This window comes from Bubalus bubalis, chromosome 5 (genome assembly GCF_019923935.1).
Source record: "Bubalus bubalis isolate 160015118507 breed Murrah chromosome 5, NDDB_SH_1, whole genome shotgun sequence".
In the NCBI taxonomy this organism is placed as follows: Eukaryota; Metazoa; Chordata; class Mammalia; order Artiodactyla; family Bovidae; genus Bubalus; species Bubalus bubalis.
In genome coordinates this window covers 37,035,225-37,178,013 of record NC_059161.1, presented here as the reverse complement: position 1 = coordinate 37,178,013, position 142,789 = coordinate 37,035,225, and the positions used below count along the sequence as shown (strand labels likewise).

Sequence of the window (142,789 nt, the reverse complement as noted above, 5' to 3'; positions counted from 1 at the left end):
TTGTGTCCGACTCTGTGCAACCCCATGGACTGACGCCCACCAGGCTCCTCTGTCCGTGGGATTTTTCAGGCAAGAATACTGGAGTGGGTTGCCATGCCCTCTTCCAAGGGATCTTCCCGACCCAGGGATAGAATGCAGGTCTCCTTTGTCTCCTGCATTGGAAGCCAATTCTTTACCGGCTGAGCCACCAGGGAAACTGTCTGAAGGAAGAGCATTCCCAGCAGAGGGAACAGTCAGCAGAAGCAACAGCGTGCTGGAAGACCAGGAAGGAGGCCAGGGAGGGTGGAGGTGGGGTGGATGTGAACAGCAAAGCGGGGAGATCTGGGAGGGGCAGCAAGGGATTTGGGCTTTGGCTGAAAGAGTGATGAGAAGCAGAGGGAGGGCTCTAAGCTGGGCTGGGAGGAGTGGGCTGTGATTTACATGTTTAAAAGTCTACAATATGTGCTTATACACTTTCTTGGTCTGCCAGCTCTTAAGTTGTAGAAACTTTAACCCCCAAGAAGCAATAAGCACACACCCAGCACCCAGATCTGGGTCTCTAGTCCCACAGTCCTTGATAAAAGGAACCAAGGCTCTTTGGAGAAATGGCTGGTTCTTTGATGGGGGCAGGAAATAGACAAGATGAGCCTGGAGGGTCTTACAGTGCTGGAAAGAAAAGAACACCACAAAACAACAAAACAAAACACCACACCAACTGAACAGGTTTCCAGTGGCCAACAAGGGGACAGTCTGAGGAACCAAATAAAGTAATATTGGATTAGAGCCAGAGGTACAAAATCTTACCCAACTTTTCCTCTACAGACATATTATTGAATGTTAATAATCAGCCATGAGACCCTAGCCCTCAAGAAACTCTCCTGCAGAGCTACAATCATTTGCCTGGAGGGTTGCCACCTTAAAAGTTTAATTCATATCTTCCATGCTACTGATATAGTTGTAAACTTCTAAGAAACAAATGAATACATCTACAAAAATAAATCTGGGAAGAGAAATTAGAAAATTAAATTCAAAACTAATCACAACAAGCAGGAAAGATAGAGAATTTAATTTTTTTGAGAATTTAAAGTTTTTGAAGGCAGAAATCTTTTTTTAAAAAATTTTGTTTGTTTTGCTACACCGGGTCTTAGTTGTGGTATCTGGGATCTAGTTCCCTGACCAGGAATCCAACCCAGGCCCCCTGCATTGGGAGCATGGAGAATTAGCCCCTGGGCCACCAGGGAAGTCCCCAGAGATAATTTTCATTCATCTTTACTATCATAAGAGTTGTCATTATATTTAACTTAATAAATTATTTTTAAGTGAATGACCAAAAAAAACAAACCAAAAACACCCAAGGTATAAAATAAATATCTGTGAGTCCAGACTGATATAAATAAATGATTGAATAAATTAATAAACAAGGGCGACTAGACCAGTCTACACAAATGAGATAATTTAGGAAGAAACTTCATCAGTCCTCATAGAGCTTATGTCATCACCCCTTCGGTGTAGGCTTGTTGGCTTCTTCCAAAGAGGACACAGTGGAAGGGTGATAAAGAGGGACTTCCCGGTGGACACACCTGGCAGCCCCCACCTCGGCCGGGTGACCAAGGTCCCCATCGTCAGTGGTCAGTATGTTGACAGCAGGCACCCTTGGTGTGATATGGTGAGAATGACACTTTGTTCTGTGGTCTTCCTACGAAGAGCTGATAAATACCAGTCTAGTCATGAAGGAAACACACATGCACAGAAAAAAAAAACCAACCATGCAAACCCCAATGAGGAAACAGTCTAAAGAGTACCTGGCCGGTCCTCTTCAAAACCACCATGATTATCCAAGACAGAAAATCGGGGAAACTGTCCCAGCCAAGAGCAGCCTAAGGTGACCTGACAACGAATCGTCATGTGATGTTCTGGATGGGATCTTGGAAGAGAAAAAGGACGTTAGGTAAAAACTAAGGTAGTCTGGATGAAGTATGAACTTTAGTTAATAATTATGTACTTGTGACAAATATACTGTAGTAATGTAGGATGTTGAAAGTTGGACCACAAAGGAGGCTGAGTGCTGAAGAATTAATGCTTTTGTACTGTGATATTGGAGAAGACCCCTGGACTGCAAGGAGATCAAACCAGTCCATCCTAAAGGAAATCAGTCCTGAGTATTGGAAGAACTGATGTTGATGCTGAAGTTCCAGTACTTTGGCCAGATTAAAAAGCTTGACTCAATGGGACAGACTCTGATGATTGAAAAGACTGAGGACAGGAGGAGAAGGGGACAGCAGAGGATGAGATGGTTGGATGGCATCACCAACTCAATGGTCATGAGTTTGAACAAACTCCAGGAGATGGCGAAGGACAGGGAAGCCTGGTGTGCTGCAGTCCATGGGGGTCACAAAGAGTCAGACACAACTTAGCAGCTGAACAACAACAACAGTGTAAGATGTTAGCAACAGAGATACCAGTATGGGGTGTATGAGAATGCCATATACTATCTTTGCAACTTCTCTGTAAATCTGACACTATTCTAAAATTAAGATTTTATTTAAAGAAAAAATATTAGAATGATGTTGGGGGGATGTGGAGAAGGGCCAATCTGAATCCCTTGAGACTATGAAGGATGTGAAACCAGGGGCATTGTGTTAAAAGCTTGGCATTCAGGGGCTTCCCTTGTTGTCCAGTGGTTAAGACTCCACACTTCCAATGCAGGAGGTACAAGTTCAAACCTAGCTGGGAAACTAAGATCCCACATGCTGTGAGGCACAGCAAAAAAAAAAAAAAAAAAAAAACCAACAACAACTTGGAACACAGTGGTTTGGGAGGTGAGGCAGAGACACAGAAAGAGAGGGGTCAAAGTGCAGAAAGTTCAAAGGCAAGGCTTTTATTCTCTGGCCCTGGAGATCTGCTGGGGTTGAGAGGACATATATATTTGAACCTTCTCTTCTGGGAAGCCTGAGATCCAGTCCTGCTCCCACATCTTCCAGTCTGTCCCTTCGTCTGTAAAATGATAATAAAAAGCTGTGAGGCCAACTTCAGAGAGCTTGTGAGACTAAAAAGACAGGCTTCAGTGAAAATGGCCTGGAGCTAGTCAACACTTTGCAAATACAGTGCAGAAGACGTAGTGCTAAATGGAGCTGATGGTTGTTTCCCACCCATAACCCAGCACACACCTCACCCCTGCTCTAAAAGCACCTGTCTACCTAGAAAAGGCCCCTCTAGATAGCTGCTGCTGCCACTGCTGCTAAGTCACTTCAGTCGTGTCTGACTCTGTGCAACCCCATAGATGGCAGCCCACCAGGCTCCCCCATCCCTGGGATTCTCCAGGCAAGAATACTGGAGTGGGTTGCCATTTCCTTCTCCAATGCAGGAAAGTGAAAAGTGAAAGTGAATTCGCTCAGTCGTGTCCGACTCTTAGCGACCCCATGGACTGCAGCCTACCAGGCTCCTCTGTCCATGGGGTTTTCCAGGCAAGAGTACTGGAGTGGGGTGCCATTGCCTTCTCTGCTCTAGATACCTAGCTATCTTTAAAAGTGCCCATTCTGAGGAGCACCCTCATGTGAAACCTTTACAACCTCAATGAGAAGGCATACCGCTGGTTACTCTCCCTGCCACAGACAGAAAAAGTATCAGCAAGAGAAAGACAGGGACTTCTCCGTGACCCAGTGGCTAAGACTCTGAGCTCCCAATGCTGGGGGTCTGGGTTCAATCCCTGGTCAGGAGCTAAGTGTTCACATGCCCCAACTAAAGATCCTGAGTGCTGCAACTAAGACTCAGTGCAGCCCAATAAATAAATAATGTTTTTAAAGAGAGAAAGACAGAGGAAAATTCAAGACAGATTAATAGGAGGACTCAGAGACAGGAATGAGAGAGGGGCATGTGAAGACAGAGGCAGAGACTGAAAGAATGTGGCCACCAGCCAAGGACCTCCTGCAGCTACTAGGTGCTGAAGAGGCCAGGCAGGACTCTCCCCTAGAGGCTATGGAGGGGGAAGCCCTGCTGACACCTTAATTTTGAAATTCTGGCCCCCTGAACTGTGAGAAAATAGATTTCTGTTGCTTTAAGTCACACGGCATGTGGCAATTTGCTACAGTAGCCACAGGAAACTGATTTACACATATTCCTTCTTTGGAATATTATGCAACCAGTAAAGTGATAATTACAAGATGTGGCCTTATGGTGAGGTCTGTTGTTGTTCAGTTGCTAAGTTGTGTCTGACTCTTTGCGACCCCATGGGCTGCAGCACGCCAGGCTTCCCTGTCCTTCATTGTCTCCTGGAGTTTGCTCAAACTCATGTCCACTGAGTCCGTGATGCCATCCAATCATCTCATCCCAGGTGAGGGTCTGGGTTACAGAAACATGAAAAAAGGCAGGAATGTTGTTGAGCAGTCAGCCTGCACCCTTTTTGTGCATTATCCTGTCTTAACCTTTAGTAACCATGTGTATGGGGTGTTTTTATTCCCCATTTTATGAAGGAAGAAACTGAGGCAGTGCCTTGGGTAACTGGCCAAGGTCACCCAGTTGGCAGGTGAGGGTTAGCAGACCCCATGTGCCTAGATCAATAGCTTCACCAATAGATGGCAGCCTCCTTGTCACCTGACTCTGAGTCAGGTGACAAGGAGGGTGAGGGGTCTATTGGACAAGCTGCAGCAGTAAGTTGGCCCATGAACCAAAAATGGGAGGAAGAAGATGTCACCTTGCATCATGGAGGGTCTTCCCCTAGCCAGAACTGTCCAGAGGGAGGCATGGTCCAACCACAGAATGGAATAGCATGCAGCCATTGAAAATAGTGATTGTGAAGACCTGTAGCATCACAGGAAGTGATCCCGTCATCAAGAGACAAGGGCTCCATGCAGAATTGCCTCTGTGCTGGGTATCACTACATAAGCGCCCTACACACACGTGTGTAGTAGGAGGTGGCTTAGGACAGTGAAAGCTGTGTGGGAGGAAGGTGACAGATGTTTTTCTTTCCATTTCATTTTCTAGTCACACTTTGCCAAATGTGTAATAAAAATGCAAAAAATGTAAAACTTTATTTCCACTCCCCAAGTTAGAGCCAATCTCTCTAACCCCTCTTTACATCAATACATTACACAAGCCATCTTTCCATCCTGCCTGGGCTCCGGTCATAGTGTACTGCAGTCAAGTGTCAAGTATCAAGTGTCTTGGTCAAGATGGTCAAGCATCTGCAAATCAAGAACCGGGTGACCCTGTACAGGGATGAGAAGCCAGGAGAAGGACTCCTTTGGGAATGCAGGTGGCATCCGGGAGGTCTGTCAGTGGATAGCAGGTCCTCAGCCAGTGGGAATTCCAAACGAGCAAGGCATCAGTCGGTGAGAGCACAGCGCTCTTGCAGGGGGCGGGGGCGGGGCGGGTACTGTGTTCAACTCCTTTCTCTAGACACACTGCCCCCCGTGCATGCCTGTGGCTACACTGCCGTCTCGGTCAGATGCGCTTGTCTTTGAGCCCGCCTGAGTTGATGGGGCCAAGAGTGGTCACCTGGTGCCACGTTTGCCAAGCAGTGATCTCGATGGGAATATGGAGTTAGAACCAGGGGAATAATGTTTCTTCAGGTCCCGGGAGCTTGGGTGCTGTGACATGTAAGCTGGGGAGCTGTAGGACCTCTTGTGCCCATCAAAAAGACTAAAGGGACTTCCCCAGAGGTCCAGTGGTCAAGACTCCACCTTCCAATGCAGGGTACCTGAGTTCGATCCCTGTTTGGGGATCTAAGATTCCACATGCTGCAGGGCAACTAAGCCTGAGCACTGCTCAACTACTGAGCCCACATGCCACAACTAGAGAGAAGCCCTGATGGCACAATCTGACACAGCCAAAAGAAAATAAATATATTTTTAAAAGACTCCAGACTTCTAATGCAGGGGACTCGAGTTCAATCCCTGGTTGGGGAACTAAGATCCCATGTGCTAGGCAGCACGGCCAGAAAAAAAGTGTGTTAAAAAAAAAAAAAAAAAAGACTAAAGAAATCAGAGAGGCTGCTGAGCAAGAGAGATTGAGAGACGACCCCTAAAGCAGGTGCATGGAGAGGAAGTGAGGATCACAAACGAGAGTGAAGATTTGGGCAACTTTTCAGCTCTCATCTTTTTGAGGTCCCGATGCGTCCTTGCCCTTGGGTTCTTCTGAAAACCCCCTACATCCTTAAGCCTGCCTTTCACATGCTGCTTAAAATCTGGACCCACTTCCCAGAGTTGATGTGATAAATGACCGCAATCTGGATGGTTCAAAACAACAGAAATTTGTTCCTTCACAGTTCTGGAGGCTAGAAGTTTGAAACTGAGGTGTTGGCAGGGTGGGTTCCCTCCAGAAGTTCTGAGAGGGAATCTCCTCCATGCCTCTCTCTTATGTTTATCAACCAAATCTCTGCCTGTCTCCAAAGGGCATTCTCCCTGTGCCTCTGTCCCTTTGTCTGAATTTCCCTCTTCTTATAAAGACACCCTCATCCAGCACAACCTCGTCTTGACTCATTAGATCTGCAAAAACTTATTTCCAGTTGAGGTCATATTTCGAGGTTTCAGTGGGCATGAATTTTGGAAGGCCAATAGTTCACCTAGTACAAACTCTCTTGAGTTGGGTTCTGTTATTTGAAACAATCAAACATTAATAAATCCCAGTTAAAACAGACATTTGTATCAGAAGGAGGGTGTTGAAAGAAACAACTTTTCAAAGAAACTAGGTATCTCTTTCAAAAATGTTACAGAAGAATAGTTGATTTATACTGTGGTGTTAATTTCTTCTGTACAGCAAGGTAACTCAGTTGTATATATACATTCTTTTTCATATTCTTCTCCATTATGGTTTGTCACAGGATATTAAATATTAAAACTATATGACTTGAAGCAGAATGAAGGGCAGTGAGGAATCCCTGTCCTGGGAGAGGACACCAGCAGGTCTTGCTATGTGGTAATAGATCAGTTCAATTATTTTCAATGGTCTCATGAGGCCCAGAACTTGTGCTCATCAAGGCTGAAACTTTAGGAAACTTGGTAGCAAAATGTCCAGGCTATCAGTCTGTCTGTTACATCTAGCTATCTTTAGAAGGTGCTACAAGGTGAGTTCAGTTCTGTTCCATTCTTCTAAAGATCATGAAAAAAGTGGGACAAATATTGAGCTCCGTTAAGGGAGATTCCTTTTTCCCTATAGCGGGTGACTATCCAGGGTCCGCTATGCCCATGCTATGAGCTGCAGCCTCGATGTCCGCCTCACCTGTTTCGAACACGCATGTTGGCACGCATGCATGTTAACAGAAGAAGAACAGAGAGTCTGCAAGCTCAGCAGTTGGAATGGGGATAACTGGGAAAGGCCTAGGAGTGAACAGTCCTCAATGTCTGGTCCCTCTGAAGCCTCCCATTGCCAAGTGACCTGAGGGCAGGAATGGGTAACATTCCAAGAATATTTATTTATTTTTTAAAATTTTATTTATTTATTTATTTTTGGCTGTGCTGTGTCTTCATTGCTGCTCAGGCTTTTCTCTAGTTGCAGCGAGTGAGAGCTGCTCTCCAGCTGTGGTGCGAAGGCCTCTCATTGCGGTGGCTTCTCTTGTTGTGGAGCACAGGCTCTAGGCGCTCGGGCTTCAGTAGTTGTGACACGTGAGCTCAGTAGCTGTGGTGCAGAGGCTTAGTTGCTCTGCGGCATGTGGGATCTTCCCGTATCAGGGCTTGAAACTCTGTCTCCTGCGTTGGCAGGTGGATTCTTTATCACTGAGCCCCCAGGGAAGTTGGCAAGAATATTTAGAGAAAGAAATCTTCCTTCCATCCTAAGTCAGATGATGATTCCCCTTCTCATCTTTAGGTTGAAAGAAGAAACTTGCCACCATGCTTGCTGCTAAGAAACCCCAGCCCTGGGGCATGGTCTAGCCTAAGGCCGAGTATTGAGCTGGACAGGAGGATTTCATGGAATTGGATGTTGGTAGATGACATGACCCACAATAAAATTGACAGGCCACCAACTCAGATTTCATGAGGGTTGACACTCCAGGAAACCCTGAAGCCTGGAAGTTGGGGCTTGTGATGTCTTAAACTCTGGGCAATTCCTAGGCTCAAGTACTGGTACCAACAAGAAGCCGCCTGATGGGGCAGCTGGATCCTTTTCTAATTTTATTTTCTACTTCTTCTTCTTTTTTTTTTTTTCTGTGCAGCATGCAGGATCTTAGTTCCCCGACCAGGGATTGAACCCATGCCCCCTGCAGTGGAAGCACAGATCTTAACCACTGAACCACTGGAATGTCCATGCATCCCCTCCTAGAAAGAGCCTTCTCTGGTGGTCCAGTGGTTAAGACTCTGTGCTTCCAATGCCAGAGTTGAGGGTTCAATTCCTGGTCAGGGAACTAAGATTCCACATGCTGCATTGTGTGGCAAAAATGAAAAAAAGAAAGAAAGAAAACAAAAAGTCTTCCCAAGAACCTCACAAGGTCAGGACTGAAAAACTCTAGACAAGGGATCTCCTCCCAGTGGACAGAACCTGGGGCAGCCACCTTTGCCAACAGGGGGGCCAAGGAAGTTACCCAGCCAAGCAAACCCCACATGATAGCTTGTTCCTAAAACTTCATTCACTCTGCTCATCTAGAAGGCTGTTTTGTGTGCTCTGTATGGTGCTGCCTTTTTTTGATCTGTAGATCAAGTACAGTTGTTGTTCAGTAACCAAGTCATGTCCGACTCTTTGTGACCCCATGAACTGCAGCACGCCAGGCCTCTCTGAGCCTCGCCATCTCCCAGAGTTTGCCCAAGTTCATGTCCACTGAATCAGTGATGCCATCCAACCATCTTGTCCTCTGTTGCCCTCTTCTCCTTCTGCCTTCAGTCTTTCCCAGCATCAGGATCTTTTCCAATGAGTCAGCTGTTTGCATCAGGTGGCCAAAGTGCTGGAGCTTCAGCATCAGTCCTACCAATGAATATTCAGGGTTCATTTCCTTTAGAATGGACTGATTTTATCTTCTTGCTGTCCAAGGGACTCTCAAGAGTCTTCTCCAGCACCACAATTTGAAAGTACCAGTTCTTCGGCGATCAGCCTTCTTTAGATCAAATACGGTAGGGTAGGTTAAATTGATCATTTATTGGGGCTGGTGCACTGGGATGACCCAAAGGGACGGTATGGGGAGGGAGGTGGGAGGGGAGTTCAGGATTAGGAACACGTGTACACCCGTGGCGGATTCATGTTGATGTATGGCAAAACCAATACAATATTGTAAAGTAGTTAGCCTCTAATTAAAATACATAAATTTAAATTAAAAAAATAATAATAAATTGATCAGTCTATCGATTGAGGGGGATCCTGAGGAGCCACCATAGAGGAGATTCAACAGAAATAGAGGGGGTGGGGGACTTCCCTGGTGGTCCAGGAGTTAAGACTCTGTGCTTCCAGTGCAGGGGACATGGGTTCGATCCCTGGTGGGGAAACTAAGAGTCCACATGCTGTATGGCTCAGCCAAAAGATTAAAGAGAAAGTAAGAAGAAAACAGAGGGGGTGGGCATCAGCTAGGGATGAAGCCTAGGGCACAGTGGTTTGAAAGATTTGGGTTGCTTCACAAGGGGTGAGGCATCTGTGGTTAAGATTGCGGTGTCAGGTTAAGCAAGTGTAACTGGAACGGAGATGCCTTGGGAAAGTCACCGGAGAACAGCAAAGGGTGTAGGGGCAGGGCAGGACAGACAGTCCATCTGTTCCCCTTTTCTGGTCACCCTCTTTCATGTGGTCATGGGGACAGGCAACTTGGCACAGGAGCCTGACCACTAGCCATAGTCCTCTGGGTTAGAGGACTGATTCAAAAGTGAATAGTCAACTCCTTTCTGGGAAGATGGGCTTGGGACCTGGAAACAGTTCTATCTGGGGCAAGGGATCCAGGACCCCACATTGGGAACCAGCAGGACCTCTGTCCTTTCTCTCTCTTGCCCGCAGGCCCCTGACCATTCTCCTGGGTAAAGCCTGATTTGTCCAGCTGTGATTGTGTCATTTGTTAATCTGATTCATTCAGTGCTGCAGGTGGGTCAGTGGGGACCAGCCAACAGTGCCGCGAGAGTGTCCAGGGGTGTCTGGTTCTGGGACCTCAAAGCTGGGCTGTGTCTCTGGGTTCCATGTGTACACACTATACCCTTGCCACGGAGTCCTCATTCTTCCTTCAGCTAACAGGGCTGATTTCTGATTCTCGGAAACATTTGTGTGGTGGGAAAGTGACCTATACTGGGTATCAGGTGAGGCTGAGGTTCAAGAACAAGATTGTTGTTCAGTTGCTGAGTCATGTCTGACTCTTTGTGACGCCATGGACTGCAGCACACCGGGCATCCCTGTCTTTCACTATCTCCCGGGATTTACTCAGATTCATATTCATTGAGTCAGTGATGCTATCTAACCATCACATCCTCTGCTGCCCTCTTCTCCTTTTGCCTTCAATCAAGAGCAAGGAAGTCATCAGATAATCAAAGGAGTCAACCCAGCTGACCCCCAGGGCCGTCCTCCACGTGGCACCCTGAACTGTGACTTGAAGCTCCAGGATACCCCGGGCTTGCTCTCTGACTCTGGGCCTTTGCTCATGCTTTTCCTTCTGCCTGGAGTGCCCTTCCCCACTCCTCTTTCTGTCCCTCCCCACCACTTTATTTGCTTGACTACTCAGCACAGGTGTTACCTGGCTGGCTCCCTCACTCAGAGGGAACCCCCAGTCTATTCCAGGCTATGCCATTCCAACTGCAGACTTGGGTGACCGCCTGCATACTCAGCTGCTCCCTGGGAGCAGGGACTTTGTATCGATGTGGCCTGACTCCCTGGCTGCGATCTCCATGTCAAGCACCCAGAGTGTAACAAGTGAGTCTGTAGAAATGCTGAATGAATGAATGACGCAGTCATGGCTGGACAAGTCAGGCTTTGCCCAGGAAAATGGTCAGGGGCCTGCGGGCAAGGGAGAACAAGGACAGAGATCCTCCTGGTCTCCGCCAGTGTGGAAACAGCCCTTTCATTTCTTCCCAGCAGGGTCGTCAAATCCAGCGACACTGAAACCTGATGCTCAGAGAGCATCAGGGAGGCAGGGAGGCTGGGCCACCTTTCGGAGCGGCCCCTCCGCCCCTCATATCAGCAGAGGTGTGGCTGCAGTCTGGGTCAGTCCATCCCTCAGGCCTGCCCCAAGCATAGGAACGCTGCTTCCTGATTGAGTGAGAACATATTACCCCCTCTTCCTTTTATCAGGCAGCCTCCTAGCCTCCCCCTCAACCAGCCTCCCAGCCCCTAGCATGGTAGTTTACTCTGAGTGGGAGCCCACGGAGCCCAGAGCTCGCAGCTGGGAGGCAGGGCTCACTGCACACAGCACACTCCTCTTTCCTGCTTCCCCAGTTCGCCTTCCCAGCAGGCCTCCGCCTTCACCCACCACCCCCCAGCACGGCCTGATGAAAGAGCAATGGTGCAAAATTCGTTGGGGAGAAAAACAGGAAGTGGAGCCGGAGAGCTCGGCTGCAGAAGCTTTACCCCAGCGGAGACTGTGGCAGCCCCCTGCCACCCGCGGCCTTACAGGAAAATGGTGAGGGGCAGCCCCAGCCCAAGCGTTGGCGGAGGTGGGGTTGAGGAGAGAATCTGGTAAGGATCCTTTGTCCGTGAGGGGCTTCATTCCTAGGTCAAACATCACACCTGCATCCTGCATTTCACATCTTTTCTCACCTACTCAGGACAACTCCTCAACGTTGGTACCTTTACCCCATCTTACAGATGAGGAAATAAACCCAGAGAGGTTAAGTGACTTGGCTGAGGCCACACAGCCTTTCCCACGGCTGGGTCATGGCTCCTTGATTCTTTCTCAGGCTTTGATTTCTATTTGTGGTGTGTTTTTGTTCTGGGCCTGTGAGCGCTCAGTGGGTGAGGGGAGGGTGTGTGTGTGGTGGGGGAGGGCTGTTTCTGGCTCCTGCATCTGAGCACATCTGAGCTGGTGGGAAGACAGGGAGCAGGGCCAACAGCTGAGGGCCTGGTTCCTGGAATGTGTGAGATGGAAGGAGCAGAAGAGCAGAGGCGAGCCCCGGACGGGGTGTGTGGGGGGAAGGCACTGGAATAACGGCCTCGGAGTGAGGCTCCCCAAATACTAAATCAGGTGTTTACGACCTCAGCTGGCCGACTGTCCAAAAGACTCAGAACTCCAGCTGAGTTCAGAAGCCCCTTTCCCTCCCAGGCCTGGAACTCGGGGAGCCCCAATTCTCTCTATTTGTGTCCATGTCTGAGAAGCAACATCCGAATGGGGCCCAGGGGAAAGAAGCAGGACTTGAGGTGGCCTGAGTGCAGCAAGGTGATGGCGGGGGGAGGTTTACCCCACAAAGGCCGCTCTCCACCCAAGCCCAAGCTCTCACTTGGACCCCAGCTCTCCCCGACCCGGGGATCATGAAGCCTGCCTCACACTGTCTGCCCCATCCCGGGACAGACCCTGGACCGCAACCTGGGGCTTCTGGGGACCTCCCCAAGGAGTTCCCACCCCAAGCCTCTCCCTGCCCAGGTCTGCCCCCAGATCTTGACCCAAGGGCTTCAGCCCCACTTGCCACACGCACCTGCTTTCTGGTCACCCCCTCTACCTCCAGCTGTCAGTGGGCACCCTTCTCCCCAACATTCCACAGAGCTGTCCCGCCCCTGTGCAAGGTGCTGCTGCCCTGCGGTCCCCGGAGGTGGAACCTGCGGTGTCGTGCTGTGGCCTTTGTGTGCCGCCGCTGCCACCGGGCGACCTCCCGGAGATAGGGCGCCCTTCCCAGAAACGTCTGGGCTGCGAGACCACAGGGCCCAGTGCTCTCCCCGTGGGCTGCAGGCGAGAGGGGCTCCAGCCTCAGCGTCAAGGCGTCCCTCCTCTCGCTGACCCCCGCGGGTAGCAGCATCCCCCACGTCTTTCCTCTGTGCAGGAGCCCGGGTCTCTGGTCCCCAGCCCCTCCCGTCTAAGAGGGCGCTGTGAAGACCTGCTGGTACAAGAAAATGCTTAGAACAACGCCGGCCCTTAGGGAGAGCTCAAAAGACGTGTATTACCATCTCCTTTAATCGTCACAACAATCCCCTAAGTGAGCATTATGCTCCTATTTAACAAGTGAGAAAACCGAGGCAGAGAGAAGGGCAGCACGAAGGGGCAGATGAGGGATTTGAACCTAGGTCTCTTGGAAGCTGTGCTCTCAGACCGTGCGGAGGGCTTGCCCACCTCCCCGAGTTTAGGGCCAGACTTGGGTGTACACACATGCACTCACAAACACACACCAGCACACACACACACACACACACACACCCCAGCTTTGGATGCACATACATTGCACACACATACACACACAGCAGCACACACTGTACACACACTGCATACACACCAGCACACACTGCACACACACACACACAAGCTTTGGATGTACACACATTGCACACGCACGCACGCACACACCTAGTGCCTCTTCCACCCCCGCAGAAGGGCTCGATGGGATGCGAGGCTGCACCTCTACAAAGCAGTTGAAGTGGAGCCGGGGACGGAGCCTTCCGGCCTCTGGGCCTCCTTCTCCCACGCGGCCTCTCGTTTGAACTCCAGGAGATCACGGGCGCCACCTGGTGGTAATATGAGGTAAAGGCACCGCTGTCCCAGCCGTGCTCCACTGCGCTCACCGCACTCCCTGCGGGCCCGGAGGAAGTCAGCCAAGCCGGTGGATTCCAGGACTTGGCATTCACTCTCCTTTCTGCCTAGCTCCCTCCAGGAATGGGGAAATGAGCAACCCTTGTGTTGCTGTGTTTGGGTTACTGGTGGTTTGGGGTAGATATTGTGTCGAGAAGCTTATTTTGCTGAAAATACTTTGTATATTGCAACAAACTTCCTGTTTGTATGCAGGTGACAGGTTATTCCAGAGGTGCTTTTTCTGTTTAGCTTGGCGCTGGCAGCTCAGCTCTTCCCTCCTCCCAGCACCTTCTCCCTGAAGCTCAGCTCCTGGGCCTGGGGGTGCCGGCTGCACCTTGTTCCTGGACTTTGCTCCCAGGCTCCTTCCTGGCTGGGTCCCCAGCAGCCTGGTGGCCTCTCCACTTGGGCCTGTGGCAGTCCCCTCCAAGGAATCTGCCCCCAACCCGACTTCCCACCAACCTGCCCTCATCCTGCATTTCCTTTCTGCTTCAGTGAAAGTTGCCCCCTCTCCCCCCACCCCCAGAGGCCTAAGCCAAAACCTGCCTCACTGTCTACTTCTCTTTCTTTTGTGCCTCATTCAGGTGTCACCAAACCTCACCATCCATGTGACCGTCGAGGGATGGGGGCTACAGGTTTCACTCATTCATTAACACACGTTGTCAAATGCCACCAAACATGGCCCGGAGAACGCAGGGTAGCCTATGTCCCTGACCTTGAGGACTTCCTAAAGTCGGGGGGGGGGTGGTTTGGAGGGGATGGGAGGCAGACGATACAGGAAAAAGCAAGAAGCAACAGGCACATTCATAATACGTCACAGGCAGTGTGCGCTGTGCAGAAGAAAGCAGGCAGGGGCTGCCATCGCCAGACCCCCCAGGTGCCCTCCTCACCCCGCTTGGTCTCCACACCCCACATCAGGAGGCTGCTGCCCTCTCCCCACAAGCTGCCTTCCTCACTGTCCGGGCTACTGGCCCCATGCAAGGGCCCGCCCCCTCTCCCCTTGCCTCACCCTCAGGCTCTGATACCCGCCACCAGGCCACCCTCCTGTGTGGATCCCTCCTCACCCAGCTGGGACTCCAACATCCACACCTGGCCACCCAGGGCAGCTGCTGTGTGGCCTGTCTCCCCTCTCCTGGTGCCTTTTGGACAGAACTCATAAAGAAGGAAAGGAAGGAATGGAAGGGGAGGAGGGAGAGAAAGCCGCCTCTCAACCTGATATTTTGAAAAATTTCAAACTCTCCCCAAACCTGAAAGAGTAGTACAGTGAGTGCCATACGCCCTAAAGACACCTAAGATGGGAAGAAAAACAGCCTGGAGGGAAGCAGGTGGAGGGAACGGTCCAGAAGGAAGGAAGACAGTAATGAAGCAGGAGTGAGAGGGCCCAGGCTGGATGGGAGCATGGACAGTCCCTGGTGACAGGCAGGCGGGAAGAAGACAGGGCACAGCTGTCCATAGACTGGCAGAGAGGTTGTGGGAATATAGGGACTTCTGGGGTTTTTTTTCCTGTTAATTAGGAAGCAAGCTCATCAGCTGAGAGAGAGGAGAGGGGAAAAGGTGCTGAGAATGGAGGCGAGAAGAGAGGGTGTGAAAGTCCGTCTGGGATGCTGTGAAGAGGAGCTCTGGGAGAGGTGTGGCTGTGTGTTCTCCAGATGCTATGGGCTTTGGTCCGAGTGAATCTGCTCATCTGTCTTCCCTCCCCAGCCCCTGCCCGGCCTTGCTCCCTGCCTCACCGTAGACTTCCCCAGCTCTAGGGTTGGGGAGGGGAGGAGAGTGAAGCTCCTGGCTCCCCCTGGCCCGGGTCTCTCTGCTGAAGTTGGTTTGAGCCGGTTTCTCTCACTGTATCTCCTTGAACACTTTACTCGAAACTTCTAACTTCAGTTTCTCTCCTCTTATCCATCTGCCCTCCTGTCCCAGCCAGATCCTATTTCCAGAAGAGTTCGTTGCTCTATAGCCATTAGCTAGGTAAAGACAAAGTTCTGGAAAGTTCCAAGGTCCTTAGTGGGAGTGATCACAACCAGTACTTACCAAGCATCAGGCATTGTTGTAAGCAATCTTCACCCAGTTAACTTACCCAGGTCTCACAGTGGTCCTCCACTCAGCCTCTACTATGATTTCCATAGCACCCAGGAAAAGTGGGGGAGCTGGGGTGGGGGCTGAGCTGGAATTCATGCCCCTGGGGCCTGACTTGGTCCAGAAGCTGCCAGGTCCCGTGCAGCTGGACGGTACAGGAGGGTCTGGTACAGGGTTCTGGTGGGATTGGTGTGTTGTTGTTGTTGTTCATTCGCTCAGTCGTGTCTGACTCTGCGACCCCACGGACTGCAGCACACCGGGCTTCTCTGTCCTTCACCATATCCTGGAGTTTGCTCAAACTCATGTCCATCGGGTCAATGATGCCATCCAACCATCTCATCCTCTGTTGCCCCCTCCTCCTCTTGCCTCAATCTTTCCCAGCATCAAGGTCTTTCCCAGTGAGTTGGCCCTTTGCATCAGGTGTGAAAGTATTGGAGAATTGGTATATAACAAGCAAAGGGGAGTTAAAATTTTACAGATGAAGATTTCCCTGGTGGTCTTGTGATTAAGAATTTACCTTCCAATTAAGGGGACGTGGGTTTGATCCCCGGTGGGGAACTAAGATCCCACAAGCTGTGGGGCAAGTAAGCTTGCTTGTGGCAACAAAGATCCAGCACAGCCAAAAAAAGAAAAAGAATTTCCAGATGGCTTTTCAAGCAGGTTATTAAACTGAGCAACAGGACTCTTTGATCACATGGCTCAGACACCCAGAAACTGGGCATGTGGTGGAAAGAGACAGGAGGACCATGGCTCAGGGCCTCTTAAGGGAGGTCCAGGGTGAGTTGTCACGTACGAACGTGAGAGTTGGACCATAAAGAAGGCTGAGCGTCAAAGAATTGATGCTTTCGAACTGTGGTGCTTAAGAAGACTCTTGAGAGTACCTCCTAAAGGAAAGTCCATCCTAAATGGACCTAAATCAACCCTGAATACTCAATAGAAAGACTGATGCTGAAGCTGAAGCTCCAATACTTTGGCCACTTGATGTGAAGAGCTGACTCATTGGAAAAGACCCTGATGCTGGGAAAGATTAAAGACAGAAGGAGAAGAGGGCGACAGAGGCTGAGATGGTTGGATGGCATCACTGACTCAAGGGACATGAACTTGGAAAACTCTGGGAGATGGTGAGGGACAGGTAGGCTGGGCGTGCTGCAGCCCATGGGTTGCAAAGTGTCTGACACAACTTGGCAACTGAACAGCAACAACAGGTGGGTTGTAGTAGGTGATGCTGGTGCTGCTTTGCCTTCCCACAAGGGGCCCCCTTCCCAACCTTCCAGGGACCCCTTGTTAACAGTCAAAAGGTCCCCAGGTCCTGAGACCCAGGAAGCAAGGGGCAGGGGAACAACCCACATCAGAGGGGGGTGTTAGGTCTTTCCTGCCAAGTTTGACGTGATCCTTCCTCCCTGTGCAAATTCCCTTCTCTGAACTCAGAATCCCCAAAACCCAAAGGGATTCTGGCCTCAGGACTAGCAGCTGCTTCCCATCCCCTTCTTCTCCCCACCTTCTCCTGAGGTCACTGGGGCAGGAACATTTTAAAATGTGTGGGAGATATGTTCTGAGCATTGCTCACATAGAACTCATTCTAACTCATCTTCCATCCAGGGAGCCCAGCTCTGCTCACTTTAATGAAGCTTGATTCTCAACAGCAGGGGGTTGCTTAGAACAACTTATGGTACCAAAGATGAAAAAATGCGCCATCATCAGGATCGTGTAGAAGAATATTTAATGAAAAGGGAAAATGCTCAAAAGATGAGACATTTTTTAAAAAAGCTGCCTTAAAGAAACAAAACCAGTGTGCCCCAACATCATCCCAATTTTGCTAAACAAATATGCACATTTCACTCATTTATTCCTTCAACTGACATCTATCAAAAGAAGAGCCTCCTGAGAGTCAAGCCTCCCCCTGCAGGCAGCGGGGTAGGAGCGGGTGAGGGATGGCTGTGAGGAAGCCCACCTGCTCCAGCCTCTCAGGTAAGCCACAGGCAGTCTAGGCCATCCAAGGAAAGTGCCAGGGGCCATGGGAAGCCTTGGAGTCTTCCTGGAGGAAGCGGCACTGGAAGGAAAAGTTACAGGAGTAAGCTACTTGGGCAAAGAGTGAGGGAGACCCAGAGACTGTGGACACCTCACCAGTTTGGGTACTGGCCAGATAAAGCCCAGGCAATGCTCAGGCTGAACTGGAGGAGGGGTGGGGGGGCTCCTGACCAAGGCAGATGGGGCCCTGTGAGCCACCAGAACAGGAGCCGCCCAAGAGTCTGGGTTCGTCCATCTCCCGTCCTTCACACACAGTCTTACAGAGGAAATAAAAATGGGTGGGAAAAATGGGGGTGGTCAGGGAAGGTGCCTCTGAGGAGATGAGATCTAAGCAGAGACCCTTGGGAAGAGTGTGGAGAGGGTCATCCAGGCAGGAAGTGTCACATGTCTGCGGGTGCCAAGGCTTGGAAGTTGGAGGGGCCTGAGATATTCCAGGAGCTGCAGAAAGATCACTGCATTGGAGGAGGATGCTCCGCCATGTGCAGGGATCCTGGAGGGCGTTTGCGGGGTTTGTGTGGTGTCTTAGACCATAGAGAATCTGCCAGCAATGCTGGAGACCTGGGTTTGATCCCTGGGTAGGGAAGATCCCCTGGAGAAGGGAAAGGCTATCCACTCCTGTATTCTTGCCTGGAGGATGCCATGGACAGAGGAGCCTGGCACGCTGCAATCTGTGGAGTCACAAAGAGTCAGACACGACTGAATGGCTAACACTTTCACGTTTGTCTGTATAAACAATCCTGAAGAATGCAGAATCAGAGTGGCATCACTGTCTGTGCAGCCCAATCTCATGTGATTCCCCGAAGTAATGCTCTGCTGGCCAGTGGGAGGCACCCCAGGCTCCCTCCAGGGCTGGCTGCATAGGTGTCAGGACCTGAACTTCTCAAAGCATCTGGGTGGTTAAGTGCCCCAGCTAAAAGACAATTCTAGTCTCTGTTGTCCCAGGCATCGAGGAAGATGCTCTTTGAGGAAGGTGATCCAAAGTGTGGGGGACCCTGAGGTGTGGGGCCTGCAGTTCCTGTACTGTCTTGTCTGGGTCTAAGGGTGGAACCGGGTTGGAGGGTGGGTGGTGAGCCAGGGAGCCAGGGATGAGGGATGGAGGGGAAGGCAGGGTTGAAGGGGAGAGGCCCCCAGGGACTTGACTGGATGCTCAGAACCCAGGGAAGCCAGCACTAAGTGTTGGCAGCACTGGTCTCCTTTGGGTCCCAGGCATTGGGAAGCCATGAACAAGCCCCCCGCCTCCCAGAGCCAGAGGCAAGCCCCTAGTTGCACAGGCAGGACCAGTGAAGGCAACGAAACTCTGCCTCTAGATTGCTGGGATCCCCAGTACAGCTGTGACCAGCTTGAGGCATGTGGGGTTTTCTCAGTGCAGGACGGGAGCGGGGAGCCCCTCCCCACCTCTTCCCTCCATGTACTCCTGGAATTAGATGAGCTGGTCTCTCCCCAAACCTCTCCCTGGTGTGGGCTCTGCTTAAGACAGAGGGCCCAGGTGCCCTCTCTGCAGCCTGGCCTTCCAGTGCGCTCAGCACCCAATTAACAGGTGAGCGAATGTGACCACCATGACCGAGCAACTGCTCTTCCCTCCCGCCCTAGGCTCTTCACAAGCCTGGTAAAATGCCATGATGTGGCATCAACGCCCACAGTTTAGGAGACCCAGAGACCTTGTGCATGTTGCCCAAGCCCACCCTGATGATGAGGGGCAGAAAGGAGATTTAAGTCCAAGTTTATCTGGCGACACCAAGTAGCAACATCCTCGTGGGTCAGTCCCATGGACCAAGCACTGACTGGTGTCATACTGACTGCAAGGCAGCTAACCCTCACTACGGCTCTGGGAGGATCCAGATCCACCGTATCGCAGCCACAGGGACATCCAGAGAGTCCCTCATTGTGAAACTCATGAGTCATTCTGCAGCAAAATGTATGGCTTGCATGCAAAGCGTGAGGAGGCAGGGAGTGGGTGGATAATTGAGATTGTAGCCTTACAATCTCAGTGGTCAGAAATTTAGCCAAGTGAGTTTGTGCTAAATTCAAACACATTCTGTTTGCAGAGCTTTGGGGGCTTAGGGATTGACAATAATGGATTGTGAGTCTCGATTGCTCCCATTTTATAGATTACAAAACCGAGGCACAGAAAGGATCCAACTTTACCTGGGAATTGGTTGAGTTTGGGATTTACATACTTTTTTGTTTGATTTTTTTGGCCATGTTGCATGTCCTGCAGGATCTTAATTCCCTGACCAGGGATTGAACCTGGGCCCTGGCAGTGAAAGCACCAAGTCCTAACCACTGGACTGCCCTAGAATTCCTTGAGTTGAGATTTAAATCAGGCCATGTTGTCAGCTTCTGTGCTCCCCTGCCTGCTGTATCCCCAGCCCAGTAACTATGTAACAAGCACCTTTATACTACAGACTCAGTCTTACACCAGCCCCAAGAGATAGAAAACAAGCCCCTAGATTTTTTCCAGGAGGAAACTGAGTCTCAGGAGAGTAATTTACTGAAGATGAGCAAGCCAGTAACTGACTGGTAGAGGCAGAGTTTCACCTGGTTCTGCCCGCTCCAAGCCCACGTTCTTTCCACTGGACGGCTAGATTGTGTCCTGAGTATACACGCAGAAGTTACAAAAGCGTAAATGCTTGTAAATACATACAGTGTACAGAAGGATACAAGAAATCCTGGTGTTTTCACGCCCTCCAGTCCTATTCCGCAGAGGTTATCAGGGCTGACAGTCGGATATGAGTTCCTTCCTGGCAGGAGGGACTACATAATCACAGGGCCCAGTGCAAAAAAAAATATGGGGCCCTTTGTTCAAAAAAGATGAAGAATTTCAAGATGATGATAGTAAACCAAGTGGATCACAGAGCCTTTCTGGATGGGAGGGCGGTCTGTGCTACCGTCTGGTTCTCACACCCATGAACCCAGCTCTGCTCGCTGACCAGGGATCGAACCCAGGCCCCCTTGCATCGGGAGGGCGGAGTCTTAGCCACTGGACCACCAGGGAAGTCCCCTCTCTCTCCTCTTAAAAGGATCCCAGTCCTGTTGAGCTCAGGACTCCACTTTTATGACCTCATTTAATCTTTTTTTTTTAAGTTTTAATTTATTAGTTTTAACTGGAGGCTAATCACTTTACAATATTGTAGTGGGTTTTGCCATACATTGACATGAATCAGTCACGGGTGTACATGTGTCCCCCCATCCTGAACCCCCCTCCACCTCCCTCCCCATCCCATCCCTCTGGGTTGTCCTAGCGCACCAGCTTTGAGTGCACTGATTCATGCATCGAACTTGGACTGGTGATCTATTTCACATATGGTAATGTACACGTTTCAATGCTGTTCTTTCAAATCGTCCCACCCTTGCCTTTTCCCACAGAGTCCAAAAGTCTGTTCTTTACTTCTGTGTCTCTTTTGCTGTCTTGCATATAGAGTCGTCGTTACCATCCTTTAAATTCCATATATGTATTTATTAATATATAGTATGGGTGTTTTTCTTTCTGACTTACTTCACTCTGAATAATAGGCTCCAGTTTCATCCACCTCATTAAAACTGACTCAAAAGCATTCTTTTTTTATAGCTGAGTAATATTCTATTGTGTACATGTACCACAAATCTCTTATCCATCTGTCTGCTGATGGATACCTAGGTTGCTTCCATGTCCTATCTATTGTAAACAGTGCTGCAGTGAACATTGGGGTACAAGAATCTCTTTCAATTCTGGTTTCCTTGGTGTGTATGCCCAGCAGTGGGATTGCTGTGTTGTATGGCAGTTCTATTCCCAGTTTTTTAAGGAATCTCCATACTGTCCTCCATAGTGGCTGTACTAGTTTGCATTCCCACCAACAGTATAAGAGGGTTCTCCACATCCTCTCCAGCATTTATTGCTTGTAGACTTTTTGAAGGCTGCCATTCTGACTGCCGTGAGATGGTACCTCATTGTGGTTTTGGTTTGTATTTCTCTGATAATGAGTGATGTTGAGCATCTTTTCATGTGTCTGTTAGCCATCTGTATGTCTTCTTAGGAGAAATGTCTGTTTAGTTCTTTGGCAATTTTTTGATGGATGACCTCATTTAATCGTAATGACCTTAAAGAGTCTGTTTCCAAATACAGTCACGTTGAGGGTTAGAGCTCAACGTATGAATTTTAGGGGAGCGCAGTTCAGTCTGTAACATCACCCAGACAGGAAGGCACACGAATCCTCAGTGTACAGCTTGATGAGTTTTCACAAGCCATACCAGCTGCATCCAGCTCAGGAAAGAGAACATGATAAGTGCCTAGAACACCACCTCTCCAGGTTCCCTTCTAGGCACTTTCCATCCCCCCAGAGACTAACTGATACAAATCAGACTTGGCTGTGCTCACCCGACAATGCACAGGAAGCCAATCTGCCTACAGTGGGCTGTGGTGAAGGAAAGGACAGTCTTCAGTGCAGGTGCCCAATGTGGAGCCAAGCACGGAGAATGCGCAGCTTGTGCTCAGAAGACCTGAACTCCCCAGTGGCTTTCGGGGAAGGTGTTTGTGTTTTTTTTTTAATATTTATTTATTTATTTGGCTGCATCGAGTCTTAGCTGCAGCACACAGGATCTTTGTTTCGGCACACGGACTCCCTAGTTGTGGTTCCTGGGCTCCAGAATGCAAGGGCTCAGTAGTTTGTGGCGTGTGGGCTTAGTTGCTTTGCAGCATGTGGGGTCCTCAGTCCCTGACCAGGGATTGAACCTGTGTCCCCCACATTGCACGGTGGATTCTTAACCACTGGATCACCAGGGAAGCCCCTGGGGAAGAATTTTTAAAGGCAAGGTAAGGGAGAAGGTCTCAGGGTGCCTGATCAGCTTGTAGACAGTCTTCTGATTGGTTGGGAGGTGAGGCAACTGGGTGGTATTTCAGGAGTCAGCATCATCAAGCTTCTGGCTCCAACTGGTCTGGGGTCTAGGTACTGGTGGTCAGCAAGCAGTTAACTTCTTCCACCTGGTGGGGGTTTTAGCATCTGCAAAACAGCTCAAAGATATGGCTCAGTATATTATCTACAGTCCTTGAGGAGGAACTAAAGGTCCTTGATTTGTTTTCTGGCTAAACTATTAGTATTTTGTCTTGCTTGACTGTTTTCCTTTGTTTCTGCATTTTCTCACTTCTCTGATTATATTCGCTCTTTGAAACTCAGAGAAGACCTAAGAGGTTAAAACTTTGGTACACCTGGAGAAGGCAATGGCAACCCACTCCAGTACTCTTGCCTGGAGAATCCCATGGATGGAGGAGCCTGGGCTACAGTCTCAAAGACTCAGACATGACTGAGGGACTTCACTTTCCCTTTCACTTTCCTTTCTCTGTAAGTACAGGGAACTACACTCAGTGCTCTGTGGTGACCTGAATGGGAAGGAAATCCAAAAAAGAGGGGATATATATATATATCAGATCAGATCAGATCTGATTCAGCAACTACACTCCAATAAAAATTAAAAAAACAAACAAACAAACAAAACTTTGGTACAAATAAGAGGTGGGAGGGGTACACTGGAATCTGTTCCCAGGAAGGCCCCATGGGGTCCTTCTTGAATTTACGACCACTATTGTGATTCTAACCTTATAGATTATTGTCTGATTTTAAACTTTTGTTTTAGCAAATGTATTTATTTTTAATTATTATTAAAAAAAACCTTTTTTTGTGGCTGTGGTGGGTCTTTGTTGCTGCATGTGGGCTTTATTTAGTTGCAGTAGCAGGGGCTACCCTCCTGTTGTGGGCTGCGGGCTTCTCACTGCAGTGGCTTCTCCTGTTGCGGTGGTTTCTCCTGCCGCAGAGCACAGGTTCTAGGAGCGAGGGCTTCGGTAGTTGTGGTTCTCGGGCTCTAAAGCTCAGGTTCAGTAGTCGTGGCGCACAGGCTTGGTTGCTCGGAGGTCCATGGGGTCTTCCCGGATCAGGGTCAAACCTGTGTCCCCTGAATTTTAAGGAGGACTCTTAACCACTGGACCGCCAGGGAAGCTCTGTTTTAAATTATTTTTTAATGTTTCTTTTTATTTATTCAATGTTTTGGACGCTCCTTCCAGCATGTGGGATCTTAGTTTCCTGGACTAGTGACTGAACCCGAGCCCCCTGCATTGGCAAGGTGGAGTCTTAACCATGGGACTATCAGAGGAGTCCCTGATTTTGAAATTTTTATATATTTATGTGTTCAGTTATGTGTTCAATGCTGTGTTATGAGTTCATACATTTAAAAAAAAATCATTTATTTAGTTAGTTTTTGGTCATGCTGGGTCTTTGTTGCTGTGTGGGCTTTTTGCTGTTGTGGTGAGCAGGGGCTTCTCATTGTGGGGGCTTCTTCTGTTGTGGAGCACAGGCTCTAAAGCGCAGGAGCTTCAGTGGTCACAGTTCCTGGGCTCTAGAGCACAGGCTCCGGAGAAGGCAATGGCACCCCACTCTAGTACTCTTGCCTGGAAAATCCCATGGATGGAGGAGCCTGGTAGGCTGCAGTCCATGGGGTCGCTAAGAGTCGGACACGACTGAGCAACTTCACTTTCACTTTTCACTTTCATGCACTGGAGAAGGAAATGGCAACCCACTCCAGTGTTCTTGCCTGGAGAATCCCAGGGACGGGGGAGCCTGGTGGGCTGCTGTCTATGGGGTCGCACAGAGTCAGACACGACTGAAGCGACTTAGCAGCAGCAGCAGCAGCAGCAGAGCACAGGCTCAATAGTCGTGGCACAGGGTTTTGTTGCTCTGAGGTTTGTGGGATCTTCCAGGATCAGGGATTGAACCCATGTCTCCTGCATGGGCAGGTGGACTCTTTACCACTGAGGCACCAGGGAAGCCCATGAGTTCATCCATTTTGTTGCACATAGAAAAAATCTGCTCAATTCATCGCTGAGTCAATGTCTACATGTGTAAAAGTCCATCTTTACTGTAATTTTTTACCTATTCCATTGTAGATGGACATTTAATTCGTTTCCTGTTTTGGGTCCTGCAGCAACTGCAGAGAGCAAACAGGGACTGCGAAATGAAGGTCAGTCTCTGAGAATCTAACAGGTGAAGGAATCGGATTTTTTTAAAGAATATTAATTTCTTTGGCTGCACTGGGTCTTAGTTGCGGCACGTGGGATCTTTCGTTGGCAGCACACAGACTCTCCAGTTTCAGCATTCAGGCTTACTTGCTCCGCAGTGTGTCAGGTCTTAGTTCCTCGACTAGGGATGGAACCCAAGTCCCCTGCGCTGCAAGGCAGATTCTCAACCACTGGGCCAAAAAGTGCTTTCGTTTGATCTCTTGTGTTTATCTGCATCCATATTTTCTCCCTTCCCCAGCTCATTTAGCTCATCAGGATCTCTGAGGGTGGGAAAGTTCCCCATGCTTCCTGGATGGCTCAGTGGTAAAGAATCTGCCTGCCAATGCAGGAGATGCGGGTTTGATCCCTGGGTTGGGAAGATCCCCTGGAGGAGGAAATGGCAACCTACTCCAGTATTCTTGTCTGGGAAATCTCATGGACAGAGGAGCCTGGTGGGCTACAGTCCATGGGGTCTCAAAAGAGTTGGACATGACTTAGTGACTAAATAATAATAGGTGATTCCAGAATCCTGCCAAGGCTGAGAATCAGTGATTCAGGCTTGGAATTTTAGAGCTGTGTGTTAGTGAGGCAGGGAGTTCCAGCTGGGCAGTGGGCGTTTCTTGGGTAATCTTGGTGGGCCCTGGATCAGGAAGTGGGTTCTAAATGCCAGCCTCGGATCAGAAGGAAGATTGGAGGTGGTGGGGAGCAGGTGCTGCCTCCTGGAAACACCCTCAGGGTCCCTTCATCTGGCAAGACTGTGAGCACTGTTTCTGGAGCTTGTTAGAAATGCAGATACCTGGGTTCTTCCTCAGATCGAAGGTTCAGACTTTTAAGGAGTCCTGTGCACACAAAAGTTTGAAAACCACTGATTTTAAAAGTCGGCAAGTTCAGGATCTGGAATCCAGAGCATGCATGAGATTCCTGCTGATGTTGCACATCATCATGGGGAGAGGCAGTGCCTCAGTTTTCTCATCTGTAAAATGTGTCCCGTGGTCTCTCCTGTTGTTTCCAAACAAGAGGTTCTGGTCCAGTTTGAACTAAGTCTGAGTTAGTTGCAAGTTGAAAGCGTTTAAGTTGTCATCATGTACAATGTTAATACCTTTAAAAAGACACTACAAAAAATTTAGCTGGTGTGTTTCTTTATGGTTTATTTCTTTAATTAATGTATCGATTGGGTTTTTTTTTTTATCGATTGGTTTTTGGGTGGGCTTCTCATTGTGATGGCTTCTCTTGTTGCTGAGCACAGGCTCTAGGCTCACAGACTTCAGTAATTGCAGCATTCGGGCTCAGGAATTGTGGTGCTTGGGCTTAGTTGCTTCGGCGTGTGGAATTTTCCCATACCAGGGACTGAGCTCATGTCACCTGCATTGGCAGGCGGACTTTTATCCACAAGCCACCAGGGAAGTCCCTGATGTGTTTCTAATAATGAGTTAGGGATCAAGTAGAAGATTAGGGATATTTATTAGGAGGAAAATGCGTAAGAAAAATAAGTAAAGCAACCGTTCTATTAAGCAGTGTTATTGTAATGATCAAGGATCCCCCAAGTTCTAGAAATAATTTTTTTTAATAAACATTTTACTTTGAAACAATTTTAGATTTACAGAAAAGAAGGCACAGAGAATTCCTGTTTACCCTATATCTAGCGTCCACTATTGCTAGCATCTGGTACAATCTTCACAATGAATAAACTGATATTACTACTAGAAAAAACTCTCTATATTTTCTTTTTAAATAGATTAATATTTTGGAAATCCATAGCAATTCCATGTGTTCTAGTGATTTTGTGGGGGAAATATACAAGGTCAACAAAATGTGTTGAGAAGCAACTTCAGGCTGGCTACTGCTTGCTCAGCACGGAAGCAGAAAAAGAGACCTGCTGATGTGGCCTCTTCCTATACTGCTTGGCTGTGCCAGGGGTCACTTGGGGCCATTTAAACCAGCCCTTCTATAAAGTCATCAGCTAATGCAGTTGGTAATTTGGCAGATTGGAGTGAAGGGGCCAAATAAAAATGAAATATTGAACCCAACTCTCCTGCCCACTTTGCTATTTTTAAGGTCAAACTAGAGATCCATGTTCCTTGGGCTCCACTGCAGTGAATTTGGGAGCTGCAAGTTCATGATAAGCTGTTGATGTCTCTGCAAACAGAAAATAAAATCTCCAGACACAATCCCAGCTCAGCAAACCTCTCAGCAGCTGCAGGCAGGCCTCAAGGTCATAAAAGGCCCTAACCGGTGATGGATGGCTGCCTGGGACTAGATCTAGTCATCAAGTCAACCCCAGAAAATCACGAGCTTTCCCTTAACCCCCTATTTCTTCTAGCATCATGTCTAAGCAAGTTGAAAGGAGGCAATCACACATCCCCTGGTGGCATCTGGCAATTCTCAGGGAATGTTCTGGCAACTTGGTGGGCAAGCGAGGGCTATGCCATGTGGATTTATGCTGGCACGTGTGATTTAGATGGGTGAACTTGGAAAGGTCCACTGGTATTAGAATGGAAGAGCTCAAGATGCTTAAAGAAATTCTTTCTACAGAGGCACCGAGCGGCTCCAGCAGCGTACCTGACGCACAGGCTGCCTGACTCTGGCTTAGGTGCCGAAAGCCGTCAGGAAGCCCCTACGTACGTATTATGGATTGCCACATTCGATTCAAGCTTGTTGCTGTTGCTGTTCAGTCACTAAGTTCTGTCCAACTCTTTGCGACCCGATAGACTGCAGCAAGCCGGGCCTCCCTGTCCCTCACTGTCTCCAGGAGTTTGCCCAAGTTCATGTCCATTGAGTTGGTAATGTTATTCAAAGCTGTGTAGCAAATAATTCAGTTAAGTCAAGGAAAAGACAAAATACAGAAATGCTGTTATGCTCATAAATTTTGGGCTCAGATCCTACTTGGTTCTCCAAAAATTCAACAATTTTTATTTTTTATAATTTTATTTACTTATTGATTTTTGGCTGTGTTGGGTCTTTGTTGCTGCGTCAGCTTCTTTTCCCCCTCTAGTTGCAAAGAGCAGGAGGCTATTCTGTAGTTGAGGCGCGAGGGCTTTTCATGATGGTGGCTTCTCTTGTTGCAGAGCACAGTCTAGGGAGCCAGGGCTTCAGTAGTTGTGGCTCATGGGCTAAACTGCCCCTTGGCATGTGGAGTCTTCACCGACCGTGAGGTCGAACCCATGTCTGCTGCTTAGGCAGGCAGATTCTTAACCACTGGACCATCAGGGAAGTCCCGATAAGTCACCTTTTAAAAATGCTCGTTTGCTCCTGTCCCTCCCTTGCTTGCGCTCGACATTGGCTTTCCCTTTGCTCTTAGGATGAAGTCTAAAATTCCTAATGTGCCCTTTGTGGGTGACAAATGACATCCTTTGTGGGTGGCTTCTGCTCTCCTGGGCTCAGCTGGAGCTACTCATACCCTCCATCCCAGGGTTTTTGTCACAGTAAGTTTCCAATTCCTTACGCCACCCTGGGGCCTTTGCATAAGCACTTACTCCTACTTACAGTGACCTGTCTCATCTTGCCTTCAAGTTTCATCTCCAACCTCGAGACTATGACCCATGACTTCGAAGCCCTGAAGGTGTGTCATTGTGTACTCACTGGGTGCTTATCTAAGCCCGCCCTCCTGCTCTACGTAGCCCCCAGGGAGCAGGGATACCTCTGTTCTGCCCAACATTGTAACCCCAGTGCCTGGCACAGCCTGGCGCACTCTAGGGACACCACAATGCTTATTGTGAAAATCTAGTTATGGATGAAGACGCACAGGAATCCTGTTTCTCTCCCCTCCTTCACCATGATCTAGCCCACTTGCTGTCACCTGTCAGATGCTTTGGGGGCTGAGAGCAGCTTCCCCCACTTTTACCCTCTGTAACAAAATGCCCTCGGAGCTGCTACCACAAAAAGCAATTTTGCAGGACTTCTCTGGTGGTCCAGTGGTTAAGAATCCGACTGCCAATGCAGGGGACATGGGTTCGATCCCTGGTACAGGAAGATTCCCCATGGCTCCAGGCAACTAAGCCCTCAAGCCCCAGCTACTGAACCTGCACTCTAAAGCCCATGTTCTGCAAGAGAAACCACCATAATGAGAAGCCCCCACATTGAAACTAGAGAATAGCCCCTGCTCACAGCAACGAAGACCCAGTGCAGCCCCCTCCCCCGCCAAAAAAAAAGCATTTTGCAGTAGTGGAGCCACTCCAGACCCCCCAAACATTCTCTAACGGGGGGGCTTCTGCCTCTGATTGCCCCTCAGGGGGGACAGGAGGTCCAAGGTCCTTCCACTTACGTTGCATGGAGTGCTCCAAGTGTCACACAGCTAGTAGGCAAGGTGGCTGGTATGCTGTCGGTGATTTTTCTTTCTAATCAGCACATCTTTTTTCTGACATACAACCTCACGTGCAGCCCAGGCTATGAAAACTGAGCTTCTCTGCTGGACTTGGTGCTGAGCACCTGCTCACCTCCTTCCCCCCACCCCCCACCCCCAAGTCCCTCCCTGGGGGCTGAATTGGGGCGGGGACCATCTCTTTACCAACATGACCAGGGAACTTGGATCCTCTGACCGTCTTTCTATCCCACCACATAAGTTGTCTGGGAACCAGGTGCAGGTATCCAAAGCTAAAGTCGGATCAAGAATTTTTGAAGGGAAAAAAGCTCCCAAGACATAAAACCAAACCCTAGATCACCTTCTTTTCCTTTCTAGAATGCAACCAGGCAATGCATATAAAATGCTTTGGGTTCCTGATAAACCTGTGATAGAACAAAACCCCCAAAACCTATCCTAAGAACAGTCTTTAGGTACAGAAGATGCAGGTTTCCACAAGATGCTTAGCCTTGTCCCGATGATAAAAAGCAGGAATCTAGATGCTTGGCCGTAAGGGAAGATCAGATTGCCTGCTTGTGCTCTCCGGGAAGGCACGCTGTAAGAGGGATGAGCAAGCACACTTGATACGGAATAGGCCGGTAACAGTTTAAAGTGAGAAGCAAAGTGGCAGAATGCGGCGGGCAGAGAGATGCCATTTTCATAAAAGAAAATATGAAGATACGTATGTAGGAAAAAAAAAAGAGTAGACACCAATATTTTAATTGTGAGATTATGGGTCATTTTCTTTTTTGCTCACTTGTATTTGTAGATTTTCTACAATAAACTTATTTCCCTTTCATAAGGAGACAACAGAAGATGACATTAGTGAGGGGATAACAGACACATCTACATCCCTTTCAGAAACCAGGGGGGCGTCTCCCCCCAGCCCTCTCAGCTGGGTCTCCTTGTCCCAGAGCAGGGCTTGGTGGGAGCTCTGAGCAGGGGGCCGAGTGTGACTTCTGAGGGAGCCTTGGGTTCTTCCTGGGCATGCACTCTCAGGTTCCCTGGAGGAGAGGGCTGCTAAGAACTGGGCCCTTTGGCCTCCTGAGGTCACAGCCTCAGAGGACATCACAAGACCTCTGAAATCAGTGAACTCAGATGTGTTTGTGGCTCCATCTTCAGGGCTTCCCAGATGGCGCTAGTGGTAAAGAACCCTCCTGCCAATGCAGGAGATCCCGTGGAGGAAGGCATGGCAAACCACTGCAGTATTCTTGCCTGGAGAAGCCTATGGACAGGGAGCCTGGAGGGTTAGTCCTTCGGGTTGCAGTCAGGCACACTGAAGTGGCGTTGCACACAGGCACACACACTTGGGGCGGCTTGGCCCTGCTTCCACCACACACGGTCGGCTGTGATCCATGCGTGGTCAGAGTGAGCAGCTCGGGCCCGTCCCTTCCCATCTGTCCTCAGGGCCGGTCAGACAGCCTGCCCTGCCATCCTCAGGGAGACAAGGACCCACCGACCACACTCCCTACAGGTGCTGGGCCTGGATGAGTCCTTTGCCATAGTGTGGTGCTTCAGTCATCTCCAGATCAGCCCTGGATGGTGGGCCTGCTTCAGAGTCAAATTGAAGCCCACAGAAATGCAGACTCTGGTCACTGGGCAGCCTGGGCTCGGAACCTGTGCTGGGACACTCAGGAGGCCAGCCCCTGGGGTTCCCACCCAGGCTCCCAGCTCACTGGGGCATCTCCCAGTGCTACGTCAGGGCCCACTGGGGCCGGCGTGTGGGCTGGGGGTCCACCAGTGCACCTGGGGAGGCTGCTGCCAAGTCCACTTGCTGGGAGGATGGCTGGGCCATTCCAAGTGGGCTCGGAAAACAAGGTCTGTCACATGGATAATCCAGGGCCAGGTCAGGGGCCGCTAGCTGGGAAAGGCGAAGAGCCGGCTGAACCCCTGCTCTCGCTGCTTACCCAGGGCCTCCTATCTCTGCTCCAGTTCACCCTCCCGCCCAGGCCCATCCAGGTAGCTGATAGTTGTTCAGTTGCTCAGTCATGTCTGACTCTTTGTGACCCTATGGACTGCAGCACGTCACACTTCCCTGTCCTTTACCATCTCTCAGTTTGCTCAAACTCATGTCCATTATCGATGATCCCATCCAGCCATCTCATCCTATCTACCCCTTTTCCTCCCCCAGACATCTGCCCTCAATCTTTCCCAGCATCAGGGTCTTTTCTAGAGTCAGCTCTTAGCATCAGATTGCCAAACAATTGAAGCTTCAGCTTCAGTCCTTCCAATAAATGTTCAGGGTTGATTTCCTTTAGGATTGACTGGTTTGATCTTCTTGCAGTCCAAGGGACTCTCAAAGAGTCTTCTCTTTCCAACCACAGTTCAAAAGCATCAATTGTTTGGTGCTCAGCCTTCTTAATAGTCCAATTCTCACATCCATACATGACTATTGGAAAGACCATAGCTTTGACTAGATGGACCTTTGTCAGCAAGGTATGTCTCTGCTGATGTCCTGTTCAAATCCATCAGGTCTTCTGGGAACACAGCCATTGGTACCCACCACTCAACACCAGGAGCTCTGGGCCACTCACCCTGGGCTCTGTATAGAGTGAATATGCCTCCACCCACCCTCCCCCAACACATACACACAACCCTGTCTGGCGCCTGAGCAAAGCAAATGAAGACAAGACAGACTGAGGTGTAGTTCAAAGGTTGGTATCTTTTTTGGTTTCCTTTTCTGCTTTTGTAAAGAAAAATAAGGTTGTGTTTTTATTTGAAAGAAAACATAAGTCAGCCCCCTCCTGGCCCAGCCTCCCCCTTGCCCCTGGGGGCGCTGGGACCACAGGCCCTGGACAGGAGGGGCCTGGCTGGCCAGGGTGAAAGAAGAGGGCTGGGCACTCAGTTGGAGCTTCCTCAGAGCCAAAGAAGAAGGGCATTCGGGAATGGAGTTTGGCTTGGTTAGGCAAAAAGTAAAATTAAAAAACTCGACACACATGCCCACTGTACAGATGGGGGCCAAGAGGCATCACCTCCGAGTTGGAACCATCTCTGGCAGTTGGAGTCAGGGACCTAACATGGCCCCTGGCCCCCCAATTCCCCGTGTTCCGGGGTGGGGGGCAGGGCAGGAAACAGTAGCTCTCAGGAGTGGGGGAAGTCAGAGCAATCCTTCCCCACATGGTAAAAAAAAAAAATACTAAAAAAGCACCCGAAGCTTAAAAAAACTAAACCTCCCTGGCAGGGAGAATTGGGGGCATCCTGCTTAGGAGCGGAACGCCTGACCTGGCAAAAATGTGTAGAAAAATAAAATTAAACTTTATCCCTGAATGACAGAGTGAAGACCCTTCCCCTGCTCTCACAACCCTCCCCCTAAGGAGACTCAGAGTTCACAGAGTGGCACAAACGTGCAGACACACGTAGGAGTGTGCACGCACGCACGCCGCCCCACACCTGCATCCAGAGCTGGGGGCAGCGGCGTGGGGATGCCGACTCCCGCAGTCTTCTCATTCCTCACGGCACAGTGAGGGTCCCTGTGCCTGACTTTCGAGGGCAGGATGGGACTCCAACCGAAGGTCGGGGGGCTGTGTGGGGCACAAACCTGCAGTATCAGTTGGAAGGGCAGTGGCAGGACTGAGGGGTTCGGGGTAGGAAGCAGGCCAGCCACGGTGGCCTGGAGACAGAGGTCACACTGAGCCCACTGTGGCCGCAGGACGCCCAGAGGAGCCGAGTTCACGGTAGGATGGGGGCAGGGGTCCAGGGTCCTCAGAGACCTGCGGGCAGAGGGGCCCAGCAAAGCCCCTGAGGGCAGTGCATGAGGGAGGGGCCTAGAGACGGGGTGGCCCTGGGTAGTGTTCTCAGGGTGGCCGGGCTGCTGCGTGGGAAGGTCACCAGAGGTAATAAAATGGGGGCACAGCAGGGAGAAGGGAGCTTGCGGGGGTGCTTACACTAGTCCCGCTGGGCCCCAGAGACCCAGGAACTCTGAGGAGCCTGGGCAGGAAACTCACTGCCCACCTGGGAGAGCCAGAGGGCAGGCCCAGCCCACAGCATGGCGCAGGACATAGGCAGATGCCGCCGGTCCTCATGGGGGTGTCCACGGGGGCTTTACCTTCCACTTGACCGGGTCAAGGAGTACAGTACAAAGAGGTGATCACAGCCTGGGGATGCGGGGTCGGGGGGCAGCCCAGCTCCTGCTCCCCTCACAGTAGTAGTGGCATTCCTGCCAGGCAGGGCTGGACGGTAGGGAGGGGACCCCAGAGTCACGCAGCCCCTCCAGGATCTCCGGCTTGGGGATCAGAGTGTCAGCACCAAACGCACAACTGATACCAGCCTAGGAGGAGTGCGCCCCCGAGACCACGCCCAGCCCTGGAGTCTGTCAGGTGGGGAGAAGGCGGTGGGGAACAGGGCTCCCTCCGGAGGCAAGGTCAAGGGCCCTGGAGAAGAGGCGGAGGCGGCGGGCCCTCTGGAGGGCCAAGGCCGGCAGTGGTGGCAGCGGCATGCACCTGGGCGCACCCTCCGAGGTTCTCCGGGTGCCAGGAGGCTGCGGACCACGGGTCAGCGCAGGCTCTGGTACAGGTAGGCCGAGGTGAAGAGGGCATTGGCGGTCAAGCTCACGGCCAGGAGGCCCCGGATCACGGAGGGGCCAAAACGACCTTCCAAGAGAAAAACCGAGACCAGTGAGCTGAGCGCTGCGGCGTTGAGGCCCCGCCCCCTAGAAGCCTTCCTATCTGAAAAGACCCCAGGAACCTGCTGTCAGAATTCTAAGTCTTCACTCTTTTTTTTTTTTTTTTTGCACCCTGCAGCTTATGGGATCTTCCCTGACCAGGAACCTGGCCCTTGGTAGTGAGAGCGCAGAGTCCTAACCACTGGACTTCTGGGGAATTCCCAAGTCCTGACTCCTTGAAGGTACCTCCCTTCCTGACTCTGCACCAGGCAGGTACCTGGCTAGGGCAGTAACACCTGTACCTTGCCATGGGGACACCAGCTTTACAGTCAGGACAGGAGGAGGCCCCTGCCCAGGCCTCAAGGTAATAAGCTGCTGACTGGGCCCCCCACCCTAAGTTGATGCTGCTGGGTCATGTTCCAGATCTGGGGGCGGCCCCCATTTCCGGTCAGCCCAAAATGATTGTTTCAGGAAAATCCTTGCTCAATACACACGGTTTCCACATGCCCCAGGGAAGTGTCAGGACCTGACCACTGGGCTTTACCCAGAACCCCAATTCAGTCTCACAGCCCACCCCCAGCTCACAAGCTGAGAAGCCTGGATTTGAACCCAGGCAAACTGCTGCCCAGCACGGCCTGCAGCCTCTGCACTGGCCGCCAGCGTGCCCAGGCCCACACCCCCCTGGGGAAGTTTATGGAATGGTGACAGTGTTCTGTACCCGCTGTCCTCCTGAGCAGCGCAGGCCACACGTATGGTGCCTTGGGACACCTATGTGGCTGGTACAGCTAGGCAGCCAGATTCTTATTCTGATTACACCATAACTGTTAGACTTAAGCAGTCACCTGAGGCCAGAGGCTCCTGGGACAGTGCAGGCGCAGACCCTCGTAACCTGGCCGTGGGATGCTGTCTGCTGAGCCTCAGGGGGCCCAGCAGGTGCGGGGGCATCAAACCACCCTCTGCCACCCGAGGGCCCTTGAGGGGCTGTTCTCTGACAGACAGGAGGGGACAGTGGCTGCAGACCCACGGCCCTGCCCTCTTCCCGCACATTCCACAGGGCGCAGACCTCGCCAGCTGGTGGGCTCCTCGGCGCACCCTCGGGTGGTAGTGTCCACCACACAGGAGGACTGGGATGAGTCGTCCTCTTTCTTGATGGAGCGGCTGCTGCAGCTGCTGCCCCCTTCTGGCACTGACTTCGTGTCTGCAGGGAGAAGGGGCGTTTCAGTGGGAGCTGGGGGAGCACCCCCAGGGACAGATGTGGGCAGCTCCTCCTCCAATCCCAGGATGGTCCATGAATGCGGCCGCTGGCCATCCAGCCTTGCTGGTCCCAACTCGCTTGGCCTGCCCTGGACAGTGGGTGGCCAGTTCCTCACTCAGGTCCTGTCTGCGTAGCTGCTGGGAAGGGAGGCAGCTTTGGGTCAGGAGCTGCAAACTGAAACGCCACTAGGTGTGGAAGACGATGCCACAAGCAGGGCTGCGGAGGGGCAGAGGCTGAGGCGAGGGACCTCAGCCTGCCCTTCTACCTGTCCAGCCCGGTATGGCCAGATCTTCTGATATCATGAGAGATACAGGAAATCCACAGGTTCGTGGGAAACATCTAGATGTTAAATGTTGAGGCCTAAGTTAAAACGTTCTAGAACGCTTTGTAGAAAAACAGCATTTGAACAAAATAAAAAACATCTGCAGCCCGATGCACAGAACAGAGGATCCTCCAAGTCAATTGCAAAAGAAGGAAATAAAAGCAGCCAACTAGGGGCAAGGTCCTGAAGGGTTCAAGGTCACCAGAAGCCAGGCTGGAGGGTGCCTGGACTTGGGAGAGCGGCCACAGTCAGGTAAGAGCCAGGACAGGCCCCGAGCGACCTCTTGATGGTGTCCCCACCACTGCACACTGACTGGAGGCCTCCCATGGCCCGCAGGGCTCTCCCACCTCCAGGGCGAGGTCAGAGGGCCGTACCCGCCGTGTGCTTTGTGTCCCATGCTGGCTGCTTCTGTGGGGCCGGGGGCGACTCGACAGTGTAGAGGCTGCCGTTGTGGGGCGAGTGTTCGTCAGAGCTGCTGGGGGTGTGTGGGGCGTCCCCAGGGGGCGACGGGAACAGCAGCAGCTTCTGCCCCTTCAGGTTGAGCCGGGCCGGGCTGATGAGGGGCCGGCGGTGGCGCAGGGAGCCGGCGCTGGAGGCCACCGAGCCGGCCACGGAGGGCGCTGGGGAGGGGACCGGGGAGGAGGGGCAGCTGCCCGACAGCAGAGAGAAGTAATCTGGAGGTGGGAGGAAGGCAGAGACGACAACATTGTGAGTGCTCGCTCTGCTTACAGGAGTGCCTATTCTGATTTGTTGCTTTCTCATCTACCGACCGAGGGAGAAAGGCCAAGGCTGGGCCTAGACTGCTGGGCACAGGGGCCCCTGCTGGGAACTGTGGGAGGAGGCACCTGGGGAGGGGAAGAGGATCGCGGAGCCTCAGCGATGCCCCCTCTGCCCCTCTCCAATATCTGTCCAAAGTCTCTGCTACCTCCCTCAGCTGAGAACAAGGCATGGGGAGAAAGAAACCCTGGAGACCCGGGCTCAGCTAACCTGGGCCCTGCTCATTTCCAAGAGCTACCTCCACGTGTCACCGCTGTAAGGACGACGGCACCGCAGCTAGTCCTAGAAACTCTGGTGCCCATTTCACAGAAGAGAAAAACGAGGCACGGGGTGTCAGGCACTCGCCCAGGGCTGCACGGCTGGGAGGCTGGGGGCTGGGATTTGAACAGAATCCCCTCCAAGGGCCTGTCTGCCGTCCCACCCTGCACACACGCTCTGGAAACCCCAGCTCACACGCTGCCTGCCTGAGCCAGCTTCCCATCACTCCCCTTGGCGCTCGGTCCTTCTTACCTGAAACTGAGACCTCCCCGGGTCGGGACACCTGAGATGGAGGGCGGCTCCCGCTGAACAGGTACCCTGAGTCTGGAGACAGGAAGGCAACACAGGTCCCTGGGGAGATGGCCCGTCTCCAACCCCTCCCCGAGGCATGGCTGCTCTGCGTCACCCCACATCCTGTGTCCTCAAGGGCAGGTCCCCGCTTCACAAATAAGGAAACTGGAACCCATGCAGGCCACACGGGAGGCCAGGTCTGGCGCCTGCCCTGTGCCCTTCTTTTCTCCAGCCACCTTGAGTCCCGCCTCCTCTGCTAACCTGTCGGTGGGTGCAGGGGAGGGGCCTTCCCACCCAGCGTGAGCTGCAGGGAGCCGGGGTGAGGCCTGCAGCAAGAGCTGCAGAGGCAGGTAGAGCTGGGCAAGACGGATCCTGGACCGCCAGGGCCGCCTGACACCTGAGCCAAGGGCTGGCCCAGTGATGGCGACTGGGTCCCAGCCCTCACACGTCATTCTGAGACCAACCTGTGTCCCATAGCACCACCCTGGGCCCTTGGGGCAGGCGGCCTCCTGAGCCCTCACCTCAGGCCTCCCAGGGCAGCAAGGAGACTGCCTGTGGACACAGCAAGCAGGGGCCAGACCCGTGCCGTCCGCCACAGGCTCCAGAGCTTGGGTCCCTGCCCCGACCCTGGAGGCTCTGCAGAGAACACCGTTCTGCGGATGGGCCCAGCTGCTGGGTCCCCAGGTTCCCAAGTCCAGGGCCTTCCTGTCCACTCCGCTCCCCTCTGTCCCAGCTCCCGGGGCTGTTCACAGAGGGCCCCCAGGGCCCCATCCATCAGCCCCAGGTCTGAGCAGGGCCTGAGCTGTGACTCACCTGCTTAGGGGTCTCTGCTGAATAACCATTACCAGACGAGGCCCTTCTCCCAGCAATATGGCTCACGTCAGGTGACATGGAAATGCCTGGAGTCCAGATCTCGGTACTACTCAGGGCTCAGTCTGACCCCCGTCAATCCCACCCTGCAGGCCTCAAGCACTACCCACCGCTCGGCTCACGGTGTGTCCAGCGAGCTGTCCCTCCTGCAGTGTGACCCACCCGCTACCTAGGAGGCCGCTGGACTGCACACAGGGCGAGAAGACGCCTGAGCTCAACCCCAGGTCTTGGCGGCCACAGCTGCTGGGCAAGTTATGGGGAGAACGGGCCCAGGGGATGTCGGGCTGGGCAGGGGGAGCCTCAGCACAGGGGAACTGCTGAGGGGTTTCAGAGAGATAGTACATGTCAGAAAGCCCAGCTTAACCAAGATGCTGCCCACATTCTTGGAGGCCAGATCCTGCTGCACCGCCCTGCCCCCCCAGGCCATCCCCCAGAGGATAAAGCAAACCCTGTGGACACCAGGCAGCCTCCCCAAGTGAGGAGGGTCATTGAAGAAGACCCGGCAGGGCCCCTGGAAAGATCCTGCTGGGGAAGGGGAGGGATGAGACAAAGCTTCCTGTGGTGGGGACCAGATGCTGGGCCCACCAGGGCTCCATGAACACGACAGGCTTGAACCAAATCCCTGGGCCCTGGACCACAGAGGCTGGGGGCAAATTTTCCAGCCCCCAGGGTCTCAGGGGCTTCCCAGGTGGCTCAGTGGTAAAGAATTTGCCTGAAAATTGCAGGAGATGCAGGAGACCCTGGGTTCTATTCCTGGATGGGGAAGATCCCGGGGAGGAGGAAGTGGCAACCCAGTCCAGTATTCCTGTCTGAAAAATTCCATGGACAGAGGAATCTGGCAGGTTACAGTCTACGGGGTCACAAAAGAGTCAGACATGACAGAGCACACGATCCACAGGGTCACAGAGCAGCAGGGATAAAACCAGTGAGAACCGTGACGCGCACGCGCATTAAGCCATCGCCGGGCTTAGCCCTCACACAGGGCGGGCTCCACGACTGGCCTCATTTGTTTTTTGTGGGAAACCGAGGCTCAGAATGGTTAAGCCCCTCGGCTCAGGCAGTTACTGAGTAGACACACCAGGGTTTGAACCCAGTTCCGCCAACTCCACAGCAGGACCCCCACCCCCACCTGAAGCTCAGCTAGGTGCCTCGAGCCCCGCACTGCCCGCCGATGCCTTTTAGTGCCACTTACCTGCTCGTGTCAGAGAGGGGATGGTTCCCAGCGAGAGGGCCCGGCTGAGGCGGCCAGGCAGCGAGGAGGGCGAGGCCCGGCGGGGGGACCGGAACAGCTGGTGGTTGGCGATCGGCAGGAAGCCGGGCGGGGTGGGGACGAACAAAGATGGCGAGGGGCCCGTGATGCTCAGGCTCGGGCAGGGGACGGCCAGGCTGGGGCTGGTGGGGAAGAGGCCGACGGAGTCTCCTGGGAAGCACCTATGAGAGAGTCCGGGGGGGCATGGGAGAGAGGAGCAGGTCAGCCCCGGGGGCCTCTGTAGCAGGGCCTCCACCTCGGTGGGCCCCCTCCCCTCCCCCACGGTGCAAGGTGGGGCCCGAGTTGGGGTCCCAGAGGAGGCGTGTGTTAGTTGCAGCAGAAAAGCGGTCCAACCACATTCACGCCATTAGGAGCAGGTGGCTGGGAGGTGCTGGCGTGACCCACCCCTCCCTGCATGCCCCCTCGATCCCCTTCAGCCTCACAGCAAACTAGGTCTACTACGAGTCTCGGTATTAAAGTGACACTGTCGCCCTCGCCAACCTCACGCCAACCCTTCACCTCGAAGCAGAAACGCCCAGTCCTGCACCGGGCGCTCAACTGGGCCACTTCCTGCTTGGTGCCCAGAGCCTCCTCTCAGTGGCCGAGCTCGGGGAGCCCCTGCTCCCCTGGGCCTGACCCCGGGAGTCCCATCGCTGCTGCTTTCTAGTCTCAGACACCGGACACTCCGCTAAAGCCCCTGGCAGAGCAGAGGGGGAGGCAGCCAGGCTTGGGGATCTCCAGGAAGAGGCTCTGGCAGGACGCCAGCCAGACTCCAACTTAGAAAGAGCTGTGAGCGATCGCGAGGCTGTCCGCAGACGGAAGGTGACAGTGTCTCTTTAACTTGAGCGCGGTACAGATCACACCACAGGACCCAGTGGCCCCAAGCCAGAATGTCAACCATGCTTCTGATTAAGGCAACTGATTACAGAGGGGGAGGGGGCAGAGGCAGTTAATAAGGGATTAGTCTGCCGTCTGGACCGAGCTGCAGAGGTCCAGCCTTACCTCAGTCCCAGGGCACAACTGAGCCCAAGGACAATGTGCCGACGGACGGGCAGGTTGGCTCAGGCCCTGCAGCAGAGCTGGGGGCTGGCTAAGGCGCCCACCCCAGCTGCATACCTGGGGTACCGCTGGCCAAGCTTCAGTCTACTGATCTCCCTGGTTTTCACCCCTTCCCCTCATTTTAAGTAACTTCTAAGAGGGTGGGTCAGCTGATGCCCGCCTGGAGAATCACGTGACCTTTTTATTGCCTTTCTAAGTGCCAGGAGGCCACCTGGACTTCGGAACCAAAGGCGGGCCCAGTGTTTGGGGGACATGGGGAAATCAAGGTGTGGAAACTATCAAGCAAATCTATAGACGACTCTGGGCACCTGGCTGGCTGGCCCCAGGCTAGACGTGCCTACATTCCACCCAAGGACCCGTTCTGCCTAGGGTGACCCCTACCTCCTTTCCCCCAAAATGCCTGGGGAAGGTTCTGACTCTAACACACAAGACACAGGTTGGTGCTGTCATTTTAGAACTGTGATGCCATGCAGCAGGACAGCGATGACCTCGGGGAGTGGTCGGAGGTCGGGGGGGGATGCTCGGCACCGAGGGGCAGTGTGGGTGCGCTGGGACCCTTGGCTAACTTGCTCCAGTCACACAAAGCCCCGTTCCCTGCACCTACCCCAGGACCCCTGGTTGTTGTGTGCAGCAGCAGCCTGAGGGCAGGGTGTGTGGGCCACAGTGGGGAGTGGAGGCGGGTGGGGGAGAGACGACGACACACACACACACACACACACATGCACACATACACGCCTGAGCCTTTCCAGGGGGCGGCAGCATGTCTGCCTGCCCTGGGCTTCCTGTGCTACCCCACTGGGCAGCCCATGGGCTGGGCCAGGCCAGGCGCTGGCCGAAGTACACCCCAAGTAATTGGCAAGCTAAAGCCCAGTTGGGCCATGGGTCTTAGAGGTGGCCGGCTGGGTCTGACCAGCTCCTCCCTTGCAGGTCCTGCTAACACCTGGGGCTGCCCACCTGGTACAGGTGCTCTCCCAGTCTCTGATGCGAGTGGACAAGGTGGCACTGGGGGGTTGGGGGGGGAAACGGTTCTTCAGTCTGACCCTCTTGTTGGGACACGTGGTGGCATCACTCAACTAGCAGATCGTGTGAAATGTCAGGCATGAGCCTTTGTCCTGGCTCCACAGAAGACAGACCCTGGGAGCCTCTGTCAAAGGAGCCCCACCTCCACCAGGCTCCCGGGCCTGGCACACAGACCGACGCTTCCTCTTAACAACCCCCACCCCCCACCCCAGAGACCACCTGTGCCCTCAAACTATATCTCAGAGAGGCATCCGGCCCTGGAACCCAAGCCTGTGTGCCCGCCGTGATGGAGGGGCTCTGGGGAAGGGGCGGGCCGCTGGCTGCACTGCACGCCGTCTGACACTGAGGGGGGCCTCTTGTTCTCCAACCCCATCCTGGCCCAGGCCGGGAGTGGGAGGAGAGAGAGGACGACATTTAAGGAGCAGCTTAGGGAGACAAGGAAATAAACGCGCCACCCAAGGACGGTGGGCCCTGAGCTGCTCGGGGCCCGTGGCGCCAGCTCCCAAACTTGACTCTGGCGGGCGCTCCCATCCCTCGAAGCCCCCGCCCCTGGCAAAGAAGCCTCTGAAGGAACGAGAAAGAAAAAACAGAAAAGACGTGGTGCCTGACGCCCCCCGGTCAGAGCAGGGCCCCGGAGGCATTTATTGAAAATACAGCATCAAACACACTACATCTAAGGCCGGGAGTTGTGGTTACAGCAATTACAGGGTCACTAGACAGTCATCCACGTCTACACAACAGAAAGGACGGGACACTGGGCGACGGTCGCAGGCAGAGGAACAGCAGCCTCTCCCAGGGGCTCCGGGCAAGCATTATGGGGGAGCCTACTTGGCCTGGGGTTGGGGGAGAAGACGGTCCCACGCCCCCATCCCCCACTCTGGAGGGTCTGGTGGTGGTCCCCAGTGGAGAGGAGAAGAGGCCAACATACTCCCAGGGAATAAGCCATGGTCCCAGTGGTGCCCGCACTTCCTCAGCTGTCGCCAGTAATGTCAGAAGGTGCTGAAATATGCTCCACGTAATGGAATTTGAAGGGACAGATGCGTGGTTTAAAAAATCACACAAACTCTAAAAATGCCAGGAAGCCTTCCTTCGATGAGGTCCATCTCGCGACACGAGGGTGTCTTTCCGTCCCCGCCCGCTAGAGGGCAGGAGAGATGTCTGCTCAGCAGGCTCCTGGCCAGCGTGAGAGCTGGTTACGGTTATTATAAATAATTTAACTTAAATACACGCGTACACACAGATGTCCTGCTTCTACTCAATGCCAAGAAAAGCGGTAATTAGCACCATGCTGCCAGTTTCCTTGAGAACAGGGGATTCCAGAGACCAGGGGACACACAGCCAATAGACACCAGTCCCCGCGGGGCTCCCGCCGCCCTTCTCCGGGAGGCTGGCTCACAGAGGCAAGGGACAGGCCGGCCACCCCACTCTTCCACCTTGTCAGTGCTCTTCCACCTCACCCTCCACCCAGAGCAAGCTGGGCCCAGCTCCTGACTCACCCAGCTCTCTGCCCATGTATCGCGACGCAGCGCCACCCAATACACAGGTGGGGGGGTGGGCTGGCTTCTCAGGACCCCGAGAACAGAAGGATGGTGGGGGTCGGGCCTGAGCTGGGCACTCTTCACTCACCCCGTAGGCTCAGTCAGGTGACAGCCCTGAGTGTCACCCTCACACATGTGACTGGCTCGTGCAGGTCCCCAGGTGCATACCTGGAGCGGGTTCGTGCTCACTGCAATGACTAGGACACGAGGCCCTGCAGGGGTGTGCAGCCTTGCTCTACCCCCTGCCACAGTCCTGGGAGGCAGCCCCCAGGCTGAGAACAGCCTCCAGAGCATGTCCACTCCTACGCCAGCACCTCAGGGCCCTGGAGGGTTCCAGCTCTCACTGTACAGATGGCGCACAGGAGGGGGTGGCGGGGCCTGGCCCAGGGAGAGTGAGGCCGAGGCCCTGTGGACGCTGCAGCTGCCCCACGGGAAGGCGGAAAGCAGGAGCCTCCCCAAGGAGCTCCAGAGGCCAGAAGGAAAGTGGTGATAAGCCAAAGGGGGACAAGGGACAAGGACCTGGTGTCATGGGCCTGCGTGTCCCTTGAGCCCCTTACTCAGTGCTAACTTCGGGCTGCTGCTGCTAAGTCACTTGAGTCATGTCCAACTCTGTGCGACCCCATAGACAGCAGCCCACCAGGCTTCCCCGTCCCTGGGATTCTCCAGGCAAGAACACTGGAGTGGGTTGCCATTTCCTTCTCCAATGCGTGAAAGTGAAAAGTGAAAGTGAAGTCGCTCAGTCGTGTCTGACTCTGTGCAACCCCGTGGACTGCCACCTATCAGGCTCCTCTGTCCATGGGATTTTCCAGGCAAGAGTACTGGAGTGGGGGTGCCATTGCCTTCTCCGAACTTCGGGCAGTTGGAACTTTTTCTGGGCCTAATAATGGAGGTGGGGTTTATGGGATGAAACTGGGGACATCCTGGCATGGAGGGAAAGGGGCAGGGCCCCGTTACCTGCCAATCAGAGTCACCTTGGCCTGGGAAGCCTGAACCCCAGCCCTGCAGGGAGCGAGTGGAGGGTTGGGCTGTAAGGGTTGGGGTCCTGCCTTTTCAGGGCAGAGCCAGGGGCTTCCCAGGAGAGTGGGCAGAGTGTGTGTGCCCCAGTTACGCTGTCTGGCTCACAGCGGTGCCCAAAAGATAGGGAAGTAAAGAGCATGTAGACCCCTCCCCCCACCCTCCTGGGCGATCTCCCACCACAGGCTGGCTGTTAGGGGAAACCTGCTGATCACAGGAGAAGCATGATTCTCTACCCTCCACCTCCACATGGGCCTCGCCCCACAAACTCATGGTCAAGGCCAGTCTGGGTCTAAGAACTGCATTCTCCATCCCTGGGGAAGGAGGCTGAGGGATAACGGGCTCTCAGAGCAGGGAACCCTGGGGTTAGCCCTGCCTCCTCATGGTTTCATGAGCTCCTCGGGGGCTGACTGACAGCAGGTAGGACCAAAAGGACAGACCAGAGAAACGAGAGTGGGACAAGGTAGGGGGCTCTGCTTGGCCCTGACTCAGCAGCACCTGCCCACACCCAGCAGCCCGAGTGGTCAGGCCACACGGCGAGGGCCCAGCCTGCAGCCACCGTCGCCAGCCCATGTTGGGGGCTCAGTGACGGGGCAAGGTGAGAGAAGAAGCAGAAAACAGGCCCATACCCCTCTTCCGATGGTGTCAGTGCCAGGAAAGGGGCCACGGCCAGTGTGGGGGTGCCTGAGCTGCCAGTGGAAGCCACGGAGCAGAGGCAGGCAGTATGGGTGCTGCCCTGTTCCGGTCTCAGAGCAGTGGTGGTGGGGTCTTTGGCCAGAAAGGTGGCGGCAGTGGTGACCAGCTAGAAAGCACTTGGGGGTGCTGGGTGGAGGGTGGCTTGGTGGAGCCAGAAAGGAATGGGGGGGCCTGACTCCTAGGGGAGGTGGAGGGGCTGGGCCAGGACCCTCACCTGGGGGGTGGGGGCGGGAGTGAGGCAGGTAAGAAAGAAGCAAGACAGAGGTGCCCTGTCCGGGCTGCGGGCAAAGCCCGGGGCCTGTTGGTCCGTCTGTCCTCCCCCCGCAGTCACTGCTGCTTCTCTGACCTTCGGGGCCGGAACCTCCGTGGGCCCGTCGCCTTCCTCGTGGCCACGGCTGCCGTGAAGCCCACCAGGCAGCACAGGGACGTGGTGCTGAACTTGAGCGTGTCCAGCCAGCTGGGTGAGGCGGCCTGCAGGTACTGCTCAGCCAGGTGCAGCCCCAGCAGCAGGGCCCATAGGCTGGTGGAGAAGGCGTCGATCCTCCGGAGCCTGTGGGGAAGAGTGGGAGTGAGGGCCCAGAGAGGTGGGTGAGGCCCCTCCAGGCCCCCTACCTCCTGCCTCCTCCATTCACCCTGGCCCTGCTCAGAGGAGACCATCGAGGGCCCGAGCAGAGCACGGGGCTCTCAATGCCACTTCCAACACTTCCTCACCCCATGGCTCTGAGTCAGTGTTTCTGAGCCTCAGTGTCCTACTCTGTACAACGGGGCAAGGAAACCTCCCTCAGAGCTGCGGTGAGAGGAAGGGGACGCCGTTCGGTACAGGGTCTGCATCTGCACAGGCAAGCACTACACCCGTGAGCTAGGTCACCACTGCCCGACTGCGGTGAGGAGCCTGGGGTGGGGAGAGGACGCAGTGTGGCCCCAGGGCCCCTGCCTCCGCTGAGCTGCCTCCCACTGCGTCCCTGCCCCGCACGCACCTGATGCGGCCGGCCAGCAGCATGGCCAGCAGGCAGGTGAGCAGGCCCAGCGCCACGACGCCCATCTGGTGGCTCTGCCCGAAGGCCCAGGCCTCGCGCAGCTTCTCGGCCGCATGCTCGGGCAGCAGGCCCAGCAGCTGCCGCCAGCCCTCAGCCCCGGTGGCTGTTCCGTTGTCTGGTGGGGCCGAGCCATTGCTACCAGGTGGCAGGGTCGGGGGCAGCGGGGCTCCCGGGGCAAAGGGGTTGCTGGTGCCGTAAAGCGCTGTGGTCAGCAGGAAGGCACAGGCCAGGAAGGCGAGGGCCCGGAGCACGATGACCTGCGCTGGGGCCTTCACCGCAGACGCGCAGAAGCTCTGAGGGAGGGAGAGGCAGGTCAGTGACAGGGCCACAGCCACCGACAGCCCCCCGGGTGCCCACTCTGTGCATGGGGGTCTGGCCAGGGGCCCCCAGCACTCACAGAAGAACCACCAGCTCCCGGTGATCAGAGGTGCCCTAAATTCTCACGCACTCTTGGCTTCGTTTCTGGTGCACCCCTGGTGTCTCATTCCTGGGCCTTCACCCCACTGTGAGCTACTGTGGGCGGGGGGGCTGTGCTGCCACATTCTCTACAGTGATCCTCTGATCTGATGGCGACCTTTTTTCCAAACACATTTTCCAATCATTTTCAAGTTATCGTAAGAAACTCCTACTGTGCGGTTTTAACTAGAATTTTAATGAACGTACACACAACTCTGGTCAACGTTAGAAAGTACCGGTTACTAACTTTGTTAACTTAGGCCCATAGCTGTCCCTCTGAAACTATCACAATGTTGTTAATTGGCCATGCTCCAACACAAAATACAAAGTTAAAAAGAAAGAAAAAACAATAAGTTGTTCAGTCTGAAAGACAGTGGAGCGGGGGAAAGCAAGGGTCAGCACAGCTCTCTGTGCAAACAGGCATGCGGGCCAGTGGTCAGGGGCCTGGCTGCAGACTGGAAATCTCACACCAGCTGGTTGGCCAGACGGCCACCACCAGCTAGGTACCTCTGGGGACCCAGGGCGGGGGGAGAATTTCTTTGGGGAGGATGGTTTTTACTTCTAAATCCACCTGCTCCTATATCACATTTTTCTATGGCAGGACACTCCAGCATCTGAGCACAGTGACAAAAATTAACAATGGTTTTAGCCAGCTGGTCCAAGGTTCAAACCCTGGGGACGCCGCACACTAGGCCCTCTCACAGAGACTCAACCTTCCTGCCTGGTTTCCAGGGTACCTCGGAGAGCACCCACTACAAAGGTGCTGCAGGAATCCCCAGAGGTGCTGGGAGGTGCCCAGGCTCTGGAGGGCAGCCCAGAAACCCTGGCCATGCACACGAAGTTCTCCTTGGGACCCCCTCCCCCACCCCTGCTCCACTCTGGCTTGGGGCACAGGTTGGGAGGCGGCCCCACAGGAAGGTGGCTGCCCCAGAGGAAGGGCCTGGCTCTGAAGAGCTGCCCCCGGTCACCGGCCCGCCCTCTGGGAAGGGGTCTCCTGCACAGACTTGGGGGCTGGGATGCCCCTCGCACCTGTGTGTGGGTCTGGTCGGCCTCCCGGCGCTTGAACTGGTGGCTGAGCAGCAGGGCGCGGAGCTGGCGGTTCTGGTGCTTGATGTAGTGCTCCACGGCCGCCTGGCACGGCCGGCACAGCTTATACATCTGCTCCAGGTGGTGCCGGTACACCTCGATCTCCTCGTCGTACCTGCCCTGCGGAGGGGGCACAGGCTCAGGGTCCCAGGGGTGACCATGTGCAAGTCATTCCTGTTCTGTACCTGCTTCCTCGGGGGCTCGACAGGACCAATGGCCTAGGAAGAGGGGCCACCCACAGCCCTGGACACAGCAGGGCCCCCAGGGGACGTTCCAGCTAGTTCTGTGGCTGCCAAGGACACACCTCGAGGCCAGAGCCTGGCATGTGGCCCTTGCTCAGGCCCTGCTCCAGGACTCCGGACGCCACCTGGGCTTGAACAGATGGGCCACCTGGAGGTAGACCTGCCTCCTCACTGAAGCCAGCGGTCCAGGAAACACGAGAAAGCCCCTGGCCAGGTCAGGGCCTCGGCAGGAACTGAAGGGCCTCTGCACTTCAGGAACAGCCCAGGCAACGTGAGGCCCACCCTTCCTTCCCCAGGAGATGCAGCACATGCTTCCCTGTTTGCAGGGGAGCCAGACATTTCAGTCTGCAGGGGCAGGAGGGTCCTGGCTTGTCTCTTGCTAGGAGTGAAGGTGCCAGAAACCTACCCTGACTGCCCGTCACACGTGCCTGCCCTCCTCTTGGCAGCCTTCCCAGCTCTCTCCACCCAGCCCCAGCTCACCTCTATTTTCCTCCCTCCCCACCTCCCTCCCAGACTGGGCCTTGGGGAAAGTCAGGGTCTCTGAGCTTCAGCAAGCATTGTCTCTTGAGGTCACGGAACCCCCGACTGGGCGAGGAGAGATGGGCTAGATGACAAGGCTTCTGGCCTCCACGTGGACCCAGGAGGCAAAGGGCTGACATCCAGCCTCTGGGCAGCACCCACCTCCCCTCGCCCTCCACGAGCCAGGAGCCTCGCCCACTCCAGAGCCAACTGCCCGCCAGGTGGTGGGCTAGACGGACTCAGAGGGACACGGACAGGATGGACCCAACAGGGCCCCAAGCTGGAGCCCAAGGACCCTGCCTCCACTCGCCCAGGGACAAATCCCTCTGGACTGGCAGGTGCTCCCAGGCTTGGGGCCCCCACAGCAGTGACCACGAGACAGAAGTGTGAGAAGCGCGTGGCTGAGATCACACATCCGGAATGCAGGCCAGCACGGGGTTCTGGGTGAGGAGGGGGCGCCCCTCAGCGGCTCTACTGCCTCCAGCATCCCCAGCCCCCCCACTCACCTCGTCACGTGGTGAGAAGGCGGCCAGCTGCTTGACCTTGGCGGTCTGGTGGTGGCTGCACCTCCGGCACAGCAGCACCTGGCTGCTCACCCACTGCAGGGGCTGGGCGGGGGCGCGGGGCCCGGGTGAGCCGCTCACCACGTGGTTCAGGTGCTCCAGGTACTGTGCGGGGATCGGCTTGTTGTAGTCGCCATTCTGAGGGAGGAGGACCTGAGTCAGGGGGAGGCCTCCCCACAGGCAGGAGCCTCCTGACCCCGCTCAGGCCGGGCGCCGGACAGAGGTCCCACATGCAGATACTTCCCCAAGGTGGATCGCTAACACTCCCTCTCTTTACATGCAACACGGAAGCTGTTCTTCCCAAGGAACTTCACAGGGAACCCCAACTCAGGCGAGATGCAGAGTCTGAAAAGACCTGGGTCTGAACATAAACCCGCCCATGTCACTGCCATGACTGCCCATGTCACCCTGGCTCCCTGAGCCTGTGCGCTGGTCCTCAGAGGCGGCCCTGGATGGTGGCCGGGGTGGGCGGGGGCGTACCTCCTGGAAGCCGTTGTACTGCTCGCAGTGGGGGCAGTCCCAGCAGTTGCGGTTCCCGTAGGGCACCACCGTGTCCTGGTTGCAGAACCAACAGTTAACGACGGTGTGTGTTGGCTTCATCCTGCGGACGAGGACAGAGTGGAGTCTGCGGGAGGATGAGAGACCAGGGAGGGTGGGCGGCAAGCAGGGCGGGGGACTCCATGAACCCGTCCACAGGACCTGGGCTTATCCTCAGCCAACCAGGCCAAGCCTCCTTGACCCTGGGGTCAGCTGGAGACGCACTAGGAACCCGGGGCCAGCCAGGCTACGGGCTGACAGGGACTTGGCTCCAGGACCTCCCTTCCTCCCTTCCTGCAAGGCCCACAGACCTGGGCCCATTCCCAGGCTGAGGAAACGGTGCTCCCTGGGGAATTTCCAGATGGAAGGGGCCTCGGTGCTCACAGAAGCCCCAGGAGAGTCAGGGCCAAGGAGATCAAGGGTGGGGACTGAAGACAGCTGCTCAGCCCGGGGCCAGCCCTCCCTGGCTTGGGGACAGGACAGGCTGGCCACAGTGGCCCTCGCCAGCCACACGCGTGGTGACAGGTGGGTGTGCAGGATAATCCCGGCCCAGACACTGAGGGATCTGTGCTCGAGTCCCCTCCATCCATCTCCCTGGCTGTTCGGCGGGTGTGTGTCAGGGGGTGTGGGAGGTAAGGACATGGCAACTGCCAGGCAAACCCCTCCAGTCCCAGAAATCCATGATAACAGGTGGCAGCTCAAGCCTGGGGTCCTGGCCTTGCCACTCCTGTCTCCCTGCTTGCCCCTAGAGTCCACATCCAGCTGTGGGGTTGCCGTCTGGGCCTCTGCTGGGATGGGCAGTCATATCACACGTGGACACCCCTGTTGTCCAGAGGATGGCACAGCCCCAAGCTTCTGGGAGCCAGAGTCCCAGCTCTGCCAATCCCTCCTCTCTCAGCCTTGGCATTTGCGTGTTATCAGGGCCCAAAGACACAAAACATGTAAAGGTGCTTTGTAACACAGGGTGCTGACTCTGGGGTTGTCCGGGGGCCTGGCCCCCTGGAAAGAGAACTCCTGCTTCTGACACTGAGCTGCCTCCTGGCCTTGCCTGTCCATGGACCATGGGCAGATCACAAGAGTTCTCCAAGCCTCAGTCTTATTACCTATCATCTGTGGACAAGACAAGTGTGGGAAGTGCTTCCAGAACCTGGCTGACTGCCCAATAAACAGCAGTTTACATGGGGATGGCAGGGGAGGAGAGAAGCAAGCCCAGAGGACATGGAACCAGACCCTGCAGGGAAGGGTCCCAGGGTCCAAAGCGGGCACCCTGGCTTGCCCCAGCATCATCGAGCTGGAGGGCAAGGCTCAGAAACAGCAGTGCTGGGCAGCCTGGCCCCGTGGTCATGGTGTGGCCTTCAGGGAAAATCATTTTATCTGGCTGATGCGGATAGCAACCATCCCTGCTCCGAAAAGGGTGCTGAGGGATCAAGTGAGAGAACTGAGGAAGCGCTGGGCTGGGCAGGTGGTCAGCGGAGGCATTCTGACAGCCTCACTGGCCTTCAGGCCAAGAGCAGTGGAAGGAGGCGCCTAGTGGTGTGGGAACCCTCTCTGCCGAGAAGCCGCACTTGGGCAATTAAGCACTTGGCTTTCTCTCTGTTAATCTGTAACCGCTTTACAGGCTTCTCTGTAATAGTGCACGAGGGCAGGCGTGTCCACAGGGGCGGTGAGGCAGGCCCAAACACCTCTCCCCTGCTCCCCTGGGTCCTGCTGGCCTCACGATGGGCCCCTTTGCCCCTCCACCCCAGATGCCCACCATACCACACCTGCCACTGGAGAGAAGCCAGCAGAAGGGCTGGCAGCCCATGAGTAAAGACAAACAGGAAGTGAATAAAGATGTCCAGTGGTGGGCACCCGTGGTGGGCGATCAGGAACTGAGGCTTGGGCTTCGGGGGCCAGGCACAAAGCCCCTCCCACCCAGGAAGTCATTGTTTTCACCCTCAATCACCAGCTTCGTTGGTGGGGAAGTGAGCCCGGACTGGAAAGGGGTGGCCGGGAGGGGAGGGGGGATTAGGCCTGGGCCAGCCCAGGTGGCGCTAGTGGTAAAGAACCTGCCAGCCAACGCAGGAGACGTCAGAGACGGGTTCCATCCCTGGGTCGGACGAGGGACCTGGGGTGGGGCATGATAACCACTCCAGTATTCTTGCCTGGAGAATCCCATGGACAGAGGAGCCTGGTGGGCCACAGTCCCTAGAGTCACAAAGAGTCAGACATGACTGAAGCGACTTAGCACGCACATGCTGAGCCAACAGCTCTGGCTTGGTAATCCCTGCCCAGGGTTGCGGGGGTGAGGGTCTTCTCTCACAGACAGAGCAGCTGCCCGCCACCCCGACCAGATGGGTTCCACCTGGTAGGGTGTCATCCCCCACAGCTCCTCTGGGAGCACGCTAAGGCCTGTGAGCAGCAGACGGACCAGCGATGCCAGGTGTGGATGTCAGTTCTCCAAGGATCAGCGATGCTCCCGCCTGCCCAGAGCTTCACATGCCAGACAGGTGGGCGCATGTGACTCATACTCGCGGGCTGCACTTGATGGCTGACCTTGCAGCTCATAGTCTCCACAGTGGCTAGGCGGCCCTGGCCTGTGGCACTGCACCCGCCTCTACCGGGCCTGACGTGGGAGCCAGCTCAGCCCCGTCCTGCTCCTGCTCAGGCTAACGCCCCCACCCTGTGCCCCTCCTAACCCCTTGACCTACTTCTCTCCCGCGCCAACTACCTCTGTTCCCAGCGAAGCTCTGGTCAAACCCCTTGTGGTAGACAAGATCAGAGGGGCCAAGAGAGAGTGACCCCGTGACACAGGCAGGAGAGACTTAGATGGGTCGAGGCCAGGCCACGTCCAGTAGAAGACCAGGCTCCAGAGGATGGGCGGTTGGCTTGGAGGCTCTGGAAGGTAATTACCCAGCCCCTGCTGCCTGCGTGCTGAGCTCCTGGGCTCTGCTTGGGTCAGGGGAGGCCTGAGACAGCCAAGGGCAGGATGGGCCCCACGGGAGGAACCAGGGGGCAGCTGTGTGTTCTGGAACCATCCCTCCACAGCCCCAAACACACAACGGGAAAAAGATGAACACAGGCCCTAATGATGGTATTGCCTTGTGAGCCCCAAACGTGCATGCTTAGTCATAGCAAAGCTCGTGCCCTGACATCCTGCCACATCCTAAGAGGTCAGGTGGGGGCAGGGGGGCAGTTCCAGCCCACCACTCTGAGGGCTGCAGCTCCATGCCCCTTGGTCCTGGCCCCTGCCGGGGGTGGGCATCAGCTGTGAGCCCAGCGCAATGTGACACAGAGGAGACACTGTGTGGGCTCAGTCCCTCTTAAGGGTTGGGGGCGGGGGTAGCAGCGCTCAGAGTCTGGGGGAGGCCGATGTGTCAAGCAGTCTCCACCACACCAGGCTCTGCGAAGTCCCCCAAGGGGGACCAGGCACAAAGCCTGTGACCTGTGTGCTGGTCCAGCAGGTCTGGATGATGGTCTCTGACAGTCAGGCTGGTTTCCTCAGGGCTCGAGAGGTCAGCCTCCCAGGTGAGGGGTCCCTGAGGGACCCCAAGCACTGCCTTGCTTGCTACTCTGTGCCCTGAGTATTATGCAATCCACCTGCGAGAATCCAAGGGGCTCCTGCAGAGCAGAGGCACCAGCACCAACAGGCCTCCGGGCCGCCCACTCCAGCCTCTAGGCAAAGCACACTTCGGTCCACAGCGGTCCAGCCAACATCAGACAGAAGGCCCGGGTCTGCTCTCGGTGGATGGCCCTGGCTCCTCAGCATGGCCCGGCTGGAGAGGCACAGGCTAGGCTAGAAAGGAGGCAGAGATGCACGAGGCTCCCCACTCCTGACCCGGACGCAAGGACAGAACGACGACTGCACAGGGCAGCTGCGACAGATGCCACAGCAGAGAGCCAACGGGCAGAGCGTCAGCCGTCACCCTCAAGGACAGGCCTGCCGGCCAGCAGGGCCAATGGGCAGATGGCCTTCAAACGGCTGGGACTGCCAGGCAAGGGGGTGGGGACCACCCAGTGTGTGTGCAGGGAGCCAGACTGCATGGCTGCAGGACAGCGTGGTGAGAGGTGTGCAGGAGTGTGGCCGAGGCTCCACTCCTTTACCCAGGAGGCTGCGCCCTCTCGTCTCCAAACACCAGACAGTGGACAATCCAATAACCACGTCTGGGGGCTCCAGCAGCCATGAGCAGGCTGTGCTGGCAGAAGATGAACACGATGCCCAGCAGCAGTCTGGGGGTGAGAGTCTGGGTGAAGTGGGCACAGAAGCCACTGAGACTGCCTGGGTCCAGGGCGAGCAAGCCCGGCGAAGTATAATCTGGGCTTCCACCTGGCCTCCTGGGTGCAGAGCGGCAGCCAAGGTGCTCAGTGAGGACCCAGGGCACGAGGCTTGGTTAGGAGCTGAAGGGTCGTGGTGTTGCTGGGCAGGAAGCCCGATCTCCTCGGCCTCTGTTTTCTCATTTGCTGAATGGGGCCACCAGCAGCACGCACTGCCCCCCAGGTCACAGGCAGTCCAGGCAAGAGGACTCCATGGGCAGGAAGCCAGGCTGGCCCTGCCCGAGGCTCTGGGGACCACAACACTTCAGAAAAGCAGGCTCCTGCCCCTGCTCCATGGCCAGTCCTCCGTCCCTGTCCCTCTCTGCTGAGCCTGCAAACACCCACCCGGCCAAGTCCATTTCCAAAAACAACTCTCCTCACATGCCCTCTCTAGGGTCATTTAAAACCCACACTATGGCCAAAGCCGTTCCTCACTGTCACCGATCTCCTCCAGGAGGGAGAAGGGCTCAGTCTGGGGGCTGGTCTTGCTTCTGAATCATGACAGTGGCCAATTTATGACCCCAGATAAAAGCCAGCACTCAAGGAGCATCTCAGAACCTCCCGGGAAAGGGCTGTCCTCTCGGCCGATGGGTACCAGGGCCACATCACGACTCAGGTGTGTCAGTGGTACCCTCGTGGCTCCCCTCAGAAAGCTCGCAGGACACTGCACGCAGGTCTCAGGCTCTTGCCTCCAGGAAAGGGAAGGCTGTGGCGGGCAGCCCAGGAGGGCAGACAGGCTCCCCCCGACCCCCACCCCCGGGAACAGCTGCAGCACAAGAGAGAGGCACAGTGGGCACATCCAGCTCAAATCCAGCCACACAATATGGGTGGGGGCCACAAAGCCTGGTGGCAGTGCCTGGCCCAGGCTGTGATTTCTGGGCTGACACTCTTCATTGCATTTCCTGGGAGGCAAACCGGGCTCTGGACACACCTCTGCCGTCAACATTGCTCTGGGAATCTGAGCAAGTGGTGGGCACCTCTGCACCTCAGTACCTTTGTGTATAAAATGACTGATGTGAACCAGCTGATCCTGTGAGCCCCTCCAGTTTCCAAAAACTGGGCAAAAGCCTGGAGGTGTTGAATTGTGGGCTGTCAAGGGTCCCGTGGGGCCACCCCCTCCGCAGCCTGCCATTCTGGCTCATCCTGCAGACACAGCTGATGTCCCTCCCACCCCTTCTTCCCCCGGGAAGACTGTGACTCAGTCGCTCTCACGTCTTTTCCCCTTGGGTAAGAAGCGGTACACAGTGGTGGCTAAGGAAGAACAGACAAGCCCTCCAGGTTCAAGTCCCAGCTCCCCCGCCTGCTGTTGACTGGCTGTGGGCAAGTTCCTTTGCTTCTCCCACCTAAGAGCTGAGCTTCCAACATCTGCTGCTGAAGCTACAAACCCACCCACCCAGAATGTTCTCCAGAATGTTCTCACAACCCCACCTTTTTTCCTGTTCCCTGCAAAGGTGGATCAAGTGGGGAGACAGTGGAGATGCCCCTGAGGTCCTCCTGAAATAAGAGGGCCAGTAAGCTTTTATCCCTGACCACGGAAGCCCATGATAGGCCAGCTCTGCATAGGGGTCAGCAAGGTCTGTGAACCTGGGCCAGGGCAGGGGGCCGCCACTGAACCCACCCAGCAGAAGCCCAGCGCAGTATTTAAACACCCCTAAAGTATGTCATGTCAGGCTTTCCTGCTCTTGGAGGCTGCAGAGTCCAGAGGTTAGGGACGCAGGCTCCACGGTCGGGATGCTTCAGTTCACATCCTGACTCGTCTAATTGATAACAATTTTTGCAGCTCTTTTGTCCCTCCGCTTCTCTAGACAGAGCACGGCTGTGACTGAAATGGGCTTATGTGAGATTACAACAACGCCCGAGGCAGCTTGGGCCGCCTCAGGAACCGCCGGCCAGTACTCAACCTACCGCAACGTGCTCCTGAGGACCAGGGATCAGGGCTCCGGGCGGAAGAGAGCGCGGCTCGACACCCGCTCGTCTCTCCCGCAGGGTTTGGGGGCCCTGCAGATCCTGCGGCTTGGTCTGCACGGGTCTCCGCGGGGGAGGAAGTTCGTACCCCCCACGCGCCCCACATTCCTGGGCTCCCCCAACCCGCTCCGCCGCTTTCCGACAGAGGAGCCCCAGCCCGGTTTTCTTTCCGGGGGCGGGGCGTGCACGACGGGTCTCGACGCTGGGGCTCGCGGGCCGGGCCCCACCGCCACGCCGCGGCCTCGAGGCTGACGGACAAGAAGGCGCCGGGCGGCCCGGGAGCCGGTGCGGGTCGGGGCGGCCGCGGGCGGAGGGCGGGGGCGCGATACTCGCCGGCTGCGTGGGCCGCGCGCACTCACCTCCGCGCGATCCGGTAGAGCAGCACGCCGGCGGCGGCGCACGCTGTAACCCCCAGGCCGCCGGCCAGGCCGGCCGTGGGGCAGCGGGCCAGCAGCGCGCTCACTCCCTCCATGGTTCCCGGTGCGAGCGGTGGGCGGTGGCAGGCGGCGGCGGCAGCAGGGCCGAGGGCCGCGGGTAGGACTCGGAGCGGCGGCGCGCGCCTCCTCGCGCCGTGACCTTCGTCGCTTTGTAGCCGGCGCGGGCCCGCCTCCTGACTCGGCGCGCTCCCGCCGCGCAGCCAATCGGAGCGCGGGGCGAGCCTGGTGGGCGGGGCGCCGGCGGAAGTCGCGGTGTTGGCCCGAGCGCGCCCTCCCGTGGCCGGAGGTGGGAGGTGACGCGGAGCCCTGCTCAGCCGTCTTCTGCTCCCGCCTCTCTCTCTGGCGCCTTCCGCAAAAGTCCGCCAACTTCAGCATCTCAAGCTAGTGTCTTTCCCCTGCTTGTCCTGTTTTCCCAATGCCTCGCCAAACCCGGCCCGTACGCGCGATGCTGTTTTGCGGCAACTTGGAACTTCTTAAGCTTCTTCCACTGAAGCCACTCCAATAGTCAAAAAATTAGTTTGTAGAAACATGACCTCCGCTCCTGAGGGTAATTGGATCATGGGACAGCCAATGCTTCGGAAAGTAATTCAACTATTAGAATGTCAGAGCTATAGGTATTGTCTTAGAGGGATGAAACACTTTAAAAAAAAACCAACATGCACATTAACTTTAATATATGTTTGAATAAACTATCATGTGTTGTTCAGCTACTCAGTCATGTCCTACTCTGCGACCCCGTGGACTGCAGCATACCAGGCGTCCCTGTCCATCACCATCTCCTGGAGTTTGCTCAAAATCATGTCCATCGAGTTGGTGATGCCATCCAATCATCTTATCCTGTCGTCCCCTTCTTCTGCCTTCAATCTTTCCCAGCATCAGGGTCTTTTCAAATGAATCAGTTCTTTGCATCAGGTGGCCAAAGTATTGGAGCTTCAGCTTCAGCATAAGTCCTTCCAATGAATATTCAGGACTGATTTCCTTTAGGATGGACTGGTTGGATCTCCTTGCAGTCCAAGGGACTCTCAAGAGTCTTCACCAACACCACAGTTCAAAAGCATCAGTTCCTCAGCACTCACCCTTCTTGATGGCCCAACCCTCACATCCATACCTGACTACTGTAGCTTTGACTACATAGACCTTTGTTGGCAAAGTAACGTCTCTGCTTTTTAACATGCTGTCTGGGTTTGTCATAGCTTTTCTTCCAAGGAGCAAATGTCTTTTAATTTCATGGCTATAGTCTCCATCTGCAGTGATTTTGGAGCCCAAGAAAATTAAGTCTCTCATGGTTTCCATTCTTTCCCCATGTATTTGCCATGAAGTGATGTCATGATCTTAGTTGTTTGAATGTTTTGTGTTTTAAGCCAGCTTTTCCCCTCTCCTCTTTCGCCTTCATCAAGAGGTTCTTTAGTTCCTCTTCCCTTTCTGCCATAAGGGTGGTGTCATCTGCGTATCTGAGATTATTGATATTTCTCCCGGCAATCTTGATTCCAACTTGTGCTTCATCCTGACCAGCATTTCGCATGAAGTGCTCTGTATATAGGTTAAATAAGCAGGGTGACAGTGTACAGCCTATACATACTCCTTTCCCAATTTGGAACCAGGCCATTGCTGCATGTCTGGTTCTATGTTTATAGAAACAGATGATTGTTAATACTGAACAGCAGTTGCCTGGGCAGGCGTGGTAAAGAAGATTTACTTCATGCAAGTGTTTTAGTATTGGTTTGCGCTAAATTACTTCTATAACTAAAAAAAAAAAGGAATATTTGTATTTAATTATGCAATATCTCAGTGTTGCCACAATTATTTATGTTTTGAGGTTAACATTAGAGTCCTTACTGTCCTGGACCGTACTGGGTGATTTGGCAGCAGTTACCTTTGACTCCTGTTGCTGGTCAATCTGTCCCACATCCTGGATCTGAGCCTTCACCAGGAAATGCAAAGAGGCAGGGCAGTGATGAGTCTGGTGGATGCTCCACTGCCTTGGAAGTCTTTCCCACATTTTTGCTTTCATCATAAATGAATATCAGTGAAACTTCCCTTCAAAATGTGAGATGCTGCATTTAAGCACCATTCTCTTTCCAAGGAAGACTGCTGGCATGACATTCCCCTCAAAGGGCTCTGTGATGTATGTGGACAGAAAATGCACCCCATTGTTCTGCACTGGGCATGCCTAGTACAAGCTCATCTTGAACATCATAATCTTTAAGCGAATGGAATAGAACAGGCTCTGCAGCCCCTTCCACCTGACATGCATCTACTCAACAAGCAGCACAAACCATGAGTGGTCAGTTTACGACTTACCTCGGCAAGTGAGGCAAGCCTCAGTGCCTCTCACATCTGTAAAATGTCCACGAAACTACATGCCTCACAAGGTTGTTAAATGAGAAATTAAGTAGCACCTCACATACTGCTTGGCACAAAAACAGGTAAACGATGGGTAAGCCACAGGACTACTGAAAAATGGTGAAATCTCCATGATTAAGCTTATGGAAAAGCAATCAATCATGGGATTTCTCCATTAGCAGCTCAGTGATATTTCCCACTTTAAAATCCAATAACCCTTTTACAGAGAAAGCATTGCTTTTTTCCTGCTTGTTCTCTCCCTGCTTGTACTCCTGGTACTCAACATTTCATTTCAGTGCCCTGGTGCAGAAACAAGCAGAGAACTAAAGGATGTCAGCTCAACATCAAATTTACCACTTCAAGAATGTATAAGAATTACCTCCAAAAATTCTCATACCCACCTAGTGGATATTAAGCAACCTAACTTTTTTCTAAAAAACAATTAATTTGGCTGTGCTAGCTATGTTGCTGCATGGGCTTTGATTGTGGTGAGTGGGTGGTGCTCTCTGGTTGAGGTGTTCGGGCTTCCCTTGCTGCAGAACACGGGCTCCAGAGCACAGGCTCAGTAGGTGTGGCACCTGGCTCAGTTGCCCTAAGGCATGTGGAATCCTCCTGGATTAGGGATGAAATCCATATCTCCTGCATTGGCAGGTGGATTCTTAACCACTGGACCACCAGGGAACCACCAGGGTTTCATTCAAGCTGCTTCGGTCATGTCCAAATCTTCTGCAACCCTGCGGACTGTAGCCTGCCAGGCGCCTCTGTCTGAGGGATTCTCCAGGCAAGAATATTGGAGTGGGCTGCCATTTCCTCCTCCAGGGGGGTCTTCCCGACCCAGGGATTGAACCTGCGTCTCCTGCATTGCAGGTGGATTCTTTACTGCTGAACCACCAGGGAAGCCCCCTCAGATTTTCCTATGAATATTAAAATAGGAAGATGTTGCTCAGTTAAAATGAGCTTGTAGAATAGAAATCTCTTTGCTGTCAAGCACTATAGAGCTTGACTAAAGTCATTTATTTTGATTTCCATTTAGTGTTGACAGTTGGAGCAAATTATACCAGAGGGCTCAGAAGCACCAACCAACCTCCTTTATGACCAAAAGTGAACAAAAGTTAACTATATTTCAATTTGAAAATCTCCTCCTCTCATCCCTACCAGAACATCTGCCACTGAAACTGAAGCTACAAGGTATCCATGATTAGAATCAATTATCTTTCTAAACATTCAGGTTGAAAAAGAACCTTAATGTATAATACATACAGACTGCAGTGAAAGGGCTAAGGGGAAGACTGTACACGGATCTTACCTGCCTTCTATCTTACTATCTTTTTGTTGTTTATTAAAGTTCCTTTATAAATGGGGGTGGTTTAAAACTCTGGTAATTTCTCATTTCCAGGCCTTTTAACCTTGTACTAGGTGTATTTCAGCAATTACCAGTGCCTCCTACCAGGATAAAAGGGGGCTCTCTCGGAGGAGCAGGCAGTCGATCCTGCATCCTGCCCTTCTTCTCCAGTGGTGGAGCCCCCACAACAGGGCTGAAGACCCCAGAGGGCAGGTCTGCTGCTCGTTAGCCACGTTCCACACTCGGGAGCCAACTCGGGAGGCGCCTAAGGCTCTCAGAAGGTACCTGGGCTTGACTAGGCTGAACCTGGGGAAACACACCCAGGGACAAGGAAGTTGGTAAACTGTTCTTTAAAACTCTTGCCTTTGGCACTTCCCTGGTGGTCCACTGGTTAAGACTCCGAGCTTCCAATGCAAGGGGAATGGGTTTGTTCTCTGGTCAGGGAACTAAGATCCCACATGTGCGGTGTGGCCAAAATAATATAAACTCTTGCCTTTGGTTCAAACTGGGGATAGAGGATAACTTCTGGGAAAGGTTTGTGTACGCTCAGTTGCGTCTGACTCTATGTGACCGTATGGACTGAAGCCCTCCGTGCTCCTCTGTCCATGGGATTCTCCCAGTCAAGAATACAGGAGTAGGTTGCCATTTCCTCCTCCAGGGGATCTTCCCGACACAGGGATCAGACCTGAGTCTCCTGTGTCTCCTGCACTGGCAGGTGGATTCTTTACCACTAAGCTACCTGGGAAAAGGTTTATAGTTTAAAATATCTAGTGTCAGGAAGTTGTATTTATTTTTTTTTAACTTGGCAGCTAGAGAGCTCAGATGATCTAGAAATGAAGAAAGGAGACCAGCTGGGAGATCTGTCCTGGTCTGCCCGGTGCCACCAAGCTGTGACACCTCTTATCTTTCCATCAGAGCAGGATCTAACATATTAGAAAACAACTGTACTTTTAGTTTTTCTCTGTGTTTCTAAGCTAATGCTTAACTGAAGTCGTTAGCTACAGTTTACCATAAGGTGGACATAAAAGAGGACACAAACCAAATTTATACTTAAATTAAATACCATGATTTAATTTACTGGCTGCTTAATCCTGTATTCTCTTAAGTTAAAAAAACAAACACACACAAACACCAAGCAAAAGTAGTTATAATTAACTGTTAACGTTAATGAATTTAAACCTTCCAGAAAGCATGAATCCAAAAGGAAATGTCCAACAGGTGATGCGAGCCAGATATTCTATGGCTTTCCTGTTTCGGTCTCAAACATTCTACATGTCAATGGAAAAAAAAAATTCTCTAGGGTTTCTCAGTTTTATTCTTCTAGAGCACAGTTTTCTGGCCTGTTACTGAGCATGGTCTTCTAACAGGTACACAATTAACTCGTAGGTAGACAACACAATGGCAGTGTTTGGTATCTGCCGGATGAGCTGGGCAAAGAGTCCTCTATAAAAGGCCAGGTAGCCTTCTTCCCGGAAGACCAGCCGAGCAGTCTGGACGAAGGACTTGTACTTGCTGCCCTCCTCCCGGAGCCGCGTCCTGATGACTTCTGCAGGAAGAGACATGCATTTCAGGCTACGGGCGAACTGAACTTCCAAAGGGTGCACGGAGAGACGGCAAAGCACCCAGCTTTACACACGTTAATGTGCAACGGTGGCTCTTTGCCATCTCAGCTCTGTTTAGATGGGGCAGCCACACAGACCATGAGGAGTTTTTTTCAGAACATTTTCTAACTCTAGGAATTGGTCAATTGTCCCAAGACTTACGTATACTTCTAAGGGTTAAGAGTGCCAAATGACTTCTAAAGGATTAGAAAAATAAAAGTTTCATTTGAATGAGACAATTTTAAGACAGTTTATCGTTTTCTGCTCTTAAGTAAATGCTGTCACTTCCCCGGAGGCCTAATTTATATTAAGTATAGTGAGTGGTATCTCCAACAAGGCTTTCTTCCTATGTACTCCCCAACTTTCTCCTCCTACTAGGATCCTTCTCCACTTCATCCAGCTTAAAAAACCACCTCCTCCTTTCTCAGAGTCTTGCCCACCTGGCCCGGCCTCACCCTGGCCCCTGCAGCAAGACACCTGGCACTGCCCATCAAGAGGACTTCAGGGCATGTGACGTGGGGAGTGGCAGACCCCCTCCCCAAGAGCCCGTGGGGCTGCTCGGTGCCCCAGCACATGACGGGGCCTCAATGGCCTGTTGCAAGTTGGCCGTGTGCAATGCCACAGCTGACCGTGCAGCAGGCGTTGGAAAACAAAACCTGTTTTTCATGGCACAATAAACTGAGCTGTTTTTTTAAAAAAAGTAGTTCAGTAGAACATGAGGTCTATTATGAATTCCTTACAAAATAAACTTGTAGCTTTCCTCAGCATTCCATTCAAGGTGGAAGCTGAGAGAATTTTTTTTTTTTTTTAAAAAAAAGCTTGGCTCCCATATCATTTTTTTTTGACGAATTTTAAATAAAATCCAGATTTTTTTTGTTTCTTTGAAAACATCAGATGTTCCACAGTACAGGGCTCACATTCTGCCGAGTGTTGGCCACAATCAGGTGGAGCCAAGGAAAGCAGAGCTCCCACCGCCCGCATGACCTGCCCGCACGAGCTGAAGCCGGCTGTGCTGGGACTCAGCTACCTTGCATCACCCACAGGTACCTGCATCTCCATTTGAACCCCAGAGGCCTGGAAGTACTGACACACACCAGTGGCCACTATACCGCGCCGGAAGGCCAGGCAGGACCTACCGTGGGGGTAAGCGACACAGGAGGCGCATCCCTTAGAAAGAGCAGCAGCTGCCATAAGTCCAAAAAAATTTGTGGAATTTTTCTCAGTCCCATTTGTAGAAGAGGCTAACGGAGCTTCTTTCAGATACTTCTTTAAGCTTTCATAAATAGCAAAACAGATGATGGTTTCCGAAATCCCAGCATACGAGGCAGTTAATCCCCTGTAGAAGCCGCGGATGCCTTCCGTCTGGTAAACATAGCGGGCACACTGGAGCGTGTTCATCTGCTTGGAGCCTCGCACTCTGCACAAAGGAGACCAATGGCAGGCCGTTACGCCACACGCTGAGGAGCCTGCCTGCTGCCCCCAAGTCACAAGGATGATAAAGAGAAAGTACACGAGGAGGCGCCATAGTCCTCCTTGGTCTGGGGTTGGCTGAGTCCTGTCCACTGTGAGGCCAGGCCCATCAGCTACGTGGGGCCACAGGCCCACAGGATGGCACGCGCATCTGTCCCAACTCGCAGACAAGTGCTCAGAGTCTTCGATCTACCTTTGGGAAGAGCTAGATGGAAGGTGTTCACCAAAGAGGAAAATATGACTGTAATAGAATCAAAACCATCCATGTGTCTACACATGCGGATGGATGGTACACAGACTAGACTGAAAGAGTCATGAAGGCAGTAAGACATGGGGAAGTGCTTAAAGTGGAGAGCAAGACGAAATTCCATGTAAAGTACAATTATAATACAAATACGCTTTAAGGAAACACTGAAGGAAAATCCGCCAAGAATCTCACAGGGTGGTAAGTTTAAGTGCTCTTTGTTACCACTGTAGTCTCCAAATGCTGTTATTTTGACTCTATTCTTTCTTTTTTTGGTTCTTATCTGGCTGCGCCGGGTCTTAGTTGCGGCATGCAGGATCTTTAGTTGCGGCATGCGGGATCTCAGTTCTGGACCACAGATTGAAACCAGACCCCCTGCATCAGGATCTTGGAGTCTTAGCCGATGGACCACCAGGGAAGTCCCTCCATTATTCCCACATTTGTAAACTTATAAACACGGAAGAAACTATACAATAATTAAAAGGCCTTCAGCTTGGATGCTCCTGCCCCACGACAGGAAGTTTTCATAAACTGCCTGGATACACACAGAATCCCAGGACTGGATAGCGTTCACGCTGGGCGCAGGTCGGAGGCCCTCCTGTAGGGGAGCAGATCAGTGCACTGGGTCCCCCCACTCCCGCCCCCTACCTGGAATGACCTTTGTAATGCAAACGCAAGCACCCACTCCCCTGTTTACCATCCTCTCACACGGGGTCTCTCAGTCTTGGCACTACTGGGATTTCTGGGGCTGGACAGTTCTCTGCTGGGGGTGGTCATATGTGTTGTAGAGTATCTAGCAGTCTCCCTGGTCTCTATCCACTAGATACCACCTAAGCTATGAGAAACAAATATCCATACGCTGCCAAACATCCCCTGGGGACAGGGCCCTGGAATCCCTGCTCTAATAGCTCTACACTGCCTCCAAATACAGCTGAGTCCAAGCTCCCGTTCCTCCCCAGGGCTTTCAAGGGTGCGGCTTCTTCAGCCTTATCTCCCTGTACCTCTCTCCTTCCCCAGCACATTCACATGCACGACACACCCCTACTTTCTGCTGCTCAGAATGAACAAAGCTTCCCTGTCTCCAAATTTGCTGCACACCCGAGTCTCTGCCTGCGGTACCTTCACTGCCAGTGCCCACTGGGCTTCTGGACACAGGGAGACATCCCTGTCACAAGAGCCCCTCCCTGGCTGCCTCCCTGCACGTCCCATGCAGACTGCATCAGGGACTCCCTCCCACCCGCCCAGGGTCCTGGAGCACTGCTGGCCCCTTCTCCCACCAACCTATAATTCTCTTTATTTTCTGTGAAGCTGTGAGCTTTGGGAAGGCAGGGCTTGTGTCTTATTCTCTGCTGTTTCTGCTGCCACTGGTGCACAGGAAAACATGCAATAAATCCTGGTTGTTGAGGGCTCTGTCAATACAGCCCACCAAACATAGCTTTAAAATGTCCTGAGCACAGGTCATTACCAGGCAGACTTTAACAAATGCACATAAAGAAGGCTCTCAGCTGACCGATGCATTTATCCTCTGCTAAACAGAAGTGATGTGAGGACATTGTGTGCACGCTTGGAAGTAACTGCCCAGACGCTCTAGGAGAGGACTGGTCAGGAGGTCGTAGGACAAGAGCTTCTTGAGAGTTCTATTCCTAGTGAGGAAGGCAGATTCAAGGAGACCGAAGCAAGAGACCAAGTGACATTTTTTGAAAACTGCCAAGGACCTTGAAGGTTAAGCTGAGGAGTTAGAATTTGACCCTGACAGTAACTGACATTCATTGAAGGCTTCTGAGCAAGATATCTCTTCTAAATGATTAGACCTGGTACATTTTAGAAGGTTCCTTCAGGTAGAACGGACAGGGAATGTCAAAGACCCACTTCGGAGGCTACCCGGGTCATTCGAGAGAAAAATAAGCAAAGGCAGAGCCCACCCCCATTTCTAGGTGGAGCTCTTGCTTGCTCTCTCCCCTCCTTTCTCTATAGGTAGCTGAAGGTTAGACTGGACTAGCTGGAAGTTTCCAGCGCCCCACACACATTTCTAGGCAACCTAGTAACAAAAGGGTACTTAGAATCCTATCAGAAAACACTGTTTATCATCATCATCACTGACTTGAAATTACAGTAGTTACTGGGATGCTCCTTGATCTTGTTATTTAATATACTAAAGAAGTATATTAATATATTGTAACTTTTAAAAACACTGATAATTGTATTTCAATAATTGGTTTTCATTGCTTTTAAAATGTCATTCTAGGGCTTTCCTGGTGGTACAGGACTTAAGAATTTGCCTGCCAATGCAGCGGACATGGGTTCCATCCCTGGTCCACGAAGAGTCCACGTGCAACTAAGGGGCAACTCAGCCTTCGAGCCACAACTATTGAGTCTGTGTGCCTAGAGCCCGTGCTCCGCAACAAGAGGAGCCACTGTAATGAGAAGTCCAAGCACCCCCGCTCACTGCAACTAGAGAAAGCCCACTTGCAGCAATGAAGACCCAGTGCAAAAAAGAGAGAGAAAAAAATCATTCTAAAAAGTGCCTGTAGGCTTCACTAGAGACTGCCAAAGGAACCCAGAGCATAAGAGATGTTAAGAATCCCTGGCTACAGTTTTGGGGGAGAAATCCAGGATATTTGAGGGCCTTGGGAGACTAAAATGCCCCTTCTGAGGCTTTGGGCGCTGCTCTTCTGGCACCTTCCCACAAGAAAGGCCATTTAGAGCACAGTTCACAGCACTCCACCTGGGGGCGGGGTCTCCAGGAGCAGAGACCCAGGACTACCCCGGGGATCAGAGGCCACACCTGAGCGAACTCCTGATATCCCCTTGTGTGTTATTTCTGCTGGCCTCTGTCTCCCCGCTGAGGCTTGGCAGTATAAACCTCAACACAAGAGAAGTTTCTACATATGCTTATATGCAGATAAAACATAGATGGGGATGGTTAAGGATGCTATAGGTCTCACTCTACAACTGGAACTGGCGGAAGAAAAAAAACCCCTGAGAATTCAAGTCTTACATTAAAGAAGGAACAAGTAAAAACTTACTTCCGTTCTAGCTGCATCCGGGTTTTAACCATCCATATAGGGTTCATTAAGGAATTCGTGACAAAAGCTGGAAGAAAAAAAAACAAAACAAAAACAAATAGAAAATGTTATCACCGAACAGATCCAATGCTTATTAAAGCCATGTCTTCCATATGGTAAACATTGAAATCAGGCTTTCAAGGCTTAATAATAAAAATGGTAAGAAGCAGTTCCATTTCCACACAACAGATGGAAAATATAGTCCCCTAAAATGCAACATCTATTGGTAATGCTGAACTAAAGTAAATCTCAATTTTCTAGAGCCCTGTCCATGGACACAGGAGCCTGCAGAGTCGAAAGGGTCACAAAGAGGAGGGCACAACTGAGCAACTGAGGACGACTACTAGTCCTTCCAGACTCTAGCTGGTGCTGTTGGTATTCCTGTTAATGTGATTCCTATGGTGGTAAATATGAAACTATTCTGAAACTCAATTGAAAGCATCAGGTCCAGAAATAATTTGTTTTAAAGAAATTATGATCTAATCCAAAAGAATACCTTATATTTAACTTAAAATAGAAGAAACTAAATCTCCATTTACCCGAATCCAAACTTAGACATTTTGATATCTGACTGATCATTTTAGGAAATCGACATTTTAAGACTGGTCTGCCATAGGAACCATCTTTAAGTCTTCTCCATCTTAATGTTGTTAATCACTCTGCTGCTGCTGCTGCTGCTAAGTCGTGTCCGACTCTTTGCGACCCCATGGACTGCAGCCTATCAGGCTCCTCTGCCCATGGGATTTTCCAGGCAAGCGTACTGGAGTGGGTTCCCATTGCCTTCTCCATCAACCAAAAAAGCAGCAGTATCGTGTATCACTGACCTGACACACAGCAAGTCCTCTGGAATATGTCATCCCTTCCACAGTCTAAACATCTAGATTGGTATGGTAGCATGACCCTAGACATGCTTCAGTTGTGTCCGACTCTTTTCGACCCTGTGGACCCTGCCAGGCTCCTCTGTCCACGGGATTCTCCAGGCAAGGATACTGGAGTGGGTTGCCATGCCCTTCTCCAGGCGATCTTCCCAACCCAGAAATCAGACCTGCATCTCTTACATCTACCTGTACTGGCAAGCAGGTTCTTAACCACTAGTGCCATGTGGGAAGACCACGCAGATAGTCCGTAGATCAACAGGACCTACTGTATAGCATGGGAAACAATACTCTATCTTGTAATAGACTGTAAGACACTGAATCACTCTGCTGTATACCTGAAACTAAAACAGCTTTGTAAATCAACTACACTTGCATTACAAAAAAAGAAAAAGAATGCTACCAGGAAGGAGGGGAAAAACCAATTACAGCAACATTAGCTCCTTGAAACAGCAAATTGAAGATTATTTAAAAAACAAAATTTCCCTTCAGGTCCATTTTATTTACCAAGGGTTTCTCTAAGTTAATTTGTCAAAAGTTGCAAAACCGGTGCCCAGCTTTTAGTTTACGGCTAACTCACTATTGGCTGAGGCAGTGAGGCCCCACATTCCATCCCTCTGACCTCCCTGCCAGCTCCATATCCTGTAAACACCTTTCTTGTGAAGCATCTTTGCTAATGTCATTTTCCATTTGGGATCCAAAAATTATCTGTAACTATTCAGATGAATTCTTAGTACCTTTATTTGGAGGAACAGGAAGAAAATGGATACATACAATTTAGAGGTCAGCAGAGGGTGGAAATTTTTCATAAAATGTCAATTTAATTCTCTAAAATACCTTTCTATTTAAACAGACATAAAATTTATATTGAAAATGGCATGGCCTTCTCGCAGCAATCTACAACTGACATATTTCTGCCAAGTATTTCCTGGGAGAAAAATCCTGTTGTGAATTTTCTATGGTAGGTGGAATGATTCCCTCAAAAAAGAACAGAAACGACATCTCATCTATCACCAACCCTGCTAAACAAACCCCACTACAAGGCCCGAGCCCTCATCCAGAATCCAGCTGCTAAGGACAACTGTACACAGGGTATGCTAGACACCTGGGAAGTCACAGAAAAGCAGCTCAAAGTTTAGAAAAAAATGTGATAGAAAGACATGAAAACACATTAACATTCCTTTAAAAGATACATCACACTAAGCACCAGCACGCATGAGCACGTCAGTCTTAACATGTCAATCTTAAGGGAGAATAAATGGAAGCAAGTTACAAGCTGTTCTCATATACTCAGATTTTATCAATTCTAACAAAGTTTCAGAAAAATGAGTTCAGGTGCAAAAGAAGCAGAGAGCTAATTTTTAACTCCTGGAAAGAGGCTTTCTGGCACAACGCATGCTTTGGGGAGCTGAGACATTCATGAGCACTCACTGGCCTAACACACCTGCAGAACCAGCTGAGAAAACGTGCACGATGTTGCTGTTTGGCACGAAGACGCCATTGAACTGCTCTTTGGCTTTGGAGTAGCAAGCGAAGTACACAGCCCTGTCAGAGCAAAGAGAGAACGGTCAGGACATCTTGGGACACTGGCTCCATGCAACCTCTGACAAACTCAGGAATATGCGGAAGAGGTTAATAGGTAATCGCAAGCTTAACCTCATCTGGGCTCAAACCAAAACCTGCTGCAGCCGCCTTGGGGAAGCTCCTGCTTGTCCCTTCAGAAAGTAGTCTGTGATGATGGAAGTGTCCTAAATAACTGAGGAAGACAAGGTTTTGATAGTATACATATGAAGTCCATTTACATTCTTCATTCTGGATAAATGCCAATCCTTTTAAGCACCAACATATATTGTAACTGTTAAAATTTATAATACATTTCCAATGTATATCACATGTGTCCTGCCTTATACCATAATGAGTGTGTCACATGTAATTTGAACCTTTTTCCTGATGACTCGGGACCACATAGGGACATGTAGGCTGGCACACGTTTCCATAAAGGGCTCCCTCCACTGATGCACTCCCTGCCCCAGAACGGGACCACTGGAAGGGTGGGACTCCCTCCCACCCCACCCCGGCTCTCCAGTCTCCTCTGCCTGTCTGCTTTCCCCTCATCTGTCTCCTCCCAGATCGGGGCTGAGGAGCAGAGGCTGCTTGTGGTTTTCCCTGCTCTTCACCAGCAATGCCAGGGAAAATGGCATTCTTTTTTTCCAGCTGGCCAATGGATCAATTACAGAATGTATTTTTCAACCTAGGATGCTGACTACTTATCATGATTGTGTTATAAAATTGTCTTTTGTTTTTTTTTTCCCTAGGTCCCAACTGTTCTAAATGGGTGTGGTGGCCAAGACTCTGTATCAGACTGAAGGGCATTACCAAGTTAAGCACTGTCCCCAAGTAGAATGACTCCAAGTTCTTCATCAATTACATATATGCAGCATGTCTGTGTACTCTTAATAATTCGTGCCCCATATAATCTCACAGGCTAGTACTTGCTGTATTTTCAATAGATCACACACACACAAGCTACGGAATTCTAAAGGAACAAAAGGGTTTAATAAGAATCTGCATATTTATAATATCCTCAGGAGATCTGTGTATAAACTGGAGCACTGACCCGTAAGAATTCAAGAAGCTTTTAGTCTTCACTTCATATAAAATGACATTCTCATTTTTGTTGTAAAGATCTATTGTATATGTCGATTCATGTAAGTGTCCTAGCAGTCACACCCAACTCCCCTTTCCAGAAGGCAATTTCTAGAAGCAGTTTCTTACCTGCTTTTCAGAGATACACTGTCCCCACCCCTCCACACACAGAAACATTCATTCCCTTTCATGTCCACACGTGTGTATCCTCTGCATCAGTCCTGCCCAACAGAACTTCCTGCGGAGCTGGAAATGCTCTACACCTATGGTCCCGCAGGCAGGAGCCACTAGCCACATGTGAACATTAAGTACCTGAAATGTGGCTGGTGAGACCAAGGAACTGAATTTTTAATTTTAATTAATTCAAGTAGCCCCATGTGACCAGTGGCTATTGTATTGGGACAGTGCAGCTCGATGTATTCAAATAAGCTTTAAAGAGAATTAAACCTTGCAACAAAAATGGGGATTTTTAAAAATACATTAAGTAAAACTTAGAAGCCTTTAAAATTCCTTCAGATGAGTGCTTCCAGATGCAAATTCTGATGTGGGTCTGAGATCCTGTCATTTAAATCAGCTCTTTGGTGACGCCACTGCTGCTGACCACACACCACACTTAGGAGGAGCAAACAGAGAAAGTTCTAGGTGATGGGAGCAGAATAATTTTCAACTTAAGAGTACAACAACCAAGAGCCTCTTTCTAACACATACACATTGAAAGACATACCAACAGTTAACACTATTTCTATACATCAGATGCATTTAGGATTCTCACACAGAAAAAGAAACTAGTCATCTAGCAGTACTGCCCCTCTGGTTAAGAAAGGACTTTGTGTATTACATACTGTATGTTGTGGGCTAGCTGAAAGGTTCATTGCTTACCTTGATGGTGCCACTCCAACCAAATTTGGACCCAAGCCTCTAAAAAGTGACCTTGGTCCCTCCTTCTCCAAGATTGACCTGAATAATAAGAAAAAATATATCTTTAAAATCCTTAGGCAAGGACTATGCAAAATGATAAGGGGTCAATCTTCACATTAGCTCCTTGAATAAAGAACAGAATGTTTACAAACCCCCTGAGGTCTTATCTGATTATATTACAATACAGAATCAAAAGACTGAAGAATACTGCCTTCATTACTACAGTGGAAAAACATGCTTCAAAAGCTCTCTTGTCCACACAGGGGTAATGTTCAAGGTTTGCACAACATATGGGCATTCTTGCAAGGCAAAAAGAGCACTTGACAGGTATCACAGAACCTTTTCCTTACTAGCTGCTATCAAGTCCAAGCCTTGTAAGTGACCCCAAGGTGCACTCTTGTCTGCAAGGCCCAGACTAACGCTCTGGTCATGCTGAGGGTCACATGAGGGTCACTAACTCTGTTCACCACACTAGACACCTCACTACAAGTACAATGCACATTTCTTTCTTCATGGCATCTGGGGAAGGTCAAAGCAGTGTGTTTCAAATGAAACCTGGTCACACAATGGAATAGCATTTGGTAATAAAAAGAAGACTCCTTGGACAGCAAAGAGATGAAATCAGTCAATCCTAAAGGAAATCAACCTTGACTATTCACTGGAAGGACTGATGCTGAAGCTCCAATACTCTGGCCACCTGATATGAAGAGCTGACTTGTTGGAAAAGACTCTGATGCTGGGAAAGGTTGAGGGTAGGAGGAGAAGGGGTTGACAGAGGATGAGATGGTTGTGGCATCATCGACTCAATGGACATGAGTTTGAGTAAACTCTGGGAGATAGTGAAGGGCAGGGAAGCCTGGCATGCTGCAGTCCGTGGGGTTGCAAAGAGTTGGAAACGACTGATCGACTGAACAACAGCAACAATAAAAAGGAAGTACTGATGACTCACACAAGGATGAGCTTCAAAATACATTAGGTTAAGTAAAAGCAGACACAAAAGGCCAGATGTTGTATGATTTCATTTAGATGAAATAATCAGGAGATAAACCTATAGATAGAATAGTGGTTGGTTGTCTAGGGCTGTGGGTCTGGGGATGGGGAGTGACTGCAAACAGTGAGGGGATTCTTGTAGTGGGAAGGAAAACGTTCTAAAATCAAACTGTTTTCAAGGTTGCACAAAACTCTGTGAACATATTAAAACAGGTGAACTGTACGTATTTAGTGGGCAATCATATGGTACGTGAATTACATCTTTTTTTTTTGTATAATAAGGTTTTATTAAAGTATAAAGGAGATAGAGAAAGCTTCTGACATAGACATGAGAAGGGGACAGAAAGAATACCTGCCTGCCAGTCTTTAGCTGGATGTTATGTAGTTACTAAGTAAAAAGTAAAAGTAAAAAGTTGCTCAGTCGTGTCCGACTCTTTGCAACCCCGTGGACTATAGCCTACCAGGCTCCTCCGTCCATGGGATTCTCCAGGCAAGGATACTGGAGTGGGTTGCCATTTCCTTCTCCCGTGAATTACATCTTAAGTGCATTTTGAAAAATTTTTTAATTGAATTTATTTTTTTATTTGGCCACACCATTTGGCATGTGGGATCCTAGTTACTGATCAGGGATCAAACTGGTGCCTGCTGCAGTGGAAACACTGGACTGCCAGGGAAGTGCTCTGAATTACATCTTACTAAAGCAGTTAAACCAAGAAACTCAGAGACTCACTGAAGAAGTTCTAAAAGATAAAAGAAATATTGGCAGTAACAGTTTTCATGTTTTTGCTCTTGTGCTAAATCGATCACTTTACAAAAGATGAATGATATAACTGGAATACAGACTGCAGATTAGTTATATCAATATTAAATTTCCTAAATTTGAAAACCATACATTTTCAGATGGTTCAGGAAAAAAAAAGTATGTATATAGAGCAAAAACAAATAAACAAATGTGGCAAAATGTCAAACACAAGAGCCCTGGGTAGAGTATAAGCAAGGTGTGTGCCCTGTTCCTGTCACTTTTAAGTTGGAAATAATTTCACAATAAAAAACTTAAAAATGAAAAAGCTATAGGTAATAGGTTATAAAAATACTGAACTCATCCTAACACTCTAAAGGAACTACATGTTTCACTGCATTTTCACACTGGCCAGAACCAAGGCACTTGGTCCTTAACAGAATTTGGTGTTTTCAACCTTAAATTCTTTACTGTTAACTCTTTCTCCAAACAGGATTTAGCTTAAAAAAAAAAAAAACAAACACGCTCTCTGGAAAAAAAACTTCTCTCAAATAACCACATCTTGAAGTGACCTACATCTCATAGTATAGTATGTGAAAGCTTTCAAATGGTCAATACATTTAGAATTTCTTCAAGTTTAGGCTCTGTCTGTGGTCCCCACGACTGTTCACTGTACCGCCAGCCCTAGGAGTCACTTAAACACAATTAAGGGCGTCTCTGGCTCCAGGAAGCTGGGAGCCACGCATCTATAATGCAGTGGGGAACTGGTGTCCTCAAGTGACTCAGGCCTTTTAAGAGCTGCAAAAAGGCTGTCTCCATAGTGACGCACATTAACAGTAGCCAAAAAGTCAAATCTGTTACATAATTCAAACTTCCAACCTATCTGGATGTTTACAAAACTTTTCTGGAACAATCAAGTGCCTACTATAAATGGTACTCCTCAGCTTCAAAATAAAGCGTGTTTAGGGCCCAGACTAAGTTTCCCACAGTCCTATAAGCTTTCATTTAGCAAAGAAATGCAGAAGGAAACTCGGGTCTTGTCTGGAGTGTTTGTTCTCTTCCTTCTTTTAGATCAGACTATGCATACCACAGATCAAGCTTCAAGACAAAGTTCTGAGCTAAAGCCATCAGCTTTTAAAAGAAAAACTACCTCACTAACATATTACTTTTCACATTAAAAAGGTACTTGAAAAAACAAAGTACCTGAAATAGTTTAAAGAACAAGAGTTTTGATTGGAAAAAATTTTTTTTAAAAGATTATGTCCTAACACTTTTTAAGGCAGATACTTGAATAAATGGATTATGACCCTTTGGCAAATTTAACAGAGAGAGCCTAATTGTGTTAACATCTTGTCTTCAAATAACTATATTCAAAATATAAAGGTAATCAGTGCTCCAATGGAGAATACCTTTTCTCTAATAGATTAACCTGAGACATAAGCAAACACTGATTTGTATTTTGAAAAATAAAATTCCTGTAAACAAATTCTGTTTTCTGTTAAGTCTTTAAATGTAGCACTTCCTGGAACAGTAAGACTAAACATAAACAGCTTAGTTTTAAATGAATAACCATCTGACTATAGGCCAGGCTCCTCTGTCCATGGAATTCTTCAGCAAAGAATACTGGAGTGGGTTGCCATTCCCTTCTCCAGGGGATCTTCCCAACCCAGGGATCGAACCTGGGTCTTCTACCCTGAGGCGGATTCTTCACTGTCTGGGCCACCAGGAAAACCACCTGATAAACCCAATGGCTTCTAATTGTGAGCAGATGACCTTGGTGGGCTTTGTGGCAGAGAAAAGGCTTGGATCCCTGCTCTCAGTTCACCACTTCCTAGAAAAAGAGCCTGCTCAGTAGCCCCTCACCACTGCTCTAGCCTAGGGGTGATTAGTGGAGGAATCAGAAAGAGCACAGTCCAGTAATCCAGGCGGGTGAGGAGGGTGGGGGCGGGCGGCAAAAAGCAGTCGTCTTCTGTTCAACTATCCTAGAAGACAGTGCTGCTTACACTGGTGCACCATCTGATGTAAGTACTGCGTAACATTCTGCTTTCAGAACTTGGTGACAAGAAGCAACATACATGTACCCCGAGGAGCACATGTGCTTTCTCCAGATGAGAGTTATGCAGGGTGACAGCCCGCCTTTTGCCTTCATTACCAGGAAACTCAGCTATAAATCTTATGTTTAAAAAGCACAGGAAGCAGGTATTATGACAGCAGCTAATATTGGTTATTTGCACGGCAGGGGGAGGAGCGGGTGTCACGCTCTTCATAGTCAACATCCTACTGATGCGTCACGTTCTCTCTGTCCTGCATTCTTGCCGTGTGGCAGGCGGCATTCTCAGAGACTGGGGATACCTCAGTCATCAGAACAAATCGAAGCCCCTACCTCTGGGGAACTTAGGTTTGCAGGGGGCCCCTGCAGGGAGAGAAAATAAACAATATAAATCAGTACATTATAGTGCGCGATGGACAGAGGTAAATGCTGTGGATTAGAAATAGAGCAGGATGGAGAGAATGTGAAGGAAGGGCCTGGTTTTCAATAGCATGGTCACTGCAAGGCCTTCCTGCAAAGGGGACAGCTGAAAGGCAGCCATGCAGATAATGTCCAGCAGAGAGGCCCTGCTGTGGAATGTTCCAACGTTCTGGTTTTTTAAAGGGCCAGAAAGGAGGCCAGTATAGCCAAAACGGTTCAGGAGGGAAAAATTCAAGGGGGCAAAGTCAAGGAGGTAATGGGAGGGGTCCAGGAGGCCCCATGGGCAGCCTCAGCTTTTACTTGGAGCGAGGGCAAAAGGATCTCCTCTGCTTTGCTGAGAACAGCCTGGGGATGGAGCAGGGTACTAGGTCTTCCGCCAGGCCAGTTAGGAAGGTGGCTGTCTTGCATGCGGTGTGGGCGCTGTTCGTGTGTTTTAAAAGACGGAGAGGTTGGTTTTTTTTTTGGTTTACATTTTAGTAGAAGATGTGTCCTAACACACTTGAACTAGAGAAACATTCCCATTTACCTTAGGGGCTTGGCCCCAGTGACACCCTGGACTTCCGGGTAAGAGGTCCCTATTTACAGTAAATAAATAAATCTACTAGTCATGCGAGATTGGCAAGTATGTAAGAGGAAGTTCACGTTGGATGTTAGCAAAGCTGGCAAATTACCTCTGTTTCACTATGTCCAAAGCCCTTCAAGTTCCTCAGAAGCGAGGCGTCACTGGAGACACTGCCAGTGACTACATTTACTAAAGGCGAACGGGGACGGGTGTCTTCAGAGCTGGTCTCTCTCCTTACCGACAGCAAAGCACGCCTCCCATCTCAGTGCCCCGCCTTTCCTGGCTTGCCCCTGACCTTCTGCATTTTGTGTCTCCACAATCCTTCTCAGCATTCAATTAAAAAAAAAAAGATTTGCCTCGAGTCTTGGCTATCAGCGACCTCTTTCTCTAGTTGGGACCTTGCCCTCAGCAGCTGGTGCTGCTGCCCAGTTTGGCCCGAGCTTGGATGTACCCTAGTATGTGTGTTTGGTGTGGGTGCCTGAATTACCCAGAAGTCGGCTTTACAAATAAAACATACCTAAAAATAAATTAAGCACTTTCAAATCCATTCTACCTTATCTAAACTGTGACTGAACTCTGCCCCAAATTCAAAGTGTTGTCGTTATGAAGACAGAGCATCTCCATTTTGTTGCATCTTTTTCTAATGCTTTCCCACTAAACATCCACACTGGTACACGGCTGTGTCTCTCTTGAACCCACGCTCTCCCAAAGGTCAGCTTTAGAGCTCTGAGTAACACGTGGAGTCAAAGTCAGTCATCATTTTAAAGTTCTCTTTTAAAAGCACAGGGTCCCCGAGCTAAAATGCAGACATTGCCAAGTGCTCTTCTGAATTTCTGATTTTGCCTTAAGCATAGAGACTGATAAGCCAAATTCAACTTAAGAATATTTGGTGACTTGGTAAGCAAATGAAATATTTTAATACAGTAAAACCAGATAAACTAGGTGGGTAGGCTAGGTATAAAACAAAAATTGTAAAGACCAGCTTACTAAACATATATTGTAGTTTTTCTATAAATGTAAAATTATTTTCAAATAAAAAGTAAAAAATTACAACATTTTGTTTCCATATTACTTCCTCTTAAAATATTCACAATACTTCTCTTGTGCAATTTTAAAATTCATTCTACAAACCTCAGAGCTTCTCGCTAGCACTCAAAAGACTTGGGGCAAGAGCAACACTCTGATGTAACAATTTAAACATGGATTGTTTTGAGTTTGCTTTGTTAGGTTTACTTTAACTGTCCCTGGATGGTGATCACATGCATGCCGGAAACCCTGAGGCCAAGAGAGCAAAGTCAGAGTTAAAGATACTGGTATAGATACCTAGTTCTTAAATTTGGTCACAGCCTCTACAAACAGAGCATCCCATCCGAGGGGCTGGATAAACATTCTGCATTGACAGTGTGTGTGTGGGTGCGCGGGTGGCATGAGGCCAGAACCAGGACTGAACTTACTTCAGAACCTGTAAGAGTCCAGGCGTCACTGACGTTTGTCTCACCACCCCAGCTCCGCTGATGGTCCCCAGATGAACCTGAGGATAATAGACTGTCCGAAGAGCTAATCTTGAAGACTGCAACCTTGTCTTAATGACTTCTAGTGGACAAGTGAAAATAGCACCAACTGTGCCCCCACACCTGTAAGAAAGGAAATCACAACAGGATCAGAAAAGCTATACTGAGCTGTGCATACACGAAATGGGAAATGGAATTTTTCTCTATTAAAAAAAGAAAAAAAAGGTACCTATGTTCATTTCATAATTGAATACCAACAGGGTGGGACAAATGGAGAGAGCAGCATGGAAACATTAATACACTAACATATGTAAAACAGATAGCCAGTTGGAATTTGCTCTATGACTCAGGGAACGCAAACCAGGGCTCTGTGACAACCAAGAGGGGTGGGATGGAAGGGCTTAAAAGGGAGGAGACATATGTATACGTATGGCTGATTCATGTTGATGTATGGCAGAAACCAACACAATACAGTAATTATCCTTCAATTAAAAATAAATAAAGAAAAAAAATTGGTTGAAATCCCAGCAGCTAAAAAGATAACCACTGCTAACATGTTAGTACCCCCTTCAGGGCTTTTCATTACTGGCTTTTTAACCTCACATCCTTTTCTTCTTATCTAGATATTATGGATGTCTTTCCATGTCAGTATATATACACCCACATCACCATCATTTGCAATGGTTGCATCCTGTTCCTATCTATCAATGTATAATATTTTAACCTACTTCCTACCATTAGACGTTCATGTCATTTCCAATTTCACTCTCATGCTGCAATGAATATTCTAGAAAAAGTATCTTTTCACGGTGAAATAAAAATTATTCAGGTAATGCTACTATTTTGAAAATCGGTGTTTACTACAAGTCAGATTAATTTGGACTCCACTGAAAATCAAACTAAAGCTTACCTTTTAATAATGAAGTCTGTGTGTTTCACTCAGAACTAATCAATTCATCCTCCAGAATTTCATTAGATACACTGGCTCTGTGGGTCAGAGTTCCCTTAATGATCCTTCACAATTGGTTCATATAAAAATATTACCTGAACTTAAAATTTAAATATTTTCACCTATTTATCCTAATATACAGTATGTCAAGGCTATGTATTGTCACCCTGCTTATTTAACCCATATGCAAAGTACATCATGTGAAATGCCAGGCTGGGTGAATCACAAGTTGGAATCAAGATTGTTGAGAGAAATATCAACAACCTCAGATATGCATATGATACCACTCTAATGGCAGAAAGTGAAAAGGAACTAAAGAGCCTCTTGATGAAAGTGAAAAAGGAGAGTGAAAAAGCTGGCTTAAAACTCAACATTCAGAAAACTAAAATCATGGCATCCGGTCCCATCACTTCATGGCAAATAGAAGGGGGCAAAGTGGAAACAGTGGCAGACTTTATTTTCTTGGGCTCCAAAATCACTGCAGGGTGACTGCAGCCATGAAATTAAAAGATGCTTGCTCCTTGGAAGAGAGCTATGATGAACCTAGACAGCGTATTAAAAAGCAGAGACCTTACTTTACCAACAAAGGTCCATCTAGTCAAAGCTATGGTTTTTCCAGTTGTCATGTGTGGATGTGAGGGTTGGACCATAAAGAAGGCTGAGAGCAGAAGAATTGATGCTTTTGAACTGTGGTGTTGGAGAAGACTCTTGAGAGTCCCTTGAATAGCAAGGAGATCCAACTAGTCAACCCTAAAGGAAATCAACCCTAAATAGTCACTGGAAGGACTGATGCTGAAGCTCCAATACTTTGGCCACCTGATGTGAAGAGCTGACTCACTGGAAAAGACCCTGATGCTGGGAAAGACTGAGGGCAGGAGGAGCAGGGGGTGACAGAGGATGAGATGGTTGGATGGCATCACTGACTCCATGGACATGAGTTTCAGCAAACTCCGGGAGACACTGAAGGGCAAGGAGGCCTGGTGTGCTGTAGTCCATGGAGTCACAAAGAGTCAGACACGACTTAGCAACTGAACAGCAATCATGAAATAGCTATTTCTGTCTTTTCTTAAACAATAATATCCATGAAACTGCATGTCTGGTGGGCTGGTTCTAGATAACAACGTTCCAGTACCACCTGAAGCCACTCCTAGACCACCAGTCACAAAGGTTCTTCTCTCTGGAGAAGATCAGAACACTGATGATCAGAACCTGCATCATATTCATCTTTGTATCCCTGGTATTAAGATTCACAGGTTCACAAACAATATGTGTTCATCAGAAGAGAAATTACTAAACTGCCCTATAAGGGAGCTAAATGTTTGAAAATAGCACTTACTGTCTACCTTCTAACACAGGCCGGAAGGCAGGAGCTGTGTACTGTATGTTCTTGTACTTGGTTAGAGCACGGTACTGGCCAAACAGGCGGTTCAATAAAAATGAAACAGGAGGGAGGAGGGTTCAGGATGGGGAACACATGTATACCTATGGCGGATTCATTTTGATATTTGGCAAAACTAATGCAATTTGTAAAGTTTAAAAATAAAATAAAATTTAAAACAGAAAAAAAAAATAATAAAAATGAAACAGCAGAGGCATCTATGATTGGGAAAAGCAACAAGAAAGAGGAGGGACAGGCCTTGGCAAACACAGAATCTGAAAGTGAGCTTCCTGACTCAATGCAGGTGTTAAAAATCTGGAAGCGAACCCAGCCCCTCAGCCCCCAGGACAGGCCCTGAGGTTAGGGGTGAAGTCAAGTTCCCAGGCAGCATTTTAAAACCAGGAGCCTATAGTTACATATAGCAAGTAAAATCCTGATAACTAAGAGCTAGACAGATGCTATCTACTTAAAGTGCACTGCTGCCACTGATGAATGATTGTTTTATGACAAGAATTCAACCCTCCAACAATCCTAGTAAGGTAGGATTGTTTAGCTTCAATTTACCACAAAGAGCCTGAATGTCAGAAAAAAGAGAATGACATATAGACTAGGGAAGAAGGGAGGAGAGGAAAATAGCCATTTGGAACTATGTAGGTAAACCTGCCTTGAAATCACGATGGTAAGAATACCCTAAACTGAGCTTTCACTGCCAAGTGGCTGGATTCAATCCCTGGTTGGGGAACTAAGATCTCACAAACTGTGGCAAAAAAAAAAAAAAAACCAAATAAAACAAACAACACAGCTGTCTCTTTACCCAATGTTTGCTGAACTGTGGCCAAAGCCCATTGAACACAAAGCAACCTAGAGGATATCTCAACCAGAACAGGAAGGGAGGATGGCAGGAAGGACTTGACCTGTGGGTGGGACAACTATCATGTAAGCTCCCGATTTTGCAGGGTGGTATCATCCTGACCTCACAGGGAACCTGGGTCTCAATGAGGTTTATATACTTTCTCAAAGCCACAAGTGCCTAAGTGTCTCAACTGAAAGCCAAATCCAGACCCTTTGTCTGCAGAGCCTTACTTCCCTCTATACTAAGGTATCCCCTCTGGGAGTATTACAGAAGGACAGGTATTTATATATTGTTTGTTAAGCTAGTTCATGCTATTTGCAATTCACAGTTAAGATGGAAAATTGTCAATTAAGACAACTAGGACTTGTAACTTTAATGTGTCTTTCAGTATGAAGAAAAAATCCTGAGCCCAATTGAATGCAGGTTGATATAACGTGCTCCGAGCACAAAAATGTATCTAAAGAAAATGGGATATAATAGCGTTTTCAAAAGGGAAAAAAAAAAAAAACAAAAAACCCTTCCAAACCTGTATCGATTCACATAAAATAAATTGCTCAATCTATTACAATAAAAACTAGGTGATGATTCCATGTCGCTGAAAAAAAAAAAAAAAACAACCCCAGAGCTTGCGGTAAATTCTTGCATCAGAAAGTCAACAAGTTCCAATAAGACACTGTCAACCACCTTTGCCTTGTCCCCAGGTCAGCCGTGCCTCTTGCCTCGGCCAAATGTCATCTACACGGATGCCACTGGTCAGAGGACGGCCGCAGAAGTGCTAAGCAAACACCCGCTGACAGCAAGCTGGTCACCTCCTGGGCGGGGGTAGCAGGCCACACTCGCTCCACAGCCACCGTTCTGTATGTTACACACCCATGTGCCCAGGGCAGAGGGCCGGGTGGTGAAAAGACCCCGGCCTCCTCCAGGGGCAAACTGAGGGTCTCCACGTGCCTTTTCTACAAGAGGGGTGATACCGCCCACCCCACGCCATCCCAGGAAACACACACAGCGCGGGAAAGCACTGCACTCTGTAAGGTGAGTGCGGCACGAAGCAGCTGCTCAGGAGCTAAGGCCCTTCTCATCCACCAGGAAAAACACTTAAATGAAAAATACCCAAAGGATATTTAATTAGTCTAACATTACACTAAATTGTCCAAAAGAAGATTCTTCCCGAAATTTAAGACATTCCAGAGCAGAATTTTAAAAACTAATCTGGGACTTCCCTGGTGGTCCAGTGGTTAAGAATCTGCCTTGCAGTACAGGGGACATGGTCAGGGAACTAAGATCCCCACGTGCCTCAGGGCAACTAGAAACTCGAGTTCTGCAACTATTGCATGCCGCAGGTTCAACTGCTTTTTCTTTCTTTATGAACCAAACACACAGGACATTCATCAGTCTGAGGAGACAACAGACAAAAAGACTGACTTCTCTGAGATTGGCTTTCCAAATTCTCTAAAGATATTTAACGAGGTTGGGTCCAAAGCACTTAGGAGTACAACAAATTATATTCTTTGTAGAAAAAAAGGCCCTGTCAATTCTTCAATGCAAAGACCTTCCAAGTTAGCCCAGCTCCTCACCATGGTCAATTACCCAGGACGAAGCCCCATCGACAGCGACTCTGCTGAAGGCATTAATATTAACCAAGCTTTTCAGGAATCTCCAGTCAGAAAGGGTGGAGACATCAGCTCCGTCTGCCAGTCCTCCCCAACCCTTGCCAGTACTTCTTTTCAGCTGTTCTCCACCGAATTCCGCCTCTCCTGTCCTTTCAGTTTTTCAAATTTAGTCCCCTAGAACTTCAATCTCAAATCTGATTCACAACTTGCCCCTGCCACTACCAGCTAGACTGAGGGGACTTGGTCTGCTCTTTCACCTTTTCCCCATTCCCATCCTTTTAGGGCTCTCTGGGCACAGGTCTAGGTCTAGCTGTGGGTCCCCTGGCTATGTGTTATGTATACCGGTGGCCTCATCAAATGTCATGAGTCAGTGTAAATGGTGTGCAGGCCTCCTTGGGCGCTGCTTAATTCCACCAAGAGCCTCATCACTGAGAACCCGGGTGTTCAGACCACCAGCAGTCCACCCCCCCACGCTCCTTTTGGCCTGAGAAACTTGCTGGCAGCACTTGGTGTCTTTCCTTCCTCTGGTCCTCATACTCCTTGACAGTAAGCCAACGGGGTCCACTAGTGTCCTTCCACGCCCACCACGAGGCAACAAGACTGACACTCGGTAGGAAGTGACCCCGAGCCCTCCCCAAGCACACCACACCGGTCCCTTCTCATCCTGCTGGCACTGGCTGATAAGGCGGCAGCCTTCCCCTTGCAGGAAGCCTCTGGACACAGAACAAGGTACCCACATCTCAGCCTCACAACCTGCCTCAACCTACAGCACAGAGCAGTAGGGGCTGGTGACAGGGATGGGAACAGTGACGGGCACAGCCTCTCTCAACACTCCACAGGCCACAACGCTGACAACGATAATCTACAGCCTTTCTGCTCTGCGTATGCAGCCTCGGATGCAGTGGTCAGTGGCTGTCCTCCTTCTAAGTCTCAGAGTAGGTTCAGCTGAGGGCCCGGGTAGCCGATGCTCAGACAGCAGGGAAAGTCACACTGGACCTGGAGTTTCATGGTGACACAGTGCTGGCCCCACACAGTTGGGCAACTGACTAATTCCGATCGGACACCCGTATTTTAGGCCACTAACCTCCACAGTGGGGGAATGCTCTAAAAGGCACGCACAAAGATCCACGGCATATAGGAAGAAAGTATTACAGCCAAAAATAAAATTTCATTGTATTTAGAATCACCACCATTTAACTTCTATTTCGTGTATATGTTTTATAACAGGTATAGAATTAATAGGTTAATATAAATATACATGGGGATATGCACAAACATTTTAATCACAGGCTTGTGTGATCAGTCTGAAGACCACTCTTCTAGACCAGTGGTCTCAGCCAGGATGCTGCTGCCCTGGCTCCAGTGACATCCTGCAATGTCTGGAGACACTTATGGTTGCTGAAATTGGGGGAGGGGTTACTAGCCACCTAGGAGCTGGAGGCCAGGGACGCTGCTAACATTCTACAATGCACAGGACAAGCCTGACCTCTAAACAATTGTTTGGCTGAGCTTGAGAAACCCGGCTCCAGATCAGTAAAATGGACAGTGTGTGTATCTGAAGGCGGTATAACCAATGTGGAGTACTGTCCCCAGCATCCATTCCTGCTTTCTCTGTCCCAAATTTCTTAAGTCATATAGTTTAGACAGGCTTCCCTGGTGGCTCAGCTGTAAAGAACCAACCAGCAATGCAGGAGATGCAGCAGGAGATGGTTTGATCGCTGGGTCGGGAAGATCCCCTAGGGAAGGAAATGGCAACCCACTCCAGTATTCTTGCCTGGAAAATGCCATGGATGGCTCTTTGTGATGTCTCACAAAGAGTCAGACACGACTTAGCCACTAAACAACAAATAGTTTGAATGGGATTAAACCCATTTCTAGTTTAGTCCTAACTCACTTAATCAACATAAAGCCATGTCATCTATTCAGAGATGGCACATGATTCAGCCCAAGATAAGTGGCATAATTCCCTGGGGAGCAATACCGCTTTCTTTAGAGCTGGATGCACGTCCAAGTTGGTCCAGTCAGAGTTAAGCTCAAGGCTTGTTCAGTGGAAGAGAACAAGCTGAGAGGTGCTGGAAGCCGTTCTGTGTTCATGCAGGGACCAACCTTGGAATCAAGCAGATATTTCTGGAAAGCAGAGCAGTCATCAAGGGGCCCCACAGTGACACTGTTGAGCTATTTAGGTGAGCCCTTCCTGAAGCCTGTGCCGACTCTAAAATTTGGGTATACATGCCAATAATCAAGGCAGCTGTAAGTGAATTTGACTTACTACTTATAACTGAAAGTCTCCCAAATGAGCCTAGTCAATTAAAAAAAAAAATTATACCCAAGCTTCTCAAGAAAGTACTTAAAGGGATTAACTATTATCAGTAATCTTCTAAAACACACTGAGGACTTGTGTTTCCAGTGGACTATGTTTCTAATGGCTATGAGGAAATTCCCTGGATATTAATTTAATTTCGTTCCTAAAATCCTGCTCTAGTCACGGATGCCAAAGCCAGAGACCACTGGACTACTCCATACCCAATACCTCTGGGATATTCCATTCAATGAAACCATCCCAAGGGCTTGAACAGGGCAGCAGAAAGGCCATGAATAGCAGTTAAATCATACATGTCTCAGAGTAGCAACAAGAGGCTCTCTGAAATCTATCTGCCTGATTTTCTAAAACAAAACAAAACAAAACTTATGACCTGTATTTTTCTGCACCTTTTTCTTCTTTTACTACTTGTCCTTCCCCTCCCCCTCATTCTCTACCTTCTTTCATTCTTCCTGCTCATAACTGAAGTCTCCTGTTTATTATGTAAAGATGTATTTAACTGTTTATCTTAACCCATGTAGGCCTTGCTTGTTCTTTTTCTAAAGCCTGTGGATTAGGCTCCTCCCCTCTACTTTATAGCAGAACAAAGCTAAGCTGGACCATCACTACTACAATACATACACTCAATTTTTTTCTATAGTCCTTCTGTGATCAAAGATGAATTTTTACCTTTTGATACAATTTTACCTTTTAACTCTGAGCTGTAAGTAACAAAGAGAATTTTAAAACCTAGACGTTTTCAACAAGAAGCTGTTTTCTATACATAGATTCACTCAATTTAGACACTAAAGCTAAGACCAAAACACTCTTTATCATTGCTACCCAACTGACAGTAAACTGGTTTCCAGACTCACAGCTTATACCTAACTACAATATGGATTCTACTGACTAATAATATGGCCAGACACCCTGTGATCCCTAAATTTGGAGCCTTTGATAACTTCTCCCTTTCATCTGCTATCTCTATAGTCACTATCTGAAAAAAAAGGAATGAATGCCTCTTTACACATAATTTTCTGGAATGTTTTATTTGAATACTTAGCACAAGGCTTAGAAGACTTTGATTATACAAATTCTGTGTTCACTCAGTAAAAGCAAAATACTTGTTTTCTGATGCCGCTAATTATCCTTTAGATGCTATTTTCTATACCCTACCTCACTTAGGAAAAAAAAATGAAGTAGCACCCGAACAAAAAATTCTACCGTGGACTTCCATGGTGGTACAGTGGATAAGAATTCGCCTGCTAATGCAGGGGACAGGAGTTCGATCTCTGGCTCAGTTAGATTCCACACGCCAGGAGGCAACTAAGCCGGCGCGTGCGCCACAGCTGCCGAGCCCCTGGCTCTAGAGAACTCCTGAGCTCCCTTGCTCTAGGGCCCATGCTCCACAAGAGAAACTCCCTGCTTAGTGCACCTAGATAAAAGTCTGTGCACAGCAACAAAGAGCCAGTGCAGACAAAGATAAATAAATAAGGACTTAAAAAACAACTTTACAGTACTTTCTGAAATGGAAGAGAATCAGTATCTTTTACAAACACACAAATCCAAAATGTTACCTTACGCTAATGTGGCCGGAGGAGCCTGGTGGGCTGCAGTCCATGGGGTCGCTAAGAGTCGGACATGACTGAGCGACTTCACTTTCACTTTTCACTTTCATGCACTGGAGAAGGAAATGGCAACCCACTCCAGTGTTCTTGCCTGGAGAATCCCAGGGATGGGGGAGCCTGGTGGGCTGCCGTCTATGGGGTCACACAGAGTCGGACACGACTGAAGTGACTTAGCATAGCACAGCATGTTTATAATTACAAATACAGTAGTGCTTTTATTTGGGACAATTTAACAGGCTACATACCTCCAGGTTAGATGCACAATACCTTTTACTCATCTAGTTACTCGTTAAACAAGTAGCAATGATGTTATCTCTAACATGTGGGGGTTACTGTATTTGGGATGGATCAGTGAAGAAAACAGACACGGCTGCTACCCGTGAGGCTTAAACTTACATGACGCATAAATTGTAAAAGGAATCTTTCATCCAAAGATAATACATTAAAAAAAATGTTGCCTGTATGAAATACACTGGAGAAAATCAATTTACAGCCTTAGTATACTTACATAAGCCTTATATAAAATACATGGGCACACTATATATGTCTTATCAAAGCTTCTTTAATCATTGTAAATAAATCATGCATCTTCTCTATATGGTTCCTCAGCAAATATATTAACGTATACCTAATGAAAGTGAAAGTTGCTCAGTTGTGTCTGACTCTTTGTGATCCTATGGACTATACAGTCCGTGGAATTCTCCAAGCAGGAATACTGGAGTGGTAGCTGTTTCCTTCTCCGGGTATCTCCCCAACCCAGGGATCAAACGCAGGTCTCCCACTTTGCAGGTGGATTCTTTACTGTCTGAGCCACAAGGGAAGCCCAAGAAAACTGGAGTGGGTAGCCTATCCCTTCTCCAGCGGATCTTCCCGACCCAGGAATTGAACCGGGGTCTCCTGCATTACAGGCAGACTCTACCAACTGAGCTATCAGGTATGCCTAATACTTCAAAGCTAACACTTAGCTGATACAGATTAAACCTGCAGGGACAGGGACAGTACAGAGTACAACAGGTGACGGCTGTCCGCAATGAGGGGAAAGACTGAACTGTGAACATATCTTAGATTATATCATTTTTAAAACCTTAAAGACATTCATATCCCCATTAAAGTACAGTTTAAAGGTCCTGTAAATACATTTAGTGACAAGAGAAAACACCACGCCATAAAAGTAAGACCTAAAGCGTATAATCCAGGCCATCAAGCTGTAATCTAAGGACAGCTTATTAGAGCTATTTCAGGTGCTAAGTACTCTCCTGAATGCTGCTTGTTCACAACCAGAACCGCCAAGTCATTCCACGTATGTATGCTCAGTCACTTGGTCATGTCTGACTCTTTGCAGCCCTATGGACTGCAGCACTCCAGGCTTCTCGGTCCAAGGGATTTTCCAGGGAAGAATGTTGGAGTGGGTTGCCACGCCCTCCTCTAGGGATCTTCCCGACCCAGGGACTGAACCCGTGTCTCCCGTGTTCCCTGGCAGGCAGATTCTTTACCTCTAGCACCATCTGGGAAACCCAAGTCATTCCACAGGGAAAGTATAATAGATTTTTCTCTGTCATGAGGCCTACAAATGGAAGGGCTACTTTGGAGGATTTCCGTGTTTCTCTTAATGGGATGGGCTCAAATAGTAGAAAAGGAATGATAGGTTTTGTTAGGGAGTAACAATAAAATTGGTTTAGGTTTTTCGTTTTGAAGGTGCCACCCAGATTTGGGGATAGGAGAGAAGAAAGCAGAAAACAGTAGAATCCCTAAAGATACTCAAGTGAAAGTGTTAGTTGCTTAGTCAGGTCTGACTCTTTGCGACCCCATGGACTGTAGCCCACCAGGCTCCTTTGTCCATGGGATTCTCCAGGCAAGAATACTGGAGTGGGTTGTCATTCCCTTCTCCAGGGGATCTTCCTGACCCAGTGATTGAACTCAGGCGTCCTGAATTGCAGATTCTTTAGTGTCTGAACCACCAGGGTAGCCAGAGACACTAAAAACCAACATAAATGAATAAGGTTTGCTCACACAAAGAACCCACCCTAGGAGACGGCTAATGAAGGTGCTGATAGCTATCAAAAGTCTTAAAAATGTGTTTTGACTCAGCAATTGTACATACCATGATCACAGTTTACCCTCAGGAAATAATCAGATGACTACACAGGTACACATAAAGATGTCCAGTTTATAATGGGAAAAATTAGCAATGAGGACTTCCCTGGTCATACAGTGGGTAGCAATCTGCCTGCCTATGCACGAGGCACAGGTTCGATTTCAGGTCTGGGAAGATTCCTCATGCTGCAGGCAACTAAACCCCAAAGGCCACAACTACGGATCCCAAGCTTTAGAGCCTGCCCTTGAGCAGAAGCCACCACAATGAGAAGCCTACACATCACAGCTAGAGAGCAGCCCCCACTTGGCACAACTAGAGAAAGTACTTGCAGCAATGAAGGCCCAGCAGAGCCAAATATACAGTGAATTTCAAAAAAATGAGCAATGAGAGGTCAGAAAGAAATTATGTAATCAGAATAAATTAGGTAGCCCTGTCATAAATGATGGTAACCGCCTCACTGAACTCCTGCCACTGGGCTTGGAAATGTTTACATTCTTCACTGCAACCATGGAACGGTGAGGGTTGATTAGAAGTCTATTCAGAGAATTCATCACCACGCTGCCATCCAAACTCAACATATTTCTAAGGAGGAAGCAACACATAAAGAAGGGGAGCCTATTTTAAAATTAACTATGAAATTACCTTTGCTGCATATATATATGCACACAGACCTGATTCTGAAGTGCTTATTTCTAGGTGTTGGTTTGTGGGTGGTTTCTCCTTCAGTTCTCCTCTTTCTTAAAGGGCAACGCTATACTAAAAAGATGACTATTAATAAAAACCTGACTATTACAGGTTAATTTAGGAGCATTTTTGCCTCTGCAAAAAACCCATGAAACTGCTTTTAATAATGTAGTAAATTTAAAAGACTATATGAGTTGTTTTGGGTGTCATTTTTATTTTCTAGGATCTAAAATTAATTTTCAACTATTCATAAGTCTGTTAGACCTGGTAAAAATATTAACTCAGTACCATCAGTGATAGCATTAAACTTGTTTGATGTTAGTTTCCAATAGCTATTCAATAAATAGGAGAAATGTGACAAAGTCTACATTAAAAAGCAGGGTCTCTGATTTCTTTTCAAAAGCAGTTAAACTCAGTTCTCTGGAAAGAGGGCAGCTTAACAGTGGAAGCTAGTTACTTTGAGCAAAGCAACACAGCCTTCCAACAGACAGGGTGGGACCACTGCACTGCCTGATTTTAACTGCACAATACACCCACCCATTTGATATTTTAGCTCCTTTAATGTTCTTCCCGAAAAGAACTGGAAGCACTGTATTTTAGGCTAGTGGGAATGAGTCAAAATCCAATTAGCTACTCTGAAAGCATCCTTTTCAAATACTTATTTTCTTTCTTGCAGATCAGCAAGGAATCTTGAACTGCTAATGAAGGAATAGAAACCTGTTAAATACAATGGCCCCAGGCACCACCCTAATAAACCACCGTTTTAATCAGTTTGAAGCTGTGCTGGCTAATGCAGTTTTCCTCCATCACAAGGAAAAAGGCTGGTGCTCCAGTAGGAGAATCAGCAGCCAGAGGGCACTGTGAAGGGCGCGCTGGGAGATCCAAGTCGACAGGGGAATCGATCACGTAGCGTGCCTCACAGAGGCTGCTCTACAGCAAGGAACTCTCTGGGTTCAGAATACAAGCATTTAAAAAAAAAGACCACCTCACTAGAAACAGTAGATCAAAATCACTGAGAATAAAATAATTAAAAAAAAAAATCCCTGTTAGCTTGAGAAATGACTTTAATAACATGGCCAACTTGTTTAAAATCCTCCAGAATGACAAATCAATATTCTGTCTTAATTTAGGAAGGCCGCCCCCTCCCCAAACCTTGTGTTACTCTCAAAATAAATCTCAATGGAAAGATGAAGCAAAATGAGAGGGAAGGGCAGAAGAGAGATGAATGAGAAATCATGCCTATGTCTGAAGAACAATCAAATTTTCTGACAGGAGAAACAAAGTACCTAGGTAAACAACTACAATAAAAGTACCAAAACACTCAGGAACACTCTCATCAAGGGTTATTTTTGCAGACAAATTCTTCACCACTGCTTGTGTGTAATAAGGAACATATATGGGTAGCAACTAAAACACAAAACCGCAACTAAAATACTCAAATCAGAACAATAGGATAAGTGCTACTTTATGTAGAATTGCCGTACACTTAAAAATGGCTGTGCCAGGCCTGTGAGGTCCTTGAACAAGACTCCAAACATCTAGAAGACTCCAAAAGGACCTAAAGGCTGTATTGAAAGAAAACAAATCACTAATACAAAACATTTTAACTTCCATCTCCCGAAAAACAAAAACACCAGCTCCCTTCCTAACCTCCCTAAAAATACGTTGCCGCCACTAAACCATAAGAGATGCCATGACGATCCGCCAAATGATGCTTTCAAAACAGGGCACATCTTAGAATTACGTTGTTTCTGACGCTCCAACCAGCAGGTAGGAAGCATTTCAACACACCTTCCCGTTCTCATTTGATCCTGCGGTCCCCCATCAGCCCTCCCACCGGTTGCTGACCCCAGCATCACGGTTCACCGGCACTTCCCAGGCCCCTGCTGATGCCCAATCCTGGCATCTCTACCGTATGAACTCGTCCCTGCGCTACACTGAGGAACTCCCGGGCCACATTGAGCATCTCCAAGCCCGCCTAGGGCCTTCGGGAAAAGGCCTTGGGGGATTACTCTGAGGTCGCTAAGTGCAGCGTGGCCAGACAGGACCGCCGAGCGACACTCGTCAGACCAGTCACTAATTGTTTAAGAGAAGAAAAAGGAGAAGACGCCGCGGGGATGGGGATGGGCGTGGGCGCCGCGTAAAACCACCGTCGGGGGATGTGGTCTGGAGGGGGACAGGGGGACAGGCACCGCGCCCCTCGGGCCTCCCCACTGTTCCATCGCCCGGACTTCCTCCTTCGAGAGCCCGCATTTCAGCCCAGGAAGGGCTGGTAACCGGCCCCGGTGCACCGAGGGTGCGCGGCGCGGCAGAAGGGCGGGGGCGCGGGGTCGGGCCGGTAACTCACCCGCCGGCGAAGAGGTGAAGCAACGTGTTCTCCTTCTGCTGAGTCCCCGTCGCCATGGCCGCGCCGGCTCCGCGGCCCGCAGCCGCTGGGTGCCGCGGGCTCCAGGCGGCTCGACGGAGGCGCGAGGTAGTCGCTCCGCTCTCCCGGCTGCTCTCAGGCGGCCTCCGGTGCCGCCTCCATGCGCGCGCAACCCCGCGACCGGCTCCCTCAGCTCGCGCCCTCGGCCGCGTGGCTGAAGGCGCCTCACCGGCCACTGCAGCGCGAGCGCAGCAGCCAGAGGGAACCAGGCGCGCGGCTGTCACGTGCGGGGGCCGGGTCGTGACGTCACTAGGCGGCGCGGGCTGGGGGCGGTGCGCGACGGGGGTGTGGGCCCGGATTCCGCGCGCCTATTGGTCAGAGGGCGGACCTGGGCGGAGCCACTGAGCAGCCCGGGAGGGAGAGAAGGGTGGGAGCCGCGGGAGCCAATACGCTTGGAGTGAGAACCGGCTAAAGCTGCCTGGTCCCTGATCCGGGAGGCTTAGAAACTGGGATTGGTGGAGCCCAGCGAGACCATGCGCCTGGCCTTTATTCATTTTTATAGTCGTTTACTTTGTGATACTTAAAGTGTGTAAAAAAGTATAGAAATTACGTATGACAACTCAAGCTCTGTGCTTATCACCCAGTTTAGGAGAAAAACAAGATCCAAACAGCTTTAACTCCCAGTGGTATCATTTTGTGTTTTCTTTGATTTTTCTAGAAGTAGCTTTTTGGTCTCTTTTCTGATCATCTCTAGCCCAGACGTCTGAGCTTCAAGTTTCTGTATCCGAGCTGTTTCTCTGCTTGTGTGTCCTTGGGTCATCGTCAAGCTTAACCTGGCAACTTAACTCCAAGTCTCCACACTCATGCAGGCCTTCCTTTGCCGCCCCCCCCCCCCACACCCCCCCCCCCCCCCCGTTTGCTATACGTTCTACCACGTGACTCTAATTTCCTCACATAGGCTTCTGCAGTTTTTTTGGTTGTTTTATTTGTGTAAATTGACCTTCCGCTCCTGGAGTGTAAGCTTCAGGAGTGCAGGGACTTTGTTCCTTTCTTTCAGGGTTTTCCCTGAGAAGGTGTCTGCCCCTTGGCAGATACCAAGGCATATGCCCAAGAAAATAATGAGTGAATGCCCTGAATAGGACTCGTCACTTCATTCTTCCCTTCCCCCAAACCTGTCTGCCTCTTGTATTTCCTGTCCTGGAAGATGATGCCACCATCTGCACAGCCACCAACGCCAATAACTTTCCTATTACTTTCGACTCCTCTCTTTCTCTCTCTCCTCAGCCCACCAGGCACTTCTGTCCTTGGAATTCTCCCAGAGTCATTCCCCTTTCTGTGTTCCTTCCACTGCGGCCGCTGGTTTCAAGTCTTCCTGTCCCTTGCAGCAAAAATCTTCCACCTGTCACAAGCCACCCTTTCATCCCTTTAGTTGGTTGCCCTCCACTCTCATCCCCCTCCAGAGGCATCAGGTACAGACTATACCAACATTTTATTTTCAATCTCCCAGGGCTGCTAAAAGCAGTACCTCAACCAGACCAGGCTGCTAGGCGTCCTGTGTGTAAACACAGTGAGAGCTTAGGCAGAAGGGAAATTGTGTGCAAACACAGGAGCTGGGTATTTGATTGCTGGGGCTCTTTAAAAACAAGTCTTAAGAGCAGTCATCCAAAATACAAATATGGTGACTACTATATATTAAAACCATTACTCCCCCTAGGAGCAGAAAAAGTCACATCAGTGCTCCATATATGGGGAGAAATAAGGGAAGAAGGAAATGAGGCAGCCAGGAAAAAAAGAAAGCTGTTTCTTCCTGCTTCCTGGATCTCTCAAATCCCTTGATTCAGTTACTCAGAAAGTCAATGTTTGTTTTAGCTGAAGATGGTTTATGAGGCATGAGTAGAAAACAGGAGACAGTAATACAATCATGTTAACCAGGAGAAAGCTGTTCCCATCCTGGTGAGATTCTAAACCTAAGGAGATGCACTCTTGGAGCACAACCATCTTGGGTGCTTTTTCACACAGGTGTCTGAGGCTGGAACCCAGGCTTCTCACCCACAGCAGCAGCCTGCCTCCTCCTCTTTCCCTAAGCACTGTCAGTCTTGTCTGTGCCGGACACATAAGTGTGTGTGTGTGTGCCAAGTCGCTTTAGTTGTGTCTGACTGTTTGCGATGCTATGGACTGTAGCCCACCAGGCTCTTCTGTCCAAGGAATGCTCCAGGCAAGAATACTGGAATGGATTGCCATGCCCTTCTCCAGGGGATCTTCCTGGCCTAGGAATCAAACTCACATCTCTTATGTCTCCTGCATTGGAGGCAGATTCTTTACCACTAGCAACACATAAGCAGGCCTCCCCATCCCTTTGTTCATAATAATGCTGCCTTCATATTAGAGTTTTTCCAAGGTCTTTCTGTATTCATCTCATTGGATACTCACACTATGTGGCAGCCCTCTTGTTTTCCTTCCTTTTTATGGATAAGCAGGGTAGATTTGCCCAAGGTCACTCAGCTAGTTAGTGGATGATGCAACAACCTTTCATGCCTCCTTGACGTGGACCATGCTATTGCTTACAATGTCCTCTTCCTCAGTTGGCCAGACTCCTTCTGGACCTTCTCTGAAACCAGCTAAGAAATCACCTTCTCTTTGAAGTCACCCCCTGGAGTGCTTCTTTCTCCTGGTCTTCACTACTCAGCCTAGACAGCATATTAAAAAGCAGAGACCTCACTTTGCTGACAAAGTTACCTATCGTCAAAGCTATGGTTTTTCCAGTAGTCATGTATAGATGTGAGAGTTGGGTCAAAAAGAAGGGTAAGCGCCAAACAGTTGATTCTTTCCAGTTGTGGTGCTGGAGAAGACTCTTAAGAGTCCCGTGGACTGCAAGAAGATCAAACCAGTCAATCCTAAAGGAAATCAACCCTGAATATTCATCAGAAGGACTGATGCTGAAGCTGAAGCTCCAATACTTTGGCCTGATGCTAATAGCTGACTCATTGGAAAAGACCTTGATGCTGGGAAAGATGAAGGCAAAAGGAGAAGAGGGCAGCAGAGGATGAGGTGGTTGGACAGCATCCCTGACTCAGTGGACATGAATTTGAGCAAACTCCAGAAGATAGTGAAGTACAGGGGAGCCTGGGGTGTGACAGTCCATGGAGCTGCAAAGAGTAGGACATGACTGAACAGCAACAACACACCAGCATTCATTCTCTGGTGTATGTGTTGGTGGGAATGAAGACTGGGACATTTTCAGAGAGAAATGAATTTCTGACAATATGTTGAAATGCATGTATGCATACATCGTTTGATCCCCATGTCAAGGAAAGGAAGCTATCTGGTTCATTTTTTCAATACATTTTTATTGAGCATTGACTCTGTTCAGAAAAAGCACTTGAGGGACTTCCCTGGAAGTCCAGTGATTAAGACCCCGCTTTCCAACGCAGAGGGTATGGGTTCAATCCCTGGTTGGAGAAGTAAGGCCCCACATGCCTCTGGGTGTGGCCAAAAATTTAGAAAAAAGAAAAGACATTTGATAACACAGAATACCCATTCCTGAAAAAAGTTCTTAGCAAACTGGAGCAAGAAATGAAAGGTGTCACGATAAACCTACAGCTGACATCATAATTTTTGGTATAAATCTGCATGTCTGTCCCCCTAAGATGGGCAACAAGGAAAGATATTTACTCTTACCATTTATTCAAAGTGGTACCTGAGGTCACAGTGCAGTAAGACAAGAAAAAGAAATAAAAGGCTTAAAGATTGAAAAGGAAGACATATAACCGTCTTTAGTCATAGATAATGTAATAGTTTACTAGGGAATCCTAAGGAATCTATATAACAACTGCTAGAACTAAGCAGTAAATTTAGCAAAATCAATGGAGACAAGGTCAATATACAAAAAAGAAATACTTCTTTTGCTAGCTACAAACAATCTGAATATGAAATAAAAAAAATATTTACAATAGTATCAGAAAACCCCAACAACAATAAAGGAGCCAGACATAAAGGAGTACATGATTCCATGATAAGTGTGAAAGTGTCAGTCTCAGTCGTATCCAACTCTTTGCAACCCCATGGACTATAGCCCGCCAGGCTCCTCTGTCCTTGGAGTTTTCCAGGCAAGAATAGCAGAGTGGGTAGCCATTCCCTTCTCCAGGGGAATCTTCCCAACCCAGGGATCAAACCCGAGTCTCCTGCAATGCACACAGATTCTTTACCATCTGAGCCAGCAGGCAAGGCCACAGGATTCTATATTTATGAGAAATTCTAGAAAAACACAAAACTAACCTTTAGTGACAGAGAACAGATCAGTAGATGCCTAGGGCTAGGGCTGAACTGGGGGCTGGGAAGGGGATTAATGACAAAGAGGCCAGAGGAACTTCTTGGGGTGATGAAAATGTTCCGTATTCTGGTCAGGGTATATACACTTGTCAAAACTCAATAAAACTTATACTTAAAATGGGTGCATTTTATTGTATGTAAATTATATCTGAATAATATTAATCAAAAAGAAAAACAAAGTAAGGCAGACTACATATATGCATATGTGAACATCATACCAAGTTTAGACATGAGAAAGGGCAGACAGATGGTTACACTGAGAGATCCACTTAGACGTTGCTGAATTTCAGAAGACGTGAACTACTCCCAGACTTGGCTGGGTCTGGAGGAGAGGCTTGTTTGGGTTTTTGGTAACCAAACCTGAGGTTTTGGCTTTAAAGGGCCTGAACCTTCCTGCTGACTTATGAACCTGTTTCTTTTTGCTTTCTTCCTCTGACTGTCAAACCTCTAATTGCTTCTTTAATCCTTGTTTTTCTGCAAAAGGGATAGCATTAGAAAAACATTCCACCACTCACCCTACCGTCCAGGGGCTGGGATTTCATTTTTATTTATTTACTTATGTATGGCTGTGCTGAGTCTTCGTTGTTGCACAGGCTTTTCTCTAGTTGCGGTGGGAGGGCTTCTCATTGCCGTGGCTTCTCTTATTGCAGAGCGCAGGCTCTAGGCGCAAGGGCTTCAGTAGTTGCAGCACATGGACTCAGTCGCTGTGGCTGGGATTTCATTTCTTTGCAGGAAATTGTAAGGAGCGTTTCCATTTTGCAGAGCCTAAGGCTGGGATAGGCCCCATGCGTGTATGCTGTCGCTTCAGTCGTATCTGACTCTGTGCAACCCCATGGATTATGGCCCGCCAGACTCTTCTCTCCATGGGATTCTCCAGGCAAGAGTACTGGGGGCCCCAAATCCCCACAAATGCTGAAAGGCCTGTGCCTGCCTGGTGGCTGGAGGGAAACAGGGGCAGGTGATGAGAATGGGGGCAAAGGACACACGCCCAGCAGGCCTCTCTCCCTCCTTTCCTTTCTCTTTACTAGACCCAGCCTGAGCCGGGTTTCCGGTTACAGTCCTAATGAGGCTCTGCAAAGCCAAGCCTTCTTGCTGATGAAAGGCTCTGTTGTTCTGGCTCTGGCAAGAATAAACCACTGCCAGTGGGTCTCTCTCTCCTTGTCCACCAGGCTGGAACCTGTTTTTTCAAACGTTTTGTAAGCTTGTCCCTACCCCCACATTTTCCTGACGGTTCCTTAGAAGGAAAGCAGCTTAGGTAAAAGGTCAGTTCTGGGAGGCCCAGACTCGTGTTCCTGATATGTTTGGAATAAAACTTGGAAATTGACTGGATGGTCTGTCCGGCTGGGCAGGCACTGCCAGGGTGGATAATGCCCATTTTCTTCACTCCTCCCCCTCTCCCACTCTTCCCTTTGTCCCAGATTCTGAGAGGCAGTACAGCATAGGGCTGTGTTGCCCAACTGCCAAGTTACTTAATCTCCCCATGTCACCCCACCTATTCAACAAGGCTAGTTAAGGGACATACTTCAGAGTGAGGGTTCACAATAATTCTGGGGGTTTCCCTGGTGGTCCAGTGGTTGAAAATCTGCCTTCCAATGCAGGAGACTCAGGTTCGAATTCTGGTCTGGAAACTAAGATCCCACATATTGTAACTACTGAGCCTGTGCCATAGCTAGAGAAGCCCATGCGCTGCAACAAAGATGTCGAGTGCAGAAACTGAGAAACGACATGGTCGGATAAATAAATATTAAAATAATAATGATAATAATAATAATTCTGCTAACACTTATTATGTGCCAGACATCGTTCTGAGTCTTTCTGGGACCCTTTCAGTTGGAGCTATGAAATGTATCCCCATTTACTGTGTCATGGGGTAGAGCGGTCACACAGCATGCCTTGCTAGTAACTGACCAAGCTGGAATTTGAACAAAGAGAATGCGCTTAATCACCCAGTTGCATGGACAGAGGTAGGACACATGATGGGCTTAGAGCCCTACCCATGATCAGCACTGAAAACACAGTAGTTTTTACCAGAATTTGTACTACTATCTATTTGCATCCATTGATATGCACAAGAACTCTTGTTTCTGATTTAGAAGAGCAGAGTGGGCTGGAAAGAGGGGTTAAGGACATGAAGAAGAGAGGAGGGTTATTTGCTGATCACCTGCTATATGCCAGCCATGTGCAGAGGATGCTATAAACACAACTCCTTATCTAAAACCTCGGGTGTGTTTCACAAGTCTGAGTTATTCGGAAGATTTTAGAGACATTGGACAGTCCATAAACTGCATGCTAGATGATACTCCAGGCCTAGCCAGCAGCCCATCAGCAGGAACATAACAGTTCTGAATAGCCACACTGTGTGGGATTAAAAAACACCGTGTAAATGGAACTTTTTAAGAGGGCAGAGGGACTTCCCCGGAGGTCCAGTGGGTAAGACTCCATGCTCCCAATACAGGGGTCCCAGGTTCCATTCCTGGTCAGGGAACTAGATCTCACATCCCCAACTAAAGATCCCATATGCCACGACTAAGATCTGGCACAGTCAAATAAATAAATATTAAAGCAAATAAGATGACTGAAATGCTCTCTATTGTGAATGTATGGTGATTATATTGGTATATGCTTTGATTAAGTCTTATCAAAGTATACACTTTAGATATATACATTTTATTTTAAATTATATTTTAATAAAGTTTACTAAAAAAAAGAAAAAAAAAAACCAACATTATGTAAATAGCCTCGTGATCCAGCAAGGTCAGACTCTGCTACCAAATGAGGCAGATCCAGATCCAGGTCAGGTTCTGCTGCCAAGGGAGTTTACCTCCGATTTTCAGGGCATTTTGGAATTAAGAATGGTGGTTGAGGGATAGTGGAGTAGTGTTTCACTTCATCCTCCCATCAAGGTTGGGAGGTGGGTATTCTTCCACCCGAGTGGCCAGGCTGAGGACTTTGCCTGAAGTTACAGAGTCTTGAGTGCAACAATGGCAAGATCATTTACACAGGCCAGTTTATAGTTCAGCTTTCTTTATAGTCCAACTCTCACATCCATACATGACTACTGGGAAAACCATAGCTTTGATTAGACGGACCTTTGTCAGCAAATGTCTCTGCTTTTTAATATGCTGTCTAGGTTGGTCATAGCTTTTCTTCCAAGGAGCAAGCATCTTAATTTCATGGCTGCAGTCACCATCTGCAATGATTTTGGAGCCCAAGAAATTCCATTGTTTTCCCATCTATTTGCCATGAAGTAAGGGAATGGATGCCATAATCTTAGTTTTTTGAATGTTGAGTTTTAAGCCAGCTTTTTCACTCCCTTCTTTCACTTTCGTGAAAAGGCTCTTTAGTTCCTCTCGCTTTCTGCCATAAGTGTGGTGTCATCTGCATATCTGAGGTTGTTGATATTTCTCCCAGAAATCTTGATTCCAGCTTATGCTTCTTCCAGCCCAGTGTTTCTCATGATGTACTCTGCATATAAGTTAAATAAGCATGGTGACGATATACTTGACATACTCCTTTCCAATTTAGAACCAATCTGTTGTTCCATATCGAGTTCTAACTGTTGCTTCCTGACCTGCATACAGATTTCCCAGGAGGCAGATAAGGTGGTCTGGTATTCCCATCTTGTTAATAATTTTCCAGCTGGTTGTGATCCACACAGTCAAAGGCTTTGACATAGTCAATAAAGCAGAAGTAGATGTTTTTCTGGAATTCTCTTCCTTTTTCTATGATCCAAAAGATGTTGGCAATTTGATCTCTAGTTTCTCTGTCTTTTCTAAATCCAGCTTGAACATCTGGAAGTTCTCGGTTCATGTACTGTTGAAGTCTGACCTGGAGAATTTTGAGTGTTACTTTGCTAGAATGTGAGATGAGTGCAATTGTGTGGTAGTTTGAACATTGTTTGGCATTGCCTTTCTTTGGGATTGGAATGAAAACTGACTTTTGCAGTCCTGTGGCCACTGCTGAGTTTTCCAAATTTGCTGGCATATTGAGTGCAACACTTTTAACAGCATCATCTTTTAGGATTTGAAAGAGCTCAACTGGAATTCCGTCACTTCCACTAGTTTGGTAATAGTGATGCTTCCTAAGGCCCACTTGACTTCGCATTCCAGGATGTCTGGCTCTAGCTGAGTGATCACACCATCATGGTTATCTGGGTCTTGAAGATCTTTTTTGTATTGTTCTTCTGTGTATTCTTGCCACCTCTTCTTAATATCTTCTGCTTTTGTTAGGTCCATACCGTTTCTATCCTTATTAAGCCCATCTTTGGATGAAATGTTCCCTTGGTATCTCTAATTTTCTTGAGCTTCCCTGGTAGCTCAGAGGTTAAAGCATCTGCCTGCAATGCGGGAGACCTGGGTTCAATCCCTGGGTCGGGCAGATTCTCCTGGAGAAGGAAATGGCAACCCCTCCAGTATTCTTGCCTGGAGAATCCCATGGATGGAGGAGCCTGGCGGGCTACAGTCCATGGGGTCGCAAACAGTCGGACATGACTGAGCGAATTCACTTTCACTTTCTTTTGCATGAAATGTTCCCTTGGTATTTCTAATTTTCTTGAGATCTCTAGTCTTTCCCATTCTATTGTTTTCCTTTATTTCTTTGCATTGATCACTGAGAAAGGCTTTCTTATCTCTCCTTGCTATTCTTTGGAATGCCAGTCAGGTCCAGTGCTACCTCATTCAATCCTCCCATCAAGCCATGTCTTCTTACTATACCCATTTTACAGCTGAGCAAACTGAGCTTAGGAGAGGTTAAGTAAGCTGCCCTGCCTGCGGAACGGGAATGTTTTATCACCAAGAGGGGGCAGAAGATAACTGGAGTCAGGCCATGTGGGTTCAAAGGCCAGAACCTTGGGCAAGTCACTTAACTTCTCTGAGCATCTGTTTCCCAACTATAAAGAGGAGATGGACAATAATAGTGCCTGCTGGGAATTCCCTGGCAGTCCAGTGGTTAAGACTCCATGCTTCCACTTCAGGGGACACAGGTTCAATTCCTGGTAAGGAAACTAAGATTCCACATGGCAAGTGGTGCAGCCAAAAAGAAAATAAAAAATAATGATAGTGCTTGCCTTTCAGGGTTGTGGTGAGGATTACATAAGCTAATTGTCCCTTGGTCATAGAAGCTGCCAGTAAACATGCATGCATGCATGCTAAGTCGCTTCAGTCATGTCTGACTCTGCAAACTCCTACCAGGCTCCTTTGTCCATGCGATTTTCCAGGCAGGAATACTGGAGTGGGTTGCCATTTTCTTCTCCAGGGGATCTTCCTGACCCAGGGATCAAACCTGGATCTCCTGCATTGCAGGCAGACTCTTTACCATCTGAGCCACCAGGGAAACCCCTGAAAGTGAAGTGGCTCAGTTGTGTTCAACTCTGCAAACTCCTGGACTGTAGCCCACCAGTCTCCTCTGTCCATGGGACTTTCCAGACGAATACTGGAGTGGGTTACCGTTTCCTTCTCCAGGGAATTTTCCCAACCCAGGGATCAAACTTGTGTCTCCCACATTGCAGGCAGACTTTTTACCATCTGAGCCACCAGTAAGACTATAAACCCATAAGGATTTAAGCTACACTGATTGGTGGGGGCGGCTGGCAGTTGTCAAGGCTGTTAGGCAAGAGACTTTGAGAAGTGGGGTCTGGATCCTTGTCCACAGGTTGGGGCTCTGAACTGGGGAGAGGCCCTTGTTCTCCTCAACCTGGTACCTGAGGCTGACTGTGCTGACCTCTGAGGGATGCTGGGCCAGGAGTATCAACATGGATGCAGCCATCCCAGGGAAAGGCAACAGTGTCTAGACACAAAGCAACCTCCAACCACCGAAGAGTTGGGCTGAGCAGGAAGGAGAGACAAGGCAGACACTACTTATTCATTCATTCATGCAACTAATACTGATTTGCCCCCTACTCTGTTGCAGAGCTGAGCATAGCAGAGGGCATCTTTAGGGGCTAAACTTTAGAGGGTCCTGCATGCCTGAGGCTTCAGTCTCTTGGAGACCTGATGATTAATGGGTAATGAACTAAGTCGGGGGACTAAAATCCCACAAACTGTGTGACATGGCCAAAAAAAACTGTGGACCCAATGTAGATGACCTAGAGCCTGGGTGCACATCTCAACATCAACACTGATGACCACAAATGTCAGAGCCCAGTGGTGACCCCCATTACCCTTTTGTGAAATCCTTCACCCGTGTAAGTAAACTGGGAGAAATGCGCTGAGAACTCCCCTTGGGGAAGCTGAGAGAAGAGCTCTTTATCTCGGGGCAGTTTCAGCTCAGTTGTAATTGACAAAATCGGGGGGGAAAACTGCTCTCTCTGGCCTCCTGTGGGACCTCACGGAGTTGGTAGATGGCGGATATGGAAGCAGGCCTGGGAGTCTCAGCAGGTCCCTGCAGATGTGCCTGTGTATCCTTGGATTATCCTTCAGGCTCTGATGGTCACTTCTCAATGGGCTTTTGTCCTGGGCCTACTGACCCAGGGAGGTGGAACCAAGGCATGCTTCAGAGGGCCGAAGGGGTGATGTGCCAGCAATTCCAAGGTTTGAAGGATTCATTAACTCCTGGAAATTATCCCATGTTTGCAGTCCTCCCAGGGAGCTGGCTCTGGTTGCAAGCCTGGCAGTCTCACAGTCTAAGCAGGGGCCGAGCTGGGCTGCTGCCCTGGGCCCAGGTCAAGGAGAGGTGGCAGTTCTAAAAAAGCGACCCAGGATCCTAGCTAACCTTTATTATTTTTTTTTAATATGTATTTAAAAAATTTATTTGGTTATGCTGGGTCTTAGTTGTGGCATGTGGGATCTTAAGTTGTGGCATGAAAGTCTCAGTTGCGGCATGTGGGATCCAGTTCCCTGACCACAGGTCGAACCTAGGCCCCCTGCATTGGGAGTACAGAGTCTTCACCACTGGACCTCCAGGGAAGTCCCCTGGCTAACCTTTACAGAGCACCTGTACCCATGTGAACTCATTCAACTGTTCCCAGATCCTGTGAGGTGAAGACTGCTATTCTTGTCCCCATTTTACAGAGGAGGAGACCGAGGCACAGAGGTTTTGAACCAAGGTAGTTGAGCTCCATGTTCCAACCCTCCCAGGACTGGATTAGGGACTCTCGGCAGAATGTATTCCCATTCTTTCTCCCTGACCTGTAAGCCACCTTCCCACTGATCACTCCTCTTTGTGCTGACTGGTAAATCTGTTACCAGTGAAGGTGGGGGAACGCAAGAGTAGGGAAGGAAGACAGACTGGGTTCTTACCAGAAGGACTTTGGCTGCCATGGCCATGACCATCAAAGTTAATAACAGCTGAGCACGTCACTATGTATTGTGGTACTTAATGGGCTGTATAACTTGGGTTGAGTTACCTGACTTTCCTCTTTTATAAAAAGATGCTTATAGTGCTTACTTCACCAGGTTGTTCAGAATCTCCCCCACACATACTGTCTCTCATAGGTGGCTCAGTGGTAAAAAGTCTGCCTGTCCATGCAGGAGATACAGGTTCAATCCCTGATCTGGGAAGATCCCACATGCCGCAGAGCAACTAATCCTGTATGCTACAATTACTGAGCCTGTGCTCTAGAGCCTGGGAGCCATGATTACTGAGCCCACAGTTCTTAGGGCCTGTGCTCTGCAACCAGAGAAGCCACTGCAATGAGAAGCCTGAGCACCACAACGAAGAGCAGTCCTTGCTCCCTACCACTAGAGAAAGCCCCCATACAGCAACGAAGACCCAGTGTAGCCAAAAATAAATAAAGAAATAAAAAGAAAGACATTGTCACCCACAGGGTGTCTTCTAGGTCTAAGCTCGATTTGAGGGCTTAATGGAGTCATTGTGATTTGTTTTTTTTTTTTTTTTTTTTTTTTTACACAACTTCTACCTGAATTCCTTCTGATCTGGGCACTAGGAACTCAAGTAAGAAAAAGAAGTGCTCCCCACCCATCACAGAGCTCAAATTCCAGCAGAGGTGACTGTCAATAAACAAAGGAACAAATGGTCCGTGAAGTTAAATTATTACCTCATGTCTCACTCCATGAAGGAAGTAAGTAGGGTGCTGTGATGGTAAATTGTTTTAAGTATCTAACATTCATTTCAGAGAGGATGGTCAGGGAAGGCCTGTCTGCAGAAGTGGTATTAGGCTAGATGTGGAGGCTACAAAGGAACTAGACGTGTAAGAGCCTGGGGAGAGTGTCCCCACCAGCGACACAGCAGGTGCAAAGGCCCTGAGGTAGGAGTGAGCTTGGATTTGTGAGAAACTGGAAGAAGGAGGCCTGGGTGGCTGGAGCGTTGTCAGAAAGGGAGGGGAGATGCCAGGTCAGCACCAGGCCAGACAGGCTGTGTGCACAGACATGGACTTCAGGATCTGGTTTTACCCCACCCACACCCCTAGTCTGGGGATTGTCTTGCAGCCACCTACACTCTGAATGCACCCTAGAACTTCACTAATTCAAGCCCCATGAGTCTGTAGCAATGCAGACATGGCTGAACCACACACTCAGGGAGAAGCAGGCTCTCTGACAGCATCTACAAGACTGTGAAGGGGATGCTGATGGGGACGCTGAGGGATCTTGCAGGCCCTTCACGCTTTGGTACCAGAGCCTGTGTTTCTAGAAATACGACTGATTTGAGATCCTGAAAAGCACCCCTTGCTGCAAAACTCCTCCACATCAAAATGGAACACAAAGGAGAACTTTTAAAACACAAAATCAGTTTTTCTCTGATTGATTTATTAAAAAAATTTTAATATACCCTTTTAAAAAAATTTATATTTTTGTATATGGTCTTTTTAAAAAATACTTTTACTGTCTCACATTTTTACTTTATTTATTTATTTTTGACTGCACTGGATCTTCATTGCTTGCACGGGCTTTCTCTAGTTGCAGTGAGGTGGGGCGGCTACTCTTCGTTGAGGTACGTGGGCTTCTCATTGCAGTGGTTTCTCTTGTTGCAGAGCACAGGCTATTAGGCATTCAGGCTTCAGTAGTTGTGGCTCACAGGCTTAGTTGCTTCATGGCATGTGAGAACTTCCCAGACCAGGGATTAAATTCATGTCCCCTGCATTGACACGTGGATTCTTAACCACTGGACCACCAGGGAAAGTGAAAGTCACTGAGTCGTGTCTGACTCTTTGTGACCCCATGGATTATAAAGTCCATGGAATTCTCCAGGCCAGAATACTGGAGTGGGTAGCATTTCCCTTCTCCACGGGATCTTCCCAACCCAGGGATCGAACCTGCATCTTTTATATCTCCTGCATTATATCTCCTGCATTGGCAGGCAGGTTCTTTGCCACTAGAGCCACCTGGGAAGCCCGGATTTTAACATAACTGCTTGTAAAGTCAGGGGACAAAACTTGTCGGTTCGTCTGGACACAAGGAGGAAGAACAAAAGAGCTCCTCTGAAAACTTTTGCCCACAGGCCTGCCTTCATGTGAGTTTGGAGTTTGAATTTATACCACCTTTGTGATCCAGAAAGAACCAAAGGGGAGGGACTTCCCTGGTGGTCCGGTGGTTAAGACTCCATGATCCCAATGCATGTGGTCTTGGATTCGATCCCTGGTCAGGGAACTAGATCCCACATGCCACAACTAAGACCTGGCAGAGCCAAAAAAAAAAAAAAAAAAAGAAAAGAAAAGAAAAAAAAGGACTAAAGGGGAAATTTATGTTTGCCTTTCAGTTCAGTTTAGTTCAGTGGCTCAGTCATGTCTGACTCTTTGTGACCCCATGGACTGCAGCACGCCAGGCCTCCCTGTCCATCACCAACTCCCGGAGTTTACTCAAACTCATGTCCGTTGAAGCCATGATGCCATCCAACCATCTCATCCTCTGTCGTCCCCTTCTCCTCCTGCCTTCAATCTTTCCCAGCATCAGGGTCTTTTCAAATAAGTCAACTCTTTGCATCAAGTGGCCAAAGTATTGGACATCAATCCTTCCAATGAATATTCAGGACTGATTTCCTTTAGGATGGAGTGGTTTGATCTCCTTGCAGTCCAAGGGCCTCTCAAGAGTCTTCTCCAACACCACAGTTCAAAAGCATCAATTCTTCAGCCCTCAGATTTCTTTATAGTCCAATTCTCACATCCATACATGTTTGGCTTTGCTTTTCCTCAAAGTAGGGCCTGTGAGAAGGCCCTGGGTTGGGCCAGTCGGTGTGGGAGGTGTTCACAGGTGGGGCAGGGAGGTGAGCAGGGAGAAGAAGGATAATGGGGTTTCAACGAGCTGTTACTCACATGGGGATGTGGGGCCAGACCCTGAGGGGACCCCAGGGAGACTGAGTGGGACGAAGCTCAGAATGTCCCTCCGGGGGGGTGGGGGCTGGGCATCTCTCCATCAAAGTGACTCTCAGGGGATCAGCTCCTGGTTCACTCTGAACATGTGTCCCCACAGCCCGGAAATGTTCTTGTCCTCACAGAGGATTCCAGAAGCCATGGGGGCCTACTGGGAAGTGTTTGCCATGACGTGGGGCTGGTTGAGGAGATGTGGTGAATCCCGGACAATGTTTAATCCATTAAGTTCAGTCGTCCTGGGAGTAGTGTTGGAGGGTCTGGCAGAGGCCTCATATCCTCAATCCTGACTCTGCAGAATTCCCATCCTAAGGTGCCCAGCTGAATGCAAGCCCCAATTCACTGGGGCTTCCCTGGCAGTCCAGTGGTTAAGACCCCATGCTCCCACTGCAGGGGACATAGGGCTCATTTCTGTCGGGGGAACAAAGATCGTGCGTGCATGTGCTCAGTTGTGTCCAACTCTTTGTGACCCCATGGACTGTAGCCTGCCAGCCTCCTCTGTCCACGGGATTTCGCAAGCAAGAATACTGGAGTGGGTTGCTGTTTCCCCCTCTGGGGAATCTTCCTGACCCAGGGATCAAATTCATGTCTCCTGTGCCTCCCGCATCGGCAGGTGGGTTCTTTACCACTTGAGCCACCTGGGAAGCCCTCCCACATGCTTTGAGGTGTGGTGGAAAAAAAAAAAAAAGCACAGTCTTCCCTGAGAGTATCACCAGATTCTTCTTCCCTGAGACACTTTCATGTCCCCATGATTTTGTACAGGCCATGCCCTCTCCCTGGGATTCTTTCCCCTTTCGCTGATGTAAAGTAACCTTAAATGTCACCTCCTCTCCTGGAGGAGCCCTGCTGCTGGCCTCCCGGCCCGCTCAGCATTGCTTCCTCTGCACCCCCAGGGCCACCCTAGGACATTTCAGCCGGATGTCCCAGGGAGAAGCATTTGTTTACAGTTGTCTGTCCTGCTACAGTGTTTACAGCTCATCCTGTGCCCAGCCCAGGAAGCACAAGTAAAATGAGTAGATACAGAGTTGTGAAAGATTCTGACCTGCCCCGACCTCCTTCTCATCCATCACCTGGACAAGGGTGAGCCTTGCTATGGAAAAGTTGATTCACTTAGTTTCAGTAAGTAACTCTGTACCCATGAAGATAATAACACTTACTTCTTTAAAACAGTCTGTGAATTTTATGGGACTTCCCCAGTTTGATCCCTGGTCAGGGAACTAAGACCCCACATGCTGTTCTGTGCCGCCATAAGATTTAAAAAAAGTCTCTGAATTTTAGACCAGATCTCCTTTTAAAGTGTTTTGTTGTGGCTTTAAATTGAGGTGAAATTCGCCTCCCGTTTAGTGTAGAGTGAGGTTTTTGCTTTTTAACTTATTTTATTGACGTATGGTTGATTTACAACATTGTGTTGATTTCTGCTGTACGGCAAAGTGATTCAGTTATATTCATTACATACATAATCAAGACATACATATTCAATACATACACAGACTTTTTTTTCATATTCTCTTCTACTATGGTTTATCACTGGGTATTGAATATAGTTCCCTGTGCTATACTGTAGGATCTTGCTGTTTATCCATGTGCTCAGTCACTCAGTCGAATCCGACTCTCTGCGACCCGATGGCCTGTAGCCCCCCAGGGTCCTCTGTCCATGGAATTCTCCAAGCAAGAATCCTGGAGTGAGTTGCCATTTCCTTCTACATGGGATCTTCCTGACTCAAAGACTGAACCTGCATCTCTTGTGTCTCCTGCATTGGCAGGTGGGTTCTTTACCTCTAGTGCTATCTGGGAAGCCCCTGTTTATCCATAGACGGAGGTTTTAAACACGCTTCTTGGTTTGGGGCATGCACCAGCCGATTTGATGCCGCTTCCCTTCTTTCTCTGTTTGTGCATCCCTGGGAGACCGGCTGGTCCTGGCAGTGGTCCCGGGAACTTGCTGTACTGTGAGGTTGGAGATGTTTCCTTCCTCTAGCTCTGCCCTCTCACTCCTCGGGCTTTCCCCTGGGGGAGCACAGAGGAGCTCGGCTGATGCTCTAGGATAAGCCTGGGGTTGCCAGCACTACTTTAGCAACCACAGGGATGAGCCAGGCTTCCAATGGAGGAGCAGGGCTGGCACTTCATGCCTGCTTGTTGGGGACACCGTGCTGGGACTTGGCTCCTGTCTGTGCCCTTATAGGCAACCCCACAGTCACGGATCAGATTTCCATTCCCAGAACTTTACAAGCAGAATGGGTCACAAGTCACAAGTCTTGAGTGATGAGTAAACTGGGAAAGTGAATTTACGTGAGTATTTTCATTCCAGGATCAACTTTCCAGGGTGGAGGTGGAGATACCCATCCTGCCCATCTTATGTTTTCTTTCTTTTTTGGCTGTGCTGTGCAGCGTGCGGGATCCTAGTTCCCTGACCACAGATTGAATCTGCATTTCCTGCAGTGGAAATGCAGAGCCCTAACCATTAGACCACTAGGGAAGTCCTGCCATCATTAAAAAAAAAAAAATTGACATGATTTTAGGCTTCTCTGGTGGCTCAGTTGGTAAAGAATCTGCCTTCAATGCAGGAGACCCAACTTTGATCCCTGGGTCAGGAAGACCCCTGGAGAAGGAAATGGCAATCCACTCCAGTATTCTCACCTGGGAAATCCCATGGATAGAGGAGCCTGGAGGGCTACAGTCCGTGGGGTTGCAAAGAGTTGGACACGACTTAACGACTAAAGCATCAACCACCGCAGTTGATTTACAATGTGTGTTTGTTTCTTTTTTTGGTTTGTTTTGCTTTTGTTTGTGGCTGTGCTGGGTCTTCATTGCAGGAAGCAGGCTTCTGTAGTGTCTAGTTGTGGTAAGTGGGCTTAGTTGCCCTGCAGCATGTGGAACCCGAGTTCCCCAACCAGGGATCGAACCTGAGTCCCCTGCATTGGAAGGTGGATTCTTAACCACTGAACCACCAGAGATGCTCCTGTTGTGTTAGTTTCTGTGGTATATTCTTTTTTTAAATATTCTGTCCCATTATGGTTTATTGGAGGATATTGAATATAGTTCCTTATGCTATACAGCAAGACCTTGTTGTTTATCCATCCTATATATAATAGTTCATATCTGTTGATCCTGGGCTCCCAATCCATTCCTCCCACCCTCTCCCTTCCCCTTGACAGCAAGAGTACAGCAAGTCTGTACTCTAAGTCTGTGGGTCTGTTTCTGTTTCTCAGGTAAGTTCATTTGTGTCATATTTTAGATTCCACTTTTAAGTGATATCATATAGTATTGGTTTTTCTCGTTCTGATTTACTTCCCTTAGTATGATAATCTCTAGGCCCATCTGTGTTGCTGCAAGTGGCATTATTTCATTCTTTTTCATGGCTGAGTAGTTTTCCATTGCATCTGTATGCCACATGTTCTTTATCCATTCATCTTCTAGTGGATATTTAGGTTGTTTGCATATCTTGGCTATTGTGAAATATTGGAAGGAACCCATCTTAACCTCAATTTTTGTAGCTCAGATACGACATCAAGAATCATATCCATCTGGCTTCCCTGGTGGTCCAGTGGTTAAGAATCTGCTTGCCAATGCAGGCGACATGGGTTTGACCCTTGCTCCAGGAAGATTCCCACATGCCACTTGGTAACTAAGCCTGTGTCTACTACTACTGAATCCCGGGTGGCTGGAGCCCATGCTCCACAGCAAGAGAAGCTACTGCAAAGAGAAGCCCGAGCACCACAACAAAGAGTAGCCCCTGATCACCACAACCAGAGAAAGCCCTCGTGCAGCAAGGAAGACCCAGGAAGCCCAGCCAAAAATAAAGAAAGAAACATGTAATTAAATAAATCTTAAAAAAAAAAAAAAGACTCATATCCATCAACAAGGCATTGAAACAGAGGAACCCTGATGAATCTGTTAGACTCTGGGTCATTTTATTACATATTTGGCTTGATGAATTTTTTGAAAAATTAGAATAAGGATCATCAAACTACAACCTTAAGGTCTATTTTGTATAGCCCAGAAGTTAAAAATTCTTTTTATACTTTTAATTTTGGGGGCTGTGCTGAGTCTTCATTGCTGTGAGAGTGCTTTCTCTAGTTGCAGTGCTTGAGCTTCTCGCTGTAGAGGCCTTTCTTGTCGCTGAGCATGGACTTTTGGTGCCCGGGCTTTAGTAGTTGTGGTACATGGGCTTAGTTGCTCCCTGGCATGTGGAATCTTCCCAGACCAGAGACTGAATCCGTGTCCCCTGCATTGGCAGGCGGATTCTTAACCGCTGGACTACCAGGGAAGTTTTATTTTTACTTTTTTGATTTTTTTTTAAGTTGTATTTTTTCCTTGGCCACATCATGTGGTTTGCTGGATCTCAAGTTCCCTAGGATTCTCTGGGAATCCCTAGTTGCCTGACTAGGGATTGAATCCATGTCCCCTGCATAGGGAGCACGGAGTCTTAACACCTAGACCATCAGGAAGTCCAGGTTTTTACATTTTTAAAGGATTGGGAAAGAATTACCAGGGTACTAATATTTCATGACAGGTGAAAACTACATATATTTAAATTTCTGTGTCCTTCAAGTTTTGTTGGGACACAGCCCTGTCCATTCATTTACGTAGTGCTCATGGCTACTGCTTTCCCTATGTAGGCAGAACTGTGTAGTAGAGACATAGATGGCATGGCTGTAAAGCTGAAAATAGTTACTGTTTGGTGCAGAAAGTTCACTGAGTCTTAGGTTGTGATATTGGAGATAAAGCAGTTAATGATACTGCCGTACCCGGTACAATGCCCCTTACACTAAGCATTACTTACACTGAAGGAAGGAAGGGATGGATGCTGGGAATGAGCAAGATCACTTGGTCTCACATGGAGGTTTCAAAGCTTTTGTTACCAGATCCAGGTTCCCCCCACCCCCCACTCCCCAGCTGGCTCAGTGATAAAGAATCCACCTGCTAATGCAGAAGACACAGGACACATGGGTTCCATCCCTGGTTCGGGAAGATCCCCTGGAGTAGGAAATGGCAACCTACTCCAGTATTCTTGCCTGGAAAGTTCCATGGACAGAGGAGCCTGGTGGGCTACAGTCCATAGGGTCACAGAGTCGGACACGACTGAGTTGGACACGACTGAGTTGGACCCACTCACCCCAGATCCAGGCTGCACCAACATCAAACCCTGAAGGGAGACGTGGTGGTCATGGCCTCCAGAAGCCCACACACTTCTGGACAACAAGGGTTGTACCAGGGTGATGAGATTCTCTGCGTCAGGAAACTGCTCCCTGGCCAGTCACCCAGGAACCCACCCACCCTTCTCAGGAATTCACCCCTCCCATCCTGGTGGGTGTCAATGCCACTCCTTATTCTCAAATGTCAGATTACCTAATGTCTCAGTCTGCTTGGGCTGCCTGAACAAAGTACCAGACTGGGTGGCCGCAGCCACAGAAAGGGATTTTCTCATAGTTCTGCAGGCCGAGACTCCACGATCAAGGTGCTGAAGGTTTGGCTTCTCCTGGGGCTTCTCTCTAGGCCTGCAGGCGCCACTGTCTCCCTGTGTCCTCAGCCGGCCTTCCCTCCCTGGCGTCTCTCTCTCTCAGCTTTGAGCCCATCTGTATGACCTCACTCAACTGTAGGCCCATCTTTAAAGGCCCTGACTGCAAATACAGTCACGTGCTGAGGTCCTACCAGTTATGGCTTCTGAAACCGAGTCTACCTCAAAACTGAAAAAACTGAAACCGAGTTTTCCTGCCGAGTTTATGATTAACCTTTCTTTCTAAAACTTTATTCTCTTCCTTGTCTGTTCCCCATTCCCCTCAGGATTGAGGAGTATCTAAGAAAAGTGGGGAATTGAAACTAAGCAGGACTCTCCGGTGTCCCCCTGGGAACAACAGTACCTCCACTGTCTCTTGTTTATTATTTGTAGAAAAAAAGACTTTAGTCTCCTAAGCTTTCCCCGAGTTCCAAAGAGCAGATCCAGCAGTTAATGATTAGGACAATAAAGTCCCAGGACTCCTAGTTCCTCCTGAAGGGACAGAGATAACAATCTGATCCAACTCTTTGAGTTGTTCTGCATAAACTTAGACCCCACCTACTGGAGGATCGTGATGACATGCTGACCACAAGCACCAGACCCCAGACTGGTTGGAACCAGAAGGTTGAAACCGAGATTCCCATTCATCACCTTATTGTCACACCGCTAACCAATCAGAAGAAGGTCCATGATCAGCCATCCTACCCACTAACACTGTCTTTAGTGTCATGCATTCAAAAAACTAAGATCATGATATCCAGTCCCATCACTTCATGGCAAATAGAAGGGGAAAAAGTGGAAACAGTGACAGATTTTATTTTCCTGGGCTCCCAAATCACTGTGGATGGTGATTGCAGCCATGAAATTAAAAGATGTTTGCTTCTTGGAAGGAAAGCCATGACAAACCTAGACAGTGTATTAAGGAGCAGAGACAAGACTTTGCCGACAAAGATCCATGTAGTCAAAGCTATGGTTTTTCCAGTGGTCATGTACAGATGTGAGAGTTGGACCATAAAGAAGGTTGAGCACCAAAGAATTGATGCCTTTGAATTATGGTACTGGAGAAGACTCTTGAGGCTCCCTTGGACTGCAAGGAGGTCCATCCTAAAAGAAGTCAACCCTGAATATTCATTGGAAGGACTTATGCTGAACTTGAAGTTCCAGTACTTTGGCCACCTGATGGGAAGAGCTAACTCATTGGAAAAGACCCTGATGCTGGGAAAGGTTGAGGGCAGGAGAAGGGCATGACAGAGGGTGAGATGTTTGGATGGTATCACCAACTCAATGAACATGAGTTTGAGCAAACTCTGGGAGATAGTGAAGGACAGGGAAGCCTGGTGCACTGCAGTCCTTGGGGTTGCAAGAAGTCAGAGGTGACTTAGCGACTGAACACCACCACCACCACTGTCTTTAAAAGCCCTTGCCGTCAGAGAGTTTGAGTCTTTTAATCATGAGCTGCCCATTCTCCTTGCTGCTGCTGCTGCTGCTAAGTCGCTTCAGTGGTGTCCGACTCTGCGACCCCATAGACGGCAGCCCACCAGACTCCCCCGTCCCTGGGATTCTCCAGGCAAGAACACTGGAGTGGGTTGCCATTGCCTTCTCCACCCATTCTCCTTGGTGCTCTGCAAATAAATCTTTTTTTCTCCAGAAACTCAGGTGTTTTGCTTTGTTTGGCCCCACTGTGCAGCTCTGATGCTGCAGCTAAAACTGAAACTGCAATACTTTGACCACCTCACGCAAAGAACTGAGTCTCTGGAAAAGACCTTGATGCTGGGAAAGATTAAAGGCAGGAGGAGAAGGGGATGACAGAGGATGAGATGGTTGGATGGCATCACTGACTTGATGGACATGAGTTGGAACAAGCTCCGGGAGTTGGTGACGGCTAGGGAAGCCTGGCCTGCTGCAGTCCATGGGGTTGCTTGGACACGACTGAGCGACTGAACTGAACTGTGCAGCAAGCACACGGACTTGGGTTTGACAATTTCAACACGAATTTTGGGGGAGACGTGGTTCAACCCATGTCACTTAATTTTCTTGATTTTGTTTAAATCAGAGTGTATCTGGGGACTTCCCTGGTAGTCCCATGGTTAAGAATCTACCTTGCAATTCAGGGGACACAAGTTAAATCCCTGGTTGGGGAAATGAGATCCTACTTGCCTGGGGACAAATAAGCCTGGGCACCATAACTAGAGAGTCCATGTGCTGTAATGAAAGATTCTCCAAGGGCTTTCCTGGTGGCTCAGTGGTAAAGGCTCTGCCTGCCAGTGCAGGAGACATGGGTTTGGTCCCTGATCCAGAAAGATCCCACATGCCTCAGAGCAGCTAAGCTCGTGCACCATATCTATTGAGCCCATGCTCTAGAGCCTGAGAGCCATAACTATTGAAGCCTGTATGCTGTAGAGTCTGTGCTCTGCAACAAGAGAAGCCACAGCAATGAGAAGCCAGTGCATCGCAGCTAGAGAGTAGCCCCCACTCTTCAAAACTACAGAAACGTCTGCACAGCAAGAAGACCCAGGACAGCCAAAAATTAAAAATAAATAATATTAAAAAAAAGATTCTGCCAGCCCCAATTAAGTCTTGACACCAGCGAATAAATTATTTTATTTAAAAATAATTTATTAAAAAATAATTATATTTTTAAAAAGTGTAACTGCTCTGGAACCCTGTCAGGCAGCGTGGAAGGGAAATTCACTCTCAGGTATTACTGCAGCTCTGGCCTCCTGCCTTCCCACCTGCAGAGATGCTGGGGGTCTCTGGAGACCATTGAGACCCTAGAGCAGGACCCCCGGAACTTCCCTCCTCATCGGTCGGTGTGATATGCCCTCGTCCTAGCTGCCCACTTCCAGATGAAGCTGGGAGCCCCACTCCCACCTGCCCCCACATCCTCCAGGTGCTTGTTCCCCCAGGGCCCCCCAGGGATACAGACCAGCCCTCAGTTTGCCCCTTCCCTTCCGGCCCCTCCCTCAGCCCCCAGCCGTAGGCAATTCAATTCTTTTCTGAGTCTAAGAAGACTCTGAATTTGGCCTCAGAGCAGAGAATTCTAAGGGTCCAGCCTCAAAACCCAGTTGGTATGTCTTAAGGAGGAAGGGAGGGAGTAACAAATAGCTGGGTTCTTTTTTCCAAGAGTAAGGAAACCAAATGCTCACATTCCACAGTTTAGTAGATGATGCTGGCACATTCAAGCTCTCTGCCCTCCACCACGCCCTCTCTCAGCAGTGGCCTCTGCAAACCTCTATTCTGCTCGGAACCACCCTCTGCCACCCTCCTCCATGCCCCCCGCCCCCGGCTGACCTTAATGATGCCAGCTTGTCTGCCTCCTTGAACTACTGTGACTTCCTGCCAGTGACCCTTGCACACGGCACCATCCCTTCTTCCCTGCTTCCCTGGGAGGTGGAAAGGGATCTTCCTGCCCCAGGCCAAGTGCTCTCCACCCTCCTCCAGCTCCGTCAGTGGTCCCTCCTTATACATTTTAGATTTTTTTTAAATAAAGATTTATGTTTGGTGGTGGTTTAGTTGCTAAATCCTGTCTGACTCTTGCGACCTCACCATGGACTGTAGCCTGCCAGGCTCCTCTGTCCATGGGATTCTCCAGGCAAGAATGCTGGAGTGGGTCACCATTTCCTTCTCCAGGGGATCTTCCTGACCCAGGGATTGAACCTGGGTTTCCTGCACTGTTTATGTTTAGAAACATTGATGATTTACAGAAAAGTGTACAGAGACTTCTTGTATACAACCCTCTCACCCAATTGTACATTACTATTAACTAAAGTTCACACTTTATTCAAATTCCCTTGGTTTTTGCCTGATGTCCTTCTTCTGTTTCAGGGTGCCACCCAAGATGTTACGTGATATTCTGTGGTCATGCCACCTTGGGCTACCCTGGGCTGGGACAGTTTCTCAGACTTTCCTTGTCTTTGAGAATCTTGATGGTTTGGGGAAGGACAGTTGCCAGTAGACTGTCCCTCATTTGGGGTTCGTGTGGTGGTTTGTTTTTCTCGTGACTAGACTGGTGTTTAAGGGCTCTTGGGAGGAAGACCACAGAAACGAAGTATCAGCCTCATTATGACGTTTCAAGGCTGCCTGATGTCAACATGCTCACCGCCGTGGATGTTGACTTTGATCGCCTGGCTGAGGTGGTGTCTGTAAAGTTCTTCTTTGTCTCCCGTTCCATACTGTGCTCCCTGGAAGAACTCGGTAGGTGTAGCCCCTGCTTAGTGGGTGGGGAGTCAAGCGTCACCTCCTTGAGGGGTCAGTATTTACATCAATTATTGACAATTTTCCCATACAGAAACTTTCTCTCTCCCTCTTTTATTTGCTTAATCATTTATTTGTATCAATACAGACTCACAGATTTTTATTTTATCCTTTGAGTTATCAAATATGTTATTTCTTTTTTGTTCAAATTGTTCCTACCTTTGACTCTGGGTTGATTCAATTTTAGTAGATTCTGTGGTCCTTTGATGTGGCCCCATCCCTTTGTTTTGGAAGCACTTCCTTCCTTCCTTCCTTCCCGGCTTCCGAGATGCTCCAGGCTCCTCTCCCAGGCTAGAATTAGACACTTCTTCCAGGAGCCCTGGTGTCTGTTATCAAGGAGAACAGGCTTAGGAACCTAGGTCTGGGTGCCGTGTGCTCTCTAAAGAAACAAAATTGGAAATTTATGTGGAAATATAGATAACCTGTGTATAATACACATGACTAGGATGCTGGGAGAAATATCAACAACCTCAGATATGCAGATGATACCACTCTGATGGCAGAGAGTGAAGAAGAACTGAAGAGTTTCTTGATGAAACTGAAAGAGGAGAGTGAAAAAGCTGACTTGAAAGTCAACATTCAAAAAACTAAGGTCATGGCATCCAGTCCTTTCACTTCATGGCAAATAGAAGGGGAAAAAGTTAAGGCAGTGACAGATTTTAGTTTCTTGGGCTCCAAAATTAGTGCAGATGGTGACTGAAGCCATGAAATTAAAAGATGCTTGCTCTCTGTAAGGAAAGCTATGACAAACCTGGACAGCATATTAAAAAGCAGAGATACCACTTTGCCGCCAAAGTCCATCTAGTCAAAGCTAAGGTTTTTCCAGTAGTCATCTATGGATGTGAGAGTTGGATAATAAAGAAGACTCAGCACCAAAGAACTGATTCTTTTGGATTGTGGTGCTGGAGAAGATTCTTGAGAGTCCCTTGGACTGCAAGCAGATCAAACCAGTCAATCCTAAAGGAAATCAATCCTGAATATTCATTGGAAGGACTAATGCTGAAGCTGAAGCCCCAATATTTTGACCACTTGATGCAAAGAGCCAACTCATTGGAAAAGACCCTGATGCTGGGAAAGACTGGGGGCAAGAGGAGAAGCGGGTGGCAGAGGATGAGATGGTTAGATAGCATCCCTGACTCAATGGATATGGATTTGAGCAAATTCTGGGAGATAGTGGAGGACAGGAGAGACTGGCATGCTGCTTTCCATGGGATCACAAAGAGTTGGACATGACTTAGTGACTGGCCAACAACGACAGCATTTCTATATTTACCCATATATATTTTTATAAGATAAATGAGTTGCTGCTTATATCTCCAACTTTAAACCAGCACCATGTGGTTCATTCCAGCCTTTCCCTTGCTTATCTATAACTTCCCTCTGCAAATGGGAGAAACTCAGCTCCCACCACCCATCATCCCTTTACTTATTTATTTATCCATGTGATTCAGGAGTGTTAGCTTGCTCACCACGAGCAACGAATTTATCAGCAAGAGAACAGCACTATGTACAGCTCCCTTTGTCAACAGACTTTGGCAGGACGAGAAAGGGGAAACAGAGAATGAGATAATTGGATGGCATCATCGACTCAGTGGACATGAGTTTGGGCAGACTCCGGGAGATAGTGAAGGACAGGGGAACCTGGCATGCTGCAGTCCATGGGGTCACAAAGAGTTGGATACGACTGAGTGACTGAACAGCAACAACAAAGTCTTATGGCCACCAATCATTCCCACAGTTGCTTAAGAAACTTTAGATCAGCACCTTTTCTCCCCTATCTCCTTCAGGGAGGTTATGTGACTTTTCTACTACAGTTACATTCTTTTTTCACAGTCTGCACTCTATCCTGGGATTCCCCCACTATCTCCTAAATGATTTTTTAAAAAATTTGTCTCCATTAAGGTTTGCTCTGTGCCGTAAAGCTCTGGGGATTTGACAGTGGACAATGTCTTGCATCCATCATCACAGTGTTATACAGAACCATTTCATTCCATCCCCCCAATTCTCCTGTGCCTTCCTTCCAACCCTTGGCAACCACTGATTAGTTTTCCTATTCTATCTCCTGCATTTTATTTATTATTTTATTTTTGTCTTTTCACAGCTTTACAGCTCATTTTCTTTTTAAAAAATTCTTTTTGGACTATAGTTGGTTTACAATGTTGTGTTAGTTTCAGGTGTACAGTAAAGTGAATCAGTTACACACACACACACACATTAATATATGTACCATGCCATGCTCAGTTGCTCAGTCACGTCTGACTCTGCAACCCCATGGACTGTAGCCCTCCAGACTCCTTTGTCCATGGGATTTCCCAGGGAAGAATACTGGAGTGGGTTGTCATTTTGTTCAGGGGATCTTCTCGACCCAGGGATTGAAACTGCATCTCCCATATCTCCTGCATTGGCAGGAGGATTCTTTACCATTGAGCCACCTGAGTAGCTATATGTATGTATGTATGTATGTATATATATATATATGCACATACCCCTTTTTAGATTCTTTTTTCCCTACAGATCATTACAGAGTGTTGAGTAGAGTCCCCAGTGCTCTACAGTGGTTCTTATTAGTTATCTGTCTTATATATGTATATGTGTGTGTGAGTTGCTCAGTCGTGTCTGATTCCTTGTGACCCCATGAGTTGGGCCCACCAGGCTCCCATGACTTGGGGCCCACCAGACTCCTTCATCCATGAGATTCTCCAGGCAAGAAGTGGGTTGGGAGTGGGTTGCATTCCCTTCTTCATATCTTATACAAAGTAGTGTGTATGTGCACGTTCCAATCTCCCAATTTATCCATTCCCCCATTTCTCCCTAGTGACCATAAGTTTTTTTCTACGTCTGTAACTCTATTTCCATTTTGTAGATAAGTTCATTTGTAACCTTTTTTCAGATTCCACCTATGAGTGATATCATATGTTACTTATTTTTCTCTGTGTGACTTACTTCTCTTGGAATGATAATCTCTAGGTCCATCTCTGTTGCTGCAAATGCATTTTAACTGTCCTCGACTTTCTCCAGGGACTCCTGTCCACCAGCATTTATCATCTTTGAAAATCCTTCTCTCTAATCACTTTGGGTACCTCCCACTATGACATCACCTGTTGTCTCCTTTTCATAGACAAACTCCACATTTGCCCTGAATTTGAATGAACTTTTTGGCCAGCTAGACGGCGCATGTGGTTCCCTTACGGACATTTGTACATCTGCTGGCTGGTGATTCCAAAAAGAAAGCAATTTGAAAACTTGCTTACATGAATATTCATAGCAGCATATCCTTGAGAACTAAATAGCATAATAATCCAAATGTCCATCCACTGATGGATGGATAAACAAAATGTGGTCTGTCCTCACAATGGAATATTACTCAGCAGAAACAGGAAAGAAGTGCTGATACAGGCTACGGCACAGATGAACCTTGAAAACATTGCACTGTGGGAAAGAAACCAGAGACAAAAGGCCCCGTCTTATGGTACTATGATTCCATTTATATGAGAGGTCCAGAACAGCCAGATCCATAGACAGAAAGAAAAGAAGACTGGCAGATTCGAGGGGCTGAGGGGAGGGAGAATTAAAGGGCGATGGCTAAGGGGTGATCAACATGTTTTAAAATTGATTTTGTTGATGACTGCACAAGACTGTGACTATGCTGCTGCTGCTGCGTCAGTCGTGCCCGACTCTGTGCGACCCCACAGGCAGCCCACCAGGCTCCCCCGTCCCTGGGATTCTCCAGGCAAGAATACCGGAGTGGGCTGCCATGTCCTTCCCCAATGCAGGAAAGTGAAAAGTGAAAGTGAAGTCGCTCAGTCGTGTCCGACTCTTCACAACCCCATGGACTGCAGCCTACCAGGCTCCTCTGTCCATGGGATTTTCCAGGCAAGAGTACTGGAGTGGGGTGCCATTGCCTTCTCCATACTACACACCATCAAATTGTACGCTTTAGATAGATGGATTGTATGGTATGTGAATTACAGTTTCATAAAGTTGTTACAAAACAACACAAAACAGTTCCCTCACTGATTGTGCTAAGGCGATATCCATTGAGATGAGTCATACTCACTGTGTGAATTCTCAGGATGACTCAGGCTTACAGGGTTATTTTCATGACAGCCCCAAGTTGGGCTTCAGGTCGACCCAGGACCAGCCAAGGAGGCTTATTTAAAGGTGCCCAGAACTGATTTATGCAGGAGCTGGCCACGCACACCTGTGAAGCCTCTTTGGCTGTGCGGTCCCAGAGATGGAGCAGGCCATGAACAAAAACACTGTCAGGGTCATTTCAGCTCTGGACCCTCCTTTCCCTCCATTCTAGGGCTTGAATTGGGATTGGAATCTGGGACAGTTCTGCAAGTGACAGAATTTGAGCCCTGTCTGTAGGACTGTGGCCCATGCCTCCAGGGTGGGGGTGGGGGGACCACTTTCTGATGCCAGATTAAACGTGGACGTGATTACAGCAGTAGGGTTAGGTTGGTTTAAGTCGCTCAGTCGTGTCCGAGTCTTTGTGATCCTATGGACTGTAACACGCCAGGCTTCCCTGTCCTTCACTGCCTGCCGGAGCTTGCTCACACAGCAACAAAGCAGCCAAAGAAATTGGTGCCAGAATCTAATCTGAGAGGGAGTGTCACACGAGTCATACGCATTCGTTCTCAATGGGAGTGACCTGTCACGGGGGACGGAGATCAGGTGGATTTGTCAGAGCAATTGCGTAGAATTCACTCTCCCTCCAGTTCCAGCTCTACTTGCTGATCCGTTGGTCTTGCTCGAAACCTCCCAGCATGTTTGTCAGTAGGAAATCTGGACACTTTGTATTTCCTGCTGATAAGTCTCCCTGTCCATGATCAGAGGGCAGGCAATGAAGGAGCTGGTTTGTCTTCCTTTTCACCACTAACTCACCTGGTCTTAGCCTCTGTGGTGGGTTGAATGGTCCCCAACCCCCTGCCCCCATGGATCTACCTAGAACCTGTGAACATGACCTTATCTGGAAAAAAGGGTCTTTGCAAATGTAATTCGATATTTATTTACGTATTTGACTGCACTAGGTCTTAGTTGCAACACCTGGGAGCTTTAGTTCCAGCAGGGTAACTCTTAGTTCTGGTAGGTGGGATCTAACTCCCTGACCAGGGATCGAACCCGGGGCCCCTGCACTGGGAGCACAGAGTCTTAGCCACCGGACCACCCAGGAAGTCCTCTGTAGATGTAATTAAGAATCTCTACTTGAGATCATCCTGGATTATCTGTCATTGGCCCTAAATCTAATGATTGATACTCTCATAAAAGACAGAAGAGGAGAAGTCACACAGAGGGGAAGGCTGTGAGAAACAAAGGCAGAGATTCAGGTGGTGTACCTCAAGGTGAGGAAGGCCTGGAGCTGCCGGAAGCTGTTAGAAGCCAGGAAGCCTCCTCCCCAAAAGTCTTTGGAGGGAGTTGGGTCCTGCCGACACCTTGATTTCAGACTTCTGGCCCCTGAAATTCGAGAGAATACATTTCTGTTGTTTTATGTAACCAAGTTGGTGGGGATTTCTTATGGCCAAAATGAATACATCCCTGAGTCTCTGAACTTCATCTGTAAGATGTATTAAAATAAAACAGCATGGACCATGTGCCAGGGATTATGTAGACTAAGCCTTAACCTACTTATGCCATCTAATTCCTGGTATTCCCATTTTGCCACGTTGGAAGGAGGTGAAACAGGAGGCTGTGACTGTGCCGTGGACTGGCAGGACCTGCTGTGTGGTCAGCTCCCCCAGGGCTTTTGTCCTTGGCTCCCTAACACTCAAGCACTGGGAGTCTAACTCATAAAGCCTCTGGCCTGGCCTGTTTCTGAGATCTTCCATTCTGTGCACCAGTGAGCACTGCAGGGGCTTGAGGGGCCACCGGGGGATTAAAGGGTTAAATCCAAACCTCAGTGGCCAGGCCTCCGATGTGGTCCTGTTGTTGTTGTTCAGTCACTGAGTCATGTCCAACTCTTTGTGACCCCATGGACTGTAGCATAACAGGCTTCCCCGTGCTTCACTATCTCCCAGAGCTTGCTCAGACTCATGTCCATCGAGTCAGTGGTGCCATCCAACCATCTCATCCTCTGTCCATTTCTCCAAACTACAGGGAGGGAGCACAGCCTCATCTATCAGCAGAAAATTGGATTATTGGATTAAAGATTTACTGAACATGGTCCTGCTCACCAGAGCAAGACCCAGTTTTCCCCACAGCCAGTCCTTCTCATAAGGAAGCTCGCACAATCTTCTTATCCTCATCCATCAGACAGCAGACAGAATGAAAACCACAATCACAGAAAACTAACCAAATATATTACACAGATCACAGCCTTGTGTAACTCAGTGAAACCATGAGCTATGACGTGTAGGGCCACTCAAGACAGACGGGTCATGGTGGAGAGTTCTGACAAAACGTGGTCCTCTGGAGAAAGGAATGGCAAACCACTTCAACATTCTTGCCTCAAGAACTCCATGAGTAGCGTGAAAAGGTAAAAAGTGGTCCTGGGGTTCTCCTATTGGCCTGCCCAGAAGGTCCTCTCAGCAGTTCTTCCCATCCCTGCTGACCCCTAATGTACCCTGATTTGGAGAGGGATGCTTACACTGGGAAACAGAGAGTAGACCCAGAAGTCCTCCCAAAGGGCATCCTCTCCTCATCCAGAGAGACACTGAGTCCACCCTGGGTGGTGACAGGCAGGGTGGCCTATTGCTTCATTTTGGTGCTAGTGAGGACGGTGACTGCAGCCGTGAAATGAAAAGACACTTGCTAGCTAGAAGAAAAGTTATGAAAAACCTAGACAGCGTATTAAAAAGCAGAGACATCACTTTGCCAACAAAGGTCTGAAAAGTCAAAGCTATGGTTTTTCCAGTAGTCGTGTACAGATGTGAGAGTTGGACCATAAAGAAGGCTGGGCGCCAAAGAATGGATGTTTTTAAATTGTGTTGGAGAAAACTCTTGAGAGTCCCTCAGACTGCAAGTAGACCAAACCAGTCAATCCTAAGGGAAATCAACCCTGAGTATTTCTTGGAAGGACTGATGCTGAAGCTCCCATACTTTGGGCACCTGATGCGAAGAGCTGACTCATTGAAAAGACCTTGATGCTGGGAAAGATTGAAGGCAGGAGGAGAAGGGGGTAGGACAGGATAAGATGGTTAGCTAGTATCATGGACTCAGTGAATGTGAATTTGAGCAAACTCAGTGAGATACTGAAGTTCAGGGAAGCCTGGCATGCTGCAGTCCATGGGGTCACAGAGAGTCGGACACAACTCGGCAACTGAACGACAACAAGTGGGAGTCATGGAAGATGTTGACAGCTTGGCAGGGCAGAGACAGGGCCTGTGAGAAGAGTCATGGTCACGGATAGTGCACAGGGCAAGTGGGCTCACTGAGACCCCCACCCCCAAGGGTGGGGATTCCTTGTCCCTTCCCAGAGCCACAGCTTCTAAGCACGATGGCTCCTAGGAGGCTGCCCGCAGGCACCCCTCATCTCTCGTCCTTTAGCCTCAGAAGAAAGCAGCGTGGGCTGTTAAAACACATTTCATAATAAAGTAAACAAGTCTGGGTCCCAGGCTGCAGGACACGTGTTCAAGGCAAGTAACATGAGTCCTGTGACCTTTCCCACGCTGGCCGGCTGGGAGCTCGGCCACCTGTTGGGCCAGAACAAGTGCAGCCATGAAAGTCACCCAAGTCCCTCTTCCTCCAGCAGCAAATAACAGCTTGCAGATGCCATAGGTGCCAGCTGAGGCCCAGGCGGGACGGGCTGTAGGCAATGGCTCCTCCGGGGCTGGGGCCACAGCGCAGTTATTTATAAGCTCTGGCTGCTGCCAGCCGTCCTGGATCAGGCTGGTTTGTTTGAATCTCTGGTGCCAAGTGTTTTCCTTTTTTTTCTTTTCCCAGTGAGAATCTGAATCTGAACATCGCCGGGGAAACCCAGAATCAAGTCACTGGATCGATTCTTGCTCAACACCCACCGTCAAGGCCTCAAAGGTACAAATGTATGGCTTGTCACCCACTCTCCCCTGGGATGACGGTGGGGCTGCTGGGTGTGTGTGTTGGGGGGGGTACTTCCAAGAGCACCTGCCTAGAATTTGTCCTTGAGTGTGTCCGGTGGCTTAGTGGTAAAGAACCCGCCTCCCAGTGCGGGACACCCAGGTTCAATCCCTGGGTTGGGAAAATCCTCTGGAGAAGGAAATGGCAACCCATTCCAGTACTCTTGCCTGAAGAATCTCATGGATTCCACAGAGGAGCCTGGCGGCCTACAGTTCATGGGGTCGCAGAGTCAGACACAACTTAGCAACTAAACTGCAGTGTCCTTTTCAGAGAGGGATATGTCAGAGCTTTGTTGTTATTTACCAAGTAGATTGATGTCCCTGAAGAAAGGATGTCCAGAGTATTTGCATAATGTAGGGCTCAGGGCTGCACTGTGACTTCCACAGGCCCTAAGCACTTCTGTTTTTTTTGGTCTCATCCTCATTAAAAATAATAATAATAAAAATTTTTAAATTAAAAATTGGTATTGGGTTGGCCAAAAAGTTCATTTGGGTATTTTAATATCATCTTTCAGACCTGAATGAACATTTTGGCCAACCCAACTCAAAGCAGACATAATTCAGGCTGGATTTGCTGCTATATATTTATTATTAATGTATTCACTTTTTCCTTTTGATTTTGTAAATTGTGTGTGTGCCATACTCTCAGTCGTGTCCAACTCTTTGTGACCCCGTGGACTGTAGCCCACCAGGCTCCTCTGTCCGTGGAATTTTCTGGTCAAGAATACTGGAGTGGGTTACCATTTTCTACTCCAGGGGATCATCTTGACCCAGGTATTGAACCTGAGTCTCTTGTGTCTCCTGCATTGGCAGGAGAATTCTTTACCACTACGCCCACTGGGGAAGTAATTAAAACCTTTTTGAGGGCTCTTAAAGTCCCAGGGTCCAGTGAGTGCCTCCTGCTGGGCCTCCCTCCCAGAGCTGTTTTATTCTCTGATGGTCACCCACATTCAGATTTACTGTGCTAAGTGATTTACATGCAAAGTCCTATTTCTTCTCTGCAAAGTCCATGGGGAAGTTAGCCTCCCTACCCCAAACCCCAGATGGGGAAGCTGAGAAATGAGATCACTTGTCCAAGGTCACGCACAGCTGGGGCTGCACCCACTGCCTTGTCCTCAGTTTCCACGCTAGATGCCTCTTCACCCACACTTGACTTTAAAAAGCTTTCATGCTCACAGTTCATGCTTCCTGGAGGCCTCCGTTAATCAGTAGCCACTTGTTCCTGGCCCAGTGAGATGCTACCAGGAATAGAAGGTTCAGGCAGAGGGAACCACAGGGGTGTGGCTGTGTCTGGAGCCAAGCTATCCTCTCCCCCACCTCCCTGGACATCCCTGGGCCCAGCGCCCTTGGTGTTGCTCAGTACCCGAGGCAGCTGGCTCTGTCCGGCCTTGACTGCCTCAGACCCAGGGCCACTGCCCTGTGAAAATTAGTAAAAGGCGTCCCTTCTTCAAGACCCTTGACTGCCAGGAAACTGGTGTGCTAAACACCCAGATCTGTGATGTGCAATGTGTTTGTTATGTGAATGGGGCCCCTTGTAATGTGTGACGTGTGCATCCTGCCCGACCAGACAGGGTGGCCCTGGCCAAGCTCCTAGAGCCCTGGTGCCAATGCCTGCTTTCAAGGATGCTTGAAGTGATAATAGGCCAGTTTTGGGAGAAAGTTGGAGATGAAAGCATTTGCAGCAGAGAGGCGTGGGGGCGGGGGGCAGGGGAAAGGTCTTAGGCTGGCTCCAGAAGGAGGGGTTGGGGGGTTGCAGTTGGAGTTGAAAGCAGAAGTCCAGGCTGCCTGATGGTCACATGGGGAGTTGTACTTGAGGTCAGGAACATCCAGCCCTGCGTGAACCAAAGGTGGGCCTTGGAGCATGCACCGAGTGCTACAAAGGCAAAGACAAAGGGGCAATTATGTCTGCCGGGGCAGAAAGGACAACCAAGAAATGCTTCATGAGAGACAAAGCATCTGAGCTGGGCTTTGGCAGGATAAATAGGAGTTCACTGTGCCAAGAATCCAGGAAGAACATTTTAAAAAGTGTGTAGGGCTTCCCGGGTGGCTCAGTGGTAAAGAATCCACTTGCCAATGCAGGAGACATAGATTTGATCCTTGGGACAGGAAGATTCCCACATGTTGCATAGCAACCAAGCCCGTGGGCCATGACTACTGAGCCTGTGCTCTAGAAGCTGGGAGCTGCAAGTACTGAACCCATGTGCCCTAGAGCCCATGCTCCGCAACAAGAGACGCCACCGCAATGAGAAGCCTGTGCACCACAGCTAGAGAGTAGCCCCCACCCACCACGACCAGCGAAAAGTCCATGTAGCAATGAAGACTCAGCAGAGCCAAAAATAAATAAAAATCATTATGTTTTAAACAAGGTGTGTCAAAGAGAAGGAACAGAGAGGCAGGAGACTACAGAACTTCAAAAGACCCTGGGTCACCCCTGTCTGGCACTGACCCACTCTGTGTTACAGGAGTTGTTTACCACATCGCTTTCCCACTGCACTGTAGGCTCCTGTGGGCAGGGACTGAGTCCAGTTTGCTTGTATCTCAGAACAAGGTTATGGCCTGGCATAAACGGGCTCTTGATAAACATGTGCAGGAAGAATGTACTACCCGTTGATTGACTGTCTGTTGCAGCCAGAGTTTAAGGGGCTGGGAACTGGGATGGGGAGGTGGGAGGAAGCAAGGCGGAGAAGACCAGCTGGAGACACTGTGTGGGCCTGGGGGCTCTGCCGTGGAGCCCGTGTTTCACTGTGTTGGGCATGTGGGGTCAAACAGAAGGGTGATCCAGACCTGCCTAGGTCACCAGATCTGTTGCCAAAGGTTTGGGTGGCCTCCAGTTCAAGGGTGGCTCAGTGGTAAAGAATCCGCCTGCCAATGCAGAAGTCACAGGAGACTGGGTTCGATCCCTGGCTCAGGAAAATCCCTTGGAGGAGAAAATGGCAACCCACTCCAGTATTCTTGCCTGGAGAGTCCCATGGACAGAGGAGCCTGTATAGGGTTGCAAAGAGTTGAATACGACTGAGCATGTAAGCACCAGGCCAAGTGGGCAGAGCCTTGAGATAACAGAGGAGAGAGGAGGAAAGTGTTGGGGCTGTGGGCTCCTGGCCATATCTACTTGCTCTAAAATGATGAAAACTGGGGAATTCCATGATGGTCCAGTGGATAGGGCCTCTCACTGTCACTGCCGAGGCCCTGGGGTTCAATCCTGTGTTGGGGAACTGAGATCCTACAAGTCATGTGGCATGGCCAAAGGGAGGAAGAAGATAGAGACAGTCCCACTGAGGGAAAGAGGGAGTTCTCCAGCTTAGAGGCATGAGTCAGGAAGAGCACCATAGTCTCCTGGGTCAACTTGGGTGTGGTTACATTTGGAAAATATAATCTGTCACAGGGCTAGCATATAAAACTATTCACTCAGCACCATGACCAAGTGGGATTTATGCCAAGTGTGTAAGGCTGGTTCAACATTTAAATACCAATGAATGTAATCTATCGTATCAACAGGCTAAAGAAGAAAAAGAATCACATGATCATATCAACAGATGCAGAAAAAGCATTTGACAAAATCCAACACTCATTCAAGATTAAAGCTCCCAGCAAATCATTAAGAGGGGTACTTCCTCAACTTAAAAAACATCTACAAAAAAACTACAGCTAACATCATACTTAACAGTGATAAACTTGAAGCTTTCCGGCTACCATCAAGAACAAGGCAAGGATCTCCCCTCTCACTAGTCCTTTTCAACATTTTGCTGCAAGTCCTGGCTAACGCAATAAGACAAGAAATGGGAGTAAAAGTTATACAGATTGGGAAGGAAGAAATAAAACTGTATTCACACATGATACGATTTTCTCTGTAGAAAATCTGAAAGGACCACCACCAACAACAAAAGTTCTTGGAATTAACAGGCAATTTTAGAAAAGCTGTAGGATACAAAGTTAATACATAAAATCCAAAAGTTTTCCTGTATACCAGCAACAAATGAGTGGAACTGAAGTTAAAAACATATCATCATTTACATTAGTAGCCCCCCAGATCTATATGAGGAAAACTACAAAATTCTGATGAAAAAAATCAAAGAACCAAATAAATAGGAAGGTGTCCATGTATCAAGATGTCGTGTGTGCTAAGTCACCCAGTCATGATCAACTCTTTGTGACCCTATGAACTGTAGCCTGCCAGGCTCCTCTGTCCATGGGATTCTCCAGGCAAGAATATTGGGGTGGATTGCCATGCCCTCCTCCAGGGGATCTTATCTACCCAGGGATAGAACCGGCACCTCTTATGTCTCCTGCATTGACCGGTGGATTCTTTTACCACTAGCGCCAACCTGGGAAGCCCAGCAAGATGTCAGTTCTTAACTCGATCTTCAGATTCAACGTGATCCAAATCAAAATCGCAGCAAATTATTTTATGGATATTGATAAGCTGATTCTAAAGTTTATTTAGAGAGGCAAAAGACCCAGAATAGCCAACTCAGTATTGAAGGAGAAGAACAAAATCAGAGGACTGACTTGACCCAATTTCAAGACTTATTATAAAGCTATAGTAATCAAGACAGTATAATAATAGCAAAAGAACAGACAACTAGATCAATGGAACAGAATAGAAAGCTCAGAAACACACTCACATAAATATAGTTAACTGATCTTTAACAAAGGAGCAAAGGTAATACAAAGGAACAGAGGGAATCTTTTCAACAAATGGTGCTGGAACAGCTGGGCATCTATATGCAAAAGAAGCATCCAGACATAGATCTTATATCCTGAAAAATTAACTCACAATGGATGATAGACCTAAATACAAAGAGCAAAACTGTAAAGATTCTTGAAGATGATATCAGAGAAAATCTAGGTGGCCTTGGGTATGGTGATGATGTTTTAGATGTAACACCAAAGGCACAATCCATGAAAGGAAGAACTGATAAGCTGAACTTCATTAAAATAAAAACTGCTCTGTGAAAAAAGATGTCAAGTGCATGAGAAGACAAGCCACAAACTGGGAGGAAATATTTGCAGAAGACATATCTGATAAAGGATTGTTATCCAAAATATACAACAAAGTCTTAAAACTCAACAAGACATCAAACAACTTAATTATAAAATGGCAAAAGAAAAAAATAAAATGGCAAAGATTTGGACACCCTACCAAAGAAGATATACCAATGGCAACATGCATATGAAAAGATATTCAACATCATATGTCATTAGAGAAATGCAAGTTAAAACAATGAGATACCGCTAGACTCCTAACAGAATGGCCAAAATCCAGAGCACTGACAACACCAAATGTTGATGAGGGTGTGGAGCAGCAGGAACTCTCATTCATTGCTGGTGGGAATGGAACATGATTCAGCCACTTTGGAAGACAGTTTGGCAGCTTCTTATGAAACTGAACATACTCTTACCAATATAATCCAGCAATCTCAGTCCTTGGTATTTACCCAAATGAACTGAAAACTTACGTCTACACAAAAGCCTGCACTTGGACGTCCAGAGCAGCTTTATTCATAATCTCCAAAACTCGAAAGCAAACAAGAGGTCCTTTGGAATGTGAATGGATAATGAACTGTGGAACATTCACCCAATAGGATATTATTTAAGAGAATTCCCTGGCGGTCCAGTGGTTACAATTCCACTCTTTCACTGATGTGAACCTGGGTTCAGTACCTGGCCCAGGATCTAAGACCCCTACAAGCTGTGCTGCCAAAAAATAAAAAATAAAATAAATAAACCTGAAGCTTGTTAAAAAAAAGAATATTATTCAAGACTAAAAAGGAATGAGCTCTCAAGCCATGAAAAGATGTAGGGAATACAAATGTATGTTACCAAGTGGCAGACACCAATCTGAAATGGCTACATACTTTATAATTCCAGCCACATATATGACATTCTGGAAAAGGCAAAACTGAAGATGGGAAAGGATCAGTGGTTGCCAGGGGATGGGGGAGAGCAGGATTAACAGGAGACACGAAGAGGCTTTTTAGTCGGTGAAGTTTCACTCTGTAAGACGCTAGTTAATGCAATAGTGGATATGTGTCCTTATACATTAGTCAAAACCCATAGAATGTACAACACCAAGAATGAACCCAAGTGAAGTATGAACTTTGGGTGGTGATGTATCAGTATAGGTTCATTGATTGTAACAAAAATGTCACTCTGTGGGGCATGGTGAGGGAGGCTATGAGTGTGAGAGTTGTGGTTTAGTCTCTATGTCATGTCTGATTCTTTTTGCAACCCCATGGACTGTAGCCTGCCAGGCTGCTCTGTCCATGGGATTTCCATGGCAAGAATACTGGAGTGGGTTGCCATTTCCTTCTCCAGAGGATCTTTCCGACCCAGGGATCAAACTCACATCTCCTGCATTGGCAGGCGGATTCTCTACCACCAGGGAAGCCCGTGAGTGTGAAGCGACAGGAGGTAAAAGGGAAATCTCTGAAATTTCTGCTCAATTTTGCTGTGAACCTAAACCTGCTCTAAAAAATAAAGTCCATTACAAATTACTGAGTCAATCTCCCTTCCTACTCCAGTCATCAGTCTCTGAGCTGGGGGGTGGAAGGAGAGATGGGAGCTCACAGGAGAGGGGCTCCAGAAGAAGCAAAGGGCCCCAGCTGTCCCACATCCAGGCCTGCTCGGGTCATGCCCACCTTCCCAGGCCTCAACAGCCTAGGAGGGGACACTTGAGGGGGTTGATGGTGACTATAAAATATGGGCTGGGTGGGGACTTCCCTGGCGGTCCTGTGGTTAAGACTCTGTGCTTCTACTTCAGGGGGCACAGGTTCGATCCCTGGTCGGGGAACTAAGATTCCACATGACCAAAACAACAAAACCCAACTCCCATCCCTAAACCCAAGGGTTGGGTAGTCACCTTCTGGGCAAACTGCCTCTGGACTCTGGCTCCAGAGGTCCTGGCTCCACCACTTTTCAGCTGGGAAACTTGCCAAGTGGATGCCTGTCTGCGAAATGGGCAATCACAGTAGTGCACCTACTGTGGGCGCCGATGAAAATTACCGGAGTGACACAGGTGGATGGCCCAGAGCGGACAGCTGGACAGCAATACCAGCCAGGAGGGAATCTCCGCGTTCTTGCAGGCGCCGCTGCGCCCCCTGGTGGCCGCATAGGGAGCGGCAGCACTGGCCGGCGGCCTGGGGCAGAGCCATGCTCCCTCCTGCGGCTGTGTGCGGCTTGCTTTGCCTGCAGTGAGCATCGCGTGCTTGCGTGTCGCTTCAGGAGTGTCCGACTCTTTGCGACCCTATGGACTGTGGCCCACCAGGTTCCTTCTGTCCATGGGGTTCTCCAGGCACGAATCCTGGAGTGGGTTATTGTACCTTTATTAATCAAGCGTCCCTAGAGGCGGCCATGCTGAGTTTTCTCCCAGTTTCCTCTCTCTCGGGTCCTGGGGTCGCCATCCCCAGGACAGGTTTGGTGGATGTTTGTAGAACTGTGCTCTACAACTCTATCCAGGATGCTTGTCCTGTGTCTCTCCCTTGGGCTCTCCTAGGACACAACCCCAGAGGTGGAGGAGCCAACCCCTTCCTCTCTGGAAATCATGTACCAGCCCCAGGCAGCCCACCCTGCTAAGCTGGACTGGTAGGGATGGATGTACCTACAGGCCTCTCCGGGGACTGTCTGTCAAGGAGCAGGAAATCCAGGGAAGGGCCCTGATCCCTGGTTTTTAAGGGACACTGACTGAGTGCCACCACTTGGAGGGCCTTTAGCCACTCCTGTCTCCCCAGTGCGTGCCTGCTGCGTGTGTGCTCAGTCGCTCAGTTATGTCTGACTCTTTGCGACCTTGTGGACTGTAGCCTGCCAGGCTCCTCTGTCCATGGGATTTCCCAGGCAAGAATACTGGAGTGGGCTACCATTCCCTTTCTCCAGGATGTCTTCCCTACCCAGGGATGAAACCCGTGTCTCCCAAGTCTACTGCATTGGCAGGCAGATTCTTTACCACTGAGCCATCTGGGAAGCCCATCTCCCCCAGCAACCACAAATAAGGAAAAAAAAAAAATTGGCAAAGTATGTGTTTCAAATTCCCAAGTTGATGGGACTACTGTTTAATTCATCAAAAGAAGAAATTAAGAGAAAAAAAATAATGTACTGGTGAAGTAATTGATTAGTCATTAGGGGGAAATTCTAGATTCCACTTTAAAAAACTCTATTAGGTAACTTGTTTGTAAGGATAAAGTTTTTTTTTTTTAAAGTGTACCTAATTTTATTTATTTATTTTTTGACTGCACCATGTGGAGTGCAGGGATATTATTTCCTCAGGATTGAACCTGTGCCTCCTGACTTGGGAGTTCGGGGTCTTAACCACCAGGGAAGACTCAGGGATAAAATATTTATTAATAACACATTTCTGGATGATTTTCTGGTGCTGTCCTCAGTTGGCACCTCAGATGACGTCTTTCATGTCAGTATGCCGTCTGTCCCAGGCTAGAGCCCTTGAAGAGCCACCCTCGAGCCCTCTGATGAGAGTGGACCCCCACCCGCCTGACTGTTGGTATCTAGGTGCCCATTCTAGGACAGCCTGAGTATTATTAGATTCTAGAGGAAACTGGCAAAGGGCACAGTTCTGCAGGCCAGAAGCTGAATGGAGCCCCCGCACTGCGCCCCTGCCCGGCTGGGATAGCAGAGTAGGAACCGTGGGGGAGGGAGTAGAGAACACTGTGTCCGTGAGTCCGTGTTTGGGGTTTTAGTCTGGACCTGAGCAGGTTGTGAAATAAGGGCATTTGAGCCATGTTTATCGAAATTTCAAAGGGCCGTTTGGCCCAAAGTGACATATTTAGTTTAATATCACTGATGTTGCCTTGGATGTCAGAGTGCTGCCAGAAAAAGGCTCTGTGATCAGGCTGCCAGGGCTGGAGGATGGCTGACTGTTCTGCAAGGAGAAGAGGAAGGCCTCTGAGCTCAGGGAAGAAGGAGGGGTCCGGGGCTTCTGTGTAGACTGTGACCAAGCTAGGAACTAGGCGGGGGCCTCGCCTGTCCCCACCCACACTCAGGGTTTCACAGATCCCCGTGTTTCTTACACCTCTTTCACAGGCTCAGAAATCTCAAAAGGACGTGGAAAAATTTGAGGTTCTGGTCATTTGAAAGACATCAATTGTGCAGTATTTTTAATTTTTCTCTGACAGAGTTTCATGTGCATTTTCTGTTTTAAGCTTCATTTTTCTATGATAAAACTAGTAGAGCCACAGAGAGCTGGGGAAACTGGGGATGAAAAGCAAGTAAAACCCCTGTGGCTCGGATCATAAAACGCGGTTGGCATGTGGCTCCATTTCCTCTGTTCGTGAACATGGCTACAATCCCAGGTCACTTGCAAATCCAAGTTATGTGTTAAGATAGCAAAACATGGAGAGAGTAGGTCTTAAGTGTTCTTAATACACACACACACACACACGTACAGACAGGCAACTATGTGAAGATATGGATGTGTTAATTAGCTTGATTATGGCAATCATTTCACAGTGTATACCTGTATCAAATCTTTTCTTTGTATACTTAATGTATATAATTGTTGTCAATTAAATATAAAGTTGGAAAAAATTAAAAGCAGATTTCTTCAACAAATAAATTGCAAGATGAACAGGGAACCTATAAATAAAAAGAAATTTAAATGTCAGGTCAACCAATCAGTGGATCCTAATTCAAACAGGCTGCTTTTTAAAAAAAGAATATTTTTGGCATCAAGGAGACTATTCATAATACAGCATTAATGATTTAATTATGTTTAAGTTTATTTTTAGGTGTGCTGAGATTAAAAAGATTCTGTACTTTTTGTGCATTTAGAAATATTTACAGATGGAATAATATACTCTCTTGGACTTGCTTTAAAACAGTAACAGTTGGAGGGAGAGGGTAGAGGTCAAGATGAAATGAGGATAAATTTGACAACATGTTGGTGGCATGTGGGATCTTAGTGCCCCTACTAGCGACTGAACCTGTGCCCCCTGCCCTGGAAGCATGCAGTCCTAATCACCGGAATGTCAGGGAATTCCCTATTTCTCTATTTTTAAAAAATACGTTTGCAATTCTCCATAATAAATGCCCCATAATAAAAAAGTTTAAACTTTTTTTTTTTTAAAGGACACACAGGGACTAGGACTGACCTTCTTTTGTTGCAAAGGGACTCAGTCACTGAGAGGTACCCCATGGGCTTTGTTGTTGTTTAGTTACTAAATGATGTCTGACTCTTTTCGACCCCATGAAGTGCAGCACACCGGGCTTCCTTGTCCTTCACTAACTCTCAGAGTTTTCTCAAACTCATGTTCATTCAGTCGATGATGCCATCAACCATCATCCTCTGTCACACCTTTCTCCGGCCCTCAATCCTTCCCAGCATCAGGGTCTTTCCCATGAGTCAGCTCTTAGCATTAGGTGGCCAAAGTATTGGAGCTTCAGCTTCAGCTTCAGCATCAGTCCTTCCAATGAATATTTGCTGGGAAGAGGCTATTCAGACTGGTCCAGCCACCAACTCCCTCCAGATGCTCCTTCCTAAGGCTCAGTAGGGTTTCCCAGGTGCCTCAGTGAAATTCGCCTGTCAATGTAGGAGACTTGGGAGACCCAGGTTTGATCCCAGGAAAGTTTCCCTGGAGGAGGAAATGGCAACCCACCCCAGTATTCTTGCCTGGAGAATCCCATGGACAGAGGATCCTGGCAGGCTGAGGTCCGTGGGGTCGCAGAGTCAGACACAACTGAGCAAGTGAGCATGTATGAAGGCTCAGTATCCAGTGTCCGCCAGGGGGCGCTGAGACCATGTTTAACTGACCCAGAGCTGAGGGGCTGGACCTTTCTGGACTGCCTTTGACATGTGCTAAGATTTCAGACTCTCCGTGGGATAAGTTTGGGCACAAACCTAAGAGATGTGCAGAGGGTCAAGGCGAGGGCTGAGATCGCAAGAATGTTGCTGAAAACCTGTGGATTAAAATTGGGCTTTCCTGCTGATTTCTTGAGAGAATTTTATTTCTTTGGCTTCTATCCCTGAGTTTCTCTAGTCTCCATTGTGGGTTTTTTATTTTTTTAATTGTTGGAAGGGGAGATATAATTCACGTATCATAGAGTTTACCCATTTAAAGTGTACAGTGCAGTCATTTCTAGAATATTTACAGATATGTGAAACTATCACCTCTTTCAATGTTAGTTTTTTTGTTTGTTTTTTAAATCCCCTCAAAAGAAAACTGCTGGACTTCCCTGGTGGCAAAGTAGGTGGGACTCCGCCTGCCAACGCAGAGGATACAGATTCGATCTCTGATCTAGGAAGATTCCACATGCCACAGAGCACCTAAGCCCATGTCACAACTCTTGAGCCTATGCTCTGCAACGAGTGAAAATGAAAGTCGTTCAGTTGTGTCTGACTCTTTGTGACCCCATGGACTATACAGTCCATGGAATTCTCCAGGCCAGAATACTGGAGTGGGTAGCCTTTCCCTTCTCCAGGGGATCTTCCCAACCCAGGGGTCAAACCCAGGTCTCCCACATTGCAGGTGGATTCTTTACCAGCGGAGCCACAGGGGAAGCCCCGCAACAAGAGAAGCCATCACAGTGAGAAGCCCTTACACAGCAACAAGGAGTAGACCCCACTCACTGCAACTAGAGAAAGCCTGCACAAAGCAACGAAGACCCAATGCAGCCAAAAATAAAAGTGAAAAAAAAGAAACTGAGTGCCATTTGGCTGTCTCCTAACTACCTTCCTGACCCCTGCCCCTAGCTCTAAGCCACCACTAATCTACTTTCTGTAGATTTCCCCACACTGGATATTCCCTTGTGGTTTTGATGAGTGAAGAGGCTTTTTTCTCTCTCATCTTGGAAGTGAGAGCATTATGGGGACCACTCCCCACTCCCAGGGCCTCCTGTCCCTCCCTCTTGGTAATCTTGGTCCAGAAACTACAGGTTGCCATGACACCCTCTATACTGCTCAATGAAACTGGCTCCTCCAAAATTAGAGTCTGAGGAGGTTGGGGTCCACTGGATCACAGACCCCAGTACACACATGTGTGCACACAGGAGGAATTAGAGTGGGCTGAAGAGCAATTTCAGTCCAGAAAGACTCTGACTGCCCTCATAGCTGGCCAGGGAGATTGTACAGCCCCTGTGGAAGTGAGCTGGCAGTTCCTCAAAAACTCAAAGTCACCACATGACCCAGTAATTCCACAACCAGGTTTACATCCAAGAGAATTGAAACTGTACATCTGTGCAACAAACTTGTACATAAATGCTCTTAGAAGCATTATTCACAATGGCAAAAAAAAAAAAAAAAAAAAGGAAGCCATCCAATGTTTATCAACAAAGAAATAGATAAAATGTAGCATACGTGTAGAATACTATTCAGTCATAAAAAGAATGAAGTACTGATACACGAATGAACCTTGAAAACATGAAGGTCAATGCGTGAAACCAGACACAAAAGGCCACATATTATGTGATTCCATTTGCAGGAAAGGAAATAAACAAATTCATGTAGACAGAAAGTAGATAAGTGGCTGCCTGGGGTTGGGGGAAGGGGGGACTGGGAATGACTGCTAATGGGGATGGGGGTTTTTGGGGGGAGATGAAAATGTTCTGGAGTCAGATAGTGGTGATGGTTGAACAACCCTGTAAATAGTTACAGTGAATTTCACACTTTAGCATGGCTAAAATGGTGAGGGGGGAAAAAAGACTGAACCCGAGGGGCCGTCTTTCAGTCAGGGAGATGGGCAGCAGGTTTGAAGACTCCTTCTAGAACTGGGGTGCAGAGCAAAATCTGGAATGTTCCAGATCATGGGCTGCGGTTGCCCTCACCGCTGCCCTGAAATGGCTCTTGTCTGGGTCATGGATGATATGCTCCTGGTTTTCTCCTGCTTCTCTGATGGCTGGTCTTCAGCCTCCTCCACTGGTCCCTCCTTTTCTGCCTCCCAAGTGTCTCCAGCCATCAGTGCAGCCTGAACTGCCCCTGACTCCAGACTCCCTCGTCCACCTGCCTCTCCATCTTGTTGAGATGCCCAACAGGAAGTTCAAAGCTAACTTCTGCACAACCACTTCCGCCCTTCCCATCCCAGTCTGCTCCTGACCCCTATGATCTGTACCCCATCTTTCCAGTGGCCCAGGCAAAAGACGCTGGGGTCATCCCTGGCTCTTTCTCTCACACTCAACATCCAGTCTCTCAGAAAAATTCTTTCAGTTTGGTGACGTGAGAAGATGCTCTGGATTTGACTGTTCTCACCACCTCCCCTGCTTCCTCTCTCGACCAATTACTGTAATAACCCCCTGGGGAGTCTCCCTTTTGCGCTTCCAGAATCTTCTCAACATAGCAGCCACACTGATCATTTTAAAAAATAATAATAATTAATTTGACTTTGGACTGCATCGGGTCTTAGTTGCGGAATGTGGGATCTTAGTTCCCAGATGAGGGATTGGATCCAGGGAAGCCTCACATTGATCCTTTTAATCATGAATCAGATCATATCACTCTTCTGCTCAAAACCTCCCAAGGCCCCCATTTCACTGAGGGGAAAAAGCTGAAGTTTGTTCTGTTACCGAGTCTAAGCTTGTACTGCTCGCCTGACAGGCCAATAATTGCGACATGAGTTGTTGGGGCAAGGAATCACTTTATTCGGAAAGTAAGCAAACTGAGAAGCCGGTGGACTCACGCTGCCGAGAACCATCTCACCTGAGTTAGAATTCTGGCTCTTTCCATACTAAAAGGGGAGGGAGCAAACTCAAACACAATCTGCTTCCACTCAGACTCCAGAGGGGATATGTTCATTTCTGCACATCACCTTGCAGTCAGCATTACCGACTCAATGGACGTGAATCTGAGCAAACTCTGGGAGATGGTGAAGGACCGGGGAGCCTGGCATGCTGCAGTCCATGGGGTCGCAAAGAATCGGACATGACTTGGTTACTGAACAACAAGGCTGCAGTCATTGGCTAATGGACCTGGTCAGGATGTTCCTGTGAGCTAACAAAGGCGTTTTAGCTTAATGCTCATTACCTGGGAAGTAGGGTCCCCAGAGCTGGGCTATTATGTATAATTTAAGCTTATGGGCACCATCTGTACAGTGATTAACTTCCAGCCACTTTACCCAGGGAAGGATGATTGAGCTGTGTGTCAGCAAAGAGGAGTCTGCAGTGCCAGACTGCAGCCCCATTTAATTTTTCTATTGTGGTAAAATACACATAATAAGTTTTCCAGGTGACCCAAGTGGTAAAGCATCCACCTGCCAATGCAGGAGACTCAGTTTTGATCTTTGGGTCTGGAAGATCCCTTGGAGAAGAAAATGACAACCTACTCCAGTATTCTTGCCTGGAAAATCTCATGGACAGAGGAGCCTGGTGGGCTACAGCCCATGAAGTTGCTAAGAGTCAGACATGACTGACTGAGAATGTATGCATGCAAAATACATATAACATGAATGTTACCATTTTAAATTATTTTAGAGTATATACTTCAGTGGCATTAGAAGCATTCACCCTGCCTGGCAACCACCATTATTGTTTAGTTCCAGAACTTTTTCATCATCCCAAAAAGAGACCCCGCACCAATTAAGAAGCTGCCTTCAGTTCTTTCTTCCCTCCAGCCCCTGGAAATCAGTTGTCTGTTTTCTGCCTCTATAGATATACCTATTCTGGACATTTCTTTTTTTTTTTTTAAATTAAAAGTTAAAAAAAAAAAACGCTTTTGGCTGTGCTATGAGGCTTGCAGGATCTTAGTTCCCCAACCAGGCATTGAACCCCCACCCCCTGCAGTGGAAGTCCTGACCACTGGACTGCCAGGGAAGGCCCACTGGACATTTCATGTAAATGGTGTGCGTGTGTATGCTCAGTCATGTCTGACTTGATACGCAGGATAATATTTTGAAATACATGGCATACAAAGCATGCATGATATCCCTAACAAAGAGCTAACTTCCTTGAGGAATTAAGCTATCATGCCAGATTATGACATCTGACAAAGGGAAAGTAATTTCAACCATAAAATTAAGCAATCTGACATGATAGACAATGGAAGGCTTGATTTGACATTCCACATGGATCAGAATACAAGGGCATGTAAATGGAATCACAGACTGTGCTGCCCTTTGTGTTCCATTTCCTTCTCTGAGCATGTGTTGAGGGTTCACAGGGTTGTGCCCAAACTTGATTCTTCTTTATGGCTGAGCGATATTCCATTGCATGGCTGTGCTTCCCTGTGTTCATCCAGTCATCTGTCTATGGACACCTGGGTGGTTTCCACTTTTTGTGAACAATGCTGCTATGAACATTCGTGTACAAGTTCCTGTTTGACGTGTTTAAAATAGTAAACATTAAGTCCCACCTAGAAGAACAAAACACCAATTGCCCAAGAACAGGAAAGATCTGTGACCCAAATCTGGAGTTTTCCCGCATTCTAATCTCAGTAAGGACCAATGGTGTGATGCGGTTCTTGGGGAAACCAGTGAATGAATACAGTCATCAGAGAATCTTTTGCTCTGTTTGGACCAGAGACCAGATGCACATTGGCTGTTTACTATTAGAGGTAGCAGTGATTGGAGAATAAGTCCCTCCTTGCCAAAAGTACCACCCCCTTCATGTCCTGGGATGATTAGTCATGAGCATTGACAGATTATGAGTTCCACAGTCAAGGTTCATATCCTTGGGTTCAAATCCCAGTTCTGCTACTTCTTGGGGCTTCCCAGGTGTTGCTAGTGGTAAAGAACATGTCTGCCAATGCAGGAGACATGAAAGACGTGGGCTGCATCCCTGGGTAGGGAAGATGCCCTGGAGGAGGGCAGAGCAACCCACTCCAGTATTTCTGCCTGAAGAATCCCATGAACCCCTCCTATGGAGCAGCCTGGCGGGCTACAGTCCATAGGGTTGAAAAGAGTCGGACACAATGGAAACAACTTAGCATGCACACTACTTCCTGACCGTGTGGTCAGGTTTGTCACATAACCTGTCCAACCCTACTGTCCACTCCTTATAATGAAAACCTCCTGGGTGGTTGTTTCAGGGCGAATAAGATAATGTGGCTGAGCCCTCCAGCAGTATCTGCTATGTGGAAGATGCTCCGCAGACATTTAAAAAAAATGTTTATTCATTTGGCTGTGCTGGGTCTTAGTTGCTGCACTCGGGATCTTTGATCATCAATCTTCATTGTGACATAGGGAATCTTTAGTTGTTGTTGTTCAGTCCCGCAGTCATGTCTGACTCTTTGTGACCCCATGGACTGCAGCACACCAGACTTCCCTGTCCTTCACCATCTCCCAGAGTTTGCTCAAACTCATGTCCTTCAAGTCGGTGATACCATCCAACCATCTCATCCTCTGTCACCCCCTTCTCCTTCTGCCTTCAAACTTTCTCAACATCAGGGTCTTTTCCAATGAGTCAGTTCTTTGCATCAGGTGGCCAAAGTATTGGAGCTTCAGCTTCAGCATCACTTCTTCCAATGAATATTCAGGACTGATTTCCTTAGGATTGACTGGTTTGATCTCCTTGCAGTCCAAGGGACTCTCAAGAGTCTTCTGCAACACCACAGTTCAAAAGCATCAATTCTTTGGCACTCAGCCTTCTTCATGGTCCAACTCTCACATCCATACATGACTACTGGGAAAACCATAGCTTTGACTATACAGACCTTTGTTGGTAAAGTAAGGTCCCTGCTTTTTAATATGCTGTCTAGGTTTGTCATAGCTTTTCTTCCAAGGAGCAAACGTCTTTTAATTTTATGGTTTTAGTTTTGGCATGTGAACTCTTAGTTGAGTCATGTGGAATCTACTTCCCTGACTTAGGATCGAACCTGAACTTCCTGCATTGGGGGTGTGGAGTCTTGGAGTCTTAGCCACTGGACCACCAGGGAAGTTCCTCTCCATGGGCATTTGCAGGGACCTGGGATGCTGGAATGACCAGGGGAGGTGGTTGGGATGGTCCCAAAGCTCCAGGATTACCCGCTAAGTCACATGGCTTTGCTTTTCAGGTTGAATGTGCTTTACGCAGAAACATCATGACACAAAGCAGTTTCCTCTTACAGCCTGATAAAGAGGATCCAGGGAGGGCAGTAAAGCAGGCCAGGAGCAGGAAGAAAACTCATGCTCAGATAGAACATGTGATTCCATGAGTATCTCAAATATGCTCAGTCCAGCCAAGATCGTGTCTGCAATCAGGCCGATGAGAAGTCCTTGCACAAAAATAGCACCCTTGGAGATAAGAGGATGTTTCTTACCGGGAGAATTTTCTTTTGGGTCTTCACATAGTTCACCAGTGACTCTGGAGGGAATTTTGAGGAATGAAGGCAATAAAAGTGATGAAGTGCTTGGAGGGTCTGATTATGAGTGAAGATGAAACGACAGCCTGGCCGTAGCATGGGTTTCGGGGAGTTGTGGCCTCCATCTGGCAGATGCGAGCGTCCCAGATGGAAGGAGAGGTTGGAGGAGTCTGGGAGGGTGTAAGTAGGAGTAATGGTGTGATATTATGAAAAGAAAGCGATAGGCTGTGGATAAGATGGTTTCTGGGCAAAGAGCCTGTTTAGGAAACTAATAGCCTCCCAAGGGCGGTGGACATGCCTCATGGCTCGTTAAGGCAAACGTTTGACAAGATCAAAGTCTTAGAAGCTGCTCTGTTGGGAGTGACCACCTCCTCCCCAACTCAGATGCTTCATCTCCACACCCCTTATCTCTTTCACAAGTTTGGAAGTGCTGTGTGGGTTTGCAACCCAGGTCTTCAGGGTGGTGGATGGAGTTCTGGCCCCTGAACACAGGCTCAGAAGAGAGCTTAGCAAGGAGGAGCAGATAGATGAGCTGGCTGGAGAGCATCTTTATCCACCCAGGGAGCAGAGGATGGAGGGTGCTGTTGGAATCCTGGGGTAAACAACACATGTGCTTCTGGCCTCTGGTCTGAGCCAAGTAGATATTGGAATGGTTCTACTCGGGCCAGTTTCTTTGATATCTATGGTTCCTCTGCCCACTGGGTTGTGATAACTCAGCATTTCTGGTTGACAAGGCAGTTTCATGTCTATTACCTCCTTTATCATGGTTACTATTTGAAGCTGACCTTTAGAGTGGCAGAAGTATTTGCATCATCTTGTCTGTTCCCCTGATTTGCTGTTGAGAATACTGAGGCCCCCAAAGAGCAAGTGACTTGATCTGAGGTAGCTGGTGATTCCAGACCTCGCATGTGGAACCCTGGAACCACGCGTGTGACACATATGAGAACAGCGCTTTGGTGAACTCCAGAAGGTTGCCTCTGGGAAGAGAAATGGGTAGCTGGGGGTGGACAGGGGTTGGAGAGAGACTTACTGTATTTGCCCATGTACACTGAAGATTTTTAAAAATATATTTATTTGATTTTCTGATCCAGAATTTGCCCCTTTCTTTCTTTTTATTTATTTGGCTGTGCTGGGTCTTAGTTACAGCATGTACATCGAGTTCCCTGACCAGAGATTGAATCTGGGCCCCCTGAGTTGGGAGCACGGAGTCTTAGCCACTGGACAACGAGAAGCTGCCCCTTTCTGAGAGCAGAGACCATTTGGAATGTGATCCCCTCCTGTGTCTAGAATCCCACCTGCTCTTTTCCCAGGAGCCAGTCAGCTCTCACTAGGGAGGCGGCAACCTCTGAGCTGGTGATGTGGCCACAGGGGCCTCAGGAAAGTTCCCTCTGGCTGGTGTTCACGTTGTGGTCAGTGGTCTGCGTGGAAGGGGCAGCATGGGTCCTGGAGCCACCATCCCTTCTCACTGGTAGAACTAGACGCTCTTTACCCAGAATTTGGTTTCCTTGTGCTGCTTTTCCTTCAGGAACAAACTGTTCATTCAAGAGCAGGTGTAAAAACCTTGTTTTATGGGTCAGGAAGGCCACCTCTCGCTGCTCCATTGGAGGGACCCATTTGGCTCCTGGAGTCACCCCTGATGGCTGGCAGATAGAGACGAAGCTGTCCAGCCTGGGAGCCCCACAGCCCTGCACAGAGCCCTTGGATTGGCTGACCTCTGACCTCTGAGTCGGCTTGTTGGCAGATGGGCTGGCTAAGTGTAGGACCACAGCCAGACTGCTGGGATACAAACGTCACCCTGCCGCTTAGCAGCTGTGTGACTTTGGGCAACTTACTCAACCTCTCTGTGCACTGTGCCCCCAGCTTCCATATCATGTGGTAATAATAATACCAACTCCACCAAGCTCTTATGAGAATGAAATGGTTTGGTAGCTGCTCTTAGGACAATGCCTGGCACAGAAGGTTCTGTAAGTTCTTGTCACGTAAACTGAAGCAAAGAGGGTGATCCTCAGCAGGACTCTGGCTCTCTCTCCGGTTCCAGGGTACTTTGTCACTGTGTTCTTCTTGTGTTTAGCAATTTTTTCTTTTTTTGGCAGCGCTGCCTGTCTTTGTGGGATCTTAGTTCCCTGAACAGGGATTGAACCTAGGCCCTTGCAGTGAAAGCACCAAGTCCTAACCACTGGACTGCCAGGGAATTCTCTGGCACTTAGCTATTAAAAAAAAAAAAAAGATTTGTCAATTTTATTGATTCTTTTGGGTGGGTGGGGGGAATCAGTTTCTTTCATTGAATTTCTCTACTGTTTTCCCATTTTCAATGTAATTGAGTTCTGCTATTTATTAGTTCCTTATTTATTTACTTATTTGGCTGCACAGGGTCTTAGTTGCAGTATTTGGGTTCATCAATCTTCCTTGTAGCATGTGGGATCTTTAGCTGTGGCATGTCGGATCTAGTTTCCTCACCAAGGATCGAACCCAGACCCCTTGCATGAGAGTCTGGAGTCTTAGCCAATGGACCACCAGGGATGGTCATTAATGAATGAATAAGTAAATGAAACATCCCCCTTCTTCCACATTAATAGACTGTTCCTGGAACAATGAATCACTAGGAAGCAACCAGAAGCTGGGGCATCTGGATCTGGTTGGGAACTTGTAGGGTCACTGTATGATCTCAGGGGGAGTGCATGAGCCATGCAGGTGCTTCAAATCAGGCAGGTGGCAGGTGAGTGGCTTGGCTTCTCAGAGTGACACGGAGCAGTACCTTACGGTCCTGTCCCCCACGCCCTCTGCCTGTCTTTTGTCTGTGGACAAACTTTAGTCAAAGAATAAGTTTAATCAGAGAAGTGAGAAACACAGAAACAAAGGAAAATAGTCTACGGAGACCAAATAACGATAATGTAGTCATTAAGCATAGTCAAGGACCTTCAGTTCCTTCTCAAGGACTACAGCTAATATTCTGAGCCATATCCTGAGAGCTGTCTTATAGAGACTGAAACACCAAGTGGAGAAAACTACATGATGACCAGACTGCACCCAGGACATGAGCTGCCACAGTTCCAAGAACCGGCCACAAAGAAACAGGAACAAACTGACCCTGGAACTGAAGACTAACTGTATCTAAAACAACCAAGATGACGTTGCTCAGAGCACTGATGACCAATTTGAGGATGACTGTCAGAGCTGACTGTGCTGTTTCTGCATGTAGCACTCCCCCTACTTCTCTCTATAAAAGCTCTTGCCCCACTGGTTGCCAGTGTGGAGTGGGGGTCAGCCTTTGGACAGGTGTCCACCACCCTCCCCCAACAGTTGCTGGCATCTGAAATAAAGCAAACTTTCCTTTCCACCAACCTGGCCTGTTTATTGGCTTTTGAATGGTGAGGAGCCAGACCCCACACACTCTTTTGGTAACGAGACGAGGAGGATTCCAGCCTGCCAGGCCCTAAGCTGCTGACCCCAGGAGAGAATTCAACAA

General features: G+C 49.1%; 2 protein-coding genes and 1 long non-coding RNA gene across 5 annotated transcripts; 1 reads left to right on the top strand and 2 right to left on the bottom strand.

Moving 5' to 3' along the window:
* Positions 1-31,670: 31,670 nt before the first annotated feature.
* Positions 31,671-55,277, bottom strand: TMEM201 (transmembrane protein 201). Of its 3 annotated transcripts, none has more exons than XM_025285854.3 (11): positions 55,035-55,277; positions 48,361-48,505; positions 47,824-48,018; positions 46,500-46,676; positions 44,955-45,307; positions 44,324-44,527; positions 38,594-38,832; positions 36,493-36,564; positions 35,580-35,879; positions 34,692-34,826; positions 31,671-33,617 (listed from the first exon to the last, which is right to left on the bottom strand). In XM_025285854.3, the coding sequence occupies exons 1-11, from the start codon at positions 55,145-55,147 to the stop codon at positions 33,520-33,522; spliced, it is 2,031 nt and encodes a 676-aa protein (XP_025141639.3). In that variant the 5' UTR covers positions 55,148-55,277; the 3' UTR covers positions 31,671-33,519. The 3 variants fall into 3 exon arrangements, with proteins under 3 accessions (XP_025141639.3, XP_025141640.3, XP_044798900.2); XM_025285855.3 differs by having other exon boundaries at positions 48,361-48,481; XM_044942965.2 differs by lacking the exon at positions 36,493-36,564.
* A 4,563-nt stretch (positions 55,278-59,840) lies between these two features.
* SLC25A33 (solute carrier family 25 member 33) lies at positions 59,841-90,112 on the bottom strand. Its single transcript, XM_006076690.4, has 7 exons — positions 89,732-90,112; positions 75,832-76,011; positions 69,578-69,655; positions 67,497-67,597; positions 65,139-65,205; positions 61,535-61,815; positions 59,841-60,343 (listed from the first exon to the last, which is right to left on the bottom strand). Exons 1-7 carry the CDS (start codon positions 89,785-89,787, stop codon positions 60,141-60,143), a joined length of 966 nt encoding a protein of 321 aa, XP_006076752.1. The 5' UTR covers positions 89,788-90,112; the 3' UTR covers positions 59,841-60,140.
* A 31,575-nt stretch (positions 90,113-121,687) lies between these two features.
* Positions 121,688-126,175, top strand: LOC102403551. The gene is made up of 2 exons (XR_003109445.3): positions 121,688-122,055; positions 125,613-126,175. It is a non-coding gene; the product is annotated as an uncharacterized LOC102403551 (long non-coding RNA).
* The last annotated feature ends 16,614 nt before the right edge of the window (positions 126,176-142,789 follow it).

Coding starts and splice junctions, on each gene's coding strand:
- SLC25A33 (XM_006076690.4), bottom strand. CDS start 89,787: ATGGCGACGGGGACTCAGCAGAAGGAGAACACGTTGCTTCACCTCTTC. Junction 61,816..65,138: donor CGGATGCAGCTAGAACGGAA/GTAAGTTTTTAC, acceptor TCCTTTGTGCAG/AGTGCGAGGCTCCAAGCAGA. Junction 60,344..61,534: donor CTGTGTCGCTTACCCCCACG/GTAGGTCCTGCC, acceptor CTCTTCCTGCAG/AAGTCATCAGGACGCGGCTC.
- TMEM201 (XM_025285854.3), bottom strand. CDS start 55,147: ATGGAGGGAGTGAGCGCGCTGCTGGCCCGCTGCCCCACGGCCGGCCTG. Junction 36,565..38,593: donor CCCCTCTCTGACACGAGCAG/GTAAGTGGCACT, acceptor TCCTGTCTCCAG/ACTCAGGGTACCTGTTCAGC. Junction 34,827..35,579: donor GGACACAAAGCACACGGCGG/GTACGGCCCTCT, acceptor TTCTCCCTGCAG/ACACGAAGTCAGTGCCAGAA.